Source organism: Loxodonta africana, chromosome 26, assembly GCF_030014295.1.
Source record: "Loxodonta africana isolate mLoxAfr1 chromosome 26, mLoxAfr1.hap2, whole genome shotgun sequence".
Taxonomy (NCBI): Eukaryota; Metazoa; Chordata; class Mammalia; order Proboscidea; family Elephantidae; genus Loxodonta; species Loxodonta africana.
In genome coordinates, this window is record NC_087367.1 from 19,570,154 (window position 1) to 19,714,332 (window position 144,179).

Consider the following 144,179-nt stretch of genomic DNA (forward strand, 5'->3'; position numbering starts at 1 on the left):
TACTTTTTTATATCAGTTCCATGTTGAAATGATAAGATACTGGATGTGTTGGGTTCGGTGAAATACATTATTAAAATCAATGTTGCCTATTTGTGCTTTTTTAATGTGACTGCCAGAAAATTTAAAACCACATATATAGTTTGCATTACATTTCTATTGGACAGTGCTGGTTTAATGCCGGCATAGGCATGGGAGATGCGCACACAAAAGACTTCCTAGCCACATGAGACAAGAAACTATGCCACGATGTCGAATGTGTGACAGTGGTGGACATAAAGAGTTAAGAGCTCACAGGAGAGAAAGAGGTCCTTGAGGGCTCCAGGTTGAGTAAGAAATGTGATAGAAGCAGGATTGAACCACACCTTGAAGAGCAGAAAAGATCTGGGTGGGGAGGATCTGGGTGGGGTGAGGGCACCAATGCTTTTCCAGGTAGTGGATTCAATATGCTAATGAAGGAACAACTCAGTCCTGACCAGATGCAAAGGCCATGGAATTTCTAACGAATGTGAAGGAGGGGTTCGTTGTTTCTACTTGTGCCTTCAGTCCCAACTTCATTCATTTATGATGGTCCAAAGTGCTGCGGAAGGGAAGGAGGTAGGCAGCAAGGTCCTGAGTTCAAGGCTGGTGTAATGGTTAATTTTATGTGTCGACTTGGCTAGGCTATGGTTCTCGGTGATTTGGCCAAACTCTAGTCTAGCTACTGTTCTATACTGTAATCTAATGTAAATGGTAATGTAATTATCTTCCATAATGTAATCCAATATAACATAATAAGCAACCCATCAGTTCAGATCATACCAATGTAGGGTGAATCCTAAACCTAATCACTTCTGAGTTACGAAGACATCAGGATAGACACAAAGACACACACACACACACACACACATACACACGAGGAAGACTGATGACACGTGAGGATCATCTACGTGCAGAGGGACGCCAAGGATCACTAGCAGGCACCAGAAGCTGGGAGAGAGGCTCACAGAGGCAATCAGTATGACCGAGACTCTGAATGGGATTTTTAGCCTCCACAACTGTGAGAAAATTAATTTCTTATGGTATTTGTGTTACAGCAGCACTAAGTAACAAAGACAGTTGGTAACATGGGTGGCATCTCCTAGGGTGCCAAAGGGCTTTTGAACACCAGGTCCCAATGCAAACATCAAGCCAGATCCAAACACCTCCTCAGGCTTTGCCTAGAATGTGGCTCCTTGAGGAGCCACGTTTTCTAAGGGTGCTGGGGCCAAGTGTCCAGACTCCAGGGACAGGATGTGCCACCCTAGTCCGAACCCCAAGGGCTCTGCCTCACCTGCTCCAGCCGTATCCCAAGCAGTTTCCTGGTGGCTGTAGACTGAGTCCTGGGAAAAGCCACAGGCAAACAGGTGTTCCTATCTGAGATAAACTCACCCTACTCCAGCATTATGGTGTTTGGCAGAGAGGCTGTGGGGACAAGAAGCTCAAAGCCACTGCCTGAAAATGTCTGTACTTGCATTTTGCAGAATTCCTGTCATGGTTGTCCCTGGTCAGCAGTGGGCTCTTTCTGAGAAAAGCCAAGACCTCCGAGGGTAGACTGCTGCCTGGAGTCAGGGGTGACTGGAGCCGAGTCCAGGTTAGGAATTTGAGTTGTTTCAGGAAGGGCTGACTGGTTTCCAGACCAGGCCAGAAGGCTGCCCAGAGACTGGACCAAGAGGAACATAGAGACTAGCCAGGCCAGAGGAGGTACCAGAGAGTGCATTCCTGTGTAACTGAGAGCTGGTGACACTGTGTCCTCAAAAGAACACAAACACTGAATCTGAAACCCTGAAAGTGTTTTGCTGCCCCTGGAGAAGAGAGAAGGACTCCTGGGCTGGAGGCAGAGAAACTTTCTTTGTCAGGAGGTTGTCTCTTACCCTGGTCAAGTTTGCTTCCAGAAGACTTAACAGGTCACTAAGTCCTTCCTGAGCACCTACCTGGTATAGACACTGTGCAGGTGTTATGGGGAAATGGGAGGAAGAGCCAAAAGGTCATGGAGGCCAAAGCACCTTCCCAAAGTAGAAATTCCTGGAACAACATCACTGCTAGTTACATGTGGTCTTTGCCCTTGAAGAACAAACAGTTTAATAAAACCAAAAACATAGGCAGCCTTTGGGGAACTAGCCCAGTATGTGAGGAGGCACACAGCCCAGATGCTGAGTTCCCCGGGAGTCCTGGCCAGCATAACGAGGATGACTGGTGTGACAGGGATGACCAGCGTGACAGGAATGACCAGCGTGACAGGAGGGACCAGCATGATGAGGGTGACCGGTACGACAGGGGTGACCAGTGTGAGGGGAGTGACCATTTGATGGGGACGACTGTTGTGATGGAAGTGACCAATGTGAGGGGGTGATCAGCGTGACGGGGATGACTGGCATGAGTGGGAACAGGTAGGGAAGGCCTCCTGGAGGAGGGCATTGGAATGGGCTGCAAAGGACACAGAGGCTCCGGGATGAGAAAGAAGAGAGAGGGAATATGAAATGATTTAAAAAAAAAAAAAATGACAGCAGGAGAAAGAGAAGGAGGAGGAGGAGGGGAAGGGGAAGAAGGAGAACAACAGTGAATTGAGAGATGGCACTGAGCTCACCAACCCCCAGATCTCTGATGCCTAAAGTCTCACTATTAAATCATTATTTTGAGAGGATTAAGTTTTGCGTTTTCTATTGTCATCTTTCACAATGACGCTTTCCTTGCTAAGGTAACACACGAAAAATCTAACAGGACAAGAGATGCCAAAAATAAATAACAAACGGTTAGGAGCAGAAGGAAGACTAGCTTGGCCAATGTCGCGATTTTGCCAAAGATGGGACAATTCTGCCAGCTGCTAGTGGTGACAACGAAAATGCTATGGAAGTACTGAGGAGACAGAGTGACTGTTCTGGGGGGGCCAGAGGAGGCTCCAGTGACCTCAGGGAAACCCTGACATTCCCCTCAATCTCTCTGTAGCTCAGCCCTCCAAACAAACCTCCAAAGTCTAAAGAGAAATGAGGTCACTCTGATGAGATGTGTTCTTGTAGGCCTCTCCTGGTTCCTAGTGATTACAGCCTCCTTTCCAAAGAACTTACAGGAGAAAAGCCATTGAGAAAGTTTCAGAGCAAAATTGTTAAGACCCTGGGCTCTGGAGTTAGACTGTGTGAGTTTGAATTCTGGCTCTCCTGGATGGACCTAAGACCTTGACCTCAGCCTCTCTGAAGCTCATTTCCCTGGTTTGCAAAGTGGGGCTGGTGATAGTACCTACCTCATAGGGTTGTCATGAGGGTTAAACGGATAATGCACATAAAAGAGTTATACCACTAGGCATCATGCTCAATAACGTTCTTGTTATTCGCACCGATTTTCTGCAACCAGGCAACACAAAGCATCCTTTGGATGTTTCAGAATATGAAACAGATTCTACCTAATCAGAACAACAATTTTAGCGTAATTCTTCCATTCGTTCAATACCTACTTACTGAGTACCTATTATAAGCAGGATTTTTTAAGGTTTATATTTATATGGGCTGCTATGGGTCGGAATCAACTCGACGGCAGTGGGTTTGGTTTTTGGTTTTTTATATTTAAAAAAAAAAGAAGGAGGCTTGGTGGCAAGGTGGTTCAAAAGTGCTGGACTGCTAACCAAAATGTTGGCAGTTTGAAATTGCCAGAGACTCTGAGGGAGAAAGATATGGCAGTCTACTTCTGTAGAGATTTACAGCCTTGGAAACGCTATGGCGTCACTATGAGTTGGAATTGACTTGATGGCAGTGGGCTTAGGTTTATAAAACACATACACACACACAGAATGCTTGCCTGTCTTCAAGGAACTTACAACCTGAGTGGGAACAATATGGCATGGTGTCAAGGAATTACAACATGGTACAGTAGACACTGTGAAGAACGGGAATTCCAGAACACTTAACTGTGCTCATGTGGAACCTGTACGTAGACCAAGAGACAGTTGTTCCAACAGAACAAGGAGATACTGCATGGTTTAAAATCAGGAAAGGTGTGCATCAGGCTTGTATCCTTTCTCCATACTTATTCAATCTGTATGCTGAGTAAATAATCCAAGAAGCTGGACTATATGAAGAAGAACGTGGCATCAGGATTAGAGGAAAACTCGTCAACAACCTGCAAAATGCAGACGACACCACCTTGCTTGCTTGACAGTAAAGAGGACTTGAAGCACTTAATGATGAAGATCGAAGACTACAGCCTTCGCTATGGATTACACTTTAACATAAAGAAAACAAAAATCCTCACAACTGGACCAATAAGCAACATCATGATAATCAGAGAAAATACTGAATTGTCAAGGATTTCATTTTACTTGGATCCACAATCAATGCCCATGGAAGCAGCAGTCAAGACATCAAATGATGTATTACACTGGGCAAATTTGCTGCAAAAGACCTCTTTAAAGTGTTAAAAACAAAGATGTCACTCTGAGGATTAAGGAGTACCTGAACCAAGCTATGGTATTTTTGATTGCCTTATATGCATTTGAAAGCCGGACTATGAATAAGGAAGACTGAAGAAGAATGGATGCCTTTGAATTATGGTGTCAGCAAAGAATATTGAATATACCATGGACTGCCAGAAGAATGAACAAATCTGTCTTGGAAGAAACACAGCCAGAATGCTCCTTAAAAGTGAGGATGGTGAGACTTTGTCCCTGGAGAAGAACTTCATGCTTGGTAAAGCAGGTCAGCAAAAAAGAGGACCGCCCTCAACAAGATGAATTAACACAGTGGCTGCAACAATGGGCTCAAACATAGCAATGATTATGAGAATGGCTCAGGACCAGGAAAAGTTTCATTCTGCTGTACATAGGGTCATTATGAGTCCAAACCAATTCAACGGCACCTAACAACAACAATGCAGTAGACAGGGGTATGCACTGAACCTACAAGGCCCCCATATCATTTAGGACTAGATTAGGCTACAAATAACTGAAAACCCAAAGTGAGAGTGACTTAAACATGTGGGAGTTTATTTTTCTCTCCTATAAACAAAGTTGTGGAGGGTCAGCGAAAAAGAGGAAGACACTCAACCAGATGGATTGATACAGTGGCTGCAATAATGGACTCAAGCACAACGATGATTGTGAGGATGGCACAGGACCGGGCAGAGATTTGTTCCGTTGTAGGTAGGGTCACTGTGAGTCAGAACTGACTCAACGGCACCTAGCAACAACAATAAACAAAGTTGGGAGTTAAACAATCCAGGGCTGGTATTGTGGCTCAGCAGTTGTTAACGATCCAAGACATCTTCAACACATGGCTTCTACCTCATGATCCAGCATGGCTGCTTGAGCTCCAGCTTCACCATCTTCGTCCTCCTTATCATATTATCTATATCATAGCAACACTTACAAAGCATACACTATGTATCACTCTAATCACTCTTCAAATATTAATTCATGTAATTCTCACAATGACCCTCTTATGTAGGCATTATTTTTAATCCTCATTTTACAGGTAAGAAAACTTTAGCACAAAGGGGTTAAGTAAACTTGCCCAAGGTCACACAGTGAATAGGTGACAGGGTCAGGATTTTACCTCAGGCAACCTGGCTCCAGAATCCACCTAGCAGGAAGAAGCAAAGGGCATTCCTTGCCTTTAATTACACTTTGGCCAGAATTTAATCACATGACTAAGCCCAGAGACAAGGGAGTATGGGAAATAAAGTTCTTATTCAGGGCAGCAGAAAACTGGGCTAGAGAGGCTAATCAGACCTCCTGAAATGGCACCAAGAGAGAGATTCCATCTTTCCGTGTTACACCTGTGGCGTGATAAACTTTTGAGTGCTGTGGGCAGCTGATTTCAGTCATGCCTGCAAGACAGTCTACAAAGAGAATAATTAAAAGAATGCTCAGATACAGCATACTGCCCAAGCTCCTGCCGGCTTTGCAGATGCCAGGGCTTCTTGAGGTGTTGCTTCTCTCCTACCCTTGGGTGCTGTAAGACCCACCCAATGTTTGTAATAAAATACCTTTGTTTGCTCCAGTGAGTTTCTGACAATTGCCCGCCCGATTGCCATCAAAGACTTCTGATCACAACCAGGCAAATGTAGTGAGCCCTGCTAGCAGTGTCAACAAAATGCTATGGAGGTGAGGAGGAGAGAGAGACTGGTTTGGTCCAAGAGCTCAGGTAGGGAAGGCTTCATGATCTGTGCTATTAGTATAGCTGACACCTCAAATTCTGACTCCATGCCTGGTGGTGTTCCTGCTTGACAGATAAACTCAAACCAAACTCATTGCTGTAAGGTCTATTCCAACTCACAGCAACCCTATAAGACAGAGGAGAACTGCCCTATAGGGTTTCCAAGGAGCAGCTGATGGATTCGAACTGCTAACTTTTGGTTAGCTGCTGAGCTCTTAACCACTGCTCCACACGTAGTCTCATTTAACCCTCCCAATACCCAACGAGGCAGGTCTTCATGTTGCAAATGAGTAAACCAATGCACAGAGGTGTTAGCAAACTTGCCCAAAAGGTCAAATGGTAGGAAGTGATAGAACTTGGTTTTAAAACTGATCATTTCCGGTTCTCATGCTTTTTTTTTTTTTTTATGTAATTTTTATTGTGCTTTAATTGAAAGTTCACAAATCAAGTCAGTCTCTCACACAAAAACTTAAATACACCTTGCTACATATTCCCAATTACTCTCTCCCTAATGAGACAGCCCGCTCTCTCCCTCCACTCTCTTTTCGTGTGCATTTCGCCAGCTTCTAACCCCCTCTACCCTCTCATCTCCCCTCCAGGCAGGAGATGCCAACATAGTCTCAAGTGTCCTCCTGATCCAAGAAGCTCCCTCCTCACCAGCATCCCTATCCAACTCATTGTCCAGTCCAATCCATGTCTGAAGAGTTGGCTTCCTGGGCCAACAGAAGGTCTGGGGCCCATGACCACCAGGGTCCTTCTAGTCTCAGTCAGACCATTAAGTCTGGTCTTTTTATGAGAATTTGAGGTCTGCATCCCACTGCTCTCCTGCTCCCTCAGGGGTTCTCTGTTGTGTTCCCTGTCAGGGCAGTCATCGGTTGTAGCCGGGCAGTCATCGGTTGTAGCCAGGCACCAACTAGTTCTCCTGGTCTCAGGATGATTTAGTCTCTGGTCATGTGGCCCTTTCTGTCTCTTGGGCTCGTAATCACCTTGTGTCCTTGGTGTTCTTCATTCTCCTTTGATCCAGGTGGGTTGAGACCAATTGATGCATCTTAGATGGCTGCTTGCTAGTGTTTAAGACCCCAGATTCCACTCCTCAAAGTGGGATGCAGAATGTTTTCTTAATAGATTTTATTATGCCAATTGACTTAGATGTCCCCTGAAACCATGGTCCCCAAACCCGTGGCCCTGCTACACTGGCCTTCGAAGCATTCAGTTTATTCAGGAAGCTTCTTTGCTTTTGGTTTAGTCCAGTTGTGCTGACCTCCCCTGTATTGTGTGTTGCCTTTCCCTTCACCTAAAGTAGTTCTTATCTACAATCTAATTAGTGAATACTGTTCTCCCACCCTCCCTCCCTCCCACCTCTCATAACCACAAAAGAATGTTTTCTTCTCAGTTTAAACTATTTCTCAAGTTCTTATAATAGTGGTCTTATACAATATTTGTCCTTTCGCAACTGACTAATTTCACCGAACATAATGCCTTCCAGGTTCCTCCATGTTACGAAATGTTTCACAGATTCCTCACTGTTCTTTATAGATGTGTAGTATTCCATTGTGTGAATATACCATAATTTATTTACCCATTCATCCATTGATGGGCACCTTGGTTGCTTCCATCTTTTTGCTATTGTAAACAGTGCTGCAATAAACATGGGTGTGCATATATCTGTTCATGTAAAGGCTCTTATTTCTCTAGGATATATTCTGAGGAGTGGAATTGCTGGACAGTATGGTAGTTCTATTTCTAGCTTTTTAAGGAAGGGCCAAATCGATTTCCAAAGTAGATCTCCTGCTTTTAACCATCACTTGACTTTGGGTATTTGGTGTCTGGGCTGGTTCTTGAATAAAGGGTAAGATGTTGATGGGCAGAGACAGGGCAGTCCATGCCAAGCAGAAGGCATGTGGGAGCCAAGTCGTGGAAGCTGTAAGTGCAAGGCAGGATGGAACCACCACAACACAGAGGTTCTAAGGAAGAAGAGTGGGCGACCAGGCTGGAAAGGTGGATTGGTAGCTGATTCAAGGAGAGAATGGTGAATCTATGCTGAAGAGTTTGGGCTTTACTTTGGAGGCATGGGGGAGCCATTGAGAGTGAATTGGGTAGCAACATGCTCTGCACCTGGCTTTGGGACAATCACACAGGAGTGTGGACTACGTTATTGGAAGAGGTTGGGGAAAGACAATCAGCAGGCTTTTGCAATAAACAATCCAGCACTTGAGAATTCAAGAGGAATGGAGAAGGGAAGATGGAAGTGCAACCTCTTGGGGTAGAGAAGCTGGACTGGGGGCGAACTGCGAGACTAGGGAGAGGGAGGTGCCAAAGGTAATGCCAGAGAGGTCCGGGCCCACTAATGGAATAGGGCAGGGAAGAAGGGGGGCATGAGATAAGGTGGCACAGGATTACTTGGAGGTGCATGGGGGACACCCTGATGGAGAACCTTACAGGCAGAACCATGAGCAAGACTTCAGAAGGAGAGGCACATCTCTGAAGTCACATACACAGCGTGATTCCTATAGCTGGGGGCCTAGATGACACCTCCCAAGAGAGGCTCTTGGATAAAACCCTGTAGGAAGCAGCAAAACAAGGAGACAGAAGCAGCCAGCTTAATGGTTCAAGAATAATTGGGAAAATACATGCCCTGGAAGACCACACAGGCTTTCTAGGAGAGGTGGCAGGCCCAGTGCCAAGCATGGTGGAGGTAGGAGGGTGCGAGGTGGACGAGGGCTTGTGGTCTTCTCTGGGGACCAGGCTTCAGCTCCCCTAGGCCCAGGCCCTGCTAGAGCACCCACAAGCCTTCTTGTTGCCCTGGGTATGGCTTCAGCACTGGGTATGTGCAAAGTCAAACAGTTTAGATTTATGATGGAAAATGGCCCCAGGGACTAGGCAATTTACTGCTCACAAACAGATTCCAACTTGTCCATTAGAGTGCTTCATTCCGGTCCCAACACACAGGCGGGTTCACACCTCTGGTGAGGAGTCGGGCCTGCCCTGATGATTTGTTTATGGGCTGGGCTCTCTCTCCGGAGGGGGGTCCCCTCCTCAAGGGAGCCATGCCAGCTTTCACAGCCAGGACCTGTGAGGCTGGGGGCCACAGGAGGTACACAGGACGTACTGCCCCACATTCCCTGAAGAGGGAGACAAGGCCCATGGGTGAGCCAGCTTCCCCCCAGCCCACCCTGGATGGGCATTCTAGAGTACAGACCCCACAGTCCCCGCAGCAAGACACGGAGGACTCGGAGTAGGGGAAACAAGGCTTCGCCATCAGGCCCCAGCTCTACGTAAAGTGCTGTGTGGCCTTGAGCAAGTCCTTAGGCCTGTGATTTTTTCCTCACCTGTAAAGGGGGATAATAATTCCCACCTGACCGAATTGTTGTGCCGATTAAATGAGATTACGTGTGGGAAGCATTAAGCCCCGTGCATGGGGTGTGGCACTCATTCAATAAACAAGAGTGGTTATTATGACTGCCCACCTCTGCAGTCTGGCCTCTCTCTGCGAATTGTGCAGAATGGAGAGGGACAGCTACTAGGGGGTACGGTCCCAGGACCAGAACCGCTGAGTCCAGTTGCATCTCCAGGGGTGGGCTGAGCTGCCTCTTCTAACCTTTCTTCATTCCACTTTGTCTCCTTCTTAAAGAAGGGCCCAGAGTCCTCAGCCCTCAGCCCCTCTTCCTCCGCCTGGGAACTGCAACGTCTGCTGTCCCACCAGCCTCCCTCATTTCTCCACAGCTCTTAGCCAACAACTTGGACAATATTCCCACATCTCCAGGAGATGGGGCAGGGTGAGGCTTCGGCCCAGGAGGAAGCACCTGCTCAGGTGAGAGCCTTTGGCTGCCCTAGGGGACCAATGGGCGGGGGAAGGGGCGCTGCTGGCCTAGTGGGCTCTGGCCAGCCCACAGTATCCTGCCTAGGTTTCTGTGGTCTTTTGTTGTTTCATCTCTCCTCCGTCATTATAATCCCATCTCCGTGACCAGGCAGTCTTTAGAAGTCTGTATGAATATGGAAGCAATTGGCCAATTTTGAGACAATGCAGACTACGGACCTTCCCCTACCCTGCAGCTCAGTCCCAGGCTGCGCCCCTGCCCCTTTCAGGACCACCCCTGCAGTTATTTTCGTTGCTGTTGCTTCTTTCATTTAAAAGTGGGATTGCAGCCAGGACGCAGGAGCAGATCAGGGGATTTTACTGATTCCATGGAGATTCCCGTCCTTCCCCCTCTTTGCTGGAAGCCACTGAGCAGAGGGTGGAGAGGTACTTCCCAAAGGGAGACATTACCCTTTTGCTCCCCAGACCCAACCCCACAACCCCCAGCCCTTGCATACACACACAGGTGACAAGGGTCATTAGTCAAGGTGCTGAAGATCAAAATCACTCATCAGCCACAGCCAAGACCCCTGGTAGAGGAGGGGGAGGGTGGCAGAATGGGAGGGTGGCAGGAAGCAAAGCTCCTGACCTAGAAGTTTACACTGCGCATCTAGGGAGACCAGGCTTACAAGTGTGACTCACTTAGAAACAGAATAGGGTAAAGGATTTTAAAATCAGAATTGGAGGTTCTAAAAACAGGTCGTATTGATGTTTGAGGGGACCCAGGTGGGCCAGGGTGACAGAGGAAGTGGAGTGGGTTGGTCATTCTTTGAAGGAGGAGGAATTGGTTTTAGAAAAGTGGTAAGGAGACCATCTGAGTACAGGCCAGGACAGAGATCAGGGACCATGAAAAAGGTGGTGTGACCCTGGGCAGAGAGAGGGACAAGCTTGAGGAGGCCAGAGTGGGGAAGGGTGGGAGAGATGGAGCTGTGTGGACTTGTTCTTCCTCAGGAGGGAGCCCTGGAAGGCCTGAGAGCCGAGTGGCCTGCTCTGCCCTCATGGGAGCACTAGACAAGGGTCAACATCTGGGGAAGGAGACGGTCCAGGCAACCCACATGCAGCCCCCAAGCACCTGATCTCAACATGGTGGCCAGCTTGTCTGTGACCCGCTGTGACCATGGTGGACAGACTCCTCTTGGAGCTGCTGGGGCTTGGCACCTGGGGGTACTGAAGCTTGGGTTTTGTGTTTCCTCTGAGTCTCTCTGGCCACCGAGCTTGAGGTTGATGTAATCTTGCCCTGGTCTGACCCCACAGCCCTTTATCTGGCCCTCTGGTCCAGGTTCTGTGGTAGTTTTTTCTGGTCTTGTCTCATTTCCCTCACTGGGAAGGGGACTCTGCCTGAGTCATCACCATGGCCCCCACAGGGCTGGGCGATGAGGCCAATGTTTAGCAAACGGAAGCAAATTCTCAGAACAGGTCTTTTCAGCTCCCTAGTGTTTTGTGATGTTTGTTTTGATTTGGGAGTTTGCGGGGGAGTGGGGCGGATAGAATGCTATTGTCTCTGGTTCTCCGGTTCTCCTGCCCCAACCATAGTCCTGGGGCCTTGGCACTTATTCCTGGGATGGGAGAAGCTTAAATTTCAAGGAAGTTTATAAGCAAACCTCTGGTTTATCAACCCATGAAGTCCTCACTGAGGCTGAGGCTGGGAAAGGCCCAGAGGGGTGGGGACTGAAGAGACTGAGGAGGGGCTGCCAGAACAAAGGCCCCAGGGTGCTGGAGTGGGGGTGGGTGATGTGAGCTCACCCACTTCTTGGCCGCAGGAGGGAGAGGAGATCAGGAGATCAGTGCTCACGGGGGCAGATGGAGGATGGTGCAGCAGACACGGCATCTTAGGGGAAGTTGCAGACAGAACCTTCAAGGAACCCCAGAGGCCCTGTACTGTTGTTAGCTGTCATTGTGCTGATTCTGACCCATGGAGACCCCGTGTGTCCAGAGTATAACAGCTCCATAGGGTTTCCAATGGCTGTGACCTTTTGGAAGCAGATCCAAGGCGCCTCTGGCTGGGTTTGAACTGCCAGCCTTTCAGCTAGTAATCAAGCACTTAACTGTTTGCGCCACCCAGGAACTCCCAGAGGCTCTAGGGCCCCTGATTAAACAGCTTGGGTCCCCTCCCTACACCCTCATCCCCATCATCACCATCAACACAATGTGCAGCCAAGAAGGCTTGCTCCTTATACATTTGACTGATCTCTCCAGAGTTCCCGCAGAGGCCAGAGACACTGGAATCATTCCCAGACCCACCCTCTCCAACGTGGCCCCACTCCACAAGCCTGCAAGGGCATGGGAGGAAACCAAGAGTGTGCCACCCAAGATAAAGGTTTCCGTCTGATTTTGCGGTTTAGCTGAAGCCGTGTTCTTAATTGTCCAAATAAACAGTTTTCAGCCCCGAGGCTAAGACGCGCCAAAACATGCCATTTCCATTTCCAGCACCAACTGGGTGCTACAGGCACAAACCCGTTTTCTAAGTCACTGCCAGGACAAAATAGCGCCCAGTGGGCTGTGGCAGCCAGCAGGGAGGGCCCACAACCAGCTCTGTGACCCTGAGACAGGGTTGGGCAGTGGAAATTCTACTGGGGGGCTGGGGGGTAGAGACCTTCACTCCCGACTGTCCCACTTACCCTCTGGTGACCTTGCTCAAGGTGCTTCTCCCTGATGAGCCTTGGTTTCTGCATCTGTAAAATGGGAGAGGTGGGCTTGTACCATGGTTCTCAAAGTGTGTCCCCCTCAGCATCAGTTCTACCTGAGAACTTGCTAGAAATACAAATTCTAAGGCCCCACTCCTACTGATTCAGAGCCTGTCAGCTGGGGCCCAGAAATCTCTGTTTGAACAATCCCTTCAGGTAATGCTGATGCCAGCTAAAGTTAGGAAATCTATATGATTTCAATCTTTTTAAATTGATCGAGATTTGCTTTATGACCTAACATGTGGTCAACCCTGAAGAAAGATCTGTGTGTGCCGGAATAGAATGCCTGTAGTGCTGTTGTTGGGTGGAGTGTTCTACACACGTCTATTAGGTCTTGTTGGTTTATGGTGTCATTCAGGTCCCATGTTTCCTTATTGTTCTTTCAAGATGTTCTGTCCATTACATTACAACTATTATTGTAGAGCTGTCTCTCCCTTCAATTCTTTATGTATTTAGGTGCTTCAATATTAAGTGCATATATTTTTTTAATTATTATATCTTGTTAATGAATTGCCCCTTTTATCATTATATAATGTCTTTAACTCTTCTAACATATTTTGACTTAAAATCTATTGCGCCTGATATTAAAATTGCCACTCTGGCTCTCTTTTGATTATTATTTGCTGGAATATTTTTTTTCATCCTTTCACTTTCAACCTATTTGTGTCCTTGGGCCTAAGGTATGTCTCTTGTAGACAGCATGTAGTTGGATCATGGCTTTGTTTCATTTTTTTTTTCTGCATTCTGCCGCTCTCCGCCTTTTGATGGGAGTATTTAGTCCATTTACATTCACTGTAATTACGGATAAGGAAGGACTTACTTCTGTCATTTTGTTATTAGGATATTAATAAATTCCTGCCTGGCTCTAAAATTACCTGGCAAGGTGTGCTGTACCCTTGAAAGAAGGACCAGCCCTTCCCTTAAGAAAAACTGACAGCTCCGCCTTGTCTTTGATTCCAATCTGGCCTAAGCTCAGCATCACAGATCTCCATGCTCACCTGAACTCTGGCCTTGGTTGTGTCATGCTCTGGAATCCAGCCCTGGGCTTACGATGCTGGGCACAGCCTGATATAGAACAGCCCAGAACAACACCAAGTCCTGGTACATGCCAGGACGAGGCAGGAGAGGCGGTGGCTCCATGGTCCCGCTGCCTGCTACACAAACAGGTCCTCCTCTGCCCTTCCTTGTCTCCTGCAGAACACCAAGTCAACACCACCAGGAGATTTTCGAGGTGCCAAACAGCCGAAAAGAGGACCACACTGGGACCATAGGCATCACTGAAAGAGCCAAAACTTTATTTTCTTGCCACAGCCAGTAACCCGTTGCCATTGAGTTTATTTTGACTGATGTGTCCATTGGGTTTTAAGTGGTTGATTTTTTGGAAGTAGATCACCAGGCCTTTTTCCCAAGGAACCTCTGGGTGGACTTGAACCTCCAACCTCTTGGTTAGCAGCCAGTGTGTTAACTGTTTGCACCACCCAGGGACCCATTCTTGCCACCGGTCTTTACATAAAGGAAAAAGCTCCAAGGAGAGCAACCTCTGTAGCTACACCAGCTGTGAACTCTGGTTTCTCTGCAAGGAGCCTCTAAGTGGAGACAAGTCCACCAGGACAACACAGGGAACGGCAAGATGCCTTCCCTGGCTTAGATCCAATCCCTGGATCTGCCCACAGCGCCATCCTCCGACATCCGACTGCTCCAGCCCAGGGGCCTCAACTGACTGGTTTTAGGACCTCATTTCCTGGGAAAAGTCAGCTCTGGGACTGGTTGAAGCAAGCTCACAGCTGACTCTGAGACTGCAGGGCAGGCCCATGTCAGGGAGGGACAGGGTGCACCAGCCCGTCCCAGAGTCGGAGAGGGCCCTGGGAGCCGGTCCCCGAGGCCAAGTGGGGACAGAGGGCCAGCAGGGAACTGTGGCAGGAGCTGGACAGGCTAGAGACCATCATGTCCTATTAGGCCATGCTTGGCCCCTCCAGCACAGGGGGGTGGTCCGGGGGGGTGCTTTCTGGTGGCCCTTCATCCAAGCATGAATACTTTCCTCGCCGGGCCTGGGGCCACTTGGACCAGAGGGCCAATTTTCACTGAAACATGTTTTCTCCAAATATCAGGGGCCTGTGATTAAAGTCACACAATGAGTTAGGAGCGGTGGTGGGGCGGGGAGGGGGAGGCAGTGCTGGGGTAGGGGGAGGACTGACACATCTGTCACTAATCACAGGGAAAGGCTCAGACCAAAACTCCTTGTGGACCTGGAGCCTCTGGGTCTGTTTTGGGAAAGCTGACTAATCCCGTAATCCTGCCCATCAGGCAGTTTTTCTGCCTGGCTTCCAAACGGGAGTGGGAGAGAGCCCTAGGGGCAACTGTCCCGCTGAGGAATGTATTCTCTTGGTGGGGAGGAGGGGAGGGCAAAACCACCCTCGTTAGGTTTTGTTTGCTCCGTGGAGGTCTCTGGTTTAGTTGTCAGTAAGTGGAGGTGCCTGTGCCTGGAGAAAGCCAGGCCTCACTGCGGGGGACGGGGAAGGGGTAGAGGTGGCCCCCCCTGCGTAGTGGGCAGCGGGACTAGGGGGCCACTGCCTCCCCTGCCTCGTCCTCAGAGAGTGGGCTGCAGACCAGCGGCTCAGCCTGGCGGGGGACTGTTTAGAAATGCCCCTCTGGACCTGCTGAACTGGAACCTGCATTTTCTCACGACCCCCAGGTGACTCCTGTACCTTGGCCTGGGGCACCTTCTGTTGCTGGGCTGGACACACGCTGCTCTGCCATTTGGGGTTGGATCGAGCTCAGCCCCGCCTTCCAAGAACTGCCAGTCTTTGAGATTCAGACAACCCAGGTGGAAAGTGAGCGTGTCCTCAGATTGTCCGCAAGCCAAACGCTGTGGAGAACCCAAGGCAGTGACCCTCACGGCAGCTGTCTACCACACGTGTAGATGCGTGCACATGTTTGCACGCAGGCACAGCCATGCACGCACACATACTGCCCACCCCACAGTGACTTCGGTTCACCTACTTGGCAGCACACCATTACAAATGAAGATCAGAGCCTCTCCAAGTCACAAAGTAGCCAAGTTCCAGAAAAGTTGTGTGCAAGCTAAATCTATCACTCTGATCATATTTTCCCTTTGTTTGATATTATCGCTTCAGAGATTTGTCCTCTCAGGCGGGAGGTGGGGGAATATTCTCGAGGGAATATTTTCTTTAAATCACACTCAAGAGGGAAGGAACCCTTTTCATATCATATGCTATTGTTGTTGTCGTGACCCCACGCACAACGGAACAATACATTGCCCAGTCCTGTGCCATCACCATGATTGGTTGCAATCAGACCGTTGTGATCCATAGGGTTTTCACTGGCTGATTTTTGGAAGTAGATTGCCAGGCCTTTCCTCCTAGTCCATCTTAGTCTGGAATCTCCACTGACACCTGTTCAGCATCATAGCAGCACACAAGCCTCTGCCGACAGATGAGTGATGGCTGCGTTTGAGGTACATTGGCCGGGAATCAAACTCAGGCCTTTTACATGGAAGGGGAGAATTCTTCCGCTGGGCCATCAATGTCCCCTTCATATCGTATGACCAGTCAGTCAGTTGCCATCGGGTTAACTTTGGCTCATGACGACCCCACGTGTGTCGGAATAGAACTCTGTTCTACAGGGTTTTCCATGGATGATTTTTCAGAAGTAGGTCACCAGGCCTTTCTGTCAGGCCACGTCTCATGTGGACTTGAACCTCAACCTTTTGGTTAGCAGCAGAGTGCATCAACCATTTGCTTCACCCAGGGACTCTTCCTATCATTTGTTATTGTTGGGTGCCATCAAGTCAATTTCAAGTCACAGCTTATAGTCAACAGAAAACAGTCTGGTAGTAAATCTTAACAGTACCACTCAGGAAGACTTCTGCTGTAACGAAACCCCAAACTGTTCCCTCCTGTTCCGTGTTTCTAGTGAGGTGTAGAAGAAAGACATTTTGCTGGAGGAACTCTTAGGGCAATTTTATTTGTAAACAGCTTTAAGCTAACTTCTTCTTGTGAGCCTTCTGTTGTGACCTCTAACACTCATCTCTCCAGAGGTCAGTGGCCCATGCTAAGGCAGGAATGGAGTCTAGCTGACAGTAACCATGAGCTGAGTCCCTCCAGTGGCCTGAGTGTTTATTTACCAGAAGGTTTGTTTGTCTGAGTCTCAAGGAGCCCTGGTGGCACAGTGGTTAAGAGCTAGGCTGCTAACTGAAAGGTGAGTGGTTCAAACCCACCACCCACTCCGCAGGCGAAAGATGTAGCAGTCTGCTTCTGTAGAGATTACAGCCTTGGAAACCCTATGGGGCAGTTGAGTCGGAATAGACTTGACAGCAATGGGTTTTGTTTGGGTCTCAGTAGGAGGAAAGGAAGAAGATAAAAGCAGGTGGGATGCTAGAAAGAAAGAAAGAAAGAAAAAAATCCAGAACACAGGGAAAGCAAGATTAGAAAAGCTAAACCCAGAGGGAAATTTTATTTTTGCAACAAGGAGTCCAGTCCCCTGGGGACTGTTTCCACTGAGCAAGTTAATCAGCAAATGCGTGGGTTGGGTCAAACACAATTCAACAAGTGAAGGGCAGGGCTGAGGGTGACCTGCAGGGTTCCCGGAGCGACAGCATTGGAGCAGGAGGGGCTGCCTTTGGGAAGCTTCCTGGGGAAAAAAAAGGCTGAACTAAGGTTGGAAGGAGCACAGGGCGGGGGTGACCCATCCGGATCCTGGACAAAAACCCTACACGTTGAGTCTGTGGACCAAATGCTCTCACCTGGGGTCAGGGCGCAGGCCTGGGGCCCCGGGACAACCTGCAGTTGTTTGCACTATGCACACATAGGTGTGGAGGGTGCATGGACATGCTTAGGCATGCAGTCCTCCAGGGAGAAAATCCACAGCTTCTATCAGCTTCTCAAAGGGCTTGCCTGTGCTCAGGACCAAGAGGAAAAGAAGGTTTGGAGTCAGGCTACAAATCAAGCCCCCTGGGAGGTGAGGTGGGCCATGGGGCTCCTTTGATTTAGTGTGCAGGGAAATCGGTTTCCCCTGTAGTGGGACGTCACTGTGGGTGACCAGCCAGGGAAATGACACAGTGAGTGAGAGCTGTCACTCTGGAGGCCGTGCCTGGAGAGGCAAGGCCAGGAGAGAGAGAGCTTCCAGGCTGGCTTTCCCATCCTTCAGAGTCCAGTTGGTGCTGTCCGGTGAGCCTGCGGGCTGGGGAGAGGGCTTGGCCTCATTCTTCCCAAGGCTGTCTGGGTACTAGGTAAGCCCATTCACAAAAGGGCCAGACACCCGCAAACACAGGCTCACACCCACGTGTGCATACATGTGCGCGCACACACACTCTCCATCCCCGCCCCCTCCCTGCCCACCCTGGACAGCAGTCTTCTCTGCAGAAATGAGTCTGCCGTGGTGGCTCTTGGAAGGAAGACAGCTGAGGGCTGTGGGTCACGCTGAGGACACCGTCTAGCCTGGCCCCAGGCAGGCAGAGGAACCAGGCCCTTCTCTGGGGACAGCTGGGCCCGGGTGTTCCTGGGGCCGGTTCCCAGAATGTTCCTTCATTTCATATTCTGAGCATTTTGAGAACAGCCTCTAAGTGGGATTAGCCCACGGAGGCTGCTCCAAGCTCCGGAAGCACTGACTCCAAAGGCTGTCCCATCCCCAGCAGTGGGGGCGGAGGAGGAGGACCGCGTGGGCCAGAGATGGGGTCACCCAGCGGCCGTGGGACTGGGCATTAACACCTCTGCCCCTTCACACTTCCCCCTTCCCAAAGGGCACTAACCCCTGGTGTCCTGCCCCTGAAATGCCTGGGCACCTCTGTCCCTATGGTCACATGTCACTGGAGGAGCTTTTCCTAGTTAGGGAAAATTTGAAATCTGTGGGGATCAAACCCATTCACCAGGAAACTCAGAGTGAACTATGGCAGCCTGTATTCAGACTGATTTCTCTTGAGGGAGATCAGGGCAGTTTGCTCAGAATGGTGTTAAACTTTGTGCTTCTTAGGGGTGGGGACTGTGCCATACGCACCCACAGCACCCCACTCAACGCCGTTTGATCAAGTACCCATATGTGACACACACAAACTTCTGCACAAGAGCAACTTAATACTGTATGTGTTTGAGGGATAAAAGGATGGGACAATGGACAGATGGATGGGCAGTATCGGAATCTTCGACAGGTTCTTCTTTCTTGAGTGCTCCATCCCAGCCAGCTCAGAGGGAAAAGGCTTAAAGAGAGTGGAGCTGTCAGGGGGAAGCGGGGAACCCTGGTGTGGTTGCCAGTGTGGAAGGAAGAAGGAACAGGAAAACACTGAGTGGCCAAATCAAAATCCCAGTGGTCCGAGGAACCCTGTCACCAAGGCCTGGCAGGGATTGGGCTAACATGTCCATTGGCTCAGAATCTGTCCCAGGCTCCCATCCTCCCAGGCTGCTTTCAGGGTGCCCCTGTCAAGCTGCCTCTTGCTAAATAAACTAGCCTTTGTGTGTTTGTGTGTGTGTGTCCAGGAGGAGAGAGAAGGGGGCTGGGAGAGGGGAGGAGGATCTGTTTGTCAAAATAGACCTCCTGAATGCTTTTAAGGGCCTGCAGTTTGGATGAGTAAATATTTTCCCTTTCAGATGAAAGGTGCAATCATCGCCGTTTTTTAATTGCTTTAATTAGCAAAGATTGCCTTAATCTTTTACTTATCTCTACTATTGTGGGAACTGCCAGAAAATGAAGTGCAGAGAAAACAGGTGGAGTTTGACCTTTGCTCCAAGCATCTTGAATTTCTTCTAGGCTGGTAATTAAGAAGAATCAGGGGAAGTTCCTTGCAGAATCTAGGAAACAGAAACACGCACACAATCGTGGATTCCAGGGCACACTCTCTCTCTCTCTCCCACACACACACACACACACGCACGTACACAACCACACGTGCACACATACAAGCACACGCTTACACACAAGTGCTTACAAGAGTGGAAGGAAAACGAACCCTATGGGGCAAACTAGAAAGTTTTAACCTTGAGAGCCGTGTTTCTGCTCCCAGCCCTGGAGAGGTGGCTTAATGAGTTTCCCAGGGTGGCCTCAAATGATTAATTAAGGAGACAGCCCCCCACCCCCTCCCCAAACAACGGAAACCCAGTAACGGTCTGTTTGGGCAGGGAGCGGCAGGGGCCCCCGACCGAAGGGGCCGTTGGGGACATGGTGTTAGAGCCAGGAGCCCCAGATAAGGGACGATAGCAACGGCCAGTAACGGCCACCAAGGCTCACTCTGCCCGAGCCCCGGCTGGCAGGGCTGGGCCTGGGAATTGCCTTATTCTGCTGCCGGCCTCTGGCCTCCTTGCCCTGTGGCTAGGCACTGCCCAGGTCCAAGTTGACCCTTGGCAAAATGGTGGAGCCAGCATAGTTGTCTCTGGCTTCTTTCCTTCTCGGGGACCCCACCCCTGCCTTTTCTACTATGCCCCATTCTTGCTTCAGCTGGACATTCTGGAGGCTGCTTGATGTCCAGACCCTCAAGCATGGAGTTCAAACGCCAGGGTTTCCAGAGGGTGGGGAGCCCTCATCTAGGTCCTCCCAGATCACCGAGGCTGGGGGAACCTGCTCTATCTTTCCAGCTATCAGGGCCCTGAGAGCCTCAGCATCAACCATTCACCACCACAAAATGTGTTGAGTTCTTACAGTGTCCAAGATACAACAAACAAAAAATCAAACTAGCTGCCATTGAGTTGATTCGAACTGATGACAGCCCCATGGTTTGTTACAGGGTAGAACTGCTCATAGGGTTTTCTTGGCTGTAATCTTTATACAAGCAGATTGCCAGATCTTTCTCGTGTGGTACCGTTGGATAGGTTTGAACAGCCCACCTTTAAGTTAGTACTCAAGTGCAAACTGTTGGCACAACCCAGGGACCTTACAATGGTGAACAGTGGTATGGGGCACAGATTACCTGGCCCCAGCCATGGGGATCCAGATTTCATTGCTCTGGGGAAGAGTCTTGAAATCCAGGCAATTCTGGTGCACGAGGACCCAGGGCTCAGGGAAGCTTCCTCCCAGGGCACCATGTTTTCCAAGACACCTCAGCTTTCTGCATCTGTAACCTGTACCGGCTGCTCCCCAGAACCCTGTGGATATTTCTCTGGGGTGGTAAAACTTGGGTCCAATTCCCCGCAGACAAATGCCACAAAAGCACAACCTTGCTTCCCAGGTAGTCACTGTCCTGAAGACTGGAGCAAGCCCAGGACAAAGGCTTCTCTGGTTGTGGTCTCCTGCATAGGAACAGCTGTGGACTGGAGACCATCCTTAGCCTTGTGAACAGGCCTGTAAAGGGGGCAGGGGCTAGAAGTAGGCCCAGGCGCCTGCCAGCCCGGAGGGCAGGAGGAGGTGAAGGTGGGGAGCGGGTGGAGCCAGGGACAATGTTTTCCTTTCTAAAGTGCTCCAGGTGCTGCCTGGGCTGGAGTTCCAGCCTGGTGTTTACAGCCTCCGCAGCTCCGTCTGCAACTTGCTTCTGTCTGTACGTGTATCTTTCTCTACAAGTGTCTGTGGAAGTGTGTCTGTGCTTGGGTGTGTTTTATCTGTGTGTCTGAGCACGCCGTGGGCCTCGGGCCCTGTGGCTGTGCGTGACCCCCTGAGAAAAAGGACTCTAGCTTCTGCTTTGTGTGAGCTCTTCCACCTCAGAACGTTTGTAAAATAAAATAAACCATGCTGAAAAAGCTTTAACAACATTTGTTTTTCCCCTGTCCCTGGCATGGGCACTAATATCAGCGGGTCTCCACGGTCAATTTAGGAAGCTTGGGAAAACACTGCTTGTAATTAAAAGTCTAGAAGGGCCTCAATTAGGGCAGTGTTTGCCCTGTCAGGCCCTTTCCCAAATCCCGCTCGACAGCATTCCTCTCCTGGCTGGAAAAGGCCTTGGATTCGCACCAAATGTTCAGTGGCCACTCTGGACCTGGCCTTGGCACCACCTTCCCTGCCAGCTGCTCAGGGCACAAACGGGCCTCTGCCCTGAGGCCTGAGACCAGAGACGCTGGCCTTGGTCAGAGGAAGCGGGCAGAGCAGATCCTGACTTTCCCTCCTCCTGACTTCCCAGCCCCTCTGCGATCTTGAACTCCCATTTTTGGAGAGTGCAGACTTCCCTGAGAGAGGGAGGGACTGCGTCTACCCCTGACCCCCGTCCCCTGGCCAGGGTGGCAGCGCTCACTCTGAGAAGAAAGCTGCCTGTCAGGCCTGTCGGATGATGAGGCAGTTGTTGTCAGCACTGGAGAGAAGGTGGCGTTGAAGGGGCAGCGGGGAACATCCAGGAGCCCCTTCTTACTGCACAGAGGCAGCCTCAGAAACCTAAGCCTCCGCCTCCATCTAGCACAGGCCTGGCCTTTAGCTGCAGCCACCTCCAGAAATGAAAGCCAAAGGGCTGCAGACTCCAACCCCCCACCTCTGACCCCCTACCAAGAACCCAGGGCCCGGCTGGGAGGGGTCAGGAAGTAGCATAAACCCCAGCCTCTTGAACCCCCACCTGGAGCCAGCTCTGGCAAGGCCCAGGGTGCCATGTTTGCCCCCTCCTGTTGGTGGCATGAGAGCAACCAGTGACAGAAGCTGTGGGGGCAGAGGGTGTGGCTTCTTCCCTGGAGCAAAGGAGCAAAGGCTCAGGTGCTCAACAGGGATGGACCGGGAAAGGGGACTGCTAAGTCAGCCTGGGAGCACACCTCTTTTCTCTCTGACCCACGCATGCAGATACACCGACACCACCAGCTCACACACCCTTTTGCAACCACAACCACACCAACAAGCTCTGGCAAATTTGTTCACAAAAGTAGTCACACATATACAAACGGGCCCTCGGTGTCTCAGATCACAGCCACAAGCACAGACTCACAAGCCCACACCCACTCACACTGACACCCATTCACAACTACAGAAGCTACAGTCAGCCTGCAGACTCCTAATCAAGAACCTGTAGGCCCCTACCGCCCTCTGGAGGCCTCTTGTCCTTGGCAGTCCCGTCCCCTCTCCAGAGAGCCAAGTGGACAGCGCAGTGGGAGAAGCACCTCTGTGCTGGCAGGCGTCAGGTCCTCAGCCCCACAGGCTGTGCCTTGCAGAGGGCAGCCCAGGTGTCCATCCCTGCAGGCCTCTGCTGACGCCCAACAGGAGGGCCTCACCCCAGCAGCAGGGAACGGCAGGGGAAGGGTTACAGGCAAACCAGAAAAAAACAGTTACTAACGGGAAAGGCAGCGCATTCCAGCCCTGCTTAGCTGGGCCGCCAGGGCCGTGGGTGGTTCTTGGATTATGCATTTCCTTGAAAACAAAAAGAAAGTTCAGGGCAGTTCAGCTGCGCCCTGAATCTCACTCTGGGGCCTTTGTCTCCAGCCCCCTTGGAGCAGCACACACACACACAGATGCACACGCACACTCCCACTGGCCGGCCAGATGTCCACTGGGAAAGTGAGAAAATGAATACAACTGAAATCCTGCAAGCAAAGTAGGGGAAGGCTGGAAAGCAGAACTGAAGACAGAAAGCGGAAAGGAGAAGGGAGTGGAACTCCAAGGAATCTCATTGCCTGACAGTCCCCATTCTGTGGACGAGGGATGAAAACATTTGCTCATTCACTCACTAGTGGCCCTATTCTGCACCAGGCACTGGAGTTGTCCCTGAGGGGCTCACCACCAGGACGACGGTCCACCACTCACCCCTTGGTGGAGTCTCTCCCCAGTTGTGTCTCAGGTCCCAGCACTCTCATCCTCCTGTGCCGTCTGCTGTCCGGGTGGACTCTGAGTATATGGTGTTCATACTGAGGAGGGGGTGACTGATAAGGCTGAAAGGGGGACCCCTCCCAGATAACCTACTTTTTAACTGGGATGAAGATGGGGTGCTTTGCTGTGGAAGAACAGGAGGGAAGCAGCCATCTTGCTATAAACGCAGGAAAGGCATCAAAGTCCTCTGAGTCTGACAGGAAATGCCCTCCCTATTAGCTCCTTGGACCCGCACCAAAGCCCTATGAGTAGGCAGGGGAAACATTATGGTCCACCCACCACAAGTGGAGAAACTGAGGCTCAGAGGGATTAAAGGGACTTGCTCAAGCCTTTGCATAGGCCACCACTGTCTAGAACTCTTTCTCAGTCCTCAGCTGTCTGAGTGGCTGGCTCACCCATCTTTCAGGTTTCAGCTTAAACACTACCCCTGAGAGGCCCTGGCTGACCACCTGTCTGAAGCAGCCTCCCCTCATAGTTCCTCCATTCCTTTTCCCTCTGGGTACCTGCTGTGTGTTTATTTGATGCCTGTGAACCCCAAGAGGGGAGGGCTTGAGTCTGATTTACTTACCATGTTTCCCAGCACCTGGGATAGTGCCAGGCACACAGGAGCCCAGTAAATATTTGTGGAATGAATAAATAAGTGAACGGCTACACAGCTAAGGTAGGTGGAACCAGGTCTACAGCCCGTCTCTCGACTCTGAGGCCCCAGCTCAGATTCGGGTTTGCTCCCCTGCATCAAGCTGCCTCCACGACAGATGTGAGCAAGGTGCTCGGAGCTTCTTCACCCCAGCCCTGGGCTGTACCCCAGACAGCCTGAACTTAAAACAGCAAGCAGATCAATGGTTGGGATGCATGTTAATTGTACCAGGACCAGATGCCTGGTACACAGGGTGTGCCCAAGACTTGTACCTCATGGAACCTTCAAGAAGGGCAGCAGTGCCCATAGGGAAGGTGAGGGTGGAGCTGGCTGACCTGTTCATTCACTCCTCTGTCCCTGGATGTGTACCAGGCACTGAGCTGGGCTCTTAGATGCTGGGCTGCCCTTAAAATGTGTGCAGACCTTTAGAGAGACAAAGAAACAATGCTGGCTGGTATAGCGTGCTCAGTCCCAATGTACAGTGAGAGGCTCTGGGGGCTGCAGCTCTGTTGGGGATGGTCAGGGGAAATTCCACAAGGAGGGACCACAATGGGCCTGCCAGGCACAGGGAACAGCAAGTACAAAGGCACAGAGGTAAGGGAACCTGAATCAGAAGATGCAGGCTGGGGAAAGACACAGAGAAGGAGGTGGAAGAAGGGTAGAGCCAGTCACAAAGGGCAAGGTCCTCCAGCCTGAGAAGCCAGGCTTCATCTGGAAGGCAGTAGGGAGCCTGTAAGCGGGCATGAGCAGCTGACTCTACTGGAAATGTGGAGAAAGGGTTGATAGGAAGTAAGAAAGGACAAGTCAGGAGGCAGCGGTGAGCCCTGATGGCTTGGGCTTGGGGCTGGGGGGGAGGGGCAAGGGGACAGATGTGAGAGATGTTTACATGAGAATGGGAGAGTCTTGTAAGGAACTGACACGGGAGATGAGGGCAAAGATGAATTCTAGGATTCTGGTCTCCTCAGCTGAGGTGGGGGCTGGGGGTGGAGTGGGAAACAGGAATCCAGGAGGGCTGTTAGGGATGTGGGTCTGCAGCTCAGGGGATGGTCCTGGGCTGGAGCTCTGGAGCAATCTGGACCCAGCCATCGGTGCTGCCTGGGGGAGAGAAGGAGGCAGCCAGGGAGAGCAAGCAGAGTGAGAAAAGACGGGCAGAGTCGGAGCTGCCCCCCTTTCTCTGCTAAGCCAAACCTTGGCATCCTTCAGGATCCACTTCATGTCTTCCCACCCATGCCTATGTACAAGAGAGGGTGCCCAGGAAAGGCTGTAGGGAGAAAGGGAATTTGCACCAACCTTGAAGGGCAGTAAGCTGAGCTGGGCAGACAGCTTTCAATGGGGAGTAAACTTTCAGAGGCAGGATGGAAGGGCCACATTCCAGAACTGAAGAGGCTCCCTAGCCTAGGCCTGGCCACAGCTTGGGGGCCCGCTGGGAGCCTGGGAGCAAGGGCTGGAGGCTCGTAAATGATCTCACTTCCCTCTGAGGAGAGACAGACCCCAGCTCACATTGCCATGCTGGTAAAAGTGCCCAGAGGGCACCCCCTCACCAGGGGGCTGTTTTCCCAGACTCCATCTGGTTCGACCCAGGTTGCTGGAATCTCATCTCCAATCTCTTGGTTCTTTCTGGGACACTGTTAGATACAGCTTCCACTGCGGAGTCCTCAGAGGCCGAGCACTCAGTGACAGGCAGAAAACACATGTCCAGAAATAAGAGCCTTGAACTGGGCGTCGTTTCCCGCTCCCTGACCTTCCTTTGATGTTGAAGAGAGAATTTCACATCCCTTCTCATTTTCATTTTTGCATTTTGCAGACTGCACATCATCTCGACCCAGCCAAGGTGGTGTGATGCTCAGGAATCTGTCACCAGCTCTCAGCCCCTGAGCTGCTCAATGGAGTTCAAGTGAAGCCCTTGGGACCCCAGCTTGCTTCCATCCCCCTCTCTCCACCCTACCCCCACTGCATTCCCACACTTTGGTCTCCCCACTCCAGCCCAGTCCTGTGACCTGCTCCCAGGACTTCCTGAAGAAGGCCCAGTGGGAAAGCTGCTGATTTTCTAGACCAGCAAACAAGGCCAGCTTATCTCCCAGTACCTCTTTGGTTCTCTTAATGATGGCAACATTGCCAAGTGGCCCACCATTGGTGGTCCACTGTGCCCCACAGGCCTATGCCCATGAACCCATTGCCACTGAGTCAATTCTGACTCATAGCGACCCTATAGGACAGAGTAGACCTTCCCCCATAGAGTTTGCAAAGAGCGGCTGGTGGATTCGAATTGCTGACCTTTTGGTTAGCAACCAAACAACCACTGCACCACCAGGGCCCCAGGACCTCAAATGCCAGCAGATGGCCCCAACCCCTTTAAGACCCTTGCCCATCCCCTCCTCATCTCTCCCTCATTTATCTGTTTCTGATATTCCTTCTCCCTGCCTCCTCACTCAAGCTGAACAGCCTGTGTGTATATGGGGTGGGGAGAGTGACCCAAAACTCAATTCTGGCCAGTAAGACCTGCCCATCGAGGTGGAAATCATTGCAATAATTAACAAGCCTTCTTTGCTGCCCCTGGTGGGGGTGGAGAGGTAGGGAAGGCAGACGACATACAGCCAGCACTAATGGGCCAGCCGCTGAGCAGTGAGGCCCCAGAAAGAAAGACTAGTGCACCCCAAGCCATTCTTGATATCCAGAACTGAGAACTACTAGCTCCTTGTCCTTCTGAGACATCACAAGGCCCGGGGCACAGCACATTCTTTGGCGACAGAACCGGAAGCTTGGCGGGGGGTGGGGGGTGGGATCCAGAGCAGAGGGCCAAATCGCAGCACAGGAATGGGTCTAGCCAGAGGGGTGGGGTGTCCATGAGACGCCCCTGGGGTCTGCTGAGTCCAAATCATCCAGGGCACAGTCTCTTATGGCCTTCCTACAGGCAGCTCACCCAGGACCCACCCTTGACAAAGAGGGTAGGAGAGCTTAAAGGGCCTAACCCAGACCTAGAGGGGCTGAAGGTGGAGAACCAGGTGGTCCTCATCCTCTTTTCTCTGGAGCCACTCAGTTCTCAGCCCAGGGCATCCTTCTTTGACGCTCCAGCAGCAGAGTTCAAACGCTGGGTCTCCCTGCTCCAACCCACTGTCTACACTTCCTTCTCATAGAGGTGAAAGACAGCACAAGAGAGGCCCTCCCTCAGCCAAAAGCCACATCTTTCTCACCATCAAACTGATATCCAGGTGCCATGGGCTCTGAGGGACTTTGTGCTGGGGCAAAAGAAGGAATGGGTGAGATAAGCTGAACTGATTTGAGCCCAGGCTTTCTTCTGGCCCTCTTAGGGCCTTTTTGGCCTTCCTGCTTTGAGCCTCAATTTCCTTCTCCGTAACATGAGGATTTGGAATGAGATTCCCAGTTTTCAAACTCTGTTGTCAGAGTCCACGTGTTCAAGGGGGGAGAATGAGGGCCACAGCAGCTCCGGTCCTATCAGTTACACACTAGGCTTCATCCTAAGATTCCATTTGCAGAATGAGCCCACAGCTGAGAAATGTTCGTTGCCCCTGGTCTAGGTGATCCCTGTGTCCTTCTGAGCTTGAGCCTTCCAAGTATGGGCCACGCCACATCCATTGGAGGAAGACCAGGCTGCTGGGGGAGAGGGAACAGACCAAAAGGCCTCACAGAGGCATGCATCCTCAAAGCTCAGGCTGAGTCCAGAACTGGACGCCAATAGTTATGCCCTGGGTGTGGACGGACAAGGCTGGCCATGGGCAGTGGGCTTAGGAGGGTCCTGGCAGACCTGGAGGTGGACGTGCACACGTGTTCACTGATATATGCCTGTGTGCGCATGCATGTACACACACGTGCATGTGCAGGCACACCCACGCCCACCGGTTGCCCCTTGCACCCCTGCCTACGCGGACAGGCTCTAACTAGAAAGGTTTCCTTGCATCTCCCTCTGAGCCCTGCCCCCCTCCCACCTACCTCCTCCTTGAAACCTTCAAGTTGACCCAGCAGAGGTCTGTCTGGAGATGGGGAAAACGTCTCTGTTTTTCAAATATTTGGGGCTTGCTGAAAACCAACACTTTTTTTTTTCAAGTGTGTATAATTTGAGGGCCATTTGATCCATATGTTTCTGATTCCCTTGCACTTAAATCATCAAAATATTGATTTTTAAGAGCCATTTGATGTCTAAGGAACCCTTTTAATAAGCTTTTAAAGCTCTTTAAACCCAGAGCCTGGAGCCGGTGCCAGAGCCCAGGCTGCTTCCCCAGACCGCTGCACACACACACACACACACACACACACACACACACACACACACACACGCACCCCACCCCACTCCAGGGCAGGTTTATCTGGAGCTGAGTCTCACTCCTCTCTGCAGGCCTCATCTCTGCCTGCCCTCCCTGTCTCCCTGGAATTACCCGGGGGGTCCCATCTCCTGCCTCTTGCCGTCCTGAAAGAAGGGCCTAACCCCTTTCTTTTCACCATCCTTTCATGGTTCCCCAAAGCATCCTTAAGATACAAACCAAGAAGGACAAATATGATTTTTACTTTTTAAAGGTAGAACAATGTCTTGTTGCATAAATATACTATCATTTATTTGACCAACCCCTACTGAAGGACATTAAGTTCATTTCCCATTGTACATTACTAGGCACATTTCTGATTATTTCCTTTGGATACGTTGCTAGCAGTGGAAATACTGGATCAAAAAGTATATGCAACTTTAGGGCTCTTTGCACGTGTTGGCACATCATTTTTCAGAAATATTGTATCCGTTTATTCTGCCAAAGGTCTCCCACCCTGTACTCTTGAGAGGAACTCTCATTTTACTCAAATGATGCTATTCAAGTTGAGTACACAGGAACTATCATAACAGTTAAGAGTAGATTCTGGAACCAGAATGCCTGGGTTTGAATTCCAGTTCTGCCCCTTTTTAATTGGGAAAGTTACCTATTTCTCTCTGGGCATCTGTTTTCCCACAGTTAGGGACTGAATTGTGTTTCCAAAAAGGCTGTGTTGGAGTCCTAACTCTTGGTACCTGTGAATGTGGCCTTGTTGGGAAATGGGGTCTTTTAAGATGAAGCAGGGTGGGTCCTGATATCATCTGAGTGGCGTCTTATAAAAGAGGAGAACATCACAGAGGCAGACAGAAGAATAATGGCCACGTGACCACGGGTGCCACTCCAAGCCAAGGAACGCCAAGGATTGCTGGGAGCCACCAGACACTAAGAGAGAGGCCCTCAGAAGGAATCAACACAGCTGATACTGGACTTCTAGCCTTCAGAAATGTGAGACAATAAATTTCTGTTCCTTAAAACCCGCCGGTTTGTGGTATTTTGCTACAGCAGTGCTAGGAAACTATGACACCCATCCATAACTTGGAGACTATAATACCTACCATATACGCTTATTGTGGAGATTAAATGAGACCATCTATATAACCTTAAACTATTCAGGACCGTTCCTGGCACACAGTTGTTGTTGTTGTTGGATGCCATTGAGTCTATTCTAACTCCTAGGGACCCCATGTGACAGAGTAGGGCTGTCCCATAGGGCTTTCTTGGCTGTAGTCTTTACAGAAGCAGATCACCAGGTCCTTCTCCCACTGAGCTTCTGGTGGGTTCGAATGGCCGACCTTTCGGTTAGCAACTGAGTGCTTAGCCATTGCGTCCGCAGGGCTCCTTGGGCACAGTTAGCGCTCAATAAATGTCGGCTGGTATCGTTATCCTTTATGCTAGTCCTTCATCTCAGAATGCTCTTCCTCTTTCTTTCCCCTCTTTATTTGACCAACTTCTGCTCACATGCCAAGCCTCCATTCAAATGTCATGCCCGATTACGTGTTCCCTTCAGCCCCCCCCCTTTTTGATTTGCTCACTACACACATAGTAACTTGTCTTTACATTTAGTGTCTGTCTTTGCCGCTAAGCTGTGAGCTCCGATAGGGTAGAGCCGGGATTTATCTAATTCACAGAGTCTAGTGCAGTGCTGAACACACTGCAGTCACTCAGTACACACTTGTCAAATTGAACTGACCTGAATTGGATGACCTGCTTTGGCTATGGATGACTCTTAATTATTTCTGAAGGTTCTATTCACCTACAAAGGGTAGAGATTTGCCCCTTGAGGATAATAAAAGAATGTGCTGAGGCTCAAAAGGCAAGTCCCCATGATGAATCCCAAAACATTTAAAGAAATGGCAGCGGCACTGACGGCACCTCCATGACCAGTCTGGGTGGGACGAGCATTGTTCAGGTGGAAATGTCCTGCTGTGACCAACCATTAGCAGCCTAGGTAACTAAGACACCCATCTATAACTTGGGAATAATAATAATACCAACCACATAGGCTCATTGTGGAGATTAAATGAGACCATCTAAATAAACTTCAAGTACTTAGAAGAGCTTCTGGCACACAGTCATTGTTGTTGAGTGCCATCAAGTCAATTCCAACTATAGTGATCCCATGTTTCTTTCACTTTTGAATGCTTTCTCCTTGTTGTTTTGTTTTGTTTTCCAGCTGGGAACGGATCGTGCCTCCTTCTTTTGATTCTGTGCTAGACACTCTCCTTGGTATTCAGCAAATGAGGATATGGACAATACTTCCTCTTGTCTTGAGATGGGAACCTTGGAAGACAGCCACACTTCTGCAGGTGTCTTGGAAGTGCGTTCCTGGTGCCTCCATTGCTCTTCTCCAAAAAAGCCCATTACTGGGCACCTCTTCATCCTACAGGCAGGGTGGAGGTCGGTGCCATAGTTATTTTTGCCCTTTGTTCCTCCACAAGCTCCCAGCATCCAGACACCCTGGTGAAGGCCCCATGCTCTAGGCAAGGTCTGAATTCCAGAACACCAGGCAGAGAGAGTGCCTCAGTTCCCTCCTGCCAACTTCACTGCCTTCCCCCCTTACTCACAAGGGAACCCGCTTCTGCCTAAAACAAGTCCCTTCTCAATTCCAATCAGTTCAATTAAATCCCATCAACACCAGCATTGTGTCAAGCAGGGCCTGGCAGGTGCTGAGCAGATAGACGTATAAAATAGATTGTCCCTGAGGCACAGGGTGAGAAAGGTTTTAGGGAATTACAGACTGACCTCCACCCCAGAACACACTGATTTCCTCATTCTTTGACCTTCTATAACACTTTTCTATCCACATAGTTCATTACTGAAGAGACTATGTACTGTTCAAGGAGGTCTGGTGGCACAGTGGTTAAACACTTGGGTACTAACCCAAAGGTCGCTGGTCTGAACCCACCAGTCACTCTGCAGGGGATTGATGTGGCAGTCTGCTTCTGTAAAGATTTACTGCCTTGGAAACCCTATGGGGCAGTTCTACTCTGTCCTATAGGGTTGCTATGAGTCAGAATCGACTCAACGGCAGCGGGTTTGGGTTTGGGTTATATACTGCCCTCTGTTACTACTTGGTAGTTTATGCGTGTGTGTTTAGAGTTTAAGTTCCTGGAGTGTAGCAACTGTATGGTGAATTTCCCCTGCCACTTCCCTCGATCTTACATGGAGCCAGGCACAAAGCTACTACTCAATAAACACAGGAATGAGCGAATGAACAAATCCACAGCAAGCCCTAAGTCCCCCCAGGCTGAGGATCAGAAAAGTCAGGAGTTCTACATCTGAACTGTGATGATAGGTCCTTCCTTCCTCCCAGCTGTGTGACATGGGCAAGTCATGCTCCCTCTCTGTTCCTCACTGTCCATCCCTGTACACAGAAGGAGTCCACCTAGACGATCTCTGAGGTTCTTTCCAGTTCTGACAGACCCTCGCATCTCTGTCCCCCAAAAGGTCTTGGTCCCAATTGCCAGCCCCCTCAGCCACTCCAGATGCAAGACTAATCAGACTCCTGAAGGCCCCAGTCCAGCTTGGGGAGGGCCGCTTGCTCCCCTGCCTGATGTGGCTCAGGGCTATTTTGTCTGAATTCTCCAGGAACAGAGGAAAAACACAGAGGCTTTTGCTAAAGCCCAGTGGGCAGGTCTCTCTGAGGGCAGGGATTAAGTTTGTCTCTGTTGATCTCCCCTCTGGTAGACTCTGCTGTCTGGGAACTGGCTTCAGCATCTCCCAGTATGTTTCCATTACGCTTGCATTACCCTTGTGCCATTTTCAGCATCCTCTCTGGAGTGCCTCTTTGCCAAGCAGAATAGATCCCAAAAGAACAAAGCAAATTTTGGTCCAGGATGTTCCTAAATGGATTCCCTCTTTCTTCAATAATCCTGACTTGGGAAAGAAAAAACACCTTCCTGACTCCCAGGCCTGGGGCACCTCTGCCAGACCTTCACACCAGACTAAAAAGACCACCCCCACTGGTGAGGAGGGTGCCAGTCTCAAAGGGTCCCAGCTTCCCTTCATCCAACCCAGGACATTCTCAGGCCTCGAGGGAGCTGCTGGTGATGGATTTGTGGGTTGGCCCTGAGAGGGTTATCCGAATTTGGAATGGTCACTTAGGGGTCAGCAAATCTGGGAGGACTGAGTCTCATAGAGAAGAGCTGGGCAGAGGGGTCTTTGCCTCTTTGTGACCCTTCTCTTGGAACTGCCTGCCTGCCCAGGGAAAGGGGTCTGATGCCTCTCAAAATGGTCTTACTGTCTACCCCAGAAATCTGCTTTGGACTCTGAGGGGCCGTTTCTATCAAACAGAAGAAGGTGAGGTTTATGTAGCGAGTAGATGACACTTTTGAGCAATTTCCCGTAATTTTTTTTAATCAAAGGTTTTAAAATCCTAATGTTCCCAAACACTGATGTTTCAATATTCAAATAGAACAATCTTTTACTTTTAAAAATAAATCCTTGGAGTTCATAACCAGTTGGGGTTATTTCAGAAAGCCCATATTTGGTGACCTTGATCCTGACTTCATTTTATTTAACAAATATAATTTTATGCCTTTTGTCTATGCACAGGCACACACATCATGCACACAGGCACACACATGCGTGCACACATGTACAACACACATGTACACACACCTGCTCTGGGACTCTGGACAAGTTTCTCAATATCGCTGAGCCTCAGTTTACTAATCTATAAAATAAGAGAATGGATAATTATGTCCAAGGTTCCTTCCAGCTCCTGAATTCTATGAAATTAAGGATAAATTCAGAACACACAAACTTACTCTAGCAGCAGGTGAAAGGGAAAGAATATGAAGGGAACCATTTGGTAATCCTCAGGGCCCACCCAACCATGGGCCATGGACTGGGCAGAAGTGGCTGAACCAATGAGGGAGCCAAACACTGGTCAGGCTTCTGAGGCACAACTCTGTGAGCTACATGAGGGTAGTGCCACCTCTGTCTTGTTCACGGTTGTATTCTTGTCACCTAGCGCAGGGTCCTGTATGTAGTAGAGACCCAAGATGGTTGTTGAGCAAATAAGTGAACTAATTTACTCATTAATTAATGCATGCATACCGAGTCTCTTCCAGGATTCAAACATCTCTTTTCCAAAGGAAATTCCTTTCTGTCTCTCTCTCTTTCTTGTCTAACACTTAATGTGATTTTTTTCAGTGTTTCCTAGGCCTGATCCTGATAAATGTATAAGATATTAAAACAGATCTGAGATAACTTCCACAGAAAGGCTCCTTCCCAAAACAGTAGCCTTTATGACATAAACAAACTGAGTTTTATTGACTTACTGCAGTAAGAGAGAACTCCACATAGACAATCCTGAAATGATGTCTCATCAGGAGAAGTGAGGCCGTGGTTTTTATTGTTCTAGGGGACAGTGTATATCAGAAGTAGGGCAAATATTTGTGCTGATTATTTTCTTAAGGTAAAACTTAATTCAAAGTGAGGTAAGGTGATGAGTGAAGAATAAATTGTTATGAGAGTCCTATACATCCTGTGATTATTACTGCATTATGGATGGTGGTGGTTGTTTTAGCTCTTATCCTCGCCATCCTCTTTTTGGCCATCCTTTGGCCAAACCAAAGGGTCAGCCACGAAAGCAGTCTCTCTCCAGGTCTACATCACTGCCGGCATCTCCAGATGATGTCATCGTCTCAGGAACAACAGTTTGGAGTTGAACTAAGATCTGGCCTTGTTGTTCAGTTGTCCAGTGGTGAGCTGTTGGATCGTATGCTGTGGTATTACCTATGCAACCACATCCAAGACTCTGGAAAGTCTGAACTTGGCAACTGCTATGTACGTGAAAGCGAAGAGCAGGATGTTGATTAGACTTTGTGCAATCTCAAATGACTGAACTCAAGCAAAAAATAAACTCACCCTGGGGTCCATTTGGTTTCTCCTTAGAGAGAAAGGTGGTTACCTCCTTTGATTTAGAGGCAGACTGTTACAATTGGTTGATATTTACCCAACTGCAACACAAAATATTGGCAATGGCACAGACAACGCCCTGATTCGCTAATAGAAAATCTAAAGCTTATTGGTCGTCTGTTATCAATTGGGCCAAAGAATTTAGACTTGTCTGTTGAGCTTCAAAAGCTCTGGAAGATTATTTATAACTTCAGGTAAGGTTAATGATACATTTATCTCACTGTTTTCCAATTGCGTAAGGCTCATTGTAGAAATCACCATTTGACTGGTGTACTTAAAAAATGAATTAATATTTCCTTGAGGTAATTTTCCAGAATAGCCTATGGTGGTTTCATTTTGTAAGTTCCTAAAGACACGCTTCAATGAGACACGGTGCATAAGGGGTGCTGGGATCTTAAATACCTAAAGTTTCTAACAAATGAAGTCTCTAACATATGAAGGTTTGATGTCCACATTAAAAAAAATAATAATAATACCTGCTGGGGCATCAACCGTGCTGAGGATGTAAGTGCCACTTAATGTGACAGAAAATGAGTTATTTGTTCCTGAGTGCAGTTGAGTAGCTCCTGTAAAACAGCAAACTACTGCAGAAAAGACAGCCCCAAGATTTGTTCTTGTCTATGTGTCTCCCTGGTCCCCAAGGACAGTGCTAAAATTATTTTTGCAGAAGTATTTTGCTAGAAGGGTCCAAATTTTACATGACTGGAGGTTAAGGGGAAACCCTGGTGGCATAGTGGTTAAGAGCTACAGCTGCTTACCAAAAGGTCAACAGTTTGAATCTACCAGGTGCTCCTTGGAAACTCTACAGGGCAGTTCTACTCTGTCCTATAGGGTCGCTATGAGCCGGAAATGACTCGATGGCAACGGGTTTGGTTTTGGAGGTTAAGGTTATTAATACAGGGATATTTGGGGTACCAGAAAGGCCCAACAGAAGGAAAATACTCCTCTGAAATTTTTAGAGGAATAGTGATTCTATTTGTATCCAAAGGATCAGGATGGGGGTGGCAAAACCAACCAGCAGTAAGTGTTCAGGGTATTGCTATATTCTGTGAGGATCTGGTGATAGAGTTGGATAATCCCCTGACATCTCATTTGGGAAGAACAAAGCAAAATATGACACTGACCAAAGAAGTCTCCTCCATAAGAGCTATGTTATGGTACCAGAGCTATGTGATCAGCAAACAAAATAGCAAAGTGGAAAGAAATAGGCAAAAATTAAGTAAGAGTATTAGGCAAAGGAGTTAATGTTAATTTGTAGCTCCAGGCATCTAGATGGTGTTGTTCTGAAGATTTGGGGAACAATTTGTCTATTTCATACTGTCCATCTGCTCAATATGAAGGTCTTGGAGTAGAGTTTCCTTCTATAGATCATCTGCTCCTGGAGAAGTCTTACAGGATCCTCACTGGGAAATTCCTGTTTGGTACGGCCTTCCAGTTGCCAAGGATGATTTGTGCCTCTTTAATTGGGAAGCATAGATCCAAATATCAAACCCCTGTAATTTCATTTCTGTACTAGGTGTTAGCAGTAGTTGATCAAGTCTTTCTCCATCAAGGTCCAAGGGCATCCTTCCTCTGATGTCTCAGAAAAGCAAGTTTCAGGTTTTACAAGGATTGACTGGGAGGATGTTGATGATAAGACTGCTTTGTTATGTGAATCCCTTACAGTATTTTGGCTACATCTGCTTGAAACAGGGTAGAGTCTAGGATTAAAGATGATGTTCTTTGATTCTTAGGTAGACCTATACCAGCTCATAAGAAGAGAACTGATGAACTCCTAAAATTGATGGTCTTATATTAAGGCCAAGGGAAGAACTTTGGACCAGGAGAATGCAAGTGTTACTGAAAGTTTGGCTAACTTTAATTTCATAATTCCATTTGTCCCTTCTACTTTGTCCAAGGGTTGGTGGTGGTGTGGATAGTGGAATTTTTGAGTAAGCAGTAATATCTTGAGGTGCTCTTCAATGGCCATTTAAGTAAAGTCAGTATACCTATCACTAGAACAGTCCCTGGGTGATGTAAACAGTTAACACATTGGGCTGCTAACCACCTAAAGGTTGGAGGTTCGAGTCCACCCAGAAGCATCTTGGAAGAAAGGCCTGGCTATCTACTTCTGATAAATCACCCACTGAAAACCCTATGGAGCACAGCTCTACTCTGACACTTGACAGTTGGAACCGACCTGACAGCAACTGGTTGGTATTACTACCACAGTAACTTGGGATCCCCCAGGTGGCAAACACAAAATTGAATACCTTTTTTTGATGCTTTTCAACAGGGAAAGGCTTCAACAAATCTGAAAACAAACATACCCCCTCCACCCAAAAAAAGACATATTCATATCCCATCACAGGGGATAACTGTATAACACTCAGCTGGAGGTTTTCAAATAGGCCTTGCGGTCTTAGTTCCCATATATGCCCCACCTTAACTCTTCTGCCAAGATTATGTTGTTGGCAGGTGAGGTATGTCCTAGAGCAGGGTTTAGTAAACTACGGACCACAAGCCAACTCTGGCCTGCAGACTTTTTTTGTAAATAATGTTTTGCTGGAACACAGCCAGGCTCACTTGTTTATGTACTCTCTATAGCTGTTTTTGCGATACAATGCCAGAGGTGAGTAGTTGTTACAGAGGTTGTGTGGCCCACAAAGCCTATGAGATCGACTATTGGGCCGTTTACAAAAAGAGTTTGTGGATTCCAGTCTAAGGCACCACTAAGATAGACAGTTTTGTCTATCAAAAGTTCCCCAAACTGGCCACTGTAATTCCAAATTATTCTTGGCAAAGTCGTGCTGTTGTATAAGATATGCACAAGAATTCAAGTTACAATGAAAATACCATAAGGAGTAGACAGCCAGCCTGGCAGAGGTGTACACTTGGACTGAGATGACCTCATGCATGTTGATAATAGTCGGCCAAGTGTGTTGCGTCTGCACTTCATGTCTTGGGCTATCTCCAACTGCAGTTCTCAGCAGAAGGGGCTTTTGGAGACTTTGTCTCCCAAATCAATTCTGAAGGACATAAAGTTAGGATGCGGGAAAAACAGAGCTTGTAACATTTTCAGACAGTGATCCGAGATCAAGTTCATCCTCTGAAGGCCACCACCTACCAAGACCTTAAACTTGCTGGTCCTCAGGGCAAGTATTGGTCGTGGACTTATTGTGGGGCTCATCTGTTGACAATTCTATAGTCACTTTTCCCTTTATGGACAACAGAGTTGAGGACAAAACAGAATAAGGCAAACGTGAAGTTAGGTGAATGAGACAGTCATACCAATAATTTTTAGAAAGATAAGTCTGGTTAGAACAACAAAGACTTCCACAGGTAAAAGCTGATTTTTTCCGGAACAAAATAAAACAGTGCTTGGGAGTTTCAGTGAAATCAGAGCTCAGACCCAGTGTGAGTTTCTTCACTGCAGTTTTCTAGGGACCTTACGTTGAAGAGATGCAGGGTCCTCGAAGAGATGTGTGAAAAGTTGTCCAGCTCAAGAATCCCAGACCACAGCACAGGGGTTCGAAGCAGAGTCTCTCTGGGTCCTTCACATTGTAGAAGCCCTTGTTAGATTAGAGAAACCTGTCATGCAATAGTCCCTCAGTGGTACAAACGGTTAACATGCTTGGCTGCTAACAGAAAGGTTGGCAGTTTGAGTCCACCCAGAGGCATCTGAGAAATAAAGCCCAGCCACGGAAGATGCTGCGGAGCACTTTGACACACATGGGGATGCCATGAGTCAGAGTCAACTCGATGGCTATCGGTTAACTGGTTTGGTTATGATATAAGTAAAATTGAGTTTTGTTGACTTATTAGCACAAGGGAAGACTAAACTGACAATTCTTAAGTAGCATCTTGTTAGAAAAAATGAGAGCTTTTATTGTATTGCTGGTATGTTGGGCTCAGAAGTTCTTAGGGCAGGATATCAGAAGAGGGCCAAGTATTTAAACTTGCTAATTTCTTAAAGTGATGGGGAGGCAAAGTTCTAAGCAAAAAAGGAAGTGTTAGGTAAGTCACAAGACGTTCTGCTGTTGTCTCTGTGTAAGTACTGGGGGCCATTGTTCTGGGTATCGCTCCCCCACCATTCTACAGTAACAACAGCTGTCACTATTGGGCCAGATACAGTATATGATTTATCTCTGTGTTTCTCTGTCTTGAAAGAAGGGCAGCCAGAATGCTCCTTGAAAGCGAGGATGGCGAGACTTCATCTCACGTACTTTGGACACGTCATCAGGAGGGACCAGTCCCTGTGAGAAGGACATCGTGCTTGGTAAAGTAGAGGGTCAGTGAAAAAGAGGAAGACCCTCAAGAAGATGGATTGACACAGCAGCTGCAGCAACGGGCTCAAGCATGAGGATTATGAGGATGGCCCAGGACCAGGCAATGTTTTGTTCTGTTGTACATAGGGTCTCTAGGAGTCGGAACTGACTCGTTAGTGCCTAACAACAATCTCTGTACCAGATACTGTTCACACCTCATCTCATTTAAATCTCGCAACAACCCTGTTCAGTCAGTATTATTCTTTCCATTTGACAGAGATAGAAATGAAGCCACTTGCCCAGAATACGGCAGCTAGTAAGTGCAGGAGGTGAGGATAGCTTTTCCTCTGCACCAGCGTCTCACTGCCTTTCCTGTCAGTGGGACTCCATGAGCACTGCACCCCCCATTCCCAAGCACTCCCCTCCTACTTTGCCTCCAAGTAGCAGAGATATGCCTCCCAACCATTCCCATACCCAGCAGTCACACACCTTCCTACTCAGAAGGCCTCTTCTCATCTCTCTCCCTGAGGGTAGGTTAAAGTTAAAAGATAAAGCCATGTAAATGGCCAGCAATCATATTAAAGGGTGCACAATTTCATTAGTCAATTGGGAAATGGAAATGAAAACCATAATGAGATACCATTATATACCCATCAGATATAACGGCTAAAATGAAAAGCACTGGTAACACCAAAAGTTGGCAAGAACATGGAGCAACTGGAATTCTTATATTGGTGTGAGTGGAAATTGATATAACCACTGTTTAGCGTTATCTACTAAAACTAAATATATACCTTCCCTGTTGTTACTGTTAATTGCCATTAAGTCAATTCCAACTAATGGCCACCCCACTTGTGCACAGTCCAACTGTGACCTTTCAGAAGCAAATCACCAGGCCTGCCTTCTGAGGCTCTTCTGGGTTCAAACCACCAACGTTTTGGCTAGGAGTCAAGCACTTAATCATTTGCACCACCTAGGGACTCCATATAGTTTCCCTAGTCCCCAGCAATTCCACTCTCAGATAAATATCCAACAGAATAATTATATACATGTTTAAAGTGTTCATAGTAACACATTTATAAGGGTTGAAAACTAGAAATTACCCAAAATACCCATTCGCAGTAAAACAGATAAATAAATTACAGAATATTCATACAATGGAATACCATACGGCAACAAGAATGAGGGAACCACAAGTCATACAACATGGGCGAATCACACAAACATAATTTTGAACAAAGAAGCCACACACACAGTATATACTGCATGGTTCCATTTATGTAAAGTACCAAAACAGCCAAAACTAATCCGTGCTCTCAGAAGTCAGGATAATGGTTACCCTCAGTAGGAATGGTGTATGTAGGGGGCTCGTACAAGGACAGGAAGGAGTGAAGAAGGGGTTTCTGGGGTGCTGGTAATGTTCTGATTTCTTGAACTGGGCACTGGTTACACAGATATGTTCCTTTTGTGAGAGTTAATTGAGTTGTGCTCTTATAATTCATACACTATTCTGAAGGTCTATTATGCTTAAGCGTTTAAAACAAGATAAAGGCAAATACCAAAAATCCCAAACTCATTGCCATTGAGTCAATTCCAAGTCATAGTAACCGTATGGGACAGGGTGGAACTGCCCCATAGAATTTCCCAGGTTGCAATCTTTTTGTGTGTGTGTGCGTGCTTTAAGTGAGTTTACAATTCAAGTCAGTTTCTCACACAAAAACTTATACAAACATTGTTACGTGACCCTAGTTGCTCTCCCTATAATGTGACAGCACACTCCTCCTCTCCACCCTGTATTTCCTGTGTCCATTCAACCAGCTCCTGTCCCCCTCTGCCTTCTCATCTTCCCTCAGGACAGGAGCTGCCCACATAGTCTCATGTGCTACTTGAGCTAAGAAGCACACTCCTCACCAGCATCATTTTATGTCTTACAGTCCAGTCTAACCTTTGTCTGAAGAGTTGGCTTCAGGAATGGTTTTAGTTTGGGGCTAACAGAGAGTCCAGGGGCCATGTCCTCTGGGGTCCCTCCAGTCTCAGTCAGATCTTTAAGTCTGGTCTTTTTGCTAGAATTTGAGATTTGCATCCCACTTTTCTTGCTCCATCAGGGATTCTCTGTTGAGTTCCCTGTCGGGACAGTCATTGGTGGTAGCTGGGTACCATCTAGTTCTTCCAGTCTCAGGCTGATGGAGTCTCAGATTTATGTGGCCCTTTCTGTCTCTTGGGCTCTTATTTTCCTCATGTCTTTGGTGTTCTTCATTCTCCTTTGATCCAGGTGGGTTGAGACCAATTGGTGCATCTTAGATGGGCACTTGCTAGCTTTTAAGACCCCAGATGCCACTCACCCAAGTGGGATGCAGAATGTTTTCTTAATACACTTTGTTATGCCAATTGACCTAGATATCCCCTGAAACCATGGTCCCCAGACCCCTGTCCTTGCTACTCCGTCCCTCGAAGTGTTTGTTTGTAATCAGGAAACTTCTTAGCTTTTGGTTTAGTCCAGTTGTGCTGACTTCCCCTGTATCGTGTGTTGTCCTTCCCCTCACCTAAAATAATTCTTGTTTATTATCTAATTAGTGAATACTCATCTTTCTCCCTATCCTCGTATCCATCAAAGAATATTTTCTTCTGTGTTTAAACCTTTTCTTCATTTCTTATAGTAGTGGTCTTACATAATATTTGTCCTTTTGTAACTGACTAGTTTCACTCAGCATAATGCCTTCCAAATTCATCCATGTTATGTTTCATAGATTCATCGTTGTTCTTTATCGTTGCATAATATTCTATTGTGTGAATATACCATAACTTTGTTTATCCTTTCATCCATTGATGGGGACCTTGGTTGTTCCCATCTTTTTGCTATTAAACAGTGCTGCAATGAACAAGGGTGTGCATATATCTATTCATGTGAGGGCTCTTATTTCTCTAGGATATATTCCAAGGAGTGGTATTTCTGGATCTTAGGAGAGTTCTATTTCTAGCTTTTTCAGGAAGGGCCAAGTCGATTTCCAAAAAGACTGTACCATTTTACATTCCCACCAGTGTATAAGTGTTCCAGTCTTTCCACAACTTCTCCAACATTTATTCTTTTGTGTTTTTGGATTAATGCTAGCCCAAGGCTGCAATCTTTATGGAAGCAAACGGCCACATTTCTCCCATGGAGTGGCTGGTGGGTTCAAACCTCCAGCTTTTCGGTTAGCAGCCAAGCACTTAATCACTGTGTCACCAGGGCTCCTTAAAGGCAAATAGCCTCTCCTTTTTGTCCCTACCAATTTCAAGTGCATTTTCAAGAGGAGGAGTTACAAACCCAGAGGGCCTCTGTCTGAAATGCCAGAATCATTGGTCCCTAGGATGGCAGCTCCCATGTCTGAACTACTCACCCAGCCACACGCACACTCTGCAACACACACCTTCATCTTGTACGATGAAGTGATAGAATGGAAGTACGGGGGCTCTAGAGCCAGACAGACCCCGACTCTGCCACTAACCTACTGTGGGACTTTGGGCAAATCCTTCTGTCTCTACAAGCTCTATTTCCTTATCTTCAAACAAAACAATGGCATGTGCTGTTCATTACCCACCTGTCTTAGTTATCTAGTGCTGCTGTAACAGAATACCACAAGTGGATGGCTTTAACAAATGTTTATTTCCTCACAGTCCAATAGGCTAGAAGTCCAGATTCAGGGGGCCAGCTCTAGGGGAAGGCTTTATCTCTCTGTTGACTGTGGAGGAAGGTCCTTGTCATCAATCCTTCTGTGGTCTAGGAGCTTCTTTGTGCAGGAACCTCGGGCCCAAAGGACGAGCTGCTTTCTTGGTGGTATGAGGTCCCTATGTCTCTCTGATCTCTTCTATATCTCAAAAGAGATTGGCTTAAGACACTATCTAATCTTGTAGATCTCATTGATACAACTGGCACTAATTCATCTCATTACATCATAGTGATAGGATTTACAACACACAGGGAAATCACATCAGACGACAAAATGGTAGGCAATCATACAATACTGGGAATCATGGCCTAGCCAAATTGCCAGATATTTTGGGGGGGACACAATTCAATCCATGACATTCCACACTTAGGCCTCCAAATATTCATGTCCTTGCCACATGTAAAGCACGTTCATCCCATCATGTCATAGCAAAGATCTTAAGGCAACTCCAAGTCCAACATCCAAAAATTCTTCCTCTGTGAAATCTAGAATACAAGTTATCTGCTTCCAAAATACAATGGCAGAATGGGCACAAGCTAGACATTTCCATTACAAATGGAAGAAATTGCAGGGAAAGAAGGCATAACAGGCACCAAGCAAGTTAGCAAAACACATTACATTAGCCCTCGAGGCTTGAAACTAATCCTCAGCTCTCTGAGATCATTCACACAATAGCCCTGCCCTCTAGATTCTACGTATTGATTGGCCACATTCTCCGGATTCTGAGTGGAGGCCCCTGGGCTTCAGCTCCGCCTTCCAGGCACACTGGGACAAAAGCTCTGCTCCCTTGGCTTTAAGCACACCATTCTCCTAGTCCATCTGAGTGGCGACTCCACCCTTATAAACGCCAGAGGCTATAGCTCCGCCCTTTGAAACCCCAGAGGTCATGGCTATACCTTTTGAGTCTGAGGCAGCTCAGCTTCCTTGTTCCTTGTCTCTTCAGTTTCTGCTTCCTGGTTTCTTGGCCTCTTGGCAACTCAGGCCTCATGCCAGCACTTGCCCGGCTGAGGCAAGTGTTCCAAAGCTCTGTAGCTTCCCCAGTAATTACCTGGCGGCACCCCACTTCGCCAGTAAACTTCAGCCGGAAGGCATTCAGCTCTCTTGCTCCATGGATAGGCAAGCCTAGCTCCACTGATAAGTGCCTGGAGGCAGGCCACTCGGCCAGGAAGCCCCCTTCACCAAGGCACTCAGCTCTTTCGCTCTGTGGGTCAGCTCCAGCACTGTCTGGCGCTGGTCTCCTGGTTCTGCTGCTGCCGGTTTTCTGCTGCTGCTGGTCCTCTGCTGCTTCTCACCATCTGTGCTGTCCCTAGTGTTAACAGCTCTCCTCACTTCCTTCTGAGTCCTCTATCCACCCACAGTTTCAAAACCAATCCACATTTTGGGTATCTGTTAGAGCAGCACCCCATTCCCAGTACCAAATTCTGTCTTGGTCATCTAGTGCTGCTATAACAGGAATACCACAACTGGATGGCTTTAACAAATAGCTGTTTATTCTCTCACAATTCAGTAGGCTAGAAGTCCAAATTCAGGGGCCAGTTCCAGGGGAAGCCTTTATCTCTCTGTTGACTGTGGAGGAAGGTCCTTGTCATCAATCTTCCCATGATCTAGGAGCTTCTCTGTGCAGGAACCTCAAGTCCAAAGGATGAGCTCTGCTCCCTGCACTGCTTTCTTGGTGGTATGAGGTCCCTATGTCTGCTCACTTCTCTCTTTTATATCTCAAAAGAGATTGGCTTAAGTCACTATCTAATCTTATAGATCTCATGCATATAATTGCCACTAATCCATCTCATCACATCATAGTGATAGGACTTACAACACATAGGGAAATCACTTCAAACAACAAAATGGAAGACAATCCTACAATACTGGGAATCATGACCTAGCCAAGTTGACAGATATTTTGGGGGGACACAATTCAATCCATGACAATACCCAAAACCATTCTTCCCCACTGCTCTGCTTTCTGGCAAAGCCATTTCCCACCCAAGCTGAGCACACTGCTGTACGACTTCCCATCTCCCTGTTGCTTGGGCATGGTCATGTGGCCCTCAAGACATGTACAGATGGGAGAGTGGAAACAGAAGACCTTTGAGGGTCTGGGCTCTTCAACTCCCCCATTAGAATTAGGAGATAAAAAGAGTCTTTTCTGGGCTGCTGGAGGAAGATAAAGAATCAAGCTTTTGAATCCATTTGTTAGCCATTCAGGAGTGCCTTCTTTGGTCATTTTCTACAAGTATTTGGTGATTGCCTACAAGTGCCGGCACCATGCTGTGGGGAGGGGGAGGGACACAGGGTGGACAAGACAGATAGGATCCCTACTACCCAGAGCTGACCACCTAACGACCACAGCTGTTCAGTTGAACCCCGATACTGCCAGCTTTTCAGATTGTTGTTTTTAGCTGCCATTCGGTTGGACCCTGATTCGTGGTGACTCCATACAAAACAGGATGGAACCATTGTGATCCGTAGGGTCTTCATTGGCTGCTTTTAGGAAGTAGATCACCGGGCCTTTTTTCCCAGCCTGGAAGCTCTGCAGAAACCTGCTCAGTATCATAGCAACCTGCTAAGTCTCTACTGACAGACAGGTGGTAGCTGGCCATGAGGTGCGTTGGCCTGGAATTGACCCTGCATCTCCCACACAGAAAGCAAGAACTCTACCACTGAAATACCACTGCTATTTTTAATTACTGAAAGCATACTTCCAAGTCTATATTTGAAATCCATCAATAACCCAAGGGTACTCAAAGAGCCCCTGGCTTGAGGTTGCCAGAGATAAATTATTTAGACTGAAAAAGTGAGTATTTTTTCAGTACCTTCTTTGTGTAAGACATGGGTATACAAACAGATGGGGCCAATTCTCACCCCTCAGGGAGCTTACATTCTGAGTTGGTTGATACAGGAAAAACCCACAGCCTGAGTAGCACAAGTTAGCATGCCCTAGGAAACCATAGCAAAGGCTTGAGCAATGGAACAGGCTTTGGGGATGAGGTAGGCCCTAAAAGGGGTGGGATTCTGTCAGGCAGAAGGGACAGAGGAAGGCCCATGCGGACAAGTGAAGGGGAAAAAGGCAAGCTGAGAGTAGGGTAGGAGACAATTGGGCTGGAGAGGTGGTTTGCAGGTTGAAGTGAGAGGACCTTTAGTACCGGGTCCAGGAATTTAGACTGCATACTACAGGTGAAGGGAGAGTTCAAGAAGGGAAGTACCGTGGGGGAAAGGGTGGGATGGGAACACTTCTCTGGCATCTGTGAGCATGATGGTGTGCAGGGAGAGACTGTGGAGGCAGCAAATTGAGGCTTGGAGCAGCTACAGAGCTGTCAGAGAGGGGTTCACCCCCTCAGAGTTTTATTCTTGGCTCGGATACCTTACAGAGTAAGATTACACAAACCATGCTCTGGAATACGTTCTAGCTGCATCAAAATATCTATTTCTCCCCTCTCCTTCCTAACAAAATCCTGAGTTTGTTTGGGGCTGCAAAATGCTATTAAAAATATTCCCCTTCCTCCAAAATAGCTAAAAATATCTGTGTAACCTATCTGGCCAATGAGGTATATAAAGAAGTTTATAGTGAGGCTTCTGAGAAAGGTATTGTTTTCTTGATTTAAAAAAAAAAAAAAAGACATAATTCAGCTGGCACAAATTTTTCCCTTATCTCCTTCTTCCAGCCTGGGATTCAGATGTGATGCCTGGAAATGGTGCAGCCATCTGTGACCAAGAGGACAAAAGCTACAAGTCAAGGATGTCAGAGCAGGAAGCTAACAGAGATCTTGATTTTTAGTGACTCCCTTGAACAGTTATACCAGCCTAAACGGCCTAACCCCAGACTTTCTATTATGGGAGAAAAATAATCCCTTATTTGTTTAAGATTTATCTTACATAAAAAAAAAAAAAAACCGTTGCTGTTGAGTCACGTCCTTCTCATGTAACCCCATATGTGTCAGAGTAGGGCTGTGCTCCATAGTGCTTTCTTTTTTAAATTTTTATCGTGCTTTAAGAGAAAGTTTACGAATCAAGTCAGCCTCTCATACAAAAATTTATATATGCCTTGCTGTATACTCCTAATTGCTCTCCCCCTAATGAGACAGCACATTCCTTCCCTCCACTCTCTCTTTTCTTGTCCATTTAGCCATCTTCTGACCCCCTCTGCCCTCTCTTCTCCTCTCCAGACAGGAACTACCCACATAGTCTCATGTGTCTACTGGATCCAAGAAGCTCACTCTTCACCAGTATCATTTTCTATCCCATAGTCCAGTCCAATCCCTGTCTGAAGAGTTGGTTTTGGGAATGGTTCCTGTCTTGGGCTAACAGAAGGTCTGGGGGCCATGACCTCCTGGGTCCTTCTAGTCTCAGTCAGACCATTAAGCCTAGTCTTTTTATGAGAATTTGAGGTCTGCATCCCACTGCTCTCCTGCTCCCTCTGGGGTTCTCTGTTGTGTTCCCTGTCAGGGCAGTCATCGTTGTAGCCGGGCACCATCTAGCTCTTCTGGTCTCAGGCTAATGTAATCCCTGGTTTATGTGGCCCTTTCTGTCTCTTGGGCTCATAATTACCTTGTGTCTTTGATGTTCTTCATTCTCCTTTGCTCCAGGTGGGTTGAGACCAGTTGATGTATCTTAGATGGCCACTTGCTAGTGTTTAAGGCCCCAGGCACCACTCTCAGAAGTAGGATACAGAATGTTTTCTTAATAGATTTTATTATCTCAATTGACTTAGATGTCCGCTGAAACCATGATCCCCAAACCCTCGCCCCTGCTACGCTGGCCTTCGCAGCGTTCAGTTTGTTCAGGAAACTTCTTTGCTTTTGGTTTAGTCCAGTTGTGCTGACCTCTCCTGTACTGTGTGTTGTCTTTCCCTTCACCTAAAATAGTTCTTATCTACTAATTAGTGAGAACCACCTCCCCCCCAACTCTCATAACCATCAAAGAATATTTTCTCCTCTGTTTAAACTATTTCTCAAGTTCTTATAATAGCGGTCTCATACAATATTTTGCTACTAATTTCACTCAGCATAATGCCTTCCAGATTCCTCCATGTTATGAAATGTTTCACAGGTTCATCACTTTTCTTTATCGATGTGTAGTATTCCATTGTATGCATATACGATAATTTATTTATCCATTCATCTGTTGATGGGCACCTTGGTTGCTTCCATCTTTTTGCTATTGTAAACAGTGCTCCAATGAACATGGGTGTGCATATATCTGTTCGTGTAAAGGCTCTTATTCCTCTAGGATATACATCAAGGAGTAGGATTGCTGGATCATATGGTAGTTCTATTTCTAGTTTTTTAAGGAGCACCAAATCGACTTCCAAAGTTTACATACCATTTTACATTGCTGCCAGCAGTGTATAAGGGTTCTAGTCTCTCCACAGCCTGTCCAACATTTATTATTTTGTGGTTTTTGGATTAATGCCAGCCTTGTTGGAGTGAGATGGAATCTCATTGCAGTTTTGATTTGCGTTTCTCTAATGGCTAATGATCGTGAGCATTTCCTCTTGTATCTGTTAGCTGCCTGAATGCCTTCTTTAATGAAGTGTCTGTTCATATCCTTTGCCCATGTTTTTATTAAGTTATTTGTCTTTTTGTAGTTGTTTTTTTGCAGTATCATGTAGATTTTAGAGCTCAGATGCTGATCGGAAATATCATAGCTAAAAACTTTTTCCCAGTCTGTAGGTAATCTCTTTACTCTTTCGGCAAAGTCTTTGGACAAGCATAGATGTACCATAGTGTTTTCAGTGGCTAATTGTTCAGAAGGGGATCACCAGATCTTTCTTTTAAGGCATCTCTGGGTGGACTCAAATGGTCAATCTTTCGCTTAGCCGCTGAGAGCGTTAACTGTTTGCACCACCTAGGGACTCGTTATCTTATATAACCCACTGCCTTCGAGTCAATTCTGACTCATAGTGACCCTATAGGACAGAGTAGAACTGCCCCATAGGGTTTCCAAGGAGCGCCTGGAAGATTCGAACTGCTGACCTCTTGGTTAGCAGCCGCAGCACTTAACCACTATGGCACCAGGATTTCCAATCTTATATAGCTATATGTAATTACTAACTGATACTCATGGAAGCTCTGAATGCCTCAGTTTCTCCCTCTTTCCATGATCGCACAAGCTGGTGTAGGAACAGGTCATGCATCTGCTATGTGCTTTTCAGACTCTACCCACAAGAACAGCTGAAGAGGCCCTCAGTCTATGCTGCCCACCTTGGTCTCAGTTCTGTCAGCCTTAAAGGGCCTCCCTGGGTTGCCTGGATCCTCCAATGTGAGCCGGGGCAGTTCTAACTGGGACAACCTCACAACACCAGATTCCAGGTTGAGAATCCAAGGAAAGAGCCCTAGGCCACCAGTCATGAGTCCTGGGGTCCCAGCCAACCTCTGCCACTAATCAAGGCAAAATCTCCACCCAGTCATTCCCTGCTCCGGGCCTCAGTCAACCCATCTATAAAACGTGGGAATTGAGCTAGGTCAACAGTTCTCAAAGTATATCAATTAGTTTGCATGCAGCTGTAAATAACCAAAGCAAGCCAACAACAAAACAAAAACAAACCAAAAATGGCACACTCAAACTGGCTTGAAAAGTAAGGAAATTTATCACCTGAGGTGACAGATGATAACAGAGGCAGGACCACTCCTGTCACCTGATCACCATGTCACCAGGCACTCCTCAATCATCCGTGGACTTTGCCCTCAGTCTGGCTTCCTCCAGGGGCACAGTGTGGCTGCCACAGTACCACGTTTCACTACCAGGCAAAATACAAGCCAACGAAGAAGACAATTCATCTCCTTTGGGTTTCATTTTTAGGAGCAAGAAATCTTTCCCACAAGCCCCCATCAGATTTCCTTTTACCTCTCATTGGCCAGAGTGCCTATTCCTCAACCAATAACTGAAAAGAAAAGTGAGATCACCATCTGGTGTAAATGTACACTGGAGAGCCAACCACGACCACTCCAGTAAGGCAACGCTTCTTTCTAAAGAATTAGCATACAACCCCATGACATAGAGTAGATAAAAGCAGGGTCCCATGGGCTGAAGTTTGGGATGGAGAGGAGGCTGGAGCCTTTGGGGTCCCTATCACAGAACCCTAGAGCTCTTTATACTGGTTTGAAACCCAGTGGCTTGATTTCTAGGGCCGCTTCCCACTCCAGTACCCTATTGGTCTGTGCTTCTGAGATCAATGGGTTTGCAGAGTGAGGCCGCTCTGAAAGGAAAAACTACCCAGGTCACCTCAGAGATGGGGCCAAAGGGCATAGGAACTTCCTCTAGGCTTGCTACAGAGATAGGTAGGGTTATTTTGCACTCTACATTCATGATAATGGCACGCATTTATACAACTTTTTCAGCCTGTTTTCCAGGCCCTTGAACACATATGATCTCGCCCAGTCCGAGAAGAAGAAGCCCTATAATTAGTGTAAGACCCAAGAAAAAGAGTTGCCATTGAGTAGATTTCAACTCACAGCGACCCCATGTGTGTCAGGGTAGAACTGTGCTCCACTGGGTTTTCAACCATTGATCTTTTGGAAGTAGACTGCCAGCCCTTTCTTCTGAGGCACCTCTAGGTAAACTCGAACTTCCAACATTTCAGTCAGCAGCAGAGCTCGTTAACTGTTTGTGCCACACGGGCTTCTGTGTAAGGTCCAAATGGTTCTATCTTACAGATAGAGGGACCTAGGCATAAAATAATGAGACATTTGCCCCAGAAAACCAGGGCCAAGAATAGCCCAGCCTAGACCCTCAGCTGCGAATTTGGTCTAAGGAAGAATGGTGAACGGCAGGTACCTTCTTCCAAGGAAAAGACATGGGTGTTATAGTGGGGCCCCAGGTCAGGTTATGTTGAGGCACGGGCTTGCTGGCTAGATGACCTGGGTCTCTCAATCTCTCTGAGCCTCACACCTCTCATCTATAGAGTGAGGTTCCTTAGAAGACATCCCTTTCAGCGTCCCTGCAAGGATGGGGTGAGCCATTTGAAAGCCTTTGAGTTGTTTAGAAGGGCTGTGAGGTCTTTCTGGCTAAGGCTGCAGACAGCTTGGTGAGCTCTGTTTTCTCAGCTCCAGACTATACCTGGAAGAAGGCTGGGCTGAAGCGCCAACTGCCACTCCATGCCCGCTACTGCCTCCTCCCTGGGGCAGCCCAGGCTGTGTCCCTGGCCAGGCGCCTCCCCCACTCCCTGGAGGCAGGCGGCTGCTAATGGCTCTCCCCACAAGCTGCTTCATTAAAGATTTGTTCTGTAGAGTTGCAATCAAAATAAACAGACTGTCCTGAAAGCCAGGGAACTAAAAACCAATTAAGAGGGAATGGAAGGGGGGGTGGGAGGAAGGGAAAGAGGCCGGGGCTTTCCAAAGGCTCAGTTCCCATGGCAGCCAGCTTTCAAAATAGTCTGGGAATAAAAAAATAATGAAAACCACTGCAGGGAGAAAAGCGAGCCTGGCAGGAAAGTCCCCATCTGGGGAATGGCTAAATCCCCTGGCTTTCGGCCCCCAGAGGGCACTTGGGTGGGTCAGAGCACTGCTGACCAGCCCCGCCCCCACTCACCTACCCCTCCTGAGGGGGTGAATGAGCAGCTCTGCAGGGTGCCAGGGCTTTGAGGTGCAGGAGCCGCACTCAACCGCCACCCTGTGGGGAGACCAGAGAAGTCTGATGGCAGTGGGGAGGTGGGGGTGGCAGCAAAGAGTCTGAAAGGGACATTCAGCACACCATGAAGCCTGAGTCGAGTCCCTGGCCCAGTTTCAGAAGGCTTCCTAGAGGAAGTGACACTCGAACTGAGATCTGAAGAATGAGTAGGAGCTGGCCAAGGAATGAAGAGAAGGAAGGGCACTTCAGGAAGCAAGAACAGAAATTACAAAGGCCTCAGTGGTGGTGGGGTCAGTGGGGAGAGAGAGAAACCAGACATTCGGTACCAGTTGCCATTCAACCGACTCTCACTTACGGCGGCCCTATGTGTGTCAGAGTAGAACTGTGCTCCACAGGGTTTTCAGTGGCTGATTTTTCAAAAGGAGATGACCAGGCCTTTCTTCCGAGGCATCTCTGGGTGGGCTCGAACTGTCAACCTTTCAGTCAACAGCCAAGTGTTTTAACTCTTTGCACCACCCAGAGGCTCCAGGGGTTCGTTGGGGCTGACAATTACTGAGTCAGGCATGCTCTGTGCAAAGCTTTATGCTTTTTTATGTACTGAATCGTGAGAGGCGACAATCCTGGTGGCTAAGACCCAAAGATGTAAAGGCCCTGCAGTCACTCAGTTGTGGGGCCATGATCCCAGCACAAATCTCTGCACCACCATCTTTCCCCCTACCTGGAGTCAGGGCTTCTGGGCAGCCCCCAATTCCCTGATCCTTCTGTCACCCTGGTGACGGGGAGCCCCGCAGGGCCATCATTTCCAGCAATATCTCTGAGGAGACCTTCCTGCCCACCAGGAGGTACCACAGTTTAACCATCTCAGACCCCGTTGTGGTCTGGTTTCTGTTTCATGGTAAGGCAATAGGAAAGCTGAGATCCTATTAAGTTGACTTGCAGATGCCAAATAGAAATAACAGCCAAAACTGAGTTAACCCTTTCTTGCCCCCCCTTTGCTCCTCTTCCTGGGCCACAGAAATAAGAGCTTCAGAACATATCACCTGTTGAGGAAGCAACCATCTCAGCCCCAGTTGGGGTGGGATGGGGGCAGGGATGGGTTCCCAGGGCCATAAGGGACACCTGGCTTCCCCAGGCAGGTCTGATGAACCAGGGGCCTACCCTGTACAGGTGTGAACAGTGGCTGATAATAGAGGAGCAGTCATTGCCACTGCCTGGACCACCTGGCCAGCACATGCCCAAGGGAACGGCCCCCAGACAGGAAACCGGACTGTGCAGACAGGACCAGGCTCTTTCAAACAGAAAGGAGACAGTGCAAAGACTGCGGAGTCCAGATGCCCAACGGTGGCCCTCAGGGCACGGACTTTTCACTGCCTTTCTGTCCAGAGGCCAAGCCATCACCAAGTGGGAACTCGCTGGAAATGGGATCCCCCTGAGAAGGCAAAAGCACAGCCATCTGCTCTTAACTTAGCGTCCTTTGAAGGTTCTGAGCAGAACAAGGGGACTGTGGGCCAAGGAAAGAGCACTGGGCAGGGAGTCCTGAAGGCTGGCCTTGAGCAGGGCACTCGTCCTGTCCTGACGGTGGGGCAGAACAAGCAGAGGTTTCATAATCAGATTCACCGGGGAAGCAATCCCAGTTCCACCATCTGGAGGCTCTGTGATCTTGGCCAAATTACTCCCCTTTGATCTTTAGTCCCTCAGCTACTACTCTGAAGGTTGGTGGTTTGAACTCACCCAGCAGAAGAAATACCTGGCTATCTATCTGCTTCCATAAAGATAACAGCCAAGAAAAACCTATGAGGCTGTTCCACTCTATAATACACGGGTCACCATGGGTCAGAATCAACTCAATGGCAACAGATTTGGTTTGGTTTGAGCCTTAGTCCCCTCAGCAGTAAATGGGTATAATAACGCTTACTCTAAACCAAACCCAAACTTGTTGCCATCAAAGTGATTCGACTCCCAGCGACCCTATAGGACAGGGTAGAGTTGTTCCATGATTTCCAAGGAGCTGCTTGTGGAATTGAACTGCCGACCTTTTGGTTAGCAGCCAAGTTCTTAACCACTATGTCACTAGGGTTATATTCTAGTACACCCCTTGCCATCCAGTCAATTCTGACTCATAGCGACCCCGTAGGACAGAGTAGAACTGCCCCATAGGGCTTCCAAGGAGTGCCTGGTGTATTCAAACTACTGACCTTTTGGTTAACAGCTGTAGCTCTTAACCACTATGCCACCAGGGTTTCCATAGTAGAGTAGAGTAGAGCTGAGTAGAGCAGGGCAGAGTAGAGTAAAGCACAGTATTAACAAGGTGTCAGAAGGCTCAGCACAGGTTGAGCACGTGGTAGGAACTCACTAGCATTCTTTCTTCCTCCAGACCTCAGTTTCTCCAGCTGATCTATGAGTGATAAGTACTATGTTAAGTGTGTAAAGCTCTTAGAAATCCACAAAGGGCTATGGATTCACGCAAAGGGTTTCTGGCTATGGAAGACGTTATTCCCTTCCCAGGTTTCTTTACTCTCAGCCTTCCGCTCACCTGCTGTCACACCTAAGGCCTCCCTATAGCCTTCTCCTAGGTGTCCTTGAGAAGCCTCTGTGGCTGCAGAGACAAAGGAGCATTGATTTAGCACCTACTCACAGCAGATACCCACCACCACCGCCAGTTGCCATCAAGTCAGTTCCAACTCATGGCCATCCCACTTGTGTCAGAGTAGAACTGTGCCCACAGAGTTTTCAGTGGCTGATTTTTCAGAGGTAGATCGCCAGCCCTTTCTTCTGAGTTGCCTCTGGGTGGACTCGAACCTCCAACTTTTCTGTTAGCAACTGGGCACATTAACCATTTCATCACCCAGGGACTCCTGCAGCAACGATAAGAAATTGGAATTATTATGCCACCCTCCCTCCTTGTCCCATCTTACAGTAGAAGGAAATAAGGCTCAGACACAGGATGTGGCTCGCCTGACATCACACAGCTGCTAAGTGCTGGGTTTGGAACCTGGGCTGTCTGACTCCAAAGTCAGTGTTCCTGCCCCACCCTCTCCCCCAGTTCACCAGAAGGACTCCCAGGGTACAAGGGACCTGTCCAGGGCCAGCAGAAGGACCCCCAGGGTACAAAGGGCCTGTCCAGGGCCAGCAGGAGGACTCCCAGGGTACAAAGGGCCTGTCCAGGGCCAGCAGGAGGACTACCAGGATATATGGGTCCTGCCCAGGGCCAGTAGGAGTACTCCCAGGTTACAAGGGTCCTGTCCAGGGCCAGCAGAAGGACTCCCAGGGTACAAAGGTCCTGTCCAGGGCCAGCAAAAGGACTCCCAGGGTACAAGGGTCCTGTCCAGGGCCAGCAGAAGGACTCCCAGGGTACAAGGGTCCTGTCCAGGGCCAACAGAAGGACTCCCAGGGTACAAGGGTCCTGTCCAGGGCCAGCAGAAGGACTCCCAGGGTACAAGGGTCCTGTCCAGGGCCAACAGGAGGACTTCCAGGACTTCCAGGGTACAAGGGGCCTATACAGGGCTAGCAGAAGGAACTCTCAGGGACCTAAGAGTAGCCAAAATGATGGGCGACTCTGGGGTGGGGCCTCTGCTCCTCAGGGTGCTGAGAGTGTGGTCACCTCCCCTCCAAGAGGAGAAAGTGACAAGCTTCCTTGATGGCCAAGGACCGTCTGGAATGAGTCAACAAGATGGTAAACAAAGGCAGCTGGCCCTGGTGGGGTGACAGGCAGACCTGAGTTTGAATCTGGACTCAGCTGGGTAAACATAGACACATTTCCTAACATCTCTGGGTCTCAGTTGCCTCATCTGTAACTCCAGAACACCAAGAACGCTTGCCCTATAGAGCAGGCTGTCAGGAGATCCAAACGAGAGGACTGGTAGACGTTGAAAATGTCAAAGCCTTATGATTATTAGAAATTAGCACACTCATTATTTGTTTGTGTGCCTAAGCAGTTGATTCAGTGAGTGAGTTAAACAGCTTCTCTGTCCCCACTCCTTGAGCCTCCCTCCTGTTGACACTAGTCCTGATTTGTTCTCAGGGAGTGAAAAGGTGAGAGCACGCCCAGCCCTTCTAGCATTGACTATTCATCTCTTGGGCTCATTGAGTTTGCCCTAAGCCAAACCAAGCAAAGGGTGTTGCAGGGTTTTCCCCCTTTTGACTCACATACATGAATAAACCACCAAATTAGATCAATAAGCTCCAGCCCATTTTTGTGGAGCACTGACTCTGTGCCAGGCACCAGGCTCACCCTCTACGGAATCCTGGGAGCTTCATACTGCAGCCCTGTGCTGGAAGTGTGGTGGCCTTCCTTCTTTACTTCCCCTGGAGTCCCTGGGTGGAGCAATCAGTTAACATGCTCACCTGCTAACTGAAATATTGGAGGTCCAAGTCCACCCTGAGGTGTCTTGAAAGAAATGCCTAGCAATCTACTTCCAAAAAATCAGCCATTGACACCCTAGGGAGCCCAGTTCTGCTCTGACAACACGGAGTCATCATGAGTCAGAGCTGACTATATGGCAACCAGTTTTATTTCCCTCCAGATTTCCGCCTGTATTCCAAAAGCCACATTTCCAGGCCATTCTAAGACGCTGTCAGGGGAGGGAGAAATGCTGGCTGTAGGGCCCCGTTTTGGGCAGGAGGCAAGGGCCCTGGGAGGTCAGGAGCCATGGCTCGTGGCTATCATAAGCTGACTCAGGCAGAGAAGCAAACAGGGACGGGGAAAGTACAGAGACTCTGGTGCCAGGGAGGGGCATTTACCTGGAGATTTGGGGTATTGGCCAGAGTGGGAAGGCCATCTGTCAGCATCTCCAAAAAGGAATGTTTCCCAACCAGCTCCAAATCAACACCTCTAAAGTCTAATGCCAGAGGCTCCTATTGCAAGGCCTGAGGTGCCACAAGCAGGCAATCAAGGGTTATCAAACTAAACTAACGAGGGAGTCACATGAAATTCTGCTTCCTCCTAGGAAAGTCACAAGTCTCGGGACAGCTGGGTAGGGTCTTCAGGAAGGAGCAGGGGGATCAGAGAGAGAGCCCAGAGCAGCTGAGAGGAGGATTCTGGCCACAGAGGAGCTGGATTCAGGGGCTGACGGAAAGTTGTAGATCCTGGGACAGAAAGGAAGTTCTGAGGGAGTCATGTCTCCTTAGCTGAAGGTGGCTGCACTGTGGAGTTCCGGGGGTGTCCACGAAGTGATGCTAGCCACCATGCTCATGGGTACTCTCTGCTTCCCGTGGGTCATCTGTGAGGCAGAAATCATCAAGCTTCATTAAATCCAAAGAGCCCGATGCTCAGAGAGTTAAAACTGAGATATTCACATAAAGCCAGCCCTCTACCCCAGTGCCTGTGTGGTGAAGCAATCTACTTCTGCCATGTTTAACCTCAGAGAGGTTGAATAACTAACTCTGGGTTACACAGTGTCCTTGGCAGGGCCATTAGGTTGCAGAGAACCCAGATATTTATTGTTCGATGGGATAAAAATTATTAACCCATGATTGGCCCCAGCCTATCCCCTCCCTTTTCTGCTAAAGGAACTCTGACTGGCCTACTCAGGCTCTTTGTCTCCTTGCCCTTGAAGATGACCTTGCCTTGCAAGATGGTTCTTGGGACTTTGACTTGCAGAACTGGGAGCAAAGGGAGAAGATCAGAGAGGCACCCTCCCTCAAAGACCACCAACTCCTAGCTCTCTGAGCCCTCTTACATTGACCAGGGAGTGGAACATGCATCCAGGGACCCAGGCAAGGGCAGCTCTATTTACACCCAAGGGACAGTGCCTGAGGACAGGAGATGAGAGATGAGATAAGGCTGCCAACCCGGTATGCAGGGCAAATGTGTCTTCCCAAGGAGCCATGCACTGTATTCTGTGGGCATTTGAAAGCTAGTGGCCAATTGTTTGTCTCCATCTGGACAGAGAGGGCTGTGGATAATACAATCGTAGGAAACTGTCAGACAAACTGACCTGGACAACCTAGGGGCAGGTTAGACTGAATTATTGTGTTTCACAGTACTTTTGAAGAAAGGCAGTTTTATTACTTTCAAGCAGATACAGTAATAGGGACCAGGTGTGACCAGGAGAGGTCCTTGGGGAACTGCTTCAAGGATGAGGTAAGAATGAGTTGTAACCAGCAAAGCAGTCATTTATATGCGAGTGAGTTTCAAGGGTGTTTGTAAATGTCTTGTTTCAATGTCTCTCTTAACATCATTTTTGCACTATCTTTTTGTACTTCCGTGAAGAAAAGGTTGTCTAAGTAAAGGGACACTTCCTCCCAGCCATGTCCAATTTATTCCAAACCCCACATGGCCACCCCGTCACCATCAAGGATGTTTGTCTGAGTTTGGCAGCTCCTGAGGAAGATTTCGTTTCACAGCAGGAAGTTGAGTTTAGCCAAGCTTTCCACCGGATCCAAGCCCTAACCCATCTGAAGGTACTCACATCCAGACTTAAACCAAACCAAACCCGCTGTCGTCAAGTCAATGACGGACAACTCATACTGACCCAATAGGGCAGGGTAGAACTGCCCCACGGAGTTTCCAAGGTTGTAAATCTTTACGGAACCAGACTGCCACATCTTTCTCCTTCGGAGCGCTGGTGGGTTTGAAGCGCTGGTGGGTTCGAACCACCAACCTTTCAGTTAGCAGCCAAGCACTTAACCACTGCACCAGCATGGTTCCTTTTTCTCAAAAATCCTTGATAAACTTAAAAAAAAAAAAAAAAAAACTTACCATCGAGTTAATTCCTACTCATAGTGACCCCATGTGTGTCAGAGTAGATCTGTGAGCCACAGGATTTCACAATGGCTGACTTTTCAGACGTAGATCACCAGACCTGTCTTCTGAGGTGCCTCTGGGTGGATTCAAACCTTCAGCCTTTCAGTTAGCAGTCAAGCACGTTAACCATTTGCACCACCTAGAGACTCCTTGATGAATTGAGAGGAGTTGAAATCTTCAGAGGAGAAAGGTGGAAAGCTGAAGGCTCCCTTGTGGTACTGGGCCTGTACCAGATCCAGAAAATAGGCAGTAAAATCATAAATAAATTGATTCAGTAGATACTTATCCAGTGGCTACTGTGTACCTGGTTCTACAAGGAATGTTCTGGATAACAAGCCAGGGTCTATGCCCTCCAGGAAGCTGGAATCTGGTAGGTGAGAGGGGATATCCATTCTAACAATGACACCAGCCAACGTGAAGGTAATGAATCAAATAGAAGCAAACAGCATTCCACAGCAGTGCAGAAGAACAAGATCACTTTCAGCTGGAAAACCACAAAGGCTCTACAAAGGAGGAGATATTTGAAGAAAGCATTAAAGCTAAGTTAAATGCACACACCCTCACACACACACAATTATTAAAAAAAAAAAAAAAAAGGCTATACTGATAATAGGTATATAAAACAAACAAACTCATTGCATCAAGTCGATTCCAATTTATAGCAACCCTATAGGACAGAGTAGAACTGTTCCATACGGTTTCCAAGGAGCAGCTGGTGGATTTAAACTCCCGAGCTTTCGGTTAGCAGCCAATCTCTTAACCACTGTGTCACCAGGGCTCCCATGGATATATAGATGGGATGGGTACAATTATTTTCAAGAGCAATTTGGCAATAGCTCCTATGGTTGAAGATATGCATCCCACCACTCAGCAATTAAAGAAGCCCTGGTGGCACTGTGGTTAAAGTGATCACCAGTTATCCAAAAGGTCAGCAGTTCGAAACCAGCAGTGGCTCCACAGGAGAAAGATGTGGCAGCCTGCTTCTGTAGAAATTTATAGCCTTGGAAACCCTATGGGGTCACTATGAATCGGAAACAACTGGATAGTAGTGAGTAGTGGTGGTGGTACTCAGTAATTACACTTAAAACTTCCAGGTAGAAAATTCTCAAACATGAACTCAAGGAGACAGGCACAAAGATATTCAGTGCAGCTTTCTACATAATGTCAAAAAATCAGAAATAACCTAAATGTCCACTAATAAGCAAAAATGTGAATAAATTGAGGTATATTCATACATTGGAATAGTATGCATAGGTTAAAGTGAATGTAGTACAGCTTTGACTATCGAAATGGATAAATCTAGAAAATCACTTTTTTTTTTTTATAACTTTTATTAAACTTCAAGAGAACATTTGCAAATCCAATCAGACTGTCACATATAAGTTTACATACATCTCACTCCCTACTCCCACTTACTCTCCCCCTCTTGAGTCAGCCCTTTCAGTCTCTCCTTTCTTGACAATTTTGCCTGCTTCCCTCTCTCTCTATCCTCCCATCCCCCCTCCAGACAAGAGTTGCCAACACAATCTCAAGTGCCCACCTGTTATAATTAGCTCACTCTTCATCAGCATCTCTCTCCCACCCGCTGACCAGTCCCTTTCATGTCTGATGAGTTGTCTTCGGGGATGGTTCCTGTCCTGTATCAACAGAAGGTCTGGGGAGCATGGCCGCCGGGATTCCTCTAGTCTCAGTCAGACCATTAAGTTTGGTCTTTTTATGAGAATTTGGGGTCTGCATCCCACTAATCTCCTGCTCCCTCAGGGGTCCTCTGCTGTGCTCCCTGTCAGGGCAGTCATCAATTGTGGCCGGGCACCACCTAGTTCTTCTGGTCTCAGGATGATGTAGGTCTCTGGTTCATGTGGCCCTTTCTGTCTCTTGGGCTCTTAGTTGCCGTGTGGGCTTGGTGTTCTTCATTTTCCTTTGCTCCAGGTGGGTTGAGACCAATTGATGCATCTTAGATGGCCGCTTGTTAGCATTTAAGGCCCCAGACACCACATTTCAAAGTGGGATGCAGAATGATTTCATAATAGAATTATTTTGCCAATTGACTTAGAAGTCCCCGCAAACCATGTTCCCCAGACCCCCGCGCTTGCTCCGCTGACCTTTGAAGCATTCATTTTATCCCGGAAACTTCTTTGCTTTTGGTCCAGTCCAATTGAGCTGACCTTCCATGTATTGAGTGTTGTCTTTCCCTTCACCTAAAGCAGTTCTTATCTACTGATTAATCAATAAAAAACCCTCTCCCACCCTCCCTCCCTCCCCCCCTCGTAACCACAAAAGTATGTGTTCTTCTCAGGTTTACTATTTCTCAAGATCTTAGAAAATCACTTTTAAAAGCAACAAAAATAAATCACAGAAGGATATTTACAATATAATACCATTTCTGAAAATTTTAGAACTCACAAAATGACATGTGTGTAGAAAATGAGTCATTACTTAGGAGGAAACAATACCCATTAATTTTAGAATGTCAATTAACTTTGGGGAAAGAGGGGAGAACATGAAATGAGGAAGGGGCATAAAGGGGGCGTCAATTGTATCTTTAATATTTTACCTCCTTTTAAAATTTTAAATTAAACATGATTAAATATGAGCATTTTTTAAGCTAGAAAGTAGGTATATGAGCTTTGGTTATATTACGTTTATTTCTCTGTATGTTTGACATAAATTCATTAAGAATTTCATTCCTCTAGAAATGCTGGATAAAACATAGTTGTGTTTTAAATGCACAGCTGGGCTTACAAGAAAATAAGGACAATTTCCTTGAAGCCAAAAACAAAGAAGCAACTAAAAATCAAAATTTTAACTATGGTGAGCTGATACTGCAGAGGCTTGTAGGTGCCACGGGTCTTGATAACCAAAGGGCAAAGAGTTAAAACTGAGATATTCATATAAAGTCAGCACTATACTTGGGGGAGACGGGTATACATCTGGCACATGAAGACAACAAAAATCTTCTTGGTTTTAGTCTAGACTCTGGAAAAAAAAAATCTCCAGGACATTTGTTGAAAAAAATAAGCAGCAATTGTTTAACACCACAGCTGCCTGAGGTGGTGATGACAATTGTGGCAAATAAGAGACTAGCCAAAAACTTAAAAGGAAGATCTGGGGAACAAGATGTCCACAGGGACCTTTGAAAAGCTCTGACATATTTCTGGGGATCGATAAAGGTGGCACACATGTTCAGGGCTATGCATATGCCCAGGAAAGACCTGAGAGGGTCCCAATAGCTCATCTCTGTCTGACCTTCATGTTTTGAGCAAGTAAACTGCCTAAGAGTTGAAGCTGTGCTGCAACACAGAGAGGGACCCTGAAAAGGGTGGAAGATTTATTGACTCAAGACATTTAAAGAAATCTCTGACTATCATTAGTTGACCACTAACCTGACCAAACAGTGACCACATACTACAGGAAATACAGACTTCAAAGAACTAGTTCAGGAAAGTCACTAAGCAAACCCCAGCAACAACAAAAGAGCAATAACTAACCTGGGATGGGTGGGGAGGAGAGAATCTGATGTCCAGAGTTACAGCATTATGTTATCTAAAATGGCCAATTTCCAATAACATCTACAAGATACACGAAGAAACAGGAAAGTATAGTGCATTCACAGGGGGAAAAAATCAATAGAAATTATGTCTGAGGGGCCCAGATGCTGGACAAAGACTTTAAATCAGCTATTTAAATGTGTTCAAAATACTAAAGGAAATATATCTAAAGAATTAAAGGAACTTGTTACAATGATTTCTCACCAAACGAAGTATCAATAAAGAGAAATTTGGAAAAAAGAGCGAGATAGAAATTCTGGAGTTGAACTCTGTAACTGAAATAATAATTTCACTAGAGGGAATCAGCAGCAAATTTAAGATGACAGAAGAAAGAATGTGAACTTGAAGGTAGATTGACTGAGATTCTCCAGTCTAAGGAAGAGAAAGCAAAAAGAGTGATTAAAAATGATCAAAGCCTTAGAAACTTATGTCACGCCATCAAGCATACCAACATACACATAATAGGAGTCCCAAAAGGAGAGAGAGGGGCCCTGGTGGAGCAGTGGTTAAGCGATCAGCTGCTAACTGAAAGGTCAGTGGTTCAAACCCACCAGCTGCTTAGAAGGAGAAAGAAGTGGAGTCTGCTCCTGTAAACATTCACAGCCTTGGAAACCCTGTGGAGCAGTTCTACCTTCCCTTATAGGGTCTCTATGAGTTGGAATAAACTCAATGGCAATGGGTTTGGTTTTTGGTTTTAGAAGGAAAGAAGCCTGAGAAAGGGGCAGAAAGGATATCTGAAGATATAAAGGCCCAAAAGTTCCCAAATTTGATGAAAAACATTAATGTTCACATCCAAGAAGCACAATAAACTCTAAGTAGGATAAACTCAAGGAGGTTTATACCTAGACACATCATCATCAAACTGTCAAAGTGAAAAACAAAGAGAAAATCTTGAATATAGCAAGAGAAAAACAACTCATCACATACAAGGGATCCTTAATTAAACTAGCATGTAAGTTCTCCTTAGGAACGATGAACACCGAAAGCCAGAGATATACAAAGTACTGGGATGACATATAGAAAGTACTGAAAGAAAGAAGATTGTCAACCAAGAATTCTATATCTAGCAAAACTATCCTTCAAGTATGAAGAAAAAGCAGGGCCAAGATGGCAGAGTAGTCAGATGCTTCTTGTGAACCCTCTTACAACAAAGACCTGAAAAAACAAGTGAAACAATTATATTTATGACAAGCTAGGAGCCCTGAACATCAAAGGCAAAGTTAGAAAATGGACTGGGTGACAGGGAGAGGAAGAGATGGTTCAGAAGCAGAGAGGAGTTGCCAGACCTGAATCGCCAGGAACCCTCAGGCTGCAGTGGACTGGTGGTAGCATTCAGCCACAGTTTCCTCAGTGAGAAATAGCTAGCCACACAGCCTATTCACACCTCCGGAACTAAAGAAGAAGGGCACTTTCAGCAAAGGCTAAGTACTTACGTATATTTTATCACACCCCCAGCCCCTAAGCTGGCTTCAGTGGCTGTCAATTTCCCTGGGCCTGAGAGAGGTCCTGGTGCACTCCCTGAGCCATTCTCCTGGCCTTGGAGAAGGAATAAATTCACAATTGGGGAAAAGATCTGCCAGCTCCACTAAGCAGGGGAGCTCAGGGGAGAAGTGGCTCCTGTCCAGGCATAAACAGTCCATGGACTTTGAATACCTTTCCCCCCTGCATGGACCTGTGAGGGCCTATTTCAGAAGAATAAGCCTTGTTGGCAGATTGCAACTGTTTCAGCTGTGTGGTAGAGAGGTGGGTGTTTGATGTTTGACACCGCTTTGCCTATTAAACAGGGCCCTCACCTACCCACATCAGGGGCTTAAGGACTGGTGGCTACACTCAGGTCACCCAGCTACCTGCAATAGGGGTCTAAGGATAACTGGTACCTCCCAGTCCTTACAAACAAAAGCATTGGGTACCCATGGTCCAGCTGCAGAACCCACCCACCTGTGCACTCTAGGGAACAGGAACGCGCTTCCCGCACAGACACTCAGGGGGTGGTTGTCAGCCCACCACCTTGTTCAGAGCGTGACCCCCTGCTGCAATCATATACTGGTAACTACACCAACCACCACTGCCCCTCTAAGACTGTAGGACAGGCTCTGTACTGCAAACTTGATGACCAACTACCTGGACACCTGAGCCAAATCCATGCAAGAAAAGCGAATGGACTTCCAGGCTGTTATAACTCATAAGAGCTCTAGCCATTTGGTGACAGGACGTTAGAACTTCAAAGTTGAAAATAATCAAGCTAGCTCATTCAAGCAACCTATTTGGGCATATCTAAACAAAACAAAGCAAGAAGCTAGGATACAGTTAGCAAACATAAAATAAACTAATACAATAACTTACAGATGGCTCAGAGACAACAGTCAATATCAAACCACATAAAGAAGCAGACCATGATTGCTTCAACAAGCTCTCAAAACAAAGAATCAAGTGATCTTCTGTATGAAGGTGCCTTCCTGGAATTACCAGATGCAGAATACAAAAGATTTAATATACAGAACTCTTCAAGACATCAGGAACAACATCAGGAAGGAGATCAGGCAATATGCAGAACAAGCCACAGGTAAAGCAGTTGAAAAAATAAAAAAATTTATTCAAGAACATAAGGAAAAATTTAATAAGCTGCAAGAATTCATAGCCAGCAAACAGAAATTCAGAAGATTAACAATAAAATTACAGAATTAGACAACTCAATAGAAAGTCAGAGGAGCAGAACTGAGTAAGAGGAGGGCAGAATTGGTGAGATTGAAGATAAAGTACTTGGCACCAATATATTTGAAGAAAAATCAGATGAAGGAATTTTAAAAAATGAAGAAACCCTAAGAATCATGTGGGAATCTATCAAGAGAAATAACTTACGAGTGACTGGACTAACAGAACAGAGAGGGATAACAGAAAATACAGAGAGAATTGTTGAAGATTTGTTGGCAGAAAACTTCCCTGATATCATGAAAGATGAGATGATACCTATCCAAGATGCTCATTGAACTCCACATTAGGTAGATCTTAAAATAAAGTCACCAAGATATATTATAATCAAACTTGCCAAAACCAAAGATAAAGAGGGAATTTTAAGAGTAGATAGGGATAAAAGAAAAGTCACCTACAAAGGAGAGTCAATAAGAATAAGCTTGGACTACTCAACAGAAACCATGCAGGCAAGAAGATAATGAGATGACTTATACAAAGCATTAAGGAAAAAAATTGCCAGCCAAGAATCATATATCCAGCAAAACTGTCTCTCAAATATGAAGGCGAAACTAGGACATTTCCAGATAAACAGAAGTTTAGGGAACTCATAAAAACAAACTAAAACTATAAGAAATACTAAAGGGAGTTCTCTGGTTAGAAAATCAATAATATCAAATATGTACCCAAGACTAGAACACCGGACAGAGCAATCAGATGTCAACCCCGATAGGGAAATCACAAAAATAAATCAAGATAAAAAAATGCTCAAAATAGGGAAACAGTGATGTCATTATGTAAAAGAAGACAACACTAAAACAATAAAGAGGAACTAAGAAATGTAGTCATAGATCTTTTTTTTTTTTATAACTTTTATTAAACTTCAAGTGAACGTTTACAAATCCAATCAGTCTGTCACATATAAGTTTACATACATCTCACTCCCTACTCCCACTTACTCTCCCCCTCTTGAGTCAGCCCTTTCAGTCTCTCCTTTCTTGACAATTTTGCCTGCTTCCCTCTCTCTCTATCCTCCCATCCCCCCTCCAGACAAGAGTTGCCAACACAATCTCAAGTGTCCACCTGATATAATTAGCTCACTCTTCATCAGCATCTCTCTCCCCTCCGCTGACCAGTCCCTTTCATGTCTGATGAGTTGTCTTTGGGGATGGTTCCTGTCCTGTGTCGACAGAAGGTCTGGAGAGCATGGCCGCTGGGATTCCTCTAGTCTCAGTCAGACCATTAAGTTTGGTCTTTTTATGAGAATTTGGGGTCTGCATCCCACTAATCTCCTGCTCCCTCAGGGGTCCTCTGCTGTGCTCCCTGTCAGGGCAGTCATCAATTGTGGCCGGGCACCACCTAGTTCTTCTGGTCTCAGGATGATGTAGGTCTCTGGTTCATGTGGCCCTTTCTGTCTCTTGGGCTCTTAGTTGCCGTGTGGGCTTGGTGTTCTTCATTTTCCTTTGCTCCAGGTGGGTTGAGACCAATTGATGCATCTTAGATGGCCGCTTGTTAGCATTTAAGACCCCAGACACCACATTTCAAAGTGGGATGCAGAATGATTTCATAATAGAATTATTTTGCCAATTGACTTAGAAGTCCCCGCAAACCATGTTCCCCAGACCCCCGCGCTTGCTCCGCTGACCTTTGAAGCATTCATTTTACCCTGGAAACTTCTTTGCTTTTGGTCCAGTCCAATTGAGCTGATCTTCCATGTATTGAGTGTTGTCTTTCCCTTCACCTAAAGCAGTTCTTATCTACTGATTAATCAATAAAAAACCCTCTCCCACCCTCCCTCCCTCCCCGCCTCATAACCACAAAAGTATGTGTTCTTCTCAGGTTTACTATTTCTCAAGATCTTATAATAGTGGTCTTATACAATATTTGTCCTTTTGCCTCTGACTAATTTCGCTCAGCATAATGCCTTCCAGGTTCCTCCATGTTATGAAATGTTTCAGAGATTCGTCACTGTTCTTTATCGATGCGTAGTATTCCATTGTGTGAATATACCACAATTTATTTACCCATTCATCCGTTGATAGACACCTTGGTTGCTTCCAACTTTTTGCTATTGTAAACAGAGCTGCAATAAACATGGATGTGCATATATCTGTTTGTATGAAGGCTCTTGTATCTCTAGGGTATATTCCTAGGAGTGGGATTTCTGGGTTGTATGGTAGTTCTATTTCTAACTGTTTAAGATAACGCCAGATAGATTTCCAAAGTGGTTGTACCATTTTACATTCCCATCAGCAGTGTATGAGAGTTCCAATCTCTCCGCAGCCTCTCCAACATTTATTATTTTGTGTTTTTTGGATTAATGCCAGCCTTGTTGGTGTGAGATGGAATCTCATTGTAGTTTTAATTTGCATTTCTCTAATGGCTAATGATCGAGAGCATTTTCTCATGTATCTGTTGGCTGCCTGAATATCTTCTTTAGAGAAATGTGTGTTCATATCCTTTGCCCACTTCTTGATTGGGTTGTTTGTCTTTTTGTGGTTGAGTTTTGACAGAATCATGTAGATTTTAGAGATCAGGCGCTGGTCGGAGATGTCATAGCTGAAAATTCTTTCCCAATCTGTACGTGGTCTTTTTACTCTTTTGGTGAAGTCTTTAGATGAGCATAGGTGTTTGATTTTTAGGAGCTCCCAGTTATCTGGTTTCTCTTCATCATTTTTGGTAATGTTTTGTATTCTGTTTATACCTTGTATTAGGGCTCCTAGGGTTGTCCCAATTTTTTCTTCCATGATCTTTATCGTTTTAGTCTTTATGTTTAGGTCTTTGATCCACTTGGAGTTAGTTTTTGTGCATGGTGTGAGGTATGGGTCCTGTTTCATTTTTTTGCAAATGGATATCCAGTTATGCCAGCACCATTTGTTAAAAAGGCTATCTTTCCCCAGTTAATTGACACTGGTCCTTTGTCAAATATCAGCTGCTCATACGTGGATGGATCTATGTCTGGGTTCTCAATTCTGTTCCACATAGATCTTTTATATGGAGAGGAAGACAAGAAGATATAAAGAAATGAAAGTTAGGTTTAAACATAGAAAAATAGGGGTAAATATTAAGGTAAACACAAAGGAGACTATCTTACTCAACAAATTAAAATACAAGAAAAAAATAGAGACTCAGCAGAAGCAAAATCAACAACGAATAAGAGGAAAAGACAAAATATAAAGATAAACTATTCAGCACAAAAAATTAAGTGGGAAAAAGAAACTGTCAACAGCACACAAAAAAAGACGTCAAAATGACAGCACTAAACTCATACCTATCCATAATTATGCTGAATGTAAATGGACTAAATGTACCAATAAAAAGACAGAGAATGGCAGAATGGATAAAAAAAAACATGATCCGTCTATATGCTGCCTACAAGAGACACACCTTAGACTTAGAGACACAAACAAACTAAAACTCAAAGAATGGAAAAAAATATTTCAAGCAAACAACAATCAAAAAAGAACAGGAGTGGCAATATTAATTTCTGGCAAAATAGACTTTAAAGTTAAATCCTTATCCTTTGTGTGGTAGCACAAAGGATAAGGAAGGACACTATATAATGATTAAAGGGGTAATATACCAGGAGGATATAACCATATTAAATATTTATGCACCCAATGACAGGGCTGCAAGACACATAAAACAAACTCTAAAAGAGTTGAGAAGTGAGATAGACAGCACAAATATAGTAGGAGACTTCAACACACCACTTTGCTGAAGGACAGAACATCCAGAAAGAAGCTCAATAAAGACATCCCAAAACCACTGCCATCGAGTCGATTCCAACTCACAGCGACCCTAGAGGACAGAGTAGAACTGCCCCGTAGAGTTTCCAAGGAGCGCCTGGTGGATTTGAACTGCCGACCTCTTGGTTAGCAGCTGCGGCATTTAACCACTACGCCACAAGGGTTTCCCAATAAAGACATGGAAGATCTAAATGCCACAATCACCCAACTTGACCTCATAGGCATATACAGAACACTCCACCCAACAGCAGCGAAGTATACTCTCTTTTCCAACACACATGGAACATTCTCTACAATAGACCACATATTAGGTCATAAACCAAGCCTTAGCAGAATCCAAAACGTTGAAATATTACAAAGCATCTTCTGACCATAAGGCCATAAAAGTAGAAATCAATAACAGAAAAAGCAGGGAAGAGAAACGAAATACTTGGAAGCTGAACAATACCCTGCTCAAAAATGACTGGGTTATAGAAGACATCAAGGATAGAATAAAGAAATTCATAGAATTCAATGAGAATGAAAACACTTCCTATCTGAACTTTTGGGACACAGCTAAAGCAGTGCTCAGAGATGAGTTTATATCAATAAATGCACACATTCAAAAGAAGAAAGGGGCAAAATCAAAGAATTATCCCTACAACTTGAACAAATAGAAAGAAAGCAACAAAAGAAACCCTAAGGCACTAGAAGAATGCAAATAATAAAAATTAGAGCAGAATTAAATGAAATAGAGAACAGAAAAACAATTGAAAGAGTTAACAACACCAAAAGCTGGTTCTTTGAAAAAATTAACAAAATTGATAAACCATTAGCCAAACTGACAAAAGAGGGAAATAACCCGAATAAGAAATAAGACGGGCAATATCACAACAGACTCAATGGAAATTAAAAGAATTATATCAGATTACTACAAAAAATTGTACTCTAACAAATTTGAAAACCTAGAAGAAATGGATGAATTTCTAGAAACATACTACCTACCTAAACTAACACAAATAGAGGTAGAGCAACTAAATAAACCCATAACAAATGAAGAGATAGAAAAGGTAATTTAAAACCTCCCAACAAAACAAAGCCCCGGCCCAGAGGGCTTCACTGCAGAGTTCTACCAAACTTTCAGAGAAGTGTTAACACCACTACTACTAAAATGGTATTTCAGAGCATAGAAAAGGACAGAATACTCCCAAACTCATTCTATGAAGCCAGCATATCCCTAATACCAAAACCAGGTAAAGACACCACAAAAAAAAAAAAAAAAAAAGAAAATTATAGACCTATATCCCTCATGGGAAACCCTGGTGGTGTAGTGGTTAAGTGCTACAGCTGCTAACCAAGAGGTCAGCAGTTCGAATCCGCCAGGTGCTCCTTGGAAATTCTATGGGGCAGTTCTACTCTGTTCTATTGGGTCACTATGAGTCAGAATTGACTCAATGGCAGTGGGTTTAGTTTTGGGGTTATATCCCTCATGAACTTAGATGCCAAAATCCTCAACAAAATTCTAGCTAATAGAATTCAACAACATATCAAAAAAAAAAAAATTTGCCATGACCAAGTGGGATTCGTACCAGGTATTCAGGGATGGTTCAATATTAGAAAAACAACTAATGCAATCCAACATATAAATAAAACAAAAGACAGGAATCACATGATCTTATCAATTGATGCAGAAAAAGCATTTGACAACATTCAAGACCCGTTCATGATAAAAACTCTCAGCAAAATAAGAATAGAAGGAAAATTCCTCAACATAATAAAGGGCATTTATACAAAGCCAACAGCCAACATCATCCTAAATGAAGAGAATCTGAAAGCATTCCCCTAGAGATCGGGAACCAGACAAGGATGCCCTTTATCACCACTCTTATTCAACATTGTGCTGGAAGTCCTAGCCAGAGCAATTAGGCTAGATAAAGAAATAAAGGACATCCAGATTGCTAAGGAAGAAGTAAAAGTATCTCTATTTGCAGATGACATGATCTTATAAACAGAAAACCCTAAGGAATCCTCAAGAAAACTACTGAAACCAGTAGAGGAATTCAGCAGAGTATCAGACAAGATAAATATACAAAAATCAGTTGGACTCCTCTACACCAACAAAAAGAACATTGAAGAGGAAATCACCAAATCAATACCATTTACGGTAGCTCCCAAGAAAATAAAATACTTAGGAATAAATCTTACCAGAGATGTAAAAGACCTATACAAAGTACAAGACACTACTGCAAGAAGTCAAAAAAGACCTACGTAAGTGGAAAAACATACCTTGCTCATGGACAGGAAGACTTAACATTGTAAAAATGTCTCTTCTACCAAAAGCCATCTATAGATACAATGCAATTCCAATTCAAATTCCAATGACATTTTTTAATGAGATGGAGAAACAAATCACCAACTCCACACGGAAAGGAAAGGAGCCCCGGATAAGTAAAGCATTACTGAAAAAGAAGAACAAAGTGGGCGGGCTCACACTACCTGATTTTAGAACCTATTATACTGTCACAGTAGGTCAAAACAGTCTGGTACTGGTACAACAGATACGTAGACTAGTGGAACAGAATTGAGAATCCAGACATAAATCCATCCACATATAAGCAGCTGATATTTGACAAAGGCCCAAAGTCAGTTAAATGGGGAAAAGACAGTCTGTTTAACAAATGGTGTTGGCATAACTGGACATCCATCAGCAAAAAAAATGAAACAAGACCCATATCTCACACCATGCACAAAAACAAACTCAAAATGGATCAAAGACCTAAATATAAAATCTAAAATGATAAAGATCATGGAAGAAAAAATAGGGACAACATTAGGAGCCATAATACATGGTATAAACAGTACACAAAACATTACTTACAATGCAGAAGAGAAACTATATAACTGGGAGCTCCTAAAAATCAAACACCTGTGCTCATCCAAAGACTTCACCAAAAGAGTAAAAAGATTACCTACAGACTGGAAAAAGTTTTTAGCTATGACACTTCCAATCAGCGCCTGATCTCTAAAATCTACATGATACCGCAAAAACTCAACTACAAAAAAACAAATAACCCAATTAAAAAATGGGCAAAGGATATGAACAGGCACTTCACTAAAGAAGACATTCAGGCAGCTAACAGATACATGAGGAAATGCTCATGATCATTAGGCACTGGAGAAATGCAAATCAAAACGAAAATGAGGTTCCATCTCACACCAACAAGGCTAACATTAATCCAAAAAACACAAAATGATAAATGTTGGAGAGGTTGTGGAGAGACTGGAACAGTTGTACACAGCTGGTGGGAATGTAAAATGGTACAACAAGTTTGGAAATCGATTTGGCGCTTCCTTAAAAGGCTAGAAATAGAACTACCATACGATCCAGCAATCCCACTCCTTGGAATATATCCTAGAGAAATAAGAGCCTTTACACAAACAGATACATGCACACCCATGTTCATTGCAACACTGTTTACAATAGCAAAAAGATGGAAGCAACCAAGGTGCCCATCAATGGATGAATGGGTAAATAAATTATGATATATTCACACAATGGAATACTACGCATCAATAAAGAACAGTGATGAATCTTTATCATCAATAAAGAACAGTGAGGAATTATGCTGAGTGAAATTAGCCAGTTGCAAAAGGACAAATATTGTATGAGACCCCTATTACAAGAACTCAAAAAATAGTTTAAGCGGAGAAGAAAATATTCTTTGATGGTTACAAAAGTGAGGAAGGAGGGAGGGAGAGAAGGAGAGGGGTTTGCACTAATTAGATAGTAGATAAGAACTATTCTGGGTGAAGGGAAAGACAACACACAATAAAGGAGAGGTCAGCACAACTGGACTTAACCAAAAGCAAAGAAGCTTCCTGAATAAACTGAACGCTGCGAAGGCCAGCGTAGCAGGGGTGGGGGTTTGGGGACCACGGTTTCAGGGTTCATCTAAGTCAACTGGCATGATAAAATCTATTAAGAAAACATTCTGCATCTCACTTTGGAGAGTGGTGTCTGGGGTCTTAAACGCTAGCAAGTGGCCATCTAAGATGCATCAATTGGTCTCAACCCACCTGGAGCAAAGGAGAATGAAGAACACCAAAGACACAAGGTAATTATGAGCCCAAGAGACAGAAAGGGCCACATAAGCCAGAGACTACATCAGCCTGAGACCGGAAGAACTAGATGATGCCCAGCTACAACGGATGACTGCCCTGACAGGGAACACAACAGAGAACCCCAGAGGGAGCAGGAGAGCAGTGGGATGCAGACCTCAAATTCTCATAAAAAGACTAGGCTTAATGGCCTGACTGAGACTAGAAGGACCCCAGAGATCATGGTCTCCAGACCTTCTGTTAGCCCAAGACAGGAACCATTCCCAAAGCCAACTCTTCAGATAGGGATTGGACTGGACTATGGGATAGAAAATGATACTGGTGGAGAGTAAGCTTCTTGGAACAAGTAGACACATGAGACTATGTGGGTATCTCCTGTCTGGAGAGGAGATAACAGTGCAGAGGCAGTCAAAAGCTGGCCGAATGGACACAATAATAGAGAGTAGAGGGAAGGACTGTGCTGTCTCATTAGAGGGAGAGCAACTAGGAGTATATAAAAAAAAAAAAATTTTTTTTTTTGAGAATATAGCAAGGTGTATATAAGTTTTTGTATGAGAAACTGACTTGGTTTGTAAATTTTCACTTAAAGCACAATAAAAATTAAAAAAAAATAATAATGAAGGAAAAATTAAGACATTCCCAGATAAACAGATAGAACTGAAGTCACAATAAATCGAAAAAATCCAATTTAGCCTGAGATTATAAAATTGGAATTTTTTAAAAATCTACCTATATGCTATTTATAAGAGACACAACCAAAATTCATGAACCCGGAAAGGGTGAAATAAAGGGATAGAATTGGTTATAACAGAAAAACAGTAGCTGCAAGAAAGTATAGTAACATCAATATCAAATACAATAGGCTTTAAGGCAAAAGACATCATTAGCGATAAAGAAGATCAATATATAATGATAAGAAGAAACTCATTAGGAAGATATAACAATTTAAAATTTGTAGACACCTAATAAAGGAGCCCTGTGCTATAATGAATAAGCACTCACCTGCTAACAGAAAGGTTAGCGATTCAAACCCACCAGCCACTCCTCAAGGGAGAAAAGATTACAGCCTTAGAAACCCTGTAGGGCAGTTCTACTCTGTCCTGTAGGGTTGCTATGAGTCAGAATTGACTCGACAACAGTGGGTCAACAGGTTAGACACCTAATAACATAACTTCAAAATATATAAAGCTTGACGGAATTACAAAAAAAGAAACCAACAGATTCACAGTCATAATAGATCTCTCTGTAACTGAGAGAACAAGAAACAATATTATAATGATTTAAATTAACAATCTTGATCTAATGGACAAAAATAGGACTCAGTCATTTCAGGAGGTAGCATATGATCAGGAACCGATGGTACTGAAGGAAAAAGTCCAAGCTGCTGAAGGCACTGGCAAAAAACAAGGCTCCAGGAATTGACGGAATACCAATAGAGATGTTTCAACAAACAGATGCAGCGCTGGAGGTGCTCACTTGTTCATGCCAAGAAATTTGGAAGACAGCTACCTGGCCAACCAACTGGAAGAGATCCATATTTATGCCTGTTCCCAAGAAAGCTGATCCAATTGAATGCAGAAATTATCAAACAATATCATTAATATCACACGCAAGTAAAATTTTGCTGAAGATCATTCAAAAACGGCTGCAGCAGTATATCGACAGGGAACTGCCAGAAATTCAGGCCGGTTTCAGAAGAGGACGTGGAACCAGGGATATCATTGCTGATGTCAGATGGATCCTGGCTGAAAGCAGAGAATACCAGAAGGAAGTTTACCTGTGTTTTATTGACTATGCAAAGGCATTTGACTGTGTGGATCATAACAAATTACGGGTAACATTGCGAAGAATGGGAATTCCAGAACACTTAATTGTGCTCATGAGGAACCTTTACATAGATCAAGAGGCAGTTGTTCGGACAGAACAAGGGGATACTGATTGGTTTAAAGTCAGGAAAGACGTGCGTCAGGGTTGTATTCTTTTACCATACCTACTCAATCTGTATGCTGGGCAAATAATCCAAGAAGGTGCACTATATGAAGAAGAACGGGGCATCAGGATTGGAGGAAGGCTCATTAACAACTTGTTATATGCAAATGACTCAACCTTGCTTGCTGAAAGTAAAGAGGACTTGAAGCAACATCATGATAAATGGAGAAAAGATGAAGTTGTCAAGGATTTCGTTTTACTTGGGTCCACAATCAACACCAATGGTAGCAGCAGTCAAGAAATCAAATGAGACATGCATTGGGCAAATCTGCTGAAAAATACTCTTTAAAGTGTTGATGGATGGTAGCCATTGACAGCTTTCACCACCAACACCAAAAATTGGGGTTCCATTCCCATCCCTGAAGTGAGGAAGTATGGGCCAGGGCTCGCAGTTTGAAATAAGTGTCAACCAAGGCCTAGCTCCTGAGAAGAGAGGGTGGTATTAACATAAAACTTGATCCCCAGTCCTAAGGAAGTAAACTGAGGAAGAATGTCCACAATACCACTGAAATCACAGGGACCCAGGGAGGTTTAGGGCTTCCCCTAACCACCCAGCAACCCCTAGAATGTAGAAGAAGAGGTGGCCCTGCCCAAACATGACTTTCCCAGGCGGGCCCCTCCCCACTTTGTGACCTCCCTAGGGATCAAGGGTGGGGCTGTACCATTAAAGGGCTGCATTCAAAGTAAGAGGGCCAGGAAGGCGGCAGAGCTACCCGCTGGCTTAGCTCATGGGGGGTGACGGGGTCACATGCCCTGTCAGGCCTTTACTGAGGGAGAAAAATCTTTCTAATAGCCCAGAAGAATGCCCTAATCTGTCATCTCGTTTAGCAGATCATTGGGCCTGGCTTTGATCTCTACTGGGCATAATGAGTGAGCCTCTTGGGCCAATCAGCAGTCATTAATTAATAGAATGGCCAGCAGCTGGGCTGCCCAGGAATGGGGCCCTCTGCTCAAATTGGGAGTTGAGGGAGATGTTTGTGTGAGAGTCTGAGAAGCTGTGGGATAGGGTCATCAGGACCAGCTCTGGGGTATCTCTGGGAAAATGCTGGAGACCCGGCCTCGCATGACACATGCGACCCAGGATGCCACCCAGGGACCAGGCTGGGAAGTTAGCGGTGGTCCCAGGGACGCATTACACAATAAGCAAGGTAGGCACAGGCTAAACTGTGCTTACTTACTAATCTGTAGTGCACAGTTTCACCAATTTCACCCATCTTTGATGGAAAAACCCGGGTGAAATTGCTCACTATGAATTAGTAAGGAAACACAAGCCCATGCGTACCTTACTTACTATACGCTGGTGCATACTGTGTTTACTGGTTAATCCACCCCGGTGTGGTCTCCACATCCCATCCTGCGTGACTTGAAGATGAGAATACGGTACCGACTCCACGCATAACAGTGAGAGACGCCATAAATACAGCACTGTGGTGTGCGGACAAACAGCAGAAACCACCCAGTTCTGCATCCGGCCCTCTCCTGGCAGGCAGGAGCTCCGTTGCTTTGATTTACTGGCTCTCGTCTAGGCTCCTTTTCCTTCCTCTTTCAGGCCCCCGTACCCTCTCCCATGTGGCCCACTGGGTCCCTGGGTGTTGGTGGGTGAGGGAGAGTGGGTGTTGGGTGCCCTGGTTTCATCAGCTCTAAGAGGAATGGGAGGTGGCCTCCAGGCCCTATGTAGGGCTGGGTCCTAACAGAGACACCACCAGGGAGTCCCACGAGGGGAAGCCTTGCTGGCAGGGCTGGATTACCCAATAAGCAAGGTACACACCGGCCAGATTGTGCCTTCTCACCAATTTCATCTGTCCCCCACCACAGCAAAGATGTGGTGAAACCCGTGTGAAATTGCTCACCACGGATTAGCAAGTAAATACAGTTAAACCCATGTGTACCTTGCTCAGTGCAAGCCGGTGCATACTGTATCTACTGGCTAATCCGCCTCTGCTTGCTGGTGTCCCTGACCCAGGGGGCAGAGGCAGGGTGGTAGGGACTTAGAACAGGAAAAGCTGGGTTCATATGCCATTCTCTACCACTCATGAAATAGGCCTGTGACCTTGAGGTAAGTCCCCTTACCTTCTCTGAGTGTCTTCTGTGTGATGAGGAGGTTATTTTCACATAGTGATCGCACTAGGGGCTGCCCTTAGTTTTTTAAAACACCCAAATGCAAAGTTAATAAAATCTTTTTTAAGTGTCAAAATTATTAGGAACTTTTTAATTAGGTGAAATCAAACATTTTATTCGTTTTCTTTTTTTTTAATTATGAATATATTATAAAACATTAAGTAAACAAGTTTCTTAAAATATAAACATTAAATACATTATCATATCAGAATAAGCAGGAGACAAAAAATAGAAAATTAAATTAGTGTTCAAAAGGTAACAAGATAAACACTAACTTAAAATGAAAAAATTAACCATGAAAATTTTAAATGAAATATTATTTGTTTTTTTTTTTTACGATTCTAAACAAAATGAACACCGTCATTGTTAAGTTAAGCACATCTTGTGTGTATATCTTCCCCACTGCTATAAAAGCTCTTTCTGACTCATTCAGGGAACAAAAAACCAAACCCAGTGCCGCTGAGTCGATTGTGACTCACAGTGACCCTATAGGACAGAGTAGAACTGCCCCATAGAGTTCCCAAGGAGCAGCTGGCAGATTTGAACTGCCAACCCTTTGGTTAGCAGCCATAGCACTTAACCACTACACCACCAGAGTTTCCATTCAGGGAACAGCAAAAGCCAAAAACTTCGTTACCATGGAGTCAATTCTGACTCACAGAGACTGTAGAGGAGAGAATAAAACTGCCCCACAGGGCTTCCAAGGAGCGACTGGGACTCATGACTTAGAGATGAAAGAAGGGCCTGCAGCCCTGCCTGGCTCCTTTCATCTGCCCTTGTTCATTCATTTATTTGTCATTCTTTAATAAAGGTTTATTAAGCACTAAGTTTTCTTATACCAGGTACTGTGCTGGGTTCTGGGGATACAGTGGTGGGCAAAATGAGTAAGGCCCCTGTCCTCAAGGAGCTTACAGTCTATCGGGTGACAGACATAAAGAAATGATCACATCATACAAGTACCTGACAACAACAAGGAAAGAACACTTCTCCTCTCTTTGCGGCCCCCAAACATGTGGACGGAGTGAGCTTTAAGGGCACTCAGGGTACCATTTCATCTAGCCCCTGCCTTCAGAAAGTTCTACCCCAAGAGTTCTACTAGCCCAGAGGGCCTTGCAAAGGAGCCCAGCTGCCCCCAGCAGGTCCTCCCAGGCCACTCAGAAGCCCCAGGCAGCTCATGGACAGGAGCCAAATCCCCTAGGCCCCTCCTTAGCCCTGCCTCCCTGACTCAGGGCACCCTTGGGTGAATCTCAATGCAGCTTCCTCTCCCTCACCCCATCCCCATGGACAAATGTCAGTAGCACCTACGATGGATTCAGGTTTTGTGAGGTCTGAGAATTGGTACAACTTGGGGGGACTCTTTCAGGAACAGACACAAAATCACAAGTACAAAATCAGGTTAAAGATGAAATACTTCTTTAAAATGTTTCTCATCCTCTTCTGGAAATCACGTCAACTCATAAATTTTTAAAAGCTGACAAGTACCGCAAAATTCAGAAAAATAATGTTTTAATGATTAACACCCCGAAGCATCTTTATAATACTCTTTCCTGCAGTTTTGGCCACATGCCCTCTTTGATTGCCTCAATATACGACAATGACTTTGTAATGCCATTTATTCTCTTTATAGAAAATGACATTAACATGATTGACCAAAATTTGTCCATCATTAGTGGGCATTTAGAAAAGTTTACTTCAGCTTCGTAACTCATGTCTTGAAAATTTTTTGAAGTGTTGTCAATTGCGGGTAAATCCCTAACAAGTTTCACACACAAGCTGAGCAATCTAGAACTTTCCATAGAGTAGCTTCTGGCTCCGTATATTTCAGACCTTGTTTCTCCTCCACTTCCCACCTTCTTCCTGTCCTGGGAGCCACAGGACATGCTCACGTTGCTGCACCCCACCAGGCGAGTCTGCATCATGGGCGGTAAGAATATTCCTGGAGCCCGTTCCTCCCCCGGTAACCATAACGATACGCAGAAGTGACCAAGAGCCACATGAATGAAATATATACGCTGATTACAGCCCACGTAAACATATCCCAGTTGGCCACACTAAATGTATCCCCAACTCAAGTTTCCCTTAGCTGGGTCCCCAAAACGCCTGCAGCTATTCCAATACCAGCTGGCAGAAGGGAAAATGAGACAGATGGGAAGTCAGGGTGAAAAGAAACAGCGGCCTTAAATGATTGTGGTTGAAATGACTTATTTGTGCAAATATTGCAAAAACATAAGACCAGGTGAAAGCACGGCCAGGGCCCCTCCCAAGGCCTGGGAAGGACCCGTGCAAGCGAGGGGCCCAGCACAGCTCTGCAGAGGGGACTGCAGCCAAGAGATGAAACAGACCAGGAGAAGGGTAATTACTAAGGCAGGGGCGGGCCTCAGGGCTGTGGCCTTCTGGCACAATTATCTTAACAAGTTAAATTAGCCCCAGATAAACCTGTCCCTAATAAACCTGGGCCGTTTGTGCCCTGGAGCCCTTTCGAGAAAGGAGGTCGTCAAAGCCCCAAGGCCGGATCATCAGAGGTGGTTGTCTCCTGCTCTGGGTCCCAGATCCAAGCCTGTCCAGGGGCTACAGGCCAAGGCAGGGCCTGGACCTACCCTCTCACAAAGACCCAGGACCAAGCTCCTCATACACAAGTGTCCACACTGATTCAGGCACACAAACACACACCTGCCAACCACAAAGCCCTTTCATACACAGCCTTGGTCTGACACAGAACACACATACACCTAGGAGTCATTCCGAAACAGAACAGGCAACATCAGGGTCTCAAATGGGCCTGAGCAGGAGAGAACCCTGTCTGTGGGGGTGGGGTGAGGAAGTGAGGAAATGGAGAAGCCTGCTTCCTCATGGAGTCCCTGGGTGGTGCAAATGGTTAACGTGCTCAGCTGTTAACCAAAAGGTTGGCGGTTCAAGTGGCCTGGTGATCTACTGCCAAAAACTCAGCCACTGAAAACCTAATGCAGCACAGTTCTACTCTGACACATGTGGGGGCACCATGAGCTGGAGTCAACTCAATGGCAACTGATGATGGTAGTGGGTCCTTCCTGTTCCCAGCTGTCTGGAACTCTCCACCGTAACTCACACCCTGCAAGAAAAGTTGAGCGAAAGGGTGAGTGAGGGAGACAGCATCCCAGGTTTGCAGAGTCTCGGGCTTGCTTTCACTCAATATTTTCAAGAAGCAAGAGAAAGGCTGGGACCAGACAGTGGGGAACGATCGATGTTCACTAAACGTCCACAGACTCTGCAAGGAGCCCAGGATCATGCGGCTCCACATGATGCAGGCTGGGGGGATGGAGCCAGCTGACCCTGGCGGCCACCCCGGGACACCTGGGAAGCTGTGGAGGGTGAGTGTAAAGCTGTGAACCTCTAAAGACAGCAGGCTTGGCCAAAGTCCTGGGTTGCCTCTCCCAGGCCCTGGGGCCCAGAGACCTGCCACGCAGCCCACGCTTTCAGTTCCAGAACACCACAAATCCCTAGGTTTTTGCCCAAAGCTGAGCTGATCTTCAAAGTACGCCAAGGTGGGAGTCAAGGCCGTGGGTTTAAGTCCCAGGTTTCGGGAGTTTGAGGAGTGTGAGGGGAGATAATGGCCAAGAATATCCTGGGGGAGGGGTGGTGGTGAGGGGGTTCCTCATCCTGAGAAACTAGAGTTGGGAGGAGGAAGATCAGCCACAACGAGCTGGTCCTGGGCCAGGTCTTTGAGGCACTTCCGCTCAGGAAAACCCTGTTCTCAGTCCTAAGCCAGAGGGGGAAGGAAAACAGGAAACACATGTTCCGCAGGAGGTTGAGCACCCAGCCCTTAGAAGCCCCCAGGAGGACCTGCTTCTGAACGGACAGTCTCTCACCCCGACCTGGGGACCTAGCCCTGACCAGCCTTGAGCGAAAAACGTGCTTATCAAACATATAGCATGAGCCCACAGCTGACAGGTCAGGCCTCTGTGTCCTCACCCATACTCCTGTGCCGCCTTGGGCAAGAAGCTCAGCCTCTCTGGGCCTTGGCTTCCTTTCGCTGCCTTGTCTGCCTCATGGGCTTTGGAAGTGATAAAGCACCACACAGGTGGGAATCCCATTAAGTTTCTTCCCCCATCCTTCAAACCTTAGCCTACAGGCCTCACCCTCCAGGAAGCCTTCCCTGATTGCCCCCAAAGTGAAGGACTGACTCACTCTTGTGAGCCCCTCTAGTATTTACAGTTTACCCCTCTTGGAGGGGCTGGACACATAGTCTGCATCAAACAGGGGTCACTGATGTCTGGTTATCTCGTCTACAAAATCATGAGCAACTTGAGGTCCTCCCTTTTTGGTGGCCAGGAGATGTATAAGAACCAAAAAAAGAAGCCCAACTCATCGCTGCCAAGTCGATTCCAACTTATGGAGACCCCATGTGTTACAGAGTAGAACTGTTCCACAGGATTTTCTTGGGTGTAATCCTTCCTTACAGAAGCAGCTAGCCGGCCTTGTGGCGCCACAGGTTAAGTTCGAACCACCAACCTTCAGGTTAGTAGCTATGTAAGAGACACTGGTGAAAGGCACAAGGCCTAGGTCAGAGTATAAAGCATGACCTTCCCTCAGCAGCCCCCCCCCCCGACACCACAAACACACACACCTCTCCCCTTTGATCTAGTCCTGACTGGTGGGGACTTGGGGGTTTGCCAGCCCAGTACCGGGGCCCATAAGGAGAGAAGCCCATACGATCCCTGGGAGATCCCTCTAAGGCCCCTCCCAGCTGCACTGCGCTGAGACAGGAGATGCTCCAGGAAGACTTTACTGGTCCTGGGTCCATCTGCCCACTTCATCCACAGACCCAACATGCAGGCCTACCTTGCCTCCCTGAGCTGTCTCTGAAAAGCTACTTTCTGGGTGAGGTTTGAGGACTCTGAGGAGGAGGAAGTCTTTGGAAGCACTCAAGGATGCCCCAAGTGCTGAGGCCAAGGTGTATGCAGGGCCTCTGAGTGTGTCCCCTGTGCCATTCCCTCTGAGTATGTCCCTGTGTCATTCTCTCTGAGTGTGTCACTGTCTTTCCCTCTTAGTGTGTCCCCTGTGCCATTCCCTCTGTGTCCCCTGTGTCATTCCCTCTGAGTGTGTCACTGTGTCTTTCCCTCTTAGTGTGTCCCCTGTGCCATTCCCTCTGAGTGTGTCCCCTCTGTCATTCTGAGTGTGTCCCCTGTACCATTCCCTCTGAGTATGTCCCTGTGTCATACCCTCTGAGTGTGTCACTGTCTTTCCCTTTTAGTATGTCCCCTGTGCCATTCCCTTTGAGTGTGTCCCTTGTGTCATTCCCTCTGAGTGTGTCACTGTCTTTCCCTCTTAGTGTGTCCCCTGTGCCATTCCCTCTGAGTGTGTCCCCTGTGTCATTCCCTCTGAGTGTGTCCCTGTGTCATTCCCTCTGAGTGTGTCACTGTCTTTCCCTCTTAGTGTGTCCCCTGTGCCATTCCCTCTGAGTATGTCCCCTGTGCCATTCCCTCTGAGTATGTCCCCTGTGCCATTCCCTCTGAGTATGTCCCTGTGTCATTCCCTCTGAGTGTGTCACTGTCTTTCCCTCTTAGTGTGTCCCCTGTGCCATTCCCTTTGTGTCCCCTGTGTCATTCCCTCTGAGTGTGTCACTGTGTCTTTCCCTCTTAGTGTGTCCCCTGTGCCATTCCGAGTGTGTCCCCTCTGTCATTCCCTCTGAGTGTGTCCCCTGTACCATTCCCTCTGAGTATGTCCCTGTGTCATTCCGAGTGTGTCCCCTGTGCCATTCCCTCTGAGTATGTCCCCTGTGCCATTCCCTCTGAGTATGTCCCTGTGTCATACCCTCTGAGTGTGTCACTGTGTTTCCCTCTTAGTGTGTCCCCTGTGCCATTCCCTCTGAGTGTGTCCCCTGTACCATTCCCTCTGAGTGTGTCACTATGACATTCCCTGAGTATGTCACTGTATCATTCCCTCTGAGTGTGTCCCCTGTGCCATTCCCTCTGAGTGTGTCACTGTGTCCTTCCGAGTGTGTCCACTGTGTCATTCCCTCTGAGTGTGTCCCCTGTGCCTTTCCCTCTGAGTGTGTCCCCTGTGTCTTTCCCTCTGAGTGTGTCCCCTGTGCCATTCCCTCTGAGTGTGTCACTGTGTCATTCCCTCTGAGTGTGTCCACTGTGTCATTTCCCGGGAGCTGTGCTGGCCTCCTAGGGCTGCCTTAACAAACTTAAAACAATATCCACTGATTCTTTCACAGTCGTGGAGGCTGAAAGTCCAAAAGTAAAGTGTCACCAGAACCATGTTCTCCTGAAGTCCCTGGGGAAGAATCCTTCCTTGCCTCTTCCAGTTTCTGGTGGCCTCAGGTGTTCCGTGGCTTGTGGCAGCATAGGCGCAATCTCTGCCTCCACCTTCACATGGCTTCTCCTTGTGTCTCTGTGTCCAAACCTCCCACGCTAAAGACACCAGTCATTGGATTACAGCCCATCCCAATCTGTATGGCCTCATCTTAACTACTTTTGCAAAGACGCTGTTATGGATTTTGTCCCCCAACTACATGTGCTGGAAATCCTAGCTTCTGTACACGTGGATGGAGCCCTGGTGGCTCGGTTGTTAAGAGCTACGATGCTGACCAAAAGGGCGGCAGTTCAAATCCCCCAACCACTCCTTGAAAATCTTATGGGGCAGTTCTACTCTGTGCTATGAGGTCGCTATGAGTCGCTATGTCCTATAATGGCAACGGTTTGGGGTTTTTTGGTTTTATACATGTGGATATAACCCCATTTGGGAAGAGGAAGGAACCTTTGCGAAGGTTCACTTTACACCGCTTCACTTTTACAGAAGACCTACATTTGTACCTGTTTTCGCTAAACAAGAAATTCGAAGACGAAGACGGTGGTCGCTTTTACAAAAAAAGGTGAAAAGCGAAACTAGCGTTCAGTGTTTGTTTCTCAGTGAGCCCTTAAAGAGGCAGCGCGCACTCAGAGCAGCAAGAGTGGCGTCGCCAAGCCCCTTCCCCGGGCACTACACTGTACATACACTATTTCTACTTTATAGAAGCTGTGGTTTATCATATCATTCCTGCTTTTACGATGTCCATGTTATTTTAGGTTTTATGTGTTCTTTGGTATGATTTGGAAACCCTGGAAGCGTAGTGGTTAAGTGCTACAGCTGCTAACCAAAGGGTCGGCAGTTTGAATCCGCCAGGCGCTCTTTGAAAACTCTGTGGGGCAGTTCTACCCTGTCCTATAGGGTCGCTGTGAGTCGTAATTGACTCGATGGCACTGGGTTTGGTTTGATTTGGTTTTTGGTATGGTTTGGTAGGTTATTTTTGGGGTCTGGGAACGCTCAAAAAAGGTTCCCCTATAAATTAATGGTAATTGCTTCTTCGCTTTACGCCATTTTGGCTTAGGAAAGGTTTTCATAGGAGTGCTCTCCTTTCGGGTAGCAGGGGAAACCTGTATTGCCTTGCAGCTGTAGGTGTTTAATAAATAACATGTTGGAGGAGAAAACAAGGCAGGCAGATCACAAATAGCCTGACAGTTGTTAGGTTGATAGTATTAGGTGGCCCTGGGATATTCCAAGGAGTCTTCCTGGAGGTGGAGGCATTTGAGGTTGAGTCACATGATCTCACTAGGCCTGGCTCCCAAGGTTCCCTCAGTCTCTCAGGATTGTGTGTGTGTGTGTGTGTGTGTGTGTGTAAAATCCACATAGGCCTGACATGGAAATAAAACAAGGAGAGGCTTTACAACAGTTCTGTCCAATAGAAATGCGATGCAAACCACAAAAGCAAGCCACATATATGATTTTACATTTTCTGGTAGCTACGTTTAAAAAGTGAAAAGAAACAGGGAGAATTAATGGATTTTATGTATCGTTTCAACATGTAATCAATGTAAAAAAAAATTATCAGGGTGATATCTTACATTCTTTTTCCATACTAAGTCCCCAAAATCTGGTGTGTATTTCACACATACAACACACCTCGCTTCAGACTAGCCACATTTCACGTGCTCAAGAACCATGAGTGGCTTGTGGCTTCTGCACTGGGCTTGGGCTTCTAAGGTCAGGCTGACCCTGACCCTGACTCTATGGGGTGGAGGGCCCAAATGCTTGGTTGGGCCTGTTTTAGCAGAGCACTACACACGTCTGTAAGTAACATGATGGTCCTAAATGCTGCATAAACATAAACTGCTATGTGTTAAGATTCAGAGAAAGCTACGGATGGTTTTAATTTGCTGCGAAATCAGCATAGGTTTGTGCTTTCCTATTTACAGTAGGCCCTATGAGAAGGCTTGTAAACAGCTCACGGACCATCAAGTAACCCAGCACTCAACGCAGCTGTTCTGTGTTCCCTGATTATCCCAAACCGCCGGGTTACAGTCAGCGCAGATTAAACACAGAATGTTTTCACGACCAAGGATCACTGTCTATGAAATGTGACGGGAAACAAATCTGAGTGAAGGGGCCAGGTTGGGAAATTGTTGCCAGCTGTGGTATGTGGGAGTGAAGATGGGGGTGGGACCCCAGGAGGAAGCCCAGAGCCCTGCCCGGTATCATCTGGAGTCTGTGTCTAGCCCAGGAGTATCATGTAAGAGAGATGCTTCAAAAACTCAGTCTCGCTCTGCAGAATGAGAGTGATGTTATCTACCAGGATCAAGTGCAGGCAAGGCCGATCTCATGGACATGTGATCTATGCGGCCACACAGGTCACTGAGAAGCGCCCACACTTGACTTAATACTCTGCTTTCAACATCTTGGAGTCCCTGGGTGGTACAAACAGTTAATGTTCTCAGCTACTAACCAAAAGGTTGGAAGTCCAAGTCCACCCAGAGGTGCCTAGGAAGAAAAGCCTGGCTATCTACTTCTGAAAAATCAGCCACTGAAAACCCAGTGGGGCACAGTTCTACTCTAATACACATGGGGTCACCACAAGTCATAGTCAACTCATTGGCAAATGATACTGGTCGCCATCTTACAATGCTTAATCATCTTTGAACCAGGGGGCCCTGCATTTTTACTTTGCACAGACTTGTCAAATTCTGGAGTCGGTCCTGAGTTGAACCAGGGGCCCTGTTATGGATTGAATTATGTCCCCCCAAAACATGTGTGGTAAATCCTAACCCCTATGCCTGTGGTTAACAATCCCATTTGGGAATAGGTTGTCTTTGTTATGTTAATAAGACAGGATTAATGTGGGGTTATCTTGAGTCAATCTCTTTTGAGATGTAAAAAGAGATTAAACAAGAAAACATAGAGAGAAGTGGGGTAAAACAGATGCCAAGACACATGGAGATCTCCAAGGAACCAGGAAGTAGAAGCCGGAAGACACAAGGACCTTCCTCCAGAGCCGACAGAGGGAGAAAGTCTTCCCCTAGAGCCAGAGCTCTGGATTTGGACTTCTACCCTCTTAAACTGCAAGAAAATAAATTTCTGTTTGTTAAAGCCATCCCCTTGTGTCTCTAGATAACTAAGAAAGGTTCCCTGCCAGGGAAGGGCTGAGCAGTCTGAGGTTGCCTTCCCAGGGACCAGTGCACCCTCTGCTCGCTTAAACACGGCCATGAGGGAGGAAAGTCTGGGATGCAGTATGAGAAGGGCCCTGGAGAACAGCACCAGGATGTTGAGTATTTTCCACAGTTTGAATCACAATGGTCTCTTTTCATTTAAAGAAAAAACCACAACCATTTCCTAGCAAAGGTTAAGTCTTTACACTTTAAAAAAAAATTATTTTTAACCTGCCAAGGAATGTGCTTTTTTAAGCTGGCTTCCTGCCCTTACTGAAGCTGGGGTCCCCTCCCCCTGCTACAGGGAGAGCCCGGGTCTAGGAGAGCGGTGAGTGGCCGAGTGGTCAGTGCCCCCAAAGCACGTGAGGGAAAGGGCAGAGGGCAGGGGGCAGGGGGCCAGGAGCTGATGGCCACCCGCTGGCTTACCCAGGACCAGCCGATCAGGACAGAGTTCCTGGTGGCAGACATCCACAGAAAACCCCCCAAGCCCATGTCAGGCAGGGGCTCCACCTCCTGCCCGGCCATACGTGCTTCCAGCGCCTCTGCCAGAGGGCACAGGCCCGGCCACAAGGGCCCACCTTCCCATCCCTGTCAACCTTTCGGGAAGCAGAGAATCCATTTAATCCATGACCTGGACAGGGGATGAGAGACCGTATATGCCTGAGCAACAAGAAAAGAGAAGCCACAGGGCCGGAGGGATCCCGTGCGAGCCCTCTTCTCACCTCCGCCACCAGCACCAGGCTGCCTGGACTCTGAGTGGACCTCCAGCTCCTATCTAGGGCCACCCTCTGCTCCTGACCAGATCCCGCTCCCTTGCCCCACTCATAGATACCATGCCAGCAGTTCCTCTCTCCTTCCAGCATCGCCAGTTCTCCGCTCTCTACCAGACTGCTCTCATCAGTGTACAAACATGTCCACATTCCTCCCAGCTTATTAAAAAAAAAAAAGATGTTCTTGACCACGCCCCCTCATAATCTCCTTTATGGCAAACTTTCTGGAAAGAGTTGTCTGTACTTGCAATCTCTAGTTCGCATCCCCCTGTCCTTTGTTTTTATTTATTTATTTTTTAAGTAAGCTTAATGAATTTCCACGAAGTAGACATACATTTGACCAACACTAGATAAAGAAGTCAAAAAGACCAGTACCTCGGAAGTTCCCTCAAGGCCCTTCCCAGTCACCACTCCCTTCATGCTTCCCAGAGGGCACCACCATCCTGACTTCTAACACCTGGTTGTGAACATTATATAAATGGAATCATACAGAATGTACTCTTTTGTGTCTTGCTTCTTTGCTCGATATTATGTTTATGGGTTTCATCCATTTTGTCAGGCGTTGCTATATTTGTGAATTGTCATTGCTCAATAGTATTTCATTTTCCATGTGATAGATTACTTTAGTGTGTGGCCTTTCTAGCCATGGTCTTGTAACTCCCACCCAGGTGATTGGGCAGGACTGTGATAGGTTAATCGTGACCCACCAAGGGGATTAGTCAGTTTTGCCATCCCGCTGGGCTTGAAATGAGCCACTCCAGAGGCAGGAAAGAGAAGAACCCACAACCACCAAGGAAGGAGAGAACCACAGGAGACAGAGTGAGAAAGCTATGATTGAGGGCCAGGGAGACACGGCACGTGCTTGCAAGCACGGCTAGGAAGAGGCTGTCCTGATGAAAGAATTGTATCCTTGAGTGTCCCTGAGCCTGAATTATAACCTGTTACTTCCCTAATAAACCCTATAATAGTGAGTATTGTCTGTGAGTTCTGTGTGGCCATTGCAATGAATTATCGAACCCAGCAGAGAGGTGGAGAGTGTCCTGGGGGGCAGGTTGGTATCAGAATTAGTAAAGATGGCGGAAGGAGGAGGCATGGTTGACTTCCACCTCATAGGAGTCAGCCTTGAGCTGTTGATCTTGAATCTCCTTCCCCTTTGTGAAGTTAGAGGAGGTCAGACACTGCCTCCAGGCCATTTTTACACCATTGTATGAGTATACCACAACTTGTCCCTTCTAATGATGATGGACATTTGGGTGACTTTGGGGCTACTATGTAATGTTCCTAAGCACATTTTCATACTTTAATTTTTTTTTTAATGTAAGCTTAATGAATTTTTCACAACGTGGACAGACACACCATAATGACCAACAGTCAAGTGAAGAAATCAAACAGGACCAGTACATCAGAGGCCCTCTCAAGGACGTCATACTTTCAGTGTCATATGAATGCATTTCTGTGGGGTTTATACCTAGGAGTGGAACTGCTGGGTCATAGGATATGCATATATTCAAATCATTTTAAAAAGTGATTCCACCAATTCACACTCCCACTAGCAATGTTTAAGAGTTCTAGCTGCGTCACATCCTGGCCAACACTTGGCATCACCAGTCACAAATTTTTAACCGTAGCCATTCTGGTGGTTATATAGAGTAGTTCACTGTAGTTTTAATTTACGTTTCCTGACCACTAAGGTAGTTGAATATCTTTTCATATATTTAATGGCCATTTAGATAACCTTTTTTGTAAAGTGCTTGTTCAAATCTCTTGCCCTTTTTCCATTCAGGTGTCTGTTTCTTCCTTATTTATTTGGCAAGTTCCTTATAATATTCTGGACACAACAAACCCTTTATTAGTTATTTGTATTATAAATATCTTCTCCCATTCCTAGTCTGCCTTTTTATTCTAATTGTATCTTTCAACAACAACAACAAAAAAAAAACAAACAGAAGTTGTTTTTGTTTGTTTTTAATTGGTCCAGTTCACTGATCTGTTTCTTTATGGTTGGTGCTTTTTATTTCTTGTTTAAGAAATCTATCCCTACTTCAAAGCCATGAAAATATTCTTATGTATTACTTTGCAGAAACTTCATTGTTTTACCTTTCACACTTAAATTTATAATCTATCTGGAACTAATTTTTAAGTATGATAAGAGATAGAGGTCAAGATTCTCCCCCCCCCATTGGATTTTATATGGATACAGCATTGTCTATTAAAAAGACCCTCCGTGAATACAACAGAGAACCCCTGAGGGAGCAGGAGAGCAGTGGGATGCAGACCTCAAATTCTCATAAAAAGATCAGACTTAATGGTCTGACTGAGACTAGAAGGACCCTGGAGGTCATGGTCCCCAGACCTTGTGTTAGCCCAAGACAGGAACCATTCGCAAAGCCAACTCTTCAGACAGGGATTGCACTGGACTTACGGGATAGAAAATGATACTGGTGAGGGGCGAGCTTCTCGGCTCAAGTAGACACATGAGACTATGTGGGCAGCTCCGAGGGCACAGGGGATCAGAACTTGGCCAAATGGACATGAAAAGAGAGTGGAGAGAAGGAGTGTGCTGTCTCATTAGAGGGAGAGTAACTAGGGGTATACAGCAAGGTGTATATAAATTTTTGTATGAGAAACTGATTTGATTTGTAAACTTTCACTTAAAGCACAATAATAATAAAAAAAAAAAGACCCTCCTTTTCCCACAGTGTCCCCCTCTTCCTAAATTGTCTGTATATGCAAAAATCTGTCTGGACCTGCTGTTCCGTTCCACTCACCTATTTTTTGTCCTTGAACCAATACCACCCATCTTAATTATTGTAGACTGTAACTTTATAATATGCCTTGATATCTAGTAGAGTACGTCCTCTTTGTTCTTCTTCTAAGGTTTTCTTGAGTCTACTTGGCCCTTTGCTTTTCCATATACATTTTAGAAGTGTCTTGTCAATTTCCACATACATATACACACACTGGAATTTTTTATTAGAAGTGTATTGAATTCGTAGAACAATTTGGGGGAAAATGACATATTTTAAATATTGAATCTTTCAACCCATGAGCATGGCATTTCTTTTCATTTATGTGGGTCTTCTTTATTCTCTCTTAATAATGCTTTATAGCTTTTTTATATAGAAGACTTGTACATCCTTCATTGGATTTATTCCTAGGTATTTCATGTTTTTCACCACCCATCTGTCAATTTGTTGTACTGTGGTGACTTGCGTGTTGCTATGATGCTGGAAGCTATGCTACAGGTATTTCAAATACCAGCAGGGTCACCATGGTGGACAGATTTCAGTAGAGCTTCCAGGCTAAGACAAAGAAGAAAGGCCTGGTGATCTGCTTAGGAAAATCAGCCAGTGAATACTTTATGGACCACAGAACACTGTGCACTATAGTGCTGGAAGATGCAAACATACCAATGATCGTGGAGATGGCTCAGGACTGGGGAATGTTTCATTCTGTTCTACATAAGGTCACCATGAAACAGAGTTGACTCAACGGCAACTATCAACAACGTTCCATGTTTTGTATGTTATTGTGCATGGTATGGTCTTCTTAATTTCATTTTCTTTTTATTCTGGAATATAGAAACACATTTGATTTTTGTATATTGATCTTGTATCCAGCAATTTCACTAAATTCACTTAATACTAATTGTAAAAATTTATCTGTAGATTCACTTTGGGATCATTTATCCGCAAAATAGAACTTTTATTTCTTCCTTTGCATGCTGGTACCTATTTATTTATTTAGCTTGTCTTGCTGCATTGACTAGCTCTCCAGAAGAATATTTAATAGAAGTGGGGATGGAAGGTGTCATTGTCTCCTGGATTCCAGAGGGAAAGTATGACTTTTGCTATTTTTTTTCCCCTTTCTTAAGATTCCGTGTATCAGATTAAGAAAGTTCTTTTCTGATCTTAGTTTGCTAAAAGTGTTTATCATTAACGCGTTTTAAACTTTATCAAATAATGACCCTACACCAATTGGGATGATTTTATGCTTTTTCTCCTTCATTCTGTTAATGTGATGAATTAAATTGATTTTCAAATATTAAACCAAACGTGTATTTCTATAATAAACCCAAATTGGTCATGATTTAATACCTTTTTTGTATATCACTGGATTTGGTTTGCTTATATTATATTAGGGAATTTTACATCTCTGTATGTGACAGAAACTGTCCTGTAATTTTTCTTTCTTGTAAAAAGTACAGGACACTTTCTCTCACATATAGAGATGTAAAATTGCCAGGTATCAAGATCTTGCTGGTCTGATAAAACATATTGAGAAGCATTTCCTCTTTTTCTATTCTCTGGAAAATATTGTGTAATATTGCTGTTATTTCTTCCTTTAATGTTTGGTAGACTTCACTGGTGAAACCATCTGGGAAGGACATTAAATAAGGATTTAATTTCTTTAGAAGTTGTAAGTTCCGAATTTCTACCTGTGTCAGATTTGGTAAGTTGTGTTTTTCAACAATTTATCCATTCAACTGAATTTCCAAATGCACTGACATAAAGTTATTCATAATATCCTTTCATTATCTTTTTGATGACTATAGGATGTGTGTTAATGTCCTCTTTTTCATTGCTGATATCAGCTATTTATGCCTCTCCTCTCTCTCTCTCTTTCTCTTGATTCATTTCAGAAGCTTGTCGATTGATTTTATGGTCTTTTCAAAGACCCAACTATTTGCTTTGTGTTTCTTCTCCATTGTTTGTTTGTTTTCTATTTCATTAATTTCTGCTCTTGTCTTTATTATTTCTACCACTCTACTTTCTTTAGGTTTAGTTTGCTTTTATTTTGCTAACTTCTTGAGTGGAATATTAAACTCACTGGTATTTCAGTCTTTCTTCTTTTCTAATATAAACATTTAAGGCTACAAATTTCCTTCTAAGTCTGGTTTTAACCACATTCTACATGTTTTGCCGTGTAGTATTTTCATCATCATTCAGTTCAAAATATTTTCTAATTTTTGTTGCAATTTCTTCTTTGACCATCATTTATTTTGGAAAAATATTTCTTAATTTCCAAAAACCTGGGGATTTTCTGTGTTTTTCTTGCTGATTTTTAGCTTATTCACAATGTGGTCAGAGAACACATTTCAATCCTTTATGGTTTGATTTAAATTCTTTGAAATTTGTTGAGACTTGCTTTATGGCCTTACATATGGTCAATGTTTGCAAATTTTCCATCTGTATTTGCAAAAAAATTATATTCTGCAGTTAGTTGTTGGAAGCTACGTTCTATATACAACAGTGAGTTCAAGTTTGTTAATTACGTTGTTCAAGTCTTCAGTATACTTCCTGGGTTTTGTTTGTTTGTTTGTTTTTCTGCTTGATCTAGTAGTTACTGAGAAAAGTGTGTAAAAATATGCCACATAAATAAATTGTGGATTTGTCTATTTCTCCTTTTACTTCTGTCATTTTTGCTGTATTTATTTTGAGGCAATATTATTAGATTCCTAAACTTTAAAATGGTTTTACATTCCTGGTTAACTGAAACTTTAATTCTTATGAACCATAACTAATTCTAGTAATGGTTCTTTGCCTATTGCTCTATCTTATTTAATATAAATATAGCTACCCCAGATTTCTTTTGTACATTATATTCATCATTCCTACCCCCCCCCCCCAATCCTTCTGCATACTTATATTTAAGGCATGTCTCTGTTAGGTTCTGTTTTGTTATTTTCTCTGACAATTATGTATCTTAAGTGGAGTATTTAATCCTTTTATATTTATTGTAATTACTGTTACATTGGGTTTAAATATACCATCTTTTTTCTGTCCTTGCTTGCCTTCTTTTAGATTGATTCAATCATTTTAAAATGCCGTTTTGACCCACTCTTTTGAAAGCAATACACTTCAGTGTTTTCGCTATTATTTTAGTGATTACTCCAGAGATTACAACGTACATTTCGACTTATCATAGTCTGATACAAGTAAATACTTTTACCACTTCCTAGTAGTGCAAGGACCTTAGATTGTTTTAACTGTATTTACCACCATCCTCCAACATATGCTATTATTGTCAAATATTTTGACTCTCCCTGGGTGATGCAAATGGTTTGCACTCTGCTGGTTTAAACCTACCCAGTGGCACTGCAGAAGAAAAGACCTGGCAATCTGCATCCGTAAAGATCTCAGCCAAGAAAACCCTATGGAGCAGTTCTACTCTGTAACACATGGGTCACCATGAGTTGCAATCAACTCGGTGACACAACAACAATGACAATACATTTTAAACCCCACAAGATATCATTGTTGTTGTATATGTAGTCAATATTAATTTAGATTTATCCATGTGTTTACCCTTTCAATTGCTCTTCATTCCTTCCTGCACCACCCAGATTACATTTGAGATCATTTTTCTTCTGCCTGAAGAACACCCTTAAGTACTTATTTTGATGCAGGTCAGCTGGTGATGAACTTTCTGATTCTGAGTTTCTAAAAATATCTTTATTTCCACTTTATTTATGAAGAATATTTTTACTGCTATAGAATTATACTTGATAGTTTCTTTCAGAGCTTTGAAGATGTCATTTTATTGTCTTCTGGATTCCATTGTTTTGGTTGAGAAGTCAGTTGTCAGGCAGTCTTTTGAGTCTTTTTTCTCTGTCTGCTTTTAAGATTCTATCTTTGAATTTGCTCTTCAGCATGTAGTCAGTCTCCCTGCAGATTCAGAGATCTCTTCTTCATAAGGCCCCAGGGAGCTCCTAAGAAATGGTCACCATATACTTGGGGGCCCTAGTGTAGTGGCCATCAGAGCTTGGGGTCTTGCCCAAGGAGGGTATTGAATCTGACCAGTGAGGAGCGGGATAATAACTCCAAGGTTGTGTAGAGGAGGATGGAAAGAATGAGGGAGGGAAGGGAAGATCCCACTTGAGCCACTTATAACCAACCACAATGATGAAGCTAGGATCTTGAAACCTAAACTCCATGGCTAAAGAATGGAACCACAACTCAGCTCTAGAAATTAAGCCCCATGAGAGCAGTGATTTTTGTCTGTGTTGTTTATTGCTCTATCCCCAGTACTGAGAAGAGTGTCTGGTATGCAGAAAGTAATCAATAAATATTTGCCAAATGAATTGAATAGAATCAATCCTGGGTTCTGCCCAAGTGGATTCCTCTCCCTGCCCCACTGGGCAGGTGGTATGTTTGCCAGCTGCTGGTCTCCATCCCCTAGTAAATTACCAAGACTTCAAAAAATCTTCTAACTACATGCTCCACCCTCATGGAGTCTCCCTGATGTCCCTCTAGCCAGCCCTTGTAACACATGCTAAGAGAGAAATCCGTTGCTTCTCATTTCTCCTCATACCTGGCCTTTATGTGTCTGGATATTGTGGGTTTGTCTAGATATTGTGTGTGCAGATACCTGGTAGTGAATGGCCGTAGAGTAATTCATTTTGGAATGTTTTTATTGTAAAACAGAGGGAAACTTCGATATAGTGATCGCCTCAGAAGTTGTGTCTTTCTTATCAAAACCCAAGGTAGAACCACACCTACCACAGTGGTGGCAGAAAAAAGCTCTTGGCACAGCAGACTTATTTAACATAATGTGCACTGGCTGAGAGCCCCACCCACTGTGTTTCCAGTCTCCAGACAAGCCTGTGATGTAGCAAATAGCAAAGAAATAAAGCTATGAAAACACGCCTGCTGAACTTTGCATTCTAAAGGTTAAGCTTGGAAATTGCTGACAGAGAAACTGAGAGTTCCCAGGCTGATTCCTCTTAAAAGAAAGGGAGGAGTTGGCATGGAACCACATGGGACACAAAGTGGTTTGGGACAAGAGGAGGGGCAGGAGAAAGGGCAGAACCTGGGTATTGGCAGAAAATGAAACCCGGGTTAGAATATGGACTGGCACATTCCTTTTAGCCATTCTCATTGAGGAAGGATTGGTAATTAACACCACCAGACACATGCCTTATATGGGCTGAGATTGCTGTGGATATTTGTACCTGTTTACAACACTATGTGGTGGTTGTTGTTGTTAGCTAACTCATGGTGGCCCCATGCAAAATGGAAAAAAAAACACTGCCTGGCCCAGTACCATCTCCATGGTTGGTTATAGAGCAGACTACTATGTCGTAGGATTTTCATGGGCTGATTTTCAGAAGCAGATCACCAAGCCTTTCTTCCTAGTCTGTCTGGAAGCTCTGCTGAAACCTGTTCAGCATCACAGACACACACAAGCCTCCACGGCCAGCTGGGTGGTAGCCACACATGAGGTGCATTGACTGGGAATTGAACCCAGGTCTCCTGCATGAAATGCAAGCACCCTACCACTGAACCACCACTGCCCCCATTTACAATACTATTTATAGTTCATTCTGTAATATAGTTTAGGTTCTTCTCAACAAATCCTTGAGTCCCGTCAGACAAGATTGAGAAAACACAACTGAACTGGTAGGTCCACCTAACGCTCTCAGGCAAAGACTTGTTCTCAGAGCGGGGAGGTGAGTTGGCAGCCTCCATCCCACCAGCATATGGTCTAGAAGTGGGATCATCTGGGTGAGCCACACAACATGCACACTCTAGGCTTAGTTTCTCCTCTGAAAGTGGTCTCTCCCTGTTTCTAGACAAAGATAGACATGCCCTGAAAACTCATCTGCTGATCATTAGAGGGAAAAAAGAGACTCACAAGATTCTAAGCTCCATCATACGAATGTGACCAGAAAGGTGTAAATGGAAATGAATAATTATTTCTGGCTAAGAAGATAGGGTCCATTTCTCTGGACACGTCCAGGGCAGTTCCTTGGTGCTCTCATCAGAGTCCTGTGCCTCAGAGAGGCATTAATGATGCCCTCTGCCCTTTGTGGTCAGCTGGACAGATAACAAACACCTCCCAGGCCTCTCCTGGGGCCCATGCAGAACGGCGTGGGCTCTGGAAGGCCCCAGCCAAATCCAAGCCTCTGATGAATCCTCTCCTCTTGGCCTCAGAGAATAAGAGGGCAGCCTAGGGGAAGCAGAAATAAGCTCTTGGTTTTTCTGCAACTGCTTTGATTTTTTGTTTTTCAAGAAGAGAACACTCAGCACTAATCCTGGGGGAAACAGGGAGGACAGAACTGCAGGCTATTTCTGAGCTTGCTGCTCCCCTAAAGGAAGGGTGTGAACAGTGTGCAGAGTCCAGCCCTTACTTCCTGGAATATCACATGAGGGAAGCATTTTGCAGTTTGCAGCTATTTTTCAATCACGTTATCTCATTTTGATCCTCACAGTAACCTTGTTGGGTGAGGGGGGAAGGGGTTAGTTATTATCCCCATTTTACTGGGAGCAACTGAGGCTCTGAGGTGTTAAGTTACTTACAAGAAAGTGGTAAGGTGAGGATCCTAAAGCAGGTCCTCTGATCCCAAATCCCCCACCTATCTGCCACCTCCAAGTATCCCTCTGGCCTGTGCCCTTTCCTGCACCTGTGTGCTCGGGCTAAGCCTCTGCAGGCCAGCATCATGGGAGAGACCTAGCTTAGAGTCAGAAGAATAAAAAAAAAAATTTTTTTTTTTTATTCTTCTGAGTCAGAAGAATAGAGTTTGATAATGTCGATGAATGAATTACATGGAAATTTGTAAATATATATATATATTCATTGGGGATATACAATTTTACAACAAAAGTAATAATTTTAAAAATGCATTTAGTTACATAGATGTATATGTATGCATAAATATGTACAAGAAGGCATATATGAATATATGGATGTGCATATATACATGTAACTGTAGACATACGCATGGTTCTATGTGCTACATATATTTTCAAACATAAAATAAAGCACATAAGGGGCACAGTTATGGATACTTCCTAGACACAACCAAACAAATACCTCACTGGATTGGTCTACTAGGTTTGAGGGCATAGGACCATAGTCTCGTGGGGCAATTCAGTCAAGTGGCACAATCTAGTCCTTAAAGATAATGCTTTACATCCTAGTTTGGTGAGTAGCATCTGGGGTCTTAAAAGCTAGCAAGCGGCCATCTAAGGTACAACTACTGGTCTCTACTTGTCCGGAGCAAAAGAGAAAGAAGGAAACCAAAGACTCAAAGAAGAAACTAGTCTACAGAGCCACGAGTCTACATGAACGATGACATCACCTACCATGAGACCAGAAGAACTAGATGCTGCCCACTACCAATATGACCATTCCTACCAGAGACTCAGTAGATGGCCCCAGATAGAATGGGAGAAAAATCTAGAACAAAATTCAAGTTCCTAAAAAAAGACCTGATTTACTGGACCAGTAGAGATTAGATGAACCCCCAAGACTACCACCCTGAGATACTCTTAACTTGGAACTCAAATCACTCCCAGAGGTCACCTTTCAGCCAAATGACAGATTGGCACACAAAATAAATAACATTGCCCATGAGCACTATGCACCTCAAAATAATCATCTAAATGAAAACAAATGGTAAACGTTTACCCTAGACCAAAGATGAGAAGGCAAAGGGGGGCAGGGAAGCTAGATTGATATAAACAGAACAACCAGGATGGAAATAATGAGAATGTTGATATATTGTGAAAAATGTAACCAATGTCACTGAATAATATGTATAGAAATGGTTAAACAAGAACTGAATTTCCTGTGTAAACTTTCACCAAAAACACAATTAAAAAAAAAAAAAAACTTTTTTAGGTTTACATTAAAACAAAACTTTATTTAAAAAAAAAAGAGTTCGAGTCCCTGGCCCAGGTCTGCTACCATCTGGCTGTGTGACCGTGGACACATCCCCTGTTCTCTCTGGGCTCGGTTTCTTCATTTGTAAGTGTTGGTAATAGTTGTTATCTTGCCTGCCTCTATCAATTGATGGGAGGATCAGGTAAGTCACCATCTGTGAAAAGGCTTTGTAAACTCTAACATGCTCTGCCAACATGAGAGCTGACTAGCATTATCTTCATGATGACAGTAGGCAAAAAAGCTCCCTGTGCCAAATTATCTCTCTCTCTTGCCTCCCACTGACAACCCCGTTTCAGGGGAATCTTTTCTCCCTTTTTAATAAAAAAAGGGCAGATCATCCTGGGCAAGGATACATCTCTAAACGTTATTAACCATGAGTCCTCAGAGTGAATGAGTTCTTCAGCCACCCAGGGCTCAGAAAGATGCCAGAGGGTAAGCTACAGCAGGCGTCCCAGTGCCCACCTTGGTATAAACCACACGAAGCATCTCCCAGGAGATGCTCAAAAATGATGTCTCCAGGCCCTGGAAACTCCCTCTCAGTCCTGCACTCTAGGGTGCTATGAATGGCCAGAATGAGAACAGGGAAGAGCACCCCTTCTCCAGCTACCCCCACCCCCGCTTACCCACCCAGACCCGTAGAGACGGCCAGGCCTCAGCCAGGGTGGCGAGTGTTCCCGGGGGCTGGCATGCTGACCAGGGCCCTCTTCCCTGACCACCTTGCCCACATGACACTGGACTAGGGAGCAGACTGTATGATCACTCAGATCTCGCCCTTCCCCATGGCCCAGGATGGGAGGAAGGAGACACATCTCATCCCCATGTGCCCCCAGGCCTGCCCACAATACAGGAGGCACACAAGCCAGATTGGTTCATTCGTATGCCCATGCTGGGCTGACTCCTTTCTAAAGCTGCCACTGTGGGCTTGGCCAAGGCCAACTAGAGACAAAAGCAGCAGTTAGCAGACTTGGTCTCCCACCTGGGCCACCCTCCATACTCCTTTCTGCACCCCTTTCCCACCTCCAAGAACTTCTCCCTGCTTCTCCAAAGTCCCTGGTGCCTTCCTGCTGTCTGGCTCTGGTGGTCACGAGAGACTTATTATACTGAGCCTTCATGTGTAATGAGGAGGGGCCTTGAACACTGTCAACACTAGACCCAACGGCTCAGGGTTCTAATGGCAGATTATTAGGCACCTTGAAAGAGAGGTAGAGTCCCTGGGTGGTGCAAAAGGTTAACACATTCAGCTGCTAACCGAAAAGTTGGAGGTTCAAGTCCACCCCGAGACACTTCAGAAGAAAGCCCTTCGATCCACTTCTGAAAAATCAGCCATTGAAAACCCTGTGGAGCACAGTTCTGCTCTGACACATGGGGTCGCCAGGAGTCAGGATCGACTCAGTGGCAACTAGTGTGTGTGGTATGAAAGAGAGTTGGAAACGACATTTTGGGACTAAAGCAATGGGGAAAGAGGTTTTCCCACGCCCCTCACCTCCACTTAGCTTGATGGCCACCTGCCTCTGTTTTAAAATCAGCCCAGCCCCATAGCCCCCAGGACCAGAGAACCCTGACTGTTCTCCAGGTTATAAATTCACAAAAGGTGGGTGGACAATAGTTTGCCCACAGAGATGGGGGTGGAGTGTTTCAGCGCCTCTACACTCAAGAGCAGACACCACTCACCTTTTTGGCCGCCTTCTCACCAATTCACCCCTTGTTCCCTTTGCAACTAACACCCCACAAGCCTGGCTGCAAATGGCTTAGCCACCACCAAGCCCAACCCATCTGAATGAGGAAGAAATGAAAGAGGGCAAGTGTGAGGAAACCATTTTATAGCTCTTTAATAACTGTTTTGCTAGGTTCTGTTTATTCTGTTCAAAGTATGTTATAAAAATGTTCTGTAATTAAAGAAAGAAAAAAAAAAGGAAAGCCCTTTTAAAAACAGGTTTGAGGTAAAGAACAGGTTGATTCTGTCAGCTTGGGAAAGTGCCTCCCGCAGCAAAATAAGTCCATGAATGGCTGTATTTACATTCCCTGGGGAGAAGGGAAGGAGCCCTAGTGGCTACTGCTTAATGGCTGGGCTGCTAACTGAAAGATTGGCAGTTCAAACCCACCAGCCGCTCTGTAGGGAAAAGATGTGGCAGTCTGCTTCTGGAAAGATTACAGCCTTGGAAACCCTATGGGCAGTTCTGCTCTGCCCTATAGCCCTATAGGGTCACTATGAGTCAGCTGTGGGTTTTGGGGAGGAGGAGCTGGGAACAACATGTGGCATTGCAGCAAGGGTAGGCAGAGCCCCTCAGCCTATGAGGGGAGTTAGAGGGGGAAACCCACCAGGCAGCTCTTTGTCCTGACTTCCGGAGTTGTAGCAGGGAACCAGAGTTACTCACACCACGCTTTCATGTGAAAAGAAGCACAACTTCTTTTGTCATCAATGACCTGGTCTTTACAAGCGCGCCTTCCCACAATTAGTCTGGCCCCACACGCTCAGTCTGAGTCAGTGATCCAAACTGTGCTTTCAGAAACTCAGTCTCCACAGATAAATTCTCATCCCTCAACTCCCACTACTCTTCTCCAACCCCCCAAAAGCCAAACCCTTTGCCATTGAGTCAACGACAACCCCGTGTGTCACAGAGTAGAACCGCTCCTAGGGTGTTCTTGCCTGTTATCTTCATGGAAACAGATCACTAGGACTTCTCTCTGTGGCACTGCTGGGTGAATTTGAACCTCCAACCTTTCAGTTAATAGCCAAGTGCAAACCATCCATGCTACCCAGGGACCTTTACTCTTCTCCAAGGTGTCTGGGTGTTCAAGGGTGGGGGAGGAAGAGAAGAGTCGTATACACTAAAACTTGGGAAAACTGGAAACTGTGTAAGGCGGACACCTGTCAGAGAAGGAAAACCCAAATATTTTCCACTAAAATGAGCAATAAAAAAGTGAAGACTGCACACTGTCAAAGGCGGAAAACTTGCAGGACCCAGAAAAACAAGGGAGACCCATTGAGTTCCGGCTCTCCCAGGTTTCACTGTAGTTCAATTGTAGATTATATTCTTCTTCTCAACTACCCACTCTCCCTTCCTGAAAGAGGGTCATAGATCCCTGCTCATAGCCGTGTGACTTGCAGGGACTTTTATGGGAGGACCATCCTTCCCCACTCCACTGATACGGCCACCACACAACTTGCCTTGGCTAATGGCATGTGAGTGCAGGTGACATATGCCATGTCCCGGCAGATGCATTAGGAGCTGTTGACGATATCTGCCAGCTCTCTCACTCCTGTCCTGCCCTGAGAAGGGCATGTCCCAGGTTGAGGCTGCTGCTTCACTCTGGGTTCCACTCTGGTCACCAACAGGTAACATGAATGAGAAGATAAACTGACATGTTTTAAGACATGGAGATTTGGGAGCCATTTGTTACTGCAGCCTTATCTAGCAAACACTGACTGGTACAGGTCCTTGTCCCCCTCAGTCCTCCAGCCTCCAGAGTAACATTTCCTGTGCACTTGGCTGTGGCTCTCTGTCTGGCTTTCAAGGTTGACCTGTACAGCTGCAGTTTCCACCCCACTCTCCTCTTCTTGAGCAAAGGCCTCCCCTCAGCCAGGATCCCCTAAGGCCTGGCAGTGACTCTCATCTGATGCCCAGCGCAGGTGGTCTGCTCTTGACCCTCAACTCTAGGGCACTTCACCCCCACTGCTACAACCCCTCTGGAAAACGTCCCAGTCACACCCACAGCTAACTTCCAGCCCCTCTCGGATTCACGTGGACACATCTAGATCCCATCCACACCACGGAGACACTCAGGGCAGCTGGAAGAAGCTAAACTGAGGCTCCTTCTGCCTAACCCCACTGTGCCTCTACCTTTGCTCTGATGTGGCCTTTCACCAGGTGGTGCAGGAGTAGACCTCAAGGTGATCTTCTCCACCCCCATGAGGTGCAGCAAGGCCCCTCTGCCCTCAGCATTGCCCTCAACCAGACCAACATACTTCCTTCTGCCATGGCTTAAGGCATGCCACCCTTACCCCACTTCCTCCACAATGCCTGGGCTTAGAATAGGTAGCCCTCCACTTCCTCTTTATCATTACTGAGTACCCCCTACCTGGGGAGTGGTAAACACTGTTATGTAATCTACCAGGCCTCACTCTTAATGTGTGAAAGGAGGATCTCTGTTGGCAATCCCTCTGTTCCTACAAAGCATGCCTTTCCTACCACCCTCTGAAAAATGAGGACCAGAAAGTCAGTTCTGAGTCCCAAGAATGAATGCCTTCCCCCTCCTTCCCTGGGGCAATAAGCTGATGGCTTTTTCTCCAAAGTAAAAGGCTGAAAGATAGCATCATTTCACAGGTGATATTAAAAAGAAGTCCACTTCCGACACCAAAGGACAAATATTGCATGAGCCACTTACAAGAAATGTCTAGAATAGGTAAATACATACAGACCAATGTTTATTAGTGGTTACCAGGGGCATGCTATGAGTAGGACTCAACTCAACAGCAATGGGTTTGATTTGGTTTTTTTCAGGGACAAGTGGGAGGGGAGCTATTGCTTAAAGGGTACAGAGTTTTCGTTAAGGGTGATGAAAAAATTTGGAAAAGGGTAGTGTTGTCTGTTGTACCGCATGGTGAATACAATTAATGTCACTGAATTTCACACATAAAAATGGTTGAAATGGCAAACATTTTGTCATACATACTTCACCACAATAAAAATTTTTTAAATAGAAAAATAAATCAGCAATCAATACATTTTGCTTATTAATTCCCTCCCTCACATCAACTACACCCTAGAAGGCAAGAAGGAGGGCACACTGGCAGTGGTGTCTCTACGCTGGTGTCACCCAGTGCGGTAACTCACAGTCAACACCCTGTCATGGGCCTCCTCCCATACCAGACCATACAGAACCCTTGGCAAAGTTTTTATTGTACTTCCTGCATATCACTCCTTCTTTCCCTTTAATTACTACTTCGTTCTCAAAAAAGTTATTGACATCGGCTCACAAATATTAACTACAACAATATTGTAGCTAAAACACCAGAAAATTTGACAATATCAGTGACTATAAAACACTGGCTGTAGCAAAAACAACAGTGCGTGCTTGTAGTGGGTACAGACGAAACCACGTGATTCGAAGGGTCATTATAATTGGGTGATAATGACAGCTCTGACCAGATTGCATTAGGTTCAAAAAGTAAATCAGCATAGAGTTTCAGCCTGGTAAGTATACTGATAAATGTAAGCTGGGCTTATGAAAAAAGGTTTTTGTTGTTATAAATAACTACAGTGACATTTTTATTAAAAATAACAAATTTCTGCTGAAACACTGCACGAAAATTTTATAGACAGTCACTTTGGTGTTACCTCGTGTGTTCTGCATCCTCCCCCCGCCCCCCGCCACTCCCCTAGTTAAGCCACTGCAGGCTGACACCAGTCAGAGCCTAAACAGCCATTTCTCTTAAATGTTGTTCCTTGTGGTGTTTCTATGTCACCTTCCTCCTTGAGGCTCTTAGAGCAATTACTGTGTGTGACCTCCTCAGAAGGGGAAGGGCGCTTCACCACCACCCAGCCTGCTGGGAGACAGCTTAAGAGTGGCCCTATCCCATGTGACCTTCTAGCACTGGACCTCAGTGAAATCTCTAACGCTCTCCCTGCCACAGGCCATGGGTCTCAAAAAGCCTTGACACGTGGACTAATATGATCGGTGTCACTCAAGAAATGAGGGGGCTCCATAGGACAAATACCATCCATGGCTTACACAAAAGAGGGATTCATTTTTCGAGTACCTAATGAGATCAAAGGTTGGAAATTCAGAGCAGCCCGACATCTCAATGATGTCATCCAGATTCCCAGTTCACTCTAGCTTTCTCCTCTGCTCCAAGGGTGTAACCTTTGAGCTTATGCTCACAAGATGATTGCTGGAGTCACTGTCATCATGCCCACTATCCAGGCAAGAGGAAGGGCCAAGGGCTCAGGTGTGCACACCAGCCGAATGTGCCCACTTTTTAAGGAGCTTTCCAGGAAGCCCAATCCAACTACTTCTGTTTACATCTCATCACCCCATCTTCAAATGAAGCTGGGAGATGCAGTGTTTTTAGCTGGGTCAATTTCTAACCCTCGACAAAGCCAAGAGTCTATTAGTAAGGAAGGAGAGGAGAGTGGAGAGCAGGTAGGGAACTGGCAGACCCTGTCACACGTCCCTGACATCAGTGCTCCGATTCTAGGCCCTGATGCTGGGGGTTTCACACTCAGTCTTCACTCTCTCGTATCATTTGTATCTGCCTTTGTTTCCCCTCCCAGATTATAAACCCCTTTACAGACAACATTTTATTTCTATTGCTCCCTCTTTCCCTATTCCAGCCTTCCAATTCTATTGCCCTAACTCAATAAATGCTTATTCTGAATTTTTAAAACAAGAAATAACTCACTTGAGGCATAAATTTTTGCCTAAAGAACAATAAAAAAAGAAATAACTGTCAGTATTAGTTTTCCATTATTGAATTTTTTTTAATTGTGTATTGTCATTTTATATTGTCATTTTAAGAGACCCTGGTAGCAAGCAGTGGTTAAGCATTCAGGTGCTAACCAAAAGGTCAGCAGTTCAAACCCACCAGCCGCTTCGTGGAAGAAAGATGTGGCAGTCTGCTTCTGTAAAGACTACAGCCTTGGAAACCCTGGGGGGTAGTTCTACCCTGTCCTATAGGGTTGCTATAAGGCAGAATCGACTCGATGGCAATAGGTTTGGTTTAGTTTTTGGTTTGTTGTCATTTTATGGGTCCCTGGGTGCCACAAACGGTTTGAGCTAGGCTACTAACTGAGAGGTTGGCTGTTTGAATTCACCTAGCGGCACCATGGAAGAAAATCCTGGCGATGTGCTTCAGTAAGATCACAGCCATTGAAAACTCTATGGAACACAGGTCTACTCTGAAACGTACGGGGTCACCATGAGCTGGAATTGACTCAACAGCAGTGGGCATTTTTTGTGTGTGTGTGGTTTTACATTTCATGAGTTTATGTATAACTCCCCAACTCAGTTTAAACTCCTAAGAGTCTGGAAATGGTAAATCCAGTGCCTTTCATGTAATGGGTGCTTGAATTAATTGTTGACTTATCTGGCCTGGCTCTGAACATTACCAGTAATCACAATGATAGTACTTGGATAGCCGTGTGTTGTGTGCAGTGCTTTAGAGTTCACACACACTCCTTCATACACATTGTGTCTCTTGGTTTTGTAAATAACTCTTTTAAGTAAGTAGGGTTGCTGTAATTATCCCTTTTTTTTAATAGATGATGAAATGGACGCTAAAAGAGAAGTTACATTACTTGCTCTAGGGCATATGATTGGTGTTTGGCCTGGGACTTAAATGCAGGTCTTCTGACTTCAAGAGGAGTCCTGGTGGTACAGTGGTTAAGTGCACAGCTGCTAGCTGAAAAGTTGGCAGTTCAAACCCACCAGCCACTCCGTGGGAGTCTGCTTCTATAAAAATTGTTGTTGTTGTTGCTAGGGGCTGTCGGTTTGACTCCAGCTCATAGTGACAGAGGAGGACTGCCCCACAGGGTTTTCAAGGCTGTATTCTTTACAGAAGCAGATGGCCAGGTCTTTCTCCCACGAAGCCACTGGCTGGGTTTGAACCACTGCCTTTTGAGTTAGCAGTTGAGCACTTAACGGTTGCACCACCACGGCTGCTCTGAAAACAGACAGCCTTGGAAATCTATGGAGCAGTTTGACTCTGTCCACAGTGTCGCTATGAACCAGAATCCACTGAACTCCAGCAGGTTTGGGTTGGTAACTTCAATTCCAGCACTTTTCCCTCAAACCACTTTAGGTCTTGGTTCCCTCATTTTTAAGCTGGAGAAATTCATTTCTAATCCAGCGCTGTCCAACAGAAATAGAATGCAAGCCACATACGTAATTTTAAATTTTCTAGTAGTTACACTAAAAGGAAACAGGGAGAGACTAACTTTAATAATAAAATCAAAGGCACAGGGCATTTTTAGGACAACCCAACTATTTTGTATGATGCCATAATGGGAACACATGGTATCAAGAGTTTTCAAAACCCATAGGACTGTACAACACAGTAAACTATGAACTTTAGTTGATAATAATGTTATCAGTATTGGTTCAGCAAACGTAACAAATGTACCACAGGAATGAAAAATGTTAATAGGGGAGGGGTAAATGGAAATGCTACACTTTCTGCATAAATTTTCAATAAACCTAAAACTGCTCTAAAAAGTAAAGTCTATTTAGAAATATTTTTATTTAATCAAAATATCCAAAATAGCATCACTTCAGCTCATAATCAAGATTTTAAAATTATTAATTAATAAGGTATTTTATTTGATTTTTGGTCTTTGAAATTCACTTTTAGCTCATCTCAGTTTAGACTAACCACATTTCAGCCGTTTAAAAGCCACATGTGGCTAGTGGTCACTGTATTAGAAAGCAGAGTTCTAATGCTTGAAATATATGGTCAAATTTAAAATTAAGGTCTGAACTTTCAGATTTCAACAGTCATCTTCTAGAAATTGCTTTCTAAATTTCTTTTAGAAATTAGGTCTGTTTTCTACATATTCTTAAAAAAAAAAAAAAAAAGGACAACTGTGTCTCCAGCAGTTTCCCACGTAGAAAATGAGTCTTTTCTTCAATCCCTCGCAAAGCACCACTGCCATCTGGTGACAATCTCTTGAATTGCAAGCAAATTCCCCAAAAGGAACCGATCAGGCTCTGGAGTATTTTCAAAGCTTGTTCTAACGACCACCCACGTGCGATTTACCAGGGGAGCTGGTTAAAAATGAATATTGCCAGGCCCCACTGACTCAGAATCTTCAGAACAGATCCCAAGCATCCACCTTTTTAATAAATTTCCCAAGTCATATTTACGGGTGCTAACACTTGAGAATCGCTGATCTCCAGGACTCGCCTAGAAAATGCGAAAATAGAAAAGGATAGCGAATGTCAGTCACTTTTCCACGTATGCTGCTTTCTGATATTTCTAAGGCTACTTGTTTTCTTTTTCTAGTCTGTTGGATTCCACAGAGTTGTATTGTTGTTGTTTCTAAATAGAAAAAAACAACACACACACACAAAGTTTAAAAGAATACTCTATCAATTTAAAAAAAACTTAAAGAAGTTTACACGCCCCCTTTGGGTTGGGCCCCCATCCTGGATGTAACCCTGTTAACAGCTATGTAACAGTTATATTTACTTATATTGTTGTTAGCTGCCTTAGTCAATTACGAGAGACCCTATGTGTGCAAAGTAGGATCTATATACAATACGTATCGAGGAAAAATATATATATATATGTAAATATGCTGCAAGGTGGCACTTGACTACTAGACATCAGATTGGCAGTTTGAACCCACCCAGAAGCACCTCAGAAGACAGGCCTGGCAATCTACTTCCAAAAGATCACAGCCTTGAAAACTCTACAGAGCAGTTCTACTCTGTACACATTGGGTCACCATGAGTCAGAATTGACTCCATGGCTGCTAACGACCGCAGTATGTATGTACGTATGTACCTCTGCGCCACCAGACCTTCTTCATGTATATATTTATAGTTTTATATCTATATTGTTGTTAGGTGCTGTCGAGTTGGTTGTGATTCATAGTGAGCCTATGTACAAGAGAACTGAAGCACTGCCCAGTCCTGTGCCATCCTCCCAATAGTTTCGATGTTTGAGCAACATGACATCTTTGCTTTTTAACACTTTGAAGAGGTCTTTCGCAGCAGATTTGCCCAATGCAATATGTCATTTGATTTCTTGACTGCTGCTTCCATGGGCATTGATTATGGATTCAAGTAAAATGAAACCCTTGACAACTTTAATATTTTATCACGATGTTGCTTATTAGTCCAGTTGTGAGAATTTTTGTTTTCTTTATGTTGAGGTGTAATCCACATTCATCAGAAAGTCCTTCAAGTCCTCTTCACTTTCAGCAAGCAAGGTTGTGTCATCTGCATATCACAGGTTGTTAATGAGTCTTCCTCCAATCCTGATGCCCCGTTCTTCTTCATATAGTCCAGTTTATCGGATTATTTGCTCAGCATACAGATTGAATAAGTACAGTGAAAGGACACAACGCTGATGCACACTTTCTGACTGTAAACCAAGAAGTATCCCCTTTTTCTGTTGGAACGACTGCCTGGTGATCTATGTACAGGTTCTGCGTGAGCACAATTAATTGTTCTGGAATTCCCATTCTTCGCAACGTTATCCATAATTTGTTACGATCCACACAGTCAAATGCCTTTGCATAGTCAATAAAACACAGGTAAACTCCTACTGGTATTCTCTGCTTTCAACCAGGAGCCATCTGACATCAGCAATGATATCCCTGGTTCCACGTCCTCTTCTTAAACCAGCCTGAATTTCTGGCAGTTCCCTGTCGATATACTGCTGTAGCCATTTTTGAATGATCTTCAGCAAAATTTTGCTTGCCTGTGATATTAATGATATAAAAAAATATATATATATACATATTATATATATATACACAACCGCCAGAAATTCAGCTGAATTTAGAAGAGGACATGGAACAAGGTATATCATTGCTGATGTAAGATGGCTCCTGGCTGAAAGCAGAGAATACCAGAAGGATGTTTACCTGTGTTTTATTGACTATGCAAAGGCATTCGACTGTGTGGATCATAACAAATTATGGATAACACTGCAAAGAATGGGAATTCCAGAACACTTAATTGTGCTCATGAGGAAACTTTACACAGATCAAGAGGCGGTTGTTCAGACAGAACAAGGGGTTACTGATTGGTTTAAGGTCAGGAAAGGTGTGCATCAGGGTTGTATTCCACCGTACCTATTCAATCTGTATGCTGAGCAAATAATCCAAGAAGCTGGACTATATGAAGAAGAACGGGGCATCAAGATTGGAGGAGGACTCATTAACAACCTGTGTTATGCAGATGACACAACCTTGCTTGCTGAAAGTGAAGAGGACTTGAAGCACTTACTAATGAAGATCAAAGATCACAGCCTTCAGTATGGATTGCACCTCAACATAAAGACAACAAATATTCTCACAACTGGACCAATGAGCAAGATCATGATAAACGGAGAAAAGATTGAAGTTGTCAAGGATTTCATTTTACTTGGATCCACAACCAACAGCTATGGAAGCAGCAGTCCAGAAATTAAACGCATTCCATTGGGTAAATCTGCTGCAAAGGACCTCTTTAAAATGTGGAAAAGCAAGGATGTCACTTTGAAGACTAAGGTGCGTCTGACCCAAGCCATGGTATTTTCAATCACATCATATGCATGTGAAAGCTGGACAATGAATAAGTAAGGCTGAAGAAGAGTTGACGCCTTTGAATTGTGGTGTTGGCGAAGAATATTGAATATACCACGGACTGCCAAAAGAATGAACAAATCTGTCTTGGAAGAAGTACAACCAGAATGCTCCTTAGAAGCAAGGATAGTGAGACTGCGTCTTATGTACTTTGTACGTGTTGTCAGGAGGGATCAGTCCCTGGAGAAGGACATCATGCTTGGCACAGTACAGGGTCGGCGGAAAAGAAGAAGATCCTCAATGAGGTGGATTGACACAGTGGCTGCAACAATGGGCTCAAGCATAACAACAGTTTTAAGAATGGCTCAGGACTGGGCGGTGTTCTGTTCTGTTGTGCACAGGGTCGCTATGAGTCAGAATTGACTTGACGGCACCTAACAACAAATATATATATATACGTATATATATATCCTTGGTAATGAAGTGGTTAAAGCACTCGGCTGCTAACCCCACCCAAGGCTCCGAAAGAGAAAGATGTGACAATTTGTTTCCATAAAAATTTACAGCCTTGGAAACCCTATGGGACAGTTCTACTCTGTCCCATAGGGTCACTAGGAGTTGGAATTGACTCAATGCCATGGGGTTTTATATACATACAAGCATACACACTTACAAAACTATTATATATAACTATATGTACATCAAGGCCCACACAAGCCAGGCTCATCTCTGATCCCCACCGCACTCAGATCCTATAGTCAAGCCAGCTCCGTCCCTTTACAGCCTCTCCCACTCACCTCTCCCCTGCCTCTGGGCTTTGCAAAGCTGGTCTTCTGTCTGGCACAGCCCCCCTCCCTCCTCCTCAGTGACAACTCATCCCACAGGATGCTGCCCTGAGATCCCCTCTTCTGGGGAGTCCTCTAGGCTGGGCTAGGTGTCCCCTATTTTCTTCCCTAAGTGTTCATGTGGTAATTGTCTGCATATTGTCTGGCTTCTCCACAGAACTATAAGCTCCTTAAGGGCAAGGTGTGTCTTTTTCCTCTGTATCTCCACAAGGCAGCAAAGTGCATTTTTCCATATTTGCTCAGTGTGTAAGCGTGCTCTAAAACAACAAGTTGTTAATCAGATTTTTCTAACAGTAATAGTGCTAATGCCTCTGGGCTAGGAGCATGGGTAGCACAAGCAGTTTGCAATCGACTGCTAACCTAAAGTTTGGTGGTTCAAACCCACCCAACAACTCTTCAGAGGAAAGACCTGGCAATCTGCTTCCTTAAAGATTACAGCCAAGAGAACTTATTGAGCAATTCTACTCTGTCACATGGAGTCATTATGAGTCAGGGGTGACTCACAAGCAGCTAACAACAAAAATGAGGCATCCAGAAGATGCCAGCAAGTAACAAGATAAGCCCCCTGTAAGTATATGCATTTAACAGGCACTTTCTGGAGGCCTGACAACTTCACCCGTCCAGCTATCATGGTGGGATTTCAGGCATTATGATGAGCTCATCAGGAAATTTTGTAGGGTGACTCCGGGGGTGGGGAGAGTGATTTGGACTCCATCAGGTGAGTGAGACATGGAGGATGAAGGGAGAGGGCAGGAACAGAGCAACCTGGGAATGTCCTCACCACCTCCCAGGAAGGGAGCCATTTCCCCAGAGGACAGAGGCCTGTCACATCTCGCCCTGCTAATCTGTCAGAAGCCAGCTGCAGCGCTCAGCCTGCCCTGGGGGAAGGCGTGCTCAGGCTGGGAACCACATGCTGCTGTCTGTCCCTGGGGACAGGGGCTCAGGGGGAGGGTAACTGACTTGTCTCCCAAGTTTATTTATTAATTCCTAGCTGCTCCATCTGATGTGGTTTCCAGGAGGCATGTGGTTAAACTCTGCCCCTCCCTCTACACCCGGCATGCACACTTATGCCTGTACCGCAGCGTCCCCAGGGAGGTGGGCGCAGCTCAAAGCCAGCCGCACAGTGAGAACCTGATGAGAGCTGGGGACTGGGAAGGGGCCCACGCGGCCTTGGGCAAATGGCAATGGAGAAGCAGTCCCCTGGCTGAGGGCTCGCTGCCCTCACTCCGGCAGCACACCAGCACTGAGGCCGGGCACTGGCCAAGGGACAGTGGTCAAGAGGCCAGGGTGTCATCCCAGCCACCTCCTGGGGCCGTCCATGCAGGGTGCACTTCTGTGTCAGCACCCGCCCCTCCAGCTGTGCAAAGGAGCTGCCAGTGACTGCTGATGCCCACCTCATAAGGCTGTGCGAGAAGGCTGAAAATGAAAAGTACTATTGCAAATAAAGACGCCATAATGCTACCCGGAACTCAGATGTTGTGGGGCGTTTCAAATCAGCAACAGGGCTGAACTCTGAGTGCTGGGTTAAAGCCATAACTTCATTTCCTTTCTTAGGCTTTCCGAATTCCCTGTGTTTCCTACAATTAGCATAAGTGAGTTTTTTACCAGGGAAACTAGAACACACAAGAGATGGGAAGTTTGTGAACCAGAGATAGAGCACGTAACAAAACTTCTGTCCTGCAGGAGGCTAGGCCGTATGGCTGCAGCAGAACAAGTAAGAGTGTTATGGGGTGAACAGAAGAAGGCCAGAGTCAGAAAGGAGGGACGGATGGAGGGAGAAAGTGGAGCCTGAAGGGCCACTCCACCATCAGAGGACCCTCATGCAGTCAGGGTGTGGGGGTGGCAGCTCCATGTTGCTCCACTCTCTGCCACATTTTAGGGTTTCTTGGCTTTCTCAACTTCCAGTGTCACCCCCTTAGGCCCCCCTCCACAGAAATGCATTGCTTTTGCCTTGTTTCATGGACTATTTACATTTCCCATAACCCCAATTCTGCTTCCTGTCTCTCTTTTCACCTCCCAAGACTCACTAAGGTGCCCGGGCCATCCACTCCAGGTGCTGCCTGCCCCTCAACTCCACCAAAATGTCAGCAGAAGCTCTGAAATCCCACGTCTTCCTCTCCCTTCTCACCACCCCCAACCCCCACCCCCCTCCACACACACACACACCAACTCTGCAGGTGAAACCCTCAAAGTTTTGGAGGGGAGGAGTTGTAGGCAACTTGCAGGCCTAAACCGCTCTGTTCTTGGACATACCAGGGCACAGAACAAGGGTTTATTTTGCTTTGCATTCTTAGCCTTGTCAGGACTCAGGGCTGGGACCAGGATGAGGTGAGGGAGGCACTGGCCTAGGTTGCAAAATTTAAACCCAGTCCCCTCGAGTTGATTTTGACACATAGTGACCCTATAGGACAGAGTAGATCTGCTCCACTGGGTTTCCAAGGAGCGGCTGGTGGATTCGAACTGCCGACCTTTTGCTTAGCAGCTGGGCTCTTGACCACTGGGCCACCAGGGCTCCTGCAAAATTTAAGGAGGTGTCAAAAAACTCAGTAGTCAAGATAAATAATATTTTAATTATGTTAAAAAACAAAATTAATGCCAAAAAAAATCCACGATGAAGAAAATAGCCAAAATTTAAGTAAAGACAGAAGTATTGCTCATATTGCCTTCTACCTCAGGCTCCAACATGGCTCAGCTCCACACGGCATTGTCTCTACTTCAAGGTGAAACTATCGGAGCATGAAGGCACTCCTCAAAGGGTCAAAAGGATGATGGAACACATAGCTCAGAGCGGATTTAAGAAACTTCTGGAGCTGACAGGATGGGGAGTTCTGCTGGAAGCTAGAGAAGTCTGCAGCCAGGGCCCTTCAGTGCAGATGTCCCCATGAAGGAAGAGTTACCCTCCTCAGCCCAAGTGCAGGGCTCAGAAAGCCACTGGACTGGAAGAACATTGGCCATGTGGCCAGAACGAAGATCGTACACTCCAGCCTCCACAAGGACCTGGGCAGGGAGAGGCAGAGAGGTTCAGGGGGATGGAAAACAAGCCTGAGGGAAGGCAACAGCGAGCTGGGGGGCAGTCAGGAGGTGGAGAGCAGCAGCCGTCATTTCCTCTCTGTGCATCTCTGAGCCTGCTCGGGCAAGCCTGCCCACGTCACTCCAACTTGGCTGGGCCTGATAAGATGCAAAGTGTTCACGTCAAATGCTATGCCTCCTCCATTTCCCCCAGGGCCACCAGGACGCAGAGGGGAAAGGAGACCTGGCTCCCGAGACCCTTCCTACAACAGGGGTGGGCACCAGGAACTGAGGAGACCATCAGTCCAGGTGGCCCTGGCCAACGAGCCCCCAGTGGTGGAGCAAGGGCCCAGGACTGTAGGAGCTGGGTTCCCAGACCAAATGATTCAGCAGGACAGGCCCCTTCACACACAGCCACCAGGGACCTCATCATGCTGCCTGGAGAGCTCACCTTTCCCGGCTTGGAAAACTCAAGCCAGCTCACGACACTGTCTCTGGGAGACTCTTTGAAATCATCTTGTCCCCCAGAAGTGAGACCTACCACCCAGACCTTCCCTAGGGTAGGAGCTGCCCCACCTCCCAGCCAGGGCCTCTTTCCAGGGACATCTCGCTGCCTTACCTCAGAATGGGCGGAGGAGGCCATGGTGTAGCCTGCAGAGACCATGGAACAGTGGAGAGGGGCAAGTGGAAGCAGGGCCCCTTCCCCAGTTATGCACCATCAGGCCTGCCCTGTGGGGTGGGGGGAGGAGAGCAGTGAGGGGCAGTGTCACCTACCAAGAAGGCACCAGCAGCCCCACTCCTGGCCATGTGGGCCTCTGGCGAGGATGACTTCACTACTGTTTCTGGAGTTCTGTCTGCCCCGGGCACCTGAGCGGTGCCCACATTCACACTTAGTCACTCAACAAACGTTATAGGTGCCCTCTGCATGCCAGCTGCAGGCCCACCCGGGCCTAGCTGTGTACACACTCACACTGTGTGGGACACACACTCAAACCACAGTGTGCTCACACCCAGGCCAGCTGCGGGGCCAGCCTATGTCTCTCTGGCCCATCTAGCTCTGTTGCCTGTGGGTGAGGAGCTAGCTCAGGCTGACAGTGCTCTCAGGTCAGAGGTCCCAAACACAGAAACAAGACTTGAAAAATCTCCAAGTGTTGCAAAATGTGACATGGATTCACGTTCTGCCACCTTCGCACCCCAGCCTCAGCCGCTTACCCACTCTTAGCCCAAGCTCCCTTCTAGTCCTGTGACTTCCACCCTCACCCACTATGTAACCTGATTATCTTGTCATTCTCTCTCCCAAAAACCTGCCTTCCTCAGGTCACTCCCCCTCTCAAGAATCTTCAATAGCTCCCCACTGCCTAAGGAGGAAGCCTAGCTGGCATTTAAACCCCTCCTGATGAACAGGAGTTGGCTTTTCTGCCTCGTCCCCCTCTTCTCCCTTCCCAAATTCCCTCTGGACCGATGTCCACACTGTCATCCCACAAAGGCCTCAACCTTTTCCATCTCTGCATTGTTTGTAAAACCCTCCTGGAATGGCCTCCTGGTCCTCCTACTGGAACTCCCTCTTTGCTTCCAAATCTTCGCCACCCTGCAAGGCCCAGCTAAACCTCCACCTCCTCCAAGAAGTTTTCCTTGATGGCCGCAGCCCCCAGGAGTTTCTCCTCTCTGCCGCCCTCTGTACAATACTGTCCTTTGCTGGATTCCAAGCTCCCTTGAGACCAGAGCTGGGCCATTTCTTTTCCCTTCTACCACCCCCACCCCCACCCCCAGCACAGAGCTAGGCACCCTGGCCCAGAAGCTCTAAGGAAGGTGCTGTAGGCCAGCCGCACTCCAGCCCAATCCTGCCACACAAGTGTGTGTGGCTCTCTCTGCCTGGAGTGGTTTGTCCCCGGCCAGCCAAGCTCCCCTGGCAAAGGGAGACCGATTCAAAGGCAGCCACTGCTGGAGGAAGTGCACCGCGGCTCCCTGTCAGGCCGGGGCCTGCCCCATGGGTGGGAACCCGAGCACATTCCTTCAGAATTAAACAAGGCGCCGCAGCTCCAGGCTCCCCAGCATGAGGATGATCCTGTTTGCTTTTGGAAGCAGGTTTTCACCCTTCCCAGGCAGTGAGGCCTGCTTGGTTCCAAAGGAAACTTTTCTGGTCTGGGGGAGCAAAGGCCTCAGCAGCCATAGAGAAAAGTGAAAGGTCACATACGGGGCCACTCGGAAACCTGGGTCAAGGCCTGAGACTTTGCCCTCAGCCACCTCAAGCCTGGTCCTCACCCTGCAACATATCTGGAGTGCACAGACACACGCACACACTTCAACATGCACACACATGTAAACACACATACATGCACAGACACAAGTACACAAACACACACTTGTAAGCACATACACACATGCAAACACACACACTCTGCTGCCGCCCCCATCTGACCCAGAGGTGGGCTGGGTGGCCTGAGCACCCCAGACAGGTCTGAGTCTCTGGCAAAAAGCCCACCCTCCCCTCCTCAGAGCATGTCGGGAAAGGGGCAGCCATGAGATCCAAAGCACGGCAAGACCACTTCTCACAGATCACCTTCAAATGACTCAGCCTAAGACCAGTTTTTAGCAAAGACAACATACAAGTGTCCCAAGGACTCGAGTGTAGTGAGAGAAAGAGACTGTGGAGGGAGGGAGGAAGGGAGGGAAGAAGGAGGGAGGGAGAGAGGGAGACAGGCCGAGCGTCTGGAGGAAGGCACAGGGGAGGAAGGGCACACACTTGGAGGCTCTGGAACCTGCGCCCACCAGCTACACAGCAATGTGGGAAGGGCCTCAAAATGTCTCCCAGAAATGTGCTCAATGCTTGGGAGCAGTCTGCTGGCCAGTCTTGGAGCTTATAATGGCAGGCCCTACCTCCTGGAACCCCCAAAAAAGGTTGGTGTGAAGTTGATTCCAACTTATGGTGACCTCATAAGTTCAGAACAGAAATGTGCTCAGCAGTTTTCAATGGCTGAGTTTTTGGAAGTACATTGCCAGTCTTTTCTCCTGAGGCACCTCTGGGTGGACTCGAACCTCCAGCCTTTGGTCAGCAGCCCAGGACATTAACCATTTGCACCTACCAGGGACTCCTACCTCCTGGAACAGCAGGGCAGATATAGAGGAGCAGTTAGGGGAAACTCTTACCTCTGATGTCTGCAGCCTGGCAGGGCCAGCCAGGGGCTGGGTTTAGGGTGCTGGCAAGTAGAATCAGGTCAGCAGCCACACACAGGAGGCAGCACATAGCCTCTTAAGGTTGTCTTTGGTGGTGCTCACTCCTCTTCCTGCTGCTACTTCCAGCAGCATCTCGCTCTCAGCTTTGGAGTCAGATGGGCCTGGGTTCCAAGCTTGCTCTGCCACTTAACTGGCTGTGGGGCCTCGGACAAGCCACTGACTCCCTCAGCCTATGTTTGCACTTGCTGTGAAACAAGGGTGGAGGTCTTTACCTCACAGGAAGGCTGTGAGGACTGAGTGTGGTAGGCTGGGGAAGGAGCATGGCCTGAGGATGTGTTTGAGCCTAAAGCTGACTGAATCAGACCTTTGGCATCCGGGCAGCCAAGTCTTTGGAGTTAAAGATTTAGTCCTGAGAGACTCAGGGGAATGGGGGCCCCTTTGCTTCTAGGCCCTGGCTCCCACATGATGCGTGCTTTTCTGCAATAGGATTTGAGGCAGCTAGGAAGCTTTTATAGACTTCCCTGTCTCACACTACGGGACCCCCTTCTCAGAAGTCCCGTGGGTCTCACAGAGGAATGGGCAGTGGACAGGGAAGACCAGTCACTGATGACACCTCTGTGCATCCAGCTCACAGAGCTCCCCCTAGGCCCCGTAGTCAGGTCCATGGGGGAAGGGGTGCACCCTGTCCTCAGCCCCCGCCAGGCCCACCGGTCCCCACTGGCCCCCGCTGGCTCCCAATGGCCCCTCTATAACTCTCTTTGCTTTACTGACTCCTCTCTCCTTTCATTCTTCTCTTCTCCCAAACTCCTTTGCACCAGCTGGCCCCTGAATTTGGGGACATCAGGGACCCAGTAGTCCTGCACAGAAGGCAGTGGGATGGACAATGAGATAGAGCTCTCTAGCAGAGGCACATGGATTCCAGAAGCTTCGTGGGGCAATGGGGAGGAGTAGGTGGGCATGCCGGTTTGGTCACAGGCTCCCAGGCTATAACATGGATGGTCAGAGTGGAGAAGGTTAAGGTCACTCCCCATATATTCTCCACAGACTGGGCAGTCTTTGAGAAAGAAGATTCTATCAATGTTTAAAGGCACATAGCTATTACGAGGCCAAGGGAAGCCATAGTCACATAACCAGCCCAAGGTTACAGGGCTATTGGAGTCACATGACCCCTCTCCTTAAATTTAGTCCATGAAACTATGACAGTCACCTGACCCTGCTCAAACTCAGTCAGTATGGCTAAACGTAGTCATGAGGCCTCCTTGAATTCAGCCCAGAGTGCTAGACAGTCATGTGGCCTGGCCATAGCCAGTCTAAAACACATAGTGCCTTTGCGTAGAAAAACCAAGCCAAAACTCATTGCTGTCGGGTCAATTTTGACTCATAGCGACCCATAAAACAGAGTAGAACTGCCCCATAGAGTTTCCAAGGAGAGGCTGGTGGATTCGAGCTGCCAACCTTTTAGTTAGCAGCCGTAGCACTTAACCACTACACCACCAGGGTTTTCCTGTGTAGAAAAAGACAGCTCCTTTTCCAGCGTATTTTATTTCCATTTTGGAGCCCTGGTGGCACACTGCTTGAGAGCTCGGCTGCTAACCAAAAGGTCAGCAGTTTGAATCCATCAGCCACTCCTCGGAAACCCTATGGGGCAGTTCTACTCTGTCCTATAGGGTTGCTATGAGTTGGAATCAATTAGATACCAATGGGTTTGGTTTTGGGGTTTATTTCCACTGATCAGAAAAATACCGTAATATACTGATTTTATGAGAATAAGCACTTTACTGCTCTTTGCAGGAACTTTGCCACAATATACACACAAATTGCCCACAGTTAGAATCAACAAAGTTATTACAGAAACATGAAAAACACATTCAAATAATAAAAGGTCTATGGTGCGAACAGCACCCCCTAAGCATGGTGGCTCTGTGCAGTGTGGGGCCTCGTCACTCCTTTTCTAGTTACTGTACTCTAACAGTTTCACACCCCATGTCCAAGAGAGACCCAGGGCCTCCTCAAAATAAACCCCTTGGTTTGGGGGACTCCCAACACCCTGAAAATACAAACTAGCTCCACCTTTCCTGTACACCAGAAACATCACACCTCCAACTCAGACAAGCATGTGGGCAGAGTTTCCCATTTTCTTGCGCAAGCTCCAATCAGTAGCAATCCCAGCATGGCGTCACCTGGAAAAACAGAAGGGCCCTCCCAGAGGATAATCCTCCGTCAACCACCCAACGCCATACAAAACCCCCACGAAGGATCTGCCACGTGGGCCCTCAAACTTGTGGGCTTTCGACGGGCTGCCCTCTATCCCCATGGGCAGGCCACCTGCACAAAGAATTGGCTACCCGCCCCCCTCACGGAAAGAGAAGGTCTACAGAAGCAGGGCTAAGGGACATCATGTCCTCCTTCCCCTCAACCAAGCAGGGCAGGCACCCTGGAGGAAAGAAGGGCAGCAGTCTCTGTGGAGGTAGGTTGTTAAAGACTGCGGGAGCTGTCAGGGCCCACTTGTCCACTAGGCACCGCAGGCACGGATCGCAGTATTTTAAATTAAAAACTAAACAAAAAACGTTGCCAGTGGAGCCCATTCCAATTCATAGCAACCCTATAGAACAGAGTAGAACTGTCCCCCAGGGTTTCCCAGGCTGTAACCTTTACAGAAGCAGGCTGCCACTGAACTTGAACCCCTGACCTTTCAGTTAGCGGCTGAGCACTGTGCCACCAGGGCTCCTTTTAGGGGCCTACAAAAATGTTTTAATGTTAAATTTCTTTTAAAAATTGGAAGAAAAATGAATGTAATAATAAATACATCATAACGAATCCAGCCTGGATTATATTTGTGGTTGTACCAAAGTAATCATAAAAATATCATTTTTAATGAAGGAAGTCATAAAATATCATTTTTTATAGTGGAAGGTGCCTGAGTGGGGCAAATGGTTTGCACCTGACTGCTAACCTAAAGGTTGGTGTTATGAAGCCACACAGTGTCACTGGGGAAGAAAAGCCTGGCAATCCGCTTTGGTAAAGTTTACAACCAAGAAACCCTATGGAGCGGTTCTACTCTTTAACGCCTAGGATTACCGTAAGTCAGAATTGGCTCAACGGCAGTGGGTTTGGTTTTGGTTTTATGGAGGAGAAGGCCCACAAAAATCATATTAAGGCTCTGGGAGCCACGGGTGCTGAGGTGTTGTGTGCCTGGGTTTGGATTAGAGTGGGGCCTTGATTCTTCTCTCCTTCTCAGGGGTCCCAAATGTAAGCCCCTCGGGATATGTTCCCCCAGTGGGTCCCAGAGCTTGGCACCTCACTCCCCACGCCCCAAAGCTGGTCCAACATCCTGACATCTATGTGCCAAAGCCCACCCCGGAGCTCTCTGGGCAAGGCAAGAGCAGTCAGAGCAGGAAGGACAAGATGGCGAGACCCTTGAGCCAGGTCGGGGCAGGGGGCTGGGCCAGGGGCTGGAGCTGGGCAGGGTGTCTCCCCTTTGTTCCAGAGAAGGGCTTGACAGAGGCTGTCCATTCAGAACTACAAATCCTTCCATCCGGGCCAGGTTTGAATTAGCCTGGCTGTCTGCTCTCAGCTGGTTACAATGGCAGCCCTGTGTGCTGGGGTTTCACTTCTTAACATTGATTTAGGAGAAACACAAAACCAAAAAAACCCAAGGTTGCCTGAAATCCACTTGAATTCCTTCTCAGTGAAGTTCTGGATGGGAGGCCCTGGCATCCTAAAGGGGGGCCCGGGAGATGAAGGTGGAGACCATTTGAGGACCTGGAGTTGACTCTGCTCAGAGGAAGATGCCCAGGGACCAGAGGTCACTCCCTGGGGGCCTCTCACCCACCACCCGCTCTGGGCTGCAAAGAGCTCCCCCTGGAGAAAGGGTATATTCATGCGGCCTGGAAACAAATGAGTCACAGTTACACATGTCAACACGCATGAATTTCACAAATACTTTGAGGGGAAAAACAGCTAATTGCAAAAGAACACATATTAGAATGGCAGAATACAGACTTTCAAAGCGTGAGAAACGACGTTATAAATACTTGAATATTTTTGTACGTAGTAAAAAAAGTGAAAGAAAATTTGTGATGTTGAGAAACTCGTGAAAACGGCAAATACAGGCTAGTGGTTACTTCTGGGGGGAAGAGGCAGGGGAAGGAAGGTGTATTTGGGGGATGCACTCAGGGACCCCAACTGGACTCGTATTTCAGAGTGGTTGGTGGCTGTCACCATTTGTTTCAGTGTGTCTGAATTATTTTATAATAACAATATTTTTAGGAGAATGAGAACTAAGCAGGGTGAAGGATGAAAGAAAGTTTTTCAGCTCCATGCCCCACCTCCCCCAGATCCAAAGTTCCCAAAGACCTTTCCGGATCACTTAGAAACTCTCGAGGGAGAGAAAAACTCACCCGCAGCCAGGACACCCACTTTGTTCCTGCAGCTCCAAGGGATGCGGGGGAAGAGTTGGTGAGGTGAGAGGGAAAGAGAGGCCCCTGCAGTGCCCACGCTCCCACCTGCCACCAAGAGCCCAGAGGAAAGCACAGCAAGAATGTCCACTCCCCCAAGGGTCTGCCCAGGCCTCCTTCCTGCCTTGATCTCTTATTTGCACACGTGGCAATCTCGGTGCTGCCAAGGATCTGGCCTTGTTCACTCATTCGACAAATATATATTGAGCACCTGCTATGCGCCTTGAGCCATGCTGGATACTGAGGATCTGGTGGGGAAGCAGGAGTCCCCATCCTTGATCTGAAAAATGTGTCAGATTGAATTATGGAGCTAGGGCAGCTGCATGCAGGTGGCGCTGGACAGAGGCTCAGAGATCAACCAGACTGAGACCCTTCTACAGATGAGGGAGCTGACACCCAGGAGGTGACATCATTGCTCAAGGTCTCATGCTAATAAGGTGGAGAGCTAGGCTCTGAGGTCTTTCTGTACCCCTGGGTGATCCCAGAAGCTCCAGTGGCCCTGGGACAAATGTGAGCATCCTCCCCAAGCCTGGTGGTCACTGGCAGGCTGACCTCAGGGACAAGGCTAGGGCTCAGGGCTCTGCTTCCCCCTCCACCTGGAGGCTGCATGCTGGGAAGAAGCTGAGGCCACAGGCCAGAGTGATGTTCCACCTCTTTCCAACCAGGGGAAATGGGGCAATCCCCAGGGATTTCAGGATCCCCCTCAAACCCCGTCATCCCCCAGGGTTTCCTCTGGAGACGCACCATACAAACCAGAAACCTGGAAGCCGGCCTTGACATCCTCTTCTTCATCCCCACATGTGGTTTGTCCCACCTGAGATAAGGCGTCCTGACCCAGGATGCCCACAGCCTGCCCTCCCTGCCCCAGGTTTCCCCAGAAGCCAGGCCCAGAGGGTCTCCAACAGGACCATGCTTGGAGAAAGAACAAGAGTCTGCATTCCTCTATCTGGAGAAAAAGCAAACCTATGCTGCACCAAGGTCCCTGGGCGCCATAACTCTTTGAGCTTGCCTACTAGTCAAAAGATTGGTGGTTTGAACCCACCTAGCAGTGCCACAGAAGAAAGGCCTGAAATCTGCTTACATAAAGACTGTTGTTTTTGTTAGGTGCCATTGAGTTGGTTTTGACTCATAGTGACCCTATGTACAACAGAATGAAACACCGTCCAGTCCTGTACTAGCCTCACAATGATAGTTATGCTTAAGCCCGTTGTTGTAACCACTGTGTCAATCCATCTCACTGAGGGTCTTCCTCTTTTTCCCTGACCCTCTACTTTACTAAGCATGATGCCCTTCTCCAGGGACTGATCTCTCCTGACAACATGTCCAAAGTATGTGAGACATAGTCTCACCATCCTTGCTTCTAAGAGGCATTCTGGTTGGACTTCCTCCAAGACAGATTATTCGTTCTTTTGACAGCTCGTGGTATATTCACTATTTTTCTCCAACACCACAATTGAAAAGCGTCAATTCTTCGGTCTTCTTTATTCATCGTCCAGTTTTCGCATGCATAGGAGGCAACTGAAAACACCATGGCTTGGGTCAGGTGCTCCTTAGTCTTCAAGGTGGCATCTTTGCTTTGCAAAACTTTAAAGCAGTCTTTTGCAACAGATTTGCCCAATGCAGCGCATCTCTTGATTTCTTGACTGCTGCTTTCATGGATGTTGATTGTGGATCCAAGTAAAATGAAATCCTTGACAACTTTGATCTTTTCCCCGTTTATCAAGAAGTGGCTTATTGGTCCAGTTGTGAGGATTTTTGTTTTACGTTGAGGTGTGATCCATGCTGAAGGCTGTGGTCTTTGATCTTCATCAGTAAGTGCTTCAAGTCCTCTTCACTTTCAGCAAGCAAGGTTGTGTCATGTGCATAACGCAGGTTGTTAATAAGTCTTCCTCCAATCTTGATGGCCCATTCTTCTTCATAGAGTCCAGCTTCTCGGATTATTTGCTCAGCATACAGATTGAATAGGTATGGTGAAAGGATACGGCCCTGATGCACACCTTTCCTGGCTTTAAACCACACAGCATCCCCTTATTCTGTTCAAATGACTGCCTCTTGATCTATGTACAGGTCCCTCATGAGCACAATTAAGTGTTCTGGAATTCCCATTCTTTGCAGTGTTATCCATAATTTGTTATGATCCACACAGTTGAATGCCTTTGCATAGTCAAAAAAACACAGGTAAGCATCTTTCTGGTATTCTCTGCTTTCAGCCAGGATCCACCTGACATCAGGAATGAAATCTTTTGTTCCACGTCCTCTTCTGAATCCAGCTTGAATTTCTGGCTGTTCCCTGTTGATATACTGCTGCAGCTGCTTTCGAATGATCTTCAGGAAAATTTTACTTGCGTGTGATATTAATGATATTGTTTGATGATTTCCGCGTTTGGTGGGATCACCTTTCTTGGGAAAGATTATAGCAAAGAAAACCCTATGGAGCTTGGTTGTACTCTTTAACACATGGGTTTGCCGTAGATCAGAATTGACTTGACAGCAATGGGTATGGTTTTTTTTGGTTTGGAACACTTTAAGCTAGACATCCAGCTTCCAGGAAATGGCCTGAGTTCTCAACTCTTTAGCACAGGGCATGTACCTTTACAGGGCCTGATGCAGGGATTCTTAAATTCCGAGGACCAGAGACATGGTGCACATCTCAGAACATCCTGAGTGATGGCTCTGCCACATCCCATGACAACAGAGGGGGCAAACCAGCCACAACCAGCAGCAAACATGTTTTACTCAGCCCACATCGAGTTTTCAATTGGAATTCCTTGCTAACAAGTAACATTAAAAGAGTTCATCTAAAAATCCAGATTTGAAACGGAAGAACTGGCCCCTCCGGACCGCCATTCCCCCACTGCAGCTCTCTTCTGCTAAGCAACAGCGCACCTTTAGATGTCATGCGCAGTCCCTGCTCTCTCAGTCCCTGCCACTCCCCACCGCTCCCTGAAGCTGAGGCCGAGTTTATCATCTTTCATCAGAACAGCCTCTCCTTCCTCGTGTTACCTCCCAGCCCCTGTGGCATTGGAGTTTATGATTCCTCATTACTGGGTCTGGGAACAGTTTTGCTAGTGGAAAACATGGCTCCATGATATGTATGCTCAGCAGGGACGGCCCTCTCTCTGGCCTACAGCAGTCAAGGTAGAAGGTGAGAGCCCAAGAATTAGGAAAGACCTTGGGTATGGCAACAGCCCCAAGGCTACTTCAAGAGAACATGGCCTAATAGAAGTTTGTGATGGTTGTAGATGAGGCCACGGGATATGCGAAAATGGTGAAGGCGTTGGCTGGAGTTTAATCCTTGCAGTACGAGGTGTCTGCTGTGCTCTTTTTAGATTCTGAAGTATAAGCTCATCCCCTTGGTTCTTCTTCCCCCATTCCCAGGCTCAAAGTTGTCCTCCTTTCCCCTATACACGCTCGGCTCCAGAGAGGGAGGGAGTGGCTGCGAGGTCTGCACTGTGGACAGAGCATTCAAAAGAGATGGATCAAGAGGGCAGATCCTGACATTTCAAGCACCCCCAAATCTGCCCAGTTTGATTGCCCCACTAGAAACCAGCGTACAGAAGTGATTGACATCTCAGATCCTCACCCCTTTCTACATGTATGCACCCCAGCCAAGAAGAAAAGCTGGCTCCTAAGTCAAGTTCAGAGGCCTGTTGACACCGTGGTTAAGAGCTACAGCATGCTAATAATGCTGCTAACCGAAAAGGTCAGCAGTTCGAATCCACCAGCTGCTCCTTGGAAACCCTATGGGGCAATTCAACTCTGTCTTACAGGGTTGCTATGAGTTGGAATCGACTTGACAGCAAAGGATTTGGTTTTGGTAGAAGTAAGTCAAGCTCAGACAGGTCAAATCACAGGGAGACACAGGGTGGATCGTGAATGTTACCCGGTCAGAGAAACACTGAGACGGACAGGCGGCTTCCCACGACCACTCCATCCTGTAGCCAGGTTATGGACACCAGACAAAATCATGATCGAGACAGTCCAGGTCCATGAAAAATAGGAAGTGCTCAAACAAAGCACAATTGTCTATTTCTCTATGTTTACACAAATATCCATTTACCTCGTCTTCCTTCATCAGGCACCAAAGGCTTAATGAGATTTTATTGGAGCAGAAGTCAAGATTGGTGAACTTCAAACTGTTAACTTAGTATTTCCTGCAGAAAAAAGAAAGCAGCCATGCTTTGGCCTTGGCTGTGAGAAGAAATCTTGTCTTAGCTAACAAGCTCCAAGATCCCTCAGGTACCCTACTCTGTCATAACTACTCCTGGGTTATCTCGGTTCTGCAAGAAAACACATCTGTCCTCAGGACTGTCTTCTCCATGCCAGCTGACCCCACAGGCACCTGGAAGCTTTTCCAGCAGCGGGAGGGTTCTGCACAACGCCTCCGTGCTCTCCTGCCTAGTCAAGGTTGGTTCATTGACTGGCCAAGATCAGGATGACAAGCTCTGGAATGGGGCTGGGGACCACAGAGACTGCCAAGCCCTTCCCAAGCCAGGGTCGGTGCCTCCTTTTCCTTCCCACAGACCCCAAGCACTCAGCAGCCTCCTGACCCATCTGGTCACTGCCATGCCCTCTCTTCTCCTTGGTTCTTTCCCCCCAAATCTGGTCATGGAGCGGGAAATGACTCCTTCCTTTCTTATTGCTCCCCAAAACAAGCCCACAGAACATCCTTCCCACTACAAAGGGTTACTGCAATACTGAAGGAAACAGTGGGAATGATAAAATTAACAAACAGGGGAAGGGCTTTTAAGAAACCTTCCAGGGCCATTTAAGTAAGCTTCCGAAGTTTTACAGTCACAGTTCTTGGCCTACCAATGCTAATGTTGCTTTTGTCCTGAAGCCAACCATTCTCCCTTTTAACCTTCCCCCTCCTCCCTTCTTCCTTAAGCCCCCTCTGTCTGGCCCTTCAACTGCCCACAACCCACTTTCCTATCTTTGATTTATGGCCAAGGAGGGTGGGGGAGAGATGATGCAAAGTTAGGCCTGGCCCTACCCCAACACCTTTTAGAGAAGTAATGCACCATAGGCTCAGAGACAAACTCTCAAACCCACATCGTCCCAGACAGACACACAAACACACATACTCAGGAGACAGCAGTAAGGGCCCACCTCTGGACACACTGACAGACAGCCCCACACTCTCCCACAGTCAGGCTCATGCACTGGGCCACACCCTCAGATACGGCAGAAGCTTCCCTGCTCTATGAGCCATTTGCAGTTTCTTTTGAGGAAAAACACTCCGCTCCAAAGAAGGCTCCTGACAGGGACTTTTTTTTTTTTTTCCACAGAGTGGCTGGATAAATAGCTTTTGTGCAAAAATGAATACAAGTGAACTGCATTAGCCGAGCAAGTGGAGCATTAGTTACAGATGTGGGGCCTGTCAGGACATTGAGGGAACAGCTTTTATTGGGGAAGGGCTGAGAGACTCATAAATAACCGGTTGGCAATCTCTCATAAACATTTGTGCGTTCACATAAACACCGCCTACCACAAATGCCGGCCGGGCTGCCAGCACAGCCTGGAAGAGCCTTTCCCGCCTGTCCTCAGAGAAGAACAAGGCAGGAAGGGGGAAGGGTCACAAGTGTCTCTACTCCACCGCACTGGCTCAGGGTATGGTAGGGTGGAGGGAGAGATCCAAGTTCTATATCCTAAAGCCTGTCAGGGGGTCAAAGCCCAGTGGGACGACTGGTCCATTTCCCTCCCTCCACACACTGACCAGGTCCAGAGAGAAGAGAGCAGGGTATGTAATTGCCTTGGGGAACGGGCTATGAAGTAAAGCCAAGTAAGGCTTTTACAAAGAGCTTGGAAAGGCCTCCAGTGACTCACTCCAGCTGTTCTCATCAGAACCTTCGGGAAAGGGAGGTAAGAGCAGTGTCAGCCTCAGCACCAAGCGATGAGGGCCACAGAAGGAGGCACCGCCTTGCACACAGGGAGCCTTGAGGAAGCCCTTGGCTTGAGATCCAGGGTTCCCTCTGAGTCTAACCCTTCAGATCCACACCCACAGATGAACCCACAAAGAAAGGCAAAGCAGTTCAGGTTAGTTGACCACATGCCTGTCCTTTCAACTCTCTACTTCTCCTTCTGTGGTACCTGTCAACCCCACAAGCACCCTGGTACCCTCCATGCCTTTCCAAGCAAAACCCACTCTCTAGAAAAGCTTTTCTGACACCCTGATTCACCCTGACGTATAAGTAATGGTAATGGCTTTATATGTTTCATTCTTATCCCACTTCCTTCACTCTGCCACAAATATTTCAGGCAAAGGGACAAAGTGCTAAATGGTAGGAGGTAAAGCATATGGCAAACACTCAAAATTTGTGGTGAATTTTTTAATTCGTCAGCAGGAGGGAAGGCCTGGGATCTTCTCCGGGAAGGGAGTAAGGAGAGAAACCGCTCGGTATCACTGGCTCCAAGATGGAATTGCAATGACTAGCTACAAAACCAGCTCCATCCTTCCACAGATCGATAACTTTCGAATAGTCCTCTACTTTCCACTATATAAAAAAACCAAAACCCTTTGATCAAGTGACGTTTTATCTGTCATATTCCTTGGTCCAATTCTACCTTCTCCAGCCTGATTTCCCTCACTGTCTCTCATGTACCTTGGGATTCAACCAAACTGAATTCATTCCTCCCACTCTCACCCATGTGTTACAGCTTTGTGCTTTCCCTTACACTAATCCCTCTCTCAGAAATGCCTTTTGCTTCCAGTTCTGCAGTTCCAGATCCAGCCCTTCCTTCCAGACTCAGTCCAAAAGCCACTTCTCCAGGGAGACTCCTCTCTCCTGCTGTTGACTTTCCCCTTGTTCTAAGTTATTTGTACATCTGGCCTATACCCCCCTTTAGATTTAAACTCTTAGATCTGTGTCATGTTAATCTCCCATGTATGTCAGAATAGAACTGTGTCTTTAGGGCTTTAGAGTTTTCAGTGGCTAATTTTTTGGAAGTAGAACACCAAGACTTTCTTCTAAGGTACCTCTGGGTGGGCTCAAACCTCTAAATTTGTGATTAGCTGCTGAGCATGTTAACCACTTGCACTCCCCAGGGACTGTAGCCCTTATCCAACGCCTGGGAAATGGTAGGTCTGTTGAATCTCTGAAGAAAGATGGCAACAGTGTCTGCAGCAGTATTATGATGATAGCTGGGGTGTGGTTGGTGGGGCTGTGAGGAGGGAGATGGCGGAAGTGATGGAAACTGGCCAACAAATCTTCCTCTGGGCAACCTCCTTCTTGCCTTTCATTTTGCAGCTCAACAACAACGCTGCTTTGGAAGAGAAATTAAGATGCCAGGCAGGTACAGACAGACAAGCGAGTAAACTTCCGCCATCTAGGCCCTTTCTTCCTGTTAACAAATGGAGTGTTTTATGAGGAAATACAAAGCACAGCCCTACATACAAATATCGAAGGCTCTGTGGCCAGGGAACCCGTCCGGAGGGAATGCAATGTCACCATAATTTATTGCATTCGATATTATCGTTTCCAATCTTATTTTTATAGACATTATTTCATGGGCTGCAGCTTAAACACAGATGGAAAAGATTCTGGCTTTATTAAGGGACCATTTATGGCAGGCCAGCCCGCTGCTCTGTGTTTGTGTGTGAGTAAATGTACATTATCATGTCCTTAGGTGGGGCTGGGAGATGCCTTTATTACGTGTTTGGACTTTGATCCAACAATTCTGTCTTCCTCTTTCCTCATGGTCAGCCCTCCTGATGCTCCCAGGGGGAGGAAGCGACAAATACCACAGTGGGGTGAGAGGGAGGAGGAAGAAGCTGGCCTTTGAAGTGCATTCCTGGCTCTGGCAAGATCTACCATGGTTTGGGTCTTCAAGGGGCCTGGACCCCAAAGGGCAGAGTTGAAAAGAAGTGGACACTATGATATTATATATATATGACCCTACATTGTGTGATTTGCATCATCTTTGGGGCGAGAAGGGGCTAGAAAACTCCCCTCCTCAATTCACTTTCTACCCACCCTCCAGCTAAACGTAGCGTCTGTTCCTTCCTCACTCCTCCTCCATCAGTCCAGAGTCCTGATGTGTGTGTCCTGCACACACTCCCAGAGCTTCTTAGAGCCTGCTGGAAACTAAGCCTGAGAGGAAAGAAAGGGGAAGCTGGGTAGGCATGTCTTCAAGTCTCCTTGCCCAAGCTCCATTAGGCCTGCCGCCTGCCAGCAGTAAGGCTGGCCTCTGCCCCACCTTTGGAGCCTACAGATGTGTGTGGATCATGCTTTGGGACAAGACATGCCTGATGGCCTAGGGCTTCTCCTGTGGGGGCTTAACCCCTACTCTGGTTTGCACAATGCCTTCTGCCTACCCTTCTCAGTCTTTTTCTTTCTTCTTTTTCTTCCTTTTTTGTTGTTGTTAAGTGCCATCAAGAAGGTTCCGACTCATAGTGGCCCTACGTATAACTAAACGAAACACTGCCAGGTCCTGCGCCATCCTCACAACTGTTGTTATGCTTAAGGCCATTGTTGCAGCCACTGTATCAATCCATCTCATCACAGGTCTTCCTCTTTTTCACTGACCCTGTGATATCTCTCTCCAAGGAGAGGTCCCTTCTGATAACATGTCCAAAGTATGTGAGACTAAGTCTCACCACCCTTGCTTCTAAGCAGCATTCTGCATATAGTTCTTTCAAGATAGATTTGTTCGTTCTTCTAGCGTCCATGGTATGTTCAGTATTCTTTGCCAACACGGTAATTCAAATGCATTAATTTTTCTTTAGGTTTCCTTGTTCATTGTCCAGCTTTCACATGCATATGAGGTGATTAAAAATATCATGGCTTGGGTGAGGCACACCTTAGTCCTCCTTAAAAAACCAAAACCAAACCTATTGCCATCAAGTCGATTCTGACTCATAGTGACCCTATAGGACTAAGTAGAACTGCCCCATAGAGTTTCCAAGGAGCACCTAGTGGATTCTAACTGCCTACCTTTTGGTTAGCAGCCGTAGCACTTACCCATTACGCCACCTGGGTTTCCTAGTCCTCTTTAGGTGTCTCCTTATCTCTCTCCCTTTCTGTCCCCTCCTGCTTGCTCATGTTCCCTCTCTTTCTCTTTCTCTCTCTCCCCAACTGAAATGAGATTGGTTAAGCAAAACTTAGGAGCCCTGCTGGTACAGTGGTTGGTGGTTTGAACCCACCAGCTGCTCCATGGGAGAAAGATTTGGCAGTCTGCTTCCATAAAGATTACAGCCTTGGAAACCCTATGGGGGCGGTTCTACCCTGTCCTATAGGATCTACCTTGTCCTATAGGGTTACCATGAATCAAAATTTACTCAACAGCAATAGGTTTGGTTTTTTTATTTTATTTTGTTTTGGTTTTAAGCAAAGCTTGATACATGCAGACTATGAACACTATAAGCCAGATCATATTTTAGAAGAATGTTGGATGATATGAAGCCACCCATAATATATATTGTGGAGGGCAGAGAATGGCTCAGAGAGCATTAGAGGCAGCGTGGGCCCGGTGTTCTAGCTCCCTTTTCCCCCCAGAGATGATGCAAATCACACAATGCAGGGTCATATATATTTAACATCATAGTGTCCACTTCCTTTCAACTCTGCCCTTTGGGGCCCAGGCCCAAGTCCCTGGGTCAAGGCACTTTGAAGACCCATGCCATGGTAGATCCTTCCAGAGCCAGGAATGCACTTCAAAGGCCAGCTTGGTCCTCTTCCCTCTTGCCCCACTGTGGTGTTTGTCGCTTCTTTCCCCTGGGAGCATCAGGAGGGCTGACCATGGGGAAAGATGAAGACAGAATTGTTGGATTCTGCCTTCCGAAGGAGCAGAGGCTACATTCAGCTGGAGAGTCAGTGGAAAGTGAATCGAGGGAGGGGAGAAGTGGGGAGGGGACTCTATGGGGCCTTGGGGAAGGAAATCTGCCCAGCTTGCCAGGCTTCCAGAAGGTTCCATCTTGAGTGGTTGTGTGAAGTGAAATGTCTGGGAGAGGTCGTCTACGGGGTCTCCATCCACTAAAAGCCCTGTCAGTAAAGCCTGTCCCAGGAGAATGACCCTCCTTGTCACTTGGCAGAAATGGCATCTTTGATTTTTAGTGTACCAAAACAAAAAACCAAGCCTGCTGCCTTCGAGCTGATTCCAACTCATGGCAACCCCACGTGTTGCAGAGTAGAACTGAGTTCCATAGCATCTTCTTGGCTGTGTTAAAAACAAAATTTACACAGTAGTACATTTGTGTATGAACTCAAAAGCCTTATTTTTCAGTTCATGAACAAGGGAACATCTGGTCTGGAAGTCAGACTAGAGTTCTAAAACGCGATACAGGCAGGAGGGCTTTTGTAATAGCGAACACACAGGAACAAGGAAGCTATGCTGGGCGAATTTTGGATTGGCTGACGGGCATTTTCTTTCCTTATTTGGGATGAAGAGGAAATATTGAACTAGATTAAACTGATCAGGCAAGTCCTGATTGGCTAGCTTAGGTTTCTGTTTCCAAGAGAGTCGATTGATTGACTTGGATTTCAGCTCCTGGGAGGGTTAGGCATTTAATTTTTTTTTTTTTTTTAGGAACTTAGGTTTTGGTTTTGCTGATCTGGAGCTCAGCACTAGTGACTCCATTTGCAGCCTAGTTTAGTCAGGTTAACAGCTATAGTCTTTATGGAAGCAGATAGCCAGGTCTTTCTCCCGCAGCACCACCAGGTAGGTTCAAACTGCCAACCTTTCCATTTGTTGCCAAACACAAACTGTGCCACCCAGGGACCTTTTTTATGGCACAGGCATTTCTATGTTGCACAATTGCAGTGATAAGATTCTGGGGTGCTGTCCTTGGGAGATCCTTGAGTGTTCAAATAGACTTGAGGAAATGGTCATTTGCACCCAGAAAGCCTTCTACCTTCACTGGGCTCAAGTATGCCAGTCATTTCTGCCCTGCTGGTAAGATACCTCGCACCCATGCCAGGGGCTTGGTGAGGGGTTGGGAGCTTTGAAACAGGAGTGGGTGAGGAATCTGTTTCAGGCAGCAGACAGCCTTCAGGAAGATAGTGCCCTCCATCTGGGCTGCTTGAGAAGTCTGTCCCAGGTGCCCACACAATAGACTAAGAAGCTGAATTTCACAAAAGGTTCTAACCAGGTGTGACGGGCATATTGTGGTCTACTTGCCACCCTTCCTTAGGAGAGCCACACTCTCCTGCTTTAGGAGTCCCATTGGGGCTGTCTGTCAATCACGAGGCCCCCTAACCCCATCTGAAAACAGTATTTCAGCCTGGGATCTCTGCCTTTGGACTACCCAATCGTGTGAGCCAATGCTTCCTCTTTACACTTAAGCCTGTTGAAATTGGTATTCTGTCACTAGGCAGCTGAAAATGTCCCAATAAATACATCAGGCTAATAACTGACTGTGAAATATGCTTCAAACTCGAGAACTAAGTCAGAGAGCCTTCCAAGGGTGAGAGCCCCAGGGACCTCCAGGACAGACGCAGAAGAGGCCTCTGTGGGATCTGCCATTGCTGGCTGGAGGCAGCACTTCCCTTACACGTAGACAAGGCAAGAGAGGCCCCTACGCTGACCCCCCACTTTGAGGGCCCACATTTCACACACTCTCACGATCTAAAGACTGCATGGATATCTGTGTCGCTTGGGATCCAGCCCTTAGCATTGAGCCAGTATTATCTGTAACCCTCAACATCCACCCTCCTGAGTAATACCATTCAGACCCTATGGAAATGCTTAGCCGTATCTTTCATGTTATGTCCTTGAACCAAAAGGAGACTGTTTCTAAGTGCTGTGAAGTCTTGTGGATTGTGCTGCTGCTGCCGCTGTAGGGAGGACTGAATGACGGAAGCACTTAGGTAAGATGAAAGCCAGATTAATTTGTTAGATCCGTCTTCTCCGATAGCAAGAATGCAATGTTGTTGTTTGCCGTCCAGTCAACTCTCTAACTCATGACAGAATAGACAGAATAGAACTGCCTCAGAGGGTTTCCTAGGCTGTTATCTTTATAGGAGTAGATTGCCAGGTATTTGCTCCTGCAAAGCTGCTGGTGGGTTTGAACTGCTTACCTTTGGGTTAGCAGTTGAACGCTTAACCATTGCACCACCAGGCTCCTTAAGAATGCAACAGAAGTAGTATAACCCAAGAGTGGCAAGCACTCATTTTCTTGCTTCTCTTTGTGTCTTGAGATACTCACAAATTAACCTAGTATTTGCTATGGGTGCACATGGCAGCGGAGGAACGTTTTCTGATATAAACAATTCATAATTCTAAATTTGCGTTATGTAGGTGCAGCTGTAGCACCTTGCCACTACACCACCAGGGTTTCCTTTGTTTTTTGTTTTTAAGTGAAGATGTAGCACGCATGAAGTGCGATGCTGGTTCTTTATATTGGCAGCTAGATGGATACTGAATGCTGGAACCGTGGATGATTTTGTTTGTTCCGTAATTTTAATTAAATTTCTGAAACTTAAATCAAAAATTTAGCTTTTCAAAATATTTTTATTTAAAAGTTTGCTATGCATTAGGTAGAATTTATTGGTTATATTTGCCTTTTAGTTTTAATATATAATTTTGAGTATTTTAAAGAAAAATAACTTTTTAAAAACATACATGAAAATAATTTAATCTTTTTTTCTTTTTCAACTTACTTTAATCCATTATTTCTATGCAAATAAATGCAAATTTTTTACTATTTTAGTAATCTATCACTGCATAACAAACCCCAAAACTCGTGGTTTAAAATGAAAAATTACTATTATCTCTCGCCGTTCACTTGGGGTGCGGGGTCTCTTGTGTGGTTGCAGTCAGACGCTGGTAGAGGCTAGAATCAACTGCAGGCTCAACGAGGCTGGATGCGCAAGATGGCGGCACCTTCACTCACTTATCTGGTACCTCAGCTCGGACAGTTAGAACAAATGAAGTCTGGCTGAGTATATTGCTCTCTCCATGTGGCCTTCCCACTTGGCTAGCTTGGCTTCCTTATAGCATGGCAGTCTCAGAGGAATCAGGCTTCTTACATAATGGCTGTCTTACCCTAGAGTGGGTATTCTTAAAACAGGCAGGTGGAAAACGAAAGGCTTCCTAAGACCTAGCCTCAGAAGTCATGCAGATCATTATAACCAGTGAGACTCACAGAGATCCAAGGGGAGTGAACTACGCAAGGTCTTGAGTACCAGGAGTTTTGTCTTGATTCATTAACCCATTGCTGGTGACTCAATTCCAACTCATAGTGACCCTGTAGGACAGAGCAGAACTGCCTCCATAGGGTTTTCAAGACTGTAATCTTTATGGAAGCAGATTGGCACATCTTACTCCTGCAGAGTGATGGTGGGTTCAAACTGCTGACTTTTTGGCTTGCAGCTCAGCACTTAACCACTAGCCACCAGGGCTCCTGTGGCTCATTAGGGTCTATCTTTGAAGACTACAGTCTGCCCTCTTGCCCCCAAAGTATCACATCCTTCACACATGCAAAATACGTTCACTCTTCTAAGGTCCCCAAAGTCTCATTCCATTAAGTCATCAGACTTAGGCTCCAAATTTAGGACCTTAACACTAAATCAGGTCCGGGTACAAATGAGGCTCCTTAGTTGTGGTTCCTTGGAGATGGTTTTTCCTGATCTGAAGATCTGTGAGCTAAAGAGACAACTTATCTCCCTCCTACGCACTCAGCATACAGCAATGATATAGGCACAGGATAGCTGTAGTAGACACCCCCATTTAAAAAGAGGAGAAACCTGGATGAAACTCCAAAACAATTGCCCTGAGGTAATCTTTAAACCTTTTACCAAAAAACCCCTTGAAGTCTTCTTAAAACCAAACAGTTTAGCTTGACTAGTAAAGAATGTCTGCCTTGAACATTGTGTTTTTTTAAGAGCTATCCATATGAGATTGAGAGATTTGATAGGAAACTTTAGGGGCAGTGAGTTTATGTCAATGGTGAGGAACAACTCAGAAAAGAAGGATGAGAATAGTTGCACAACTCAAAGAATGTAATCAATGTCACCTAATCGTACACACAGAAATTGTTGAATTGGTGTATTGGTGTATGTTCTGTGTATATTCTCAACAACAAAAAATAAATTATTTAAAAAAAAAAGAGAGAGAGAGAGACACTTGCGAAGAGCAATTCTGAAATCAAGCCAGGCTACATGTCACCAGTTTCTTTATTAGGGCACAGTTCTGTTCTCTGGTAGTGGTTATCCACTGCTTTGGCTCAGCTCTCCAGGATCTTGTCTCAGTCATCCTTCCTTTTTCTTAAGAATGAACAGTATTTTGCTGCTGAGTAGACTTCTCAGCCTTCTCCCTTTCCACGCAAAAAGTCTCTTTCCATTTTGAATTGTCTCTGTTCCTTTCAATTGGAGCTGATACAATTCTATCAAAAACTTTATGGATTTCTTGCGTATCAAATTATAATCTACTGCATTAGACAAAAGTCAAACACCCCGTTTGTTTCCAAGATAGGCCCTTTTCTACCTTAGGTCACCTTTGCAGTTACATGAGATTCTTAAAAGTCCTGTTGTCTAGCAGCGAGGGTCTAAGAGGTACACACTTAAAATTCTTAGAAACCCTATTGTGTATCCAAAGGGTCTACATGGCATGGTCTTATATTTTCAGAGGTTTTTTAACAAAGGCTCTTACAGCCACACCCTTGACTTCATCTCTATCTGAGACCATATTTTAATGGTAGCATCCTAAATTTGATCTTTGCCCTGAAGCCATTTCTTACTTTGAGAATCTTTTCCTGGGCTCTCTATGTTTCCTAAATCCTGCGCAAAAACTAAATAGTTCCTTGTTTAGTTCATCTCTATCTTTTCCTACATTATCATAGTGAACCAGAAGAAACCAGCTAGCACTTTCAACGTTCTGCCCAGAAGTCGCCTTAGCCAAATCCACAAGATCACTGGGCATCCTTTCTATTTTCCACATCACTGCAGATGATGGTCTCCCCTAGTTCATCTGCCAGTGAATAGCTCAGATCCTCTTTTCTCCAACTTCCAATAACAGCTTAAGTTGTTAATAGCCTTCGCTTCAAGATTCTTCAGCTTCTGCCTATCAACTGTCCCAAAGCAAATGCTAAGGTTTTAGGTTTTTTTACAGCACAACACAGAGAGCACTGTGGTACATGGTCTCCAAAGCAGGTGCCAGCGAAGAACACCCCCTGGTATTTATGCCTTTGTGTGACTCCCCCGCATTGTATCTGGCCTGGCCTGTGACTCATGCCAAACAACAGAATGCAGTAGATGTGCACTGCGTAAGTTGTGGACATAGCCTTTAAGAGGACTGTCAGCTTCCACTTCCTCCCTTTTAGAAGACTCACTTCTGAGAGTCCTGAGCTGCCATGTAGGAAATCCAGCTACCATACTGGAGAGACCATGTGGAGAGAGAGAGAAGCCCAGAGATTACATGGAGAGAAAGAAAGGATCAGCTGTCCCACCACCCCAGTCGAGCCTCCTGATGGCTCCAGCCCCATCCACCACCTAACCACAACTGCATGAGAACTCTCAAGCAAGACCAGCAGAAGAGCTGCTCAGCTAAGCCCAGGCCACCCACAGCACCATGAGATACAATAAAATGGTTGTTTTCAGCCACTAAGCTTTAGGGTTGTTTATTACACAGCAATAGATAACTGAACACTAAACACAACTGCATTTCATTTTTAATCTTTCAGATCATTACTGTCACTGAAATGCAAATTATGTGAAAACTCAATTATACCGACATGATTAATAATTTTTCTGAAATTAAGGCCAGAAAATAAATTTCAAAGATTAAACATATACTAACTTATGAATTACAAATGTCTTTACTTTTTTTTCTTTTTTCACTTGTCCAAATCACTGGCCCATCAACAGAAACCCTGCTCAATAATAATTCAAATCCATTGTCTTCTCTGTTTTAAAGGCTTTCAGTCATATAAAAACCATAACTTTACACATATCTTTCAATTTTATCATTTTGAAGGTAAGCTTGTCAAGGTTGAAGGACAGAACATATTTTATTTAACAGTTTGTTAGCTTGGTTTATAACTTTTCAATCTTTAGACGTTTGGTCTGTGAGCCTCTGTTTTTGCTCTTCCCCATGAGTAGAGATGATGACTAAACCATTGAAATCGGTGCCTGACCATGGCAGGGACCAGAGGGGCTGCAGCAGCCAGAGAAGACAGGCACTTCTTAGGGCCGGAAGGGGCACCTGGGAAACCTCACCAAGAGTACCAGTGAGGAGCATGGGATGGGGTGCTACGAAGCCCACCCAATCACCTGCAGAGGTAGACACAGCTCCTTGGGCCAAATCTAATTGTCCTGGCCTGGCCCCAGAGGAGGTGAGAGCACAACAGAGTGGGTATCACCCCCAGAGCCAGTCTAAGACCTGACTTACTGGACCCAGGGCCTAGTGCCAGGCTGGAAGAGGGACCTCAGTCGGCATTCGCTGCTGTTGAGTATCCGAGAACTTTGTTTTCCACAGTCGTCCATTTTTGTATTTTGGAATGTGTTTCCTTTCCCCCTAGTTTCCTTCTAAGAGTTGTTTCTGAAAAACCCTAAGTTTTTCTTGGCAACATTAAGGTGAAAAAGACCTGTCCATACTTCGGCCAAAAGAATGGAGTGGGGAGAGGAGGAAGGGGACAGGGAGGTTGATTGAGGAGATGGCAGCAGCTGCCACTTCTTGAAGACCAGGAAGGCAGGACATGTGGATGGCCGGGATCACGTGTCTGTTTCCACTCGCAGGCCTTGGCAGGGAAACAGCCTGGATCCAAAGACCTGGCTAGGGCTTCATGCAATTCTCGGCCTGCCGGGCTATCTCCTGCTGGTCTGTGGGGCCTGCATGGGTACAATTCTAGGAGCTTTGTCTAGGGGAATCATCTGGGTCCAGGCCTGTAGCTCCCACAAAGAAGGCACACTGCTTGGGTTCATGTCCTCACTCTGCACTTTTCTAACCTGGGGCCTCAGGCAAGTTGCTTAATTCCCTCATCCATTTCTTAACTCATTAAATGGGGATGATGATGATGATGATGGTGCCTGCCTTGTCGAGTTGCTCTGAGGGTTAAATAAGTACCACAGGTAAAGTGTTCAGAACGGTGCCTGGCACCCTGGAAGTGTCAATGTGGGTGTTTGCCCTTATAGAGAAGAGCCCAGGAGAAAGATGGGGGACACTGCAGGTTTGCTTGAGGGTGGTTTCTGAGTGAAATCAGCGCATGAAGGAGGGAGATGCAGATTTTTGTCAGCCCAGAGGTCTTCACATGGCTCTGAGCAGACTGGGCCCCCAGCCAGGACCACATGTGCCCCCTGTCTCAGCCAAGCAGCAGCCAGAGCTCTTTTAAAAAGGTCTCAGATCTGGGGTAAAATTTGAGTTGCCCACACTGGGCAAAGAGCTGTGACTTCAGATACCTCTGCCTTTGGTCTGTCCTGAATTTTCAGAATTTGTACACTCAAGGGACCTTTGTCTTCCTCACAGAGCCCCACTCTAAGCTACACTGAACACTAGCCTCAGCTAAGACCCAAGTTTGAGGACTTTCAGGGTGACCTCAGGCACGTCCTTTCCCATCTCAGGACTCAGTTATCTCCCCTTCAAAATAAGGAAGCTGGACAAGACCATCTCAAAGACTCCATCCATTCTAACTTTCTGATTCCTCCACAGACAAAGCCTGACCTGGAGGAAAGGCCCAGCTCAGGCCAGTGCCCACTCTGCCAGGGGCCCTAGTAGGACACTAGGGTGGCCCTCAGGCTGCAAGGTTGGCCTAGCTGACCTCCCTTCTGTGCAGAGACTCCTCACTTGGCCCCAGGGAACCTAGGGACTTATGTCAAAGCCAGCTGGCTCTGGGATGGAGGTGAGGAAAAAGAGCCAGATTTGAGCAAATACCCACTCACAGCCCCTCCAGAGAGCAAGGGGGTGGGGAAGAGGCCAGGGGTCCTGAAATCCTGAGACCAGCCAAAACTTGCTTTTGCCACTTGGAGGTGAAGGCAAATCTAGTCTCCTCTCCAAATTCACGCTGGGCTCCCCCAAAGAGTCAGAGCTGTGAACCCACCAACTCCTACAGCAGATGCAGGATTGGAGCTGTCTGAAAGCACACTCACCAAGGGCAAACATGATAAAATTGAGGCAGCTAGTCTGGAGGCTTCAAAAGAAGATAGGAGGAATACACAGAGTCACTGTACCAAAAAGAATTAGTTGACCTTCGGCCATTTCAGGAAGGAACATATGATTAAGAACTGATGGTACTGAAGGAAGAAGTCCAAGCTGCCTGAAGGGACTGGCAAAACAAGGCTCCAGAAATTGACAGAATACCAATTGAAACGTTTCAACAAAATGGATGCAATGCTGGAAGCACTTACTCCTCTATGCCAAGGAATTTGGAAGATAGCTACCTGGTGAACCAACTGGAAGCGATCCATATTTGTGCCCATTCCAAAGAAAGGTGATCCAACAGAATGTGGGAATTATCAAATAATATCATTAATATCGCATGCAAGTAAAATTATACTGAAGATAATTCAAAAACGGTTGCAGCAGTCCATGGACAGGAACTGCCAGAAATTGAAGCCAGATTCAGAAGAGGACACAGAACAGGGGACAGCATTGCTGATGTCAGATGGCTCTTGGCTGAAAGCAGAGACTACCAGAAAGATGTTTACCTGTGTTTTATTTACTATGCAAAGACATTCAACTGTGTGGATCATAACAAACTATGGTTAACATTGTGAAAAATGGGAATTCCAGAACACTTAATTATGCTCATGCAGAACCTATACATAGACCAAGAGGCAGTCATTCAAACAGAACAAGGGGATACTGCATGGTTGAAAGTCAGGAACAGTTCACATCAGGGTTGTACCTTTCACCATACTTATTCAATCTGTATGCTGAGCAAATAATCTGAGAAGCTGGACTGTATGAAGCAGAACGGGTCATCAGGATTGGAAGAAGACTCACTAACTTTCAATATGCAGATGACAACCTTGTTTGCTGACAAAGAGGACTTGAAGCACTTACTGATGAAGATCAAAGACTAGAGCCTTCAGTATGGATTACAACTCAATATAAAGAAAACAAAAATCCTCACAGCTGGACCAATAAGCAACATCATGATAAACGGAGAAAACGCTCAAGTTGTCAAGGATTTCATATTACTTGGATCCACAATCAACGCCCACGGGAGCAGCAGTCAAAAAATCAAACGATGTATCGCATTGGGTAAATCTGCTGCAAAAGACATCTTTAAAGTGTTGAAAAGCAAAGATGTCACGTTGAGGACTAAGGTGCACCTGACCCAAGCCAAGGCATTTTCAGTTGCCTCATATGCATACAAAAGCTGGACAATCAATAAGACCACAGAATTGATGTCTTTGAATTATGGTGTTAGAGAAGAATATTGAATATACCATGAGCTGCCAGAAGAACAAACAAGTCTGTCTTTGAAGAAATACAGCTAGAGTGCTCCTTTGGAAGCAAGGATGGCAACACTTCATCTCACGTACTTTGGGCATGTTACCTGGAGGAACGAGTCCCTGGAGAAGGACATCATGCTTGTCAAGGTAGAGGGTCAGTTAAAAAGAGGAAGACCCTCGACAAGATAGACTGACGCAGTGGCTGTAATAACGGGCTCAAACATAGTGCCAATTTAAGGGTGACATGGGACTGGGCAGTGTTTCGTCCTCTTGTGCATGGGTTCTCTATGAGTCAGAACTAATAGCACCTGACAACAACAACAACAGCCTGAAGCCTAGAGTCCCTGGGTGGCACACGCGGTTAAGCACTCGGCTACTAACCAAGACGTTCGTGGTTCTAATCCACCCAGAAGTACGTCAGAAGAAAGGCGTGGTGATTTACTTCAGAAAGGTCACAGCCATTGAAAACTCTTTGGAGCACAGTTCTGCTCTTGACACTCCTGGGGTCACTATGAGCTGGAATCAATTTGTCGGCAACTGCTAATCCGAAGATCAGGAAGGTTCTGAAAGGTTCAGAGGCACCTGGCTCAGCATGCACGTGGCATGTATTCCATGCCTGTCTTGTGGCTATGAAAGCGCATCTACTTGTATGCAAAAGGTTTCCTGGAATCTGTGTGAAGGCCTGTGACTGAGCCTGTGTGAGGAGACCCTGGGTGTCTCTGAGCAAGATGGCAGAAGAGCCGGCAACCACGTGTGCAGGCTTTGAGGCCAGACTGCCTAGATTTGAATCCCAAGTTTACCAGTTACTAGCTTTGTGTCCTTGACCATGTCCACTTCTACGGGACTCGATTCCCCCATCTGTTGTTGTTAGCACACTGCCCGGTCCTGCATCATCCCCATGATCAGGTGCAGGTTTGCTCATTGTGATCCATAGGGTTTTCACTGGCTGATTTTTGGAAGTAGTTCATCAGGTCTTTCCTCTTAGTTTGTCTTCGGTTGGAAGCTCCGCTGAAACCTGTCCAGCACCATAGCAACTGGCAAACAGGTGGTGGCTGCACATGAGGTACGCTGACCAGGAGTCGAACCCAGGTCTCCCGCATGGAAAGTAAGAATTCTACTGCTGAACCACTGCTGTTAAGTGGCGTAAATGATAACACCCACTTCATGGAGCTGTTGTAGGGATTCAATTACTTAATCCTCTAGTACAGTGTTCCAGCGACAGCTATTGTGCAGGAAATTCCCAATGGGCTTTAGGGATAACGATCACGTGTGACTGCGTATTTCCACATCTACAAGTGCAGATTGAAGGACATCTATGTAAAGGTGTATGGGTGCATTTGTGTCTTTCAGAAGGAGCCATGGTGGTGCAATGTTTAAGTGCTCAGCTGCTAACCAAAAGACCAGCGGTTCAAACTCACCAAGCAGCTGCACGGGAGGAAGTCCACATCCAGGAGTCTATGTGTGTATGTGAAGACCTACGAGACCTCGTCTGTGTGTGTAGTGACGATAATAAGGACAGTGCGCGTTTGTTGCATGCTTACTGTGTGTCAGGCACTACTCACTATTCACCTTTATTGTAGATAAAGCCCCCACGTTTCACCTGCTATGTTTCCTTTGGAAACAAACACACACGTATGCGAAAGTCAATGGCCCAGCACTTGTGCCAGTGAGTACCAGTAAGTACATCAGACCTGCCCAGTGAGACCCCCTTCCTGCATGAGCTGTGTGAGCTATGAGGACTCACACCACAGGCTGCCTGCCCCACAGCACCAATGGAAGGCAGTGAAGTATGCCCACCGCCCACTGCCCTTTCCCCAGAATTGCCTGCGTCTTCTTTCCTCCAATAGGAAAGAGCAAATGAGGAGCCTGGGGAGGAGCCCACCAATCACAGCCTTCCTTTCATCCTCTACAAGGCATAGTCTTGCCTTGGCCCAAGGTGAAGTCCCTCTTGTTGTGAGCCCCTGGGCTCAGGGAGGATCCACATTGGGCCAGGCCACCTTTTAGGAGTGTGCGTTACTTTATGCTGAGTGGCATCTACTTCTAACTCACTGTGCAGCCTCCCTAGGACAGACAGTGTCGAACACCAGCAAAAGAGTGAATTCTCATCATGGATAAAGCCTCCATGTTTCACCTGCTATGTTTCCTTTGGTTCCATTATCCAGTTTTTGTAACATTTCTCGCATAAAAGGATGACACTTGAAAAATCATGAATGTGCTTTTCCTTTTTGCCTTTATGAGCATATGACCTTCTGTTTCATTGGCCCGAGGCCTCCGGCTCTCCTCAGGAGAAAGTAGGATTAAGGCTTGATATAGAGAGAATGCACAGAGAAAAAAAATGAGGTAATACTTGGCATCTGACATGCCAAATAGGATTATGCAGCAGGTCAAAAGTCTTCTCAACCGGGCTGTTCTATTGAGAGCATATTTTTTCTGAATTCCTCCATCCCCCTCCTTGACCATGGAGTTTCATGTAATGGGTGCCCAGGCAGAGGAGAAAGAGTTTTTCAGGCCCTTCTTCCCTGCCTAAGGGATTCTGGGAAGGGGACTGAGAGGAACACAAACAAGGGGAGCCAAGCAGTCAGATCCAGCCCACACCCCCTCTCTCTAGGCTTTGCTTCCAGAGCAGAAGGCCTAGCAGACAAGAGGAGGGAACTGCAGAGAAAAGGGCTCTTGTCTACTCTCCCATTTGGAACTCTGGGAAGAAGCAAACCAACCTCTGCCTCCAACAACAGAGCTCAGAATTTCATCTCTCACAGCCCAATTCAGTTCCCATGGGGCCTGGGTGCTGAAAGGTGAGCCAGCCGGACTGCCAGGGCCCACAACAGTACCTTAAGGAGACTCCATAGGAGTCTGGATCTACAGCCAGGAAGACGGAAGGTGCAGTGGGACTGGGCGGTCAATGGCACGGCAAGGGCTCTGACCAGACCAAGAGGGGCTGGACTATGAGCTTTGTAAACTCAGATTCAAGGGCAATTACTGGGGGAGGGGACAAGAGGCATTGTCTGGAGACCAGAGAACACCACACCCCAGGGTCCCAACTCCTTCTTCCTCCTGCCAGAATGTCATATGAGCTGCCTTCCATTGTCCATACATCCTGACCTCATCTTGGTAGTAGAAGCTGGGGGCAGCAACCTGAGAACTGAGCACTTTCATCCAGGAGTAACTAAATTACGTGACTTAACAGATCAGGTTAACAGTCTGGTCCCTCCATGTTTACATCAAGTGGAACATTCTATTGTCTTCCTCTGTAATCATCAGATGGTGGTTGGGAGAAAGGTCATATTATATACAAAATAAGGAAATTACTTTTTTCTGCACAGGTGATTGTAGTGTGAGTTAAATTTTCAACCCTGTGGCACACACAATAATAGAGGACCCACCACTGCCCCCAGCTGGCCTTTCCCACTAAAGACAATGACCCCAGTAAAGGACAAGTCTTGGCTTCTGGATCCCAAAGGGCCTCCCCAGGTGCTGTGGGACTTGGCTGTGGTAGACTGGGACAAGGTTGCCCTTCATCCCCAGTGCTCACATTAGCCTTCATGGGCTCCCAGGCATCCCAGCTCCCCTCATTCCTGGTGTATCTGTGTTTTTTAGGGAGAGGAACAAGGTTTGAAGTCCCTGTTTTCCAGGCCTTTCCTGTCTGGGGCAGCTTGCATTTAGGACTCGAGCCCTAGTGGTGGTGTCTCAGAGGCTGTTCAGATCCCTCCTTCCCCTGACCTCTTTCTTGCCCGGGGAGGTGGGGATGTGGGGTGTGAATTGAGTGGTGAGTTGATCCAATGCTGTGTGTATGCACGTTTAGCGGGTGGGGTGGGGTCAGCACATGCAGAGAGCAACGCTGCCACCTGCTGGCACCACGAGGAGAAATAGCCCAGGTAGGGAGCCATGCTCCATTAGCCTCTGATGGAAGAGCACCAAAATATCTTGTACTCAAACTACTCATTTTCCTTTTACCAAACAGTTCCTTGCCTATTCCCTCATTTTGTCATCAGATATTAAGGTCGCTGGGTGGTGCAAAGAGTTTGTCCTCAACTGCTAACCTAAAGGTTGGTGGTTCAAGCCCACTCAGAGGAAGAAAAGACCTGATGATCTGCTTCTATTACAATTATAGCCAAGAAACGTCTATGGGGCAGTTTTACTATATGACATATGGAGGTCGCCATGACTCAGAATCGACCCCATGGCAACTAACGACAACGACAAATGCTGGTCACGGAGCACAATCACCTGATTTTGCGGACGAGGAAACTAAGACCCTAGAAAGAGTGGAATGTCGTCTGAGGCCACATGATCAGGCATCACTTAAAGGTCACACTTGGTCTCCTGCCTCCCAGCCAAGATCAGTGTCCCCTCGTTAGGGCTCAGACCAGGAGGTTCCCGGATGTGAGGAGGGCTGGCTTGCAAAGGCGTTTTATAGGGCCATCTCCGACAACCAGGGAGATGGAGTGAGGGAAAGTGGTACATATGGCTTCCCATGGGGACTGGGGTGCCAGGCCGTTGCCCAGGGCCTGGTGTATGTACACGGCGACCCATGTCCTAAACAGTCACACACACATTACTGCGTTTCGGCCATTTCCGCACCATTTTCTGAAACACAACAAGAGCAGGCTGGGTGCTAGGGGACCCTGACCAATGCCTGTCTTGCTTAACTGGCCTCCTCCATATCCCAGGTACCCACCCCACCTGGGCCCACCTGGGTCCCTGTTCAGAGTTCGCAGGCTTATGGCCTCTCTGGCTCCCCAGCCCTTCTGGTTCCCAGGTCCGGATCCTGAAGCAGTGGGCAGGACTCCCCTAGTCACAGGCTGCCCTCTGAATTTCCCAGATTCCCCACACTCACTTCATACTCCGAGACACCTGCATTGAAGACCCAACTGACAAGGGTGCCCAGGCTGTACCTCCCCCGGCCCGTCCCTGCTGCTCAGCCAGTTCCCCAGGCCATCTTCCCCAGAGGCTGCCGTGAGTGACTGCCAGATGATGAGAGATGACAGATAACAGAGCCAGGGATGGATCTGAGGCCACTGTCCTCCAAAGGCACCATCCAGAGGTAGCCACACCTGCCCACTGCTCTATCTCTTAATCACATCACTAATAAAACATCTCTGAGGTGAATTACAGAGCAAAATATGAAGCCATGAAAAAGCAGCTGAAGAAAAAGACTACTGAACTGATCTTAGGATTAGCAATGACCTTCCAAGGAGAGATGAGCTCACACCAGGAGAGACGTGGCTTCATAAGACGCAGAAACTTCTGTACATCAACAACACCTCAAAATGAAAGGCAAGCGGCCCTCAGGAGGGAGGGGGGAAGTTTTCACAACACCAAAGGCAACGTAATTAACATACTTTTTTCCAGGAATTGTCTTCTAACGTCCTTAGCTGCTCTTCTGTTGGGGCCATTAGGTTGTTTTTTATATATATATTTAACAGGAGAAGTTTACCTATATTGAACTCTGCGAATTTTAGAATTTGTGAGTGTATTACCTGTTAAATAAAAAAGAAAAACATGGTTCATATT